Source organism: Poecilia mexicana, unplaced genomic scaffold, assembly GCF_051168715.1.
Source record: "Poecilia mexicana isolate PSO_F unplaced genomic scaffold, ASM5116871v1 scaffold_8, whole genome shotgun sequence".
Taxonomy (NCBI): Eukaryota; Metazoa; Chordata; class Actinopteri; order Cyprinodontiformes; family Poeciliidae; genus Poecilia; species Poecilia mexicana.
Genome location: NW_028263377.1, coordinates 20,884,621 through 21,025,837, shown reverse-complemented (window position 1 = coordinate 21,025,837; position 141,217 = coordinate 20,884,621). Strand labels below are relative to the sequence as shown.

Here is a 141,217-nt window from a genome sequence, read left to right as displayed (position 1 = left end):
AGGAAGGAGGTTAGAAAAAGAATTAGGAGAGCACAGGTGTAGAAAAGCGCAAATCTGCGAGCTTCTGCACCTGAACATAATGCTGAAAAACAAACTGATCTGAACAGCGGAGAACCACATGTGAGGTGAAATCTTAGAAATTGTTCACCCAATTACCTGAAAAACAAAAAACAGCTCCAACTGTTGTTTGTGTGTGTGCTGTGTTTTGCAGCAGAAATCTTGACTGAATGTGCACACACTGACAAACCTCCCTGACCTGATATTTGAGAATAAACTTCAGAGCTTAAATCATGCATGCAAAAAGATATTTAGCTTTAAAAAAATAAAAGAAAATTAAACCTTTACAATTGAAGTTTGGTTGTGCACTGCACAAACTGCTCTCAAACACTGCCATCTAGAGGCCTGCTACGACAAGAAACGTGGTTACACCCACAGATGAATCTCCAAATCAAAATACAATCTTTGAAAAGCAAAGGGTAAAACATATTAGATAAAAAAAAACAATACATTTAAATGTATTCATTTAATGGGTCCAACAAATGATGTCAGACACCTTCCTGATCAAAGTTTCTTTCTTTTTTTCTTTGTTGTTTCTGCAACTACTTTGTCACTGTCTTCCTGAGCTGCCACCAGCACCAAACATGTCGTGACATCCAGCAGGGTCTGGTTGTCTTTGATAGTTCACCGTGTGTCTGACCTGATGGGTGACAGCCTGGAACAGAGGGCTGGCAGCCTTCCCGTCAGTTTCAGGCTTCCACTGTTAGTATAATCTCTAAAGAATCAAAAAGTTTCAGGCCAGCGCGGGGTTTCACTGAGATGCACGCTTGTTTCCAAACACATGCGGGATCTATTTCATGATTTCTTCAGCTAAAACACGGGGGCCAAAAGTTATGTTTGTCCTGGCTAGGTATAGAAATCAGCTCACCAGGTCAGCCTGTTGTTTTGAAATCTCTCAGCATGCAGAGAAACACAAATGTGTATTATGTAACAGTAGAGTTAACATGGGGAGAACCTTTCATTGTTTTCCCCTCTCAACTTTTTTTTATATCTTGATAAATAACTTGGATCCTCAGAACCTCTAAAGTTTGAGCTGCATTTGTAAATGTATAAATGTATGTTAGACCGGACATGTTAGACCCTGTTGTGCAAGTTAGATATTTTGTAATATTTTGGTTTTGTTGATTAATTTTGAATATCAATCACCCACAAGATTTCAGATGGATTTGTTTTTTAGCTGTTATCTTTTTTACATATATATCTTGTTCTTGTTCGTGTTTTTCAGTCTAACATTGTGTTTTGGTTTCTGACCTATCCTGCAGATATGAATGCTTTCCTTGACAACTTAGCAGTCATAGCTTAATGTGAGGATGTGTCAGTGTTTTGTTTATCACTTTAACACTTTCTCCTCAGTTCCAGGTTGTTTATGAAATATTTTTTGCACATTTAAGAGCAGCGCTCTGTTGCTTACCATAATGCTGTCTGTCCACTAACACATATTCAGCTGTGAAATAAATCTGTCCAACCTCCTACAGAAAAAGAGAAAATAAAAGATTTTATTTCCCTTGGTTTTTTAGTCTTTATTTTTTTTTCTCTGAATCAAGAAATGAGACATTTGCTGTAGTTGTTGATTTGAATTGTAATTTACTGACTGTGGGGAATCTTAGACATTACGTACATAAAATATAGTACATTTAGTCCACAGTTATTCAAGTTGAAAAGGTTATTTCTTACGCCATAAATTCTCAGAGCTTCCCAAAGTACCATCTGTACACCACCAATTATCTGTGTGGCTACCTCTACAAAACCAGCAATAAAATCAGAGAACTGTAAGTTAAAGTTCCTTGTTCTACATTTTGAAAAGTTATTTACATGTGTACAACATTTGAGACAGCTGCCAAACCTTTCGGGGGGATGGGTGTGAAGTACTGTGCGAACCCCAGAGTGACTGCAAGGAACCAAAGAGATACATGTCAGACTTTCTTGGCTTCAGCTAGCATGGTAAATGTTCATAAAAGTACACTTTAAGTGCCAATAATAGTACTGAACAGCAAAATATTACATACAAAGAGTGATAGTCTAAGTCTCTTTCATGCAAGCAGATGAATGTTTCCATCCCAATGATTTGGTGGACTAGCCAGAAAGGACTGCATATAAATCTGCAGCCATCCTTGCAGTGACTGGAGCTTGATTGGAAAACATAGCAGCATAGAGAGACTTTGGCACTGAGGCTGACAGTGTCAGGTTCATGGCTTTATAGAGCATCAGTAAAAGTAAATGAAAAAAAGAAAGCTTTATTGGAGACACTCTGCCAAGTCATTGATGTGTAATGGATGAATGAATACTACTTTAGATGCTTTTATATTGTTATATAATCAACTTTCAATCTGCTTTCTTCCAGTACACGTTATACGAATCTCTACACATCCTCCACATGCCAGAAATAATAAATTTTAAAAACCGCACTCTCTGATGTGAGTTATTGAACGTGACATAAGTAATTAATTTTTCTGTTGGTCTGTGAGCCAGGCAGCTGGCTCTGCTGTGTCGGAGCTGACCCTTCAGCTGGCTGACATCACGCTGGCAGCTGATGATTGTACATTCAAGTGGGTTTGACATCAGAACTGCTGCCCGATCAGTCAGAATAAACTGAAAGAATTGCAGAGCGGGAGCAGCCCTCTTTCAACACCAGCTGAAAATTTGAGTGAAGTGGAGCAAAAATATTCCCAAGCTCTCCAATGATGATGAGAAAGGAGAAGGTCAAGCTTAAGGTCAGCTTCAATGTTTTGGCAAAGGGATTGAGGAAAGACTGTCACAGACATGAAAAGGGGTTATACAAATGAGGAGTTTTAAGAAGTTTGAAAGATTTTAAGTACTCATCTGCACCATTGTCATGGAGGAATTACCTTTTTTTTTAAGCAACGTTGATTCATTTGATTGAGGTTTACATACATTTATTTCTGCAAAGCTCTCTTAAGAGGGAGACTGCATTTTTAAAAGAAAAAGCCTCATGTTTGTTCCATTTCATCAGTAAAACTAAGATGTGCTGCTACATTCTTCTTAGGGAGAAGAGGCTTTGGATCACTTCCAAACAACCAGTACACATTGAGTTTTTTTAAAAACGTTCTAATTAAACACTGATTTATGCAGATTCCCTCTGCTCTCTTTGCATCACAATTACCTGGTCAAATTATGTTTTCAATTTTCTGCCAAATACTATCAGACACTTATTAAAAATGTCTAGGTAAACAGTTGTGTGATCTAACATCACCTGCAGTGTTTTCTCACATATTCAACCCTTTGTTTTTCACCAGACAAACCAATCAGCTTTGGAGGGGAAAGTCTTTTTCCTTGCACGATCTCCAAGTAGCCAGTAGACATAATGTCTAGTGCCTGATGAGGAGACACATTGACCCCCTTTGCACCAGTTCTAACTGTGAGGTCATTGTGATTGTTATTTATTTTTTAAACTCATTCTCTTACCATCCTCCTCACTGAGCATGGTGGCCAGACAAACTTAGGCAATGGTTCGTCCTTGTTTGTCGCAGTAACTATTGCTCTGTCCATAGATATGTACAAGTCTATGGATAGATATTTTTTATTATTATTATTATTTCATGACACATAAAGTTCAACACATACCTACCACACTTGAATCACATGTTTTCTTGTTTTTACCACTATAATTGTCTCAGCAAAATTGACCTATCTTATATCATACATATACCTCAATGAAGCAGGGACTTAATAATTATTATATAACTCATAAACTACATAAAATGAAATATAAATCACAAAATAATGAATTTTCATGTATTTGGGGTGTTGGGGAGCATGGCACTGAGAATTTTCTTAAAAGCTTTTCTTCCTAATGGTATGTTACTGTAGTACAAATTACTTTAATTTTAATACTTCTACACATTTTTAACAGGAGAGCCAATAAGAATAATCTAAAAAAGGACAGTCACTGCATATGTACTCAAACTAAACGGCTTGTTACAATTCTGCTTAAAGCCACAAGAGGGCAAAGTTTTGCACTCTGGAGTTTTATGATCCACTTGGGTATTGTTGGCAAAGCTGTGAAAATCATGCAGATGCTGTTTTATGATGACAATAAATGTATATACCTTAAAATACATATACACTCACATCTTGCAGTATAGTATAAAGCTTGTTTTCCAGTTTGCTATAACAGTAGGGAGGGACACAAAATGGATGAGATCAGAAAGAGGGGGGATGGGGTGGTAGAGGTGGTGAGCATGACCCTATATCTAGAGAGGAAGAAAGGTCACAAAACACACTTTCCCACATAGCCCAGCCCAGACACACAAGGACACACTCACAGGCATTAAACAGAGGCTCTCAGTGCAGTGTGTGTGCGTGTGTATGTGCCAGATAAGAGTGTGATGCATGGCTGCTGTCATGGCTTCCTTGACTACATCAGGGCTCACACAGCACAGAAACTGTAGAACAATATACTCCCCACTGAAAATCTCATGAAGGGGGGAAGACATGGTCATATGTGGTGGTTCATCAAACAAAACTGTAGAGGAGAGGATACTTTTAACAGAATGATGCTGCAATCCTGTTAGTTGTCTTAAAACTGAGTTGGACTCAGTACAAAAGTTGTATCCGCATTATTATCTTCCCATTATCTTCCCTGCAGCACAGCCAAATAAGCAACCAGTATTTTTTATGATCAGTTTATTTGGATGGTAAAATAACCATTTAGATTTAATACTTTACAAAACAAAAATAAAGCATACAGATATGTGCGCAGTACACGGTGTGAGAACAGACTGGGTGTATTCCTCGACTACATCCGTTTGTTCTCGACAACAAAGTTAAAGGAAAGTATTTGACTACACATTTTGTTCCAAATCTGAAAGCACTTACTGTGGCTTTACTGTCATCCACAACTGAACACATATCAACGCTATCATGTTACAAGCAAAGAAACTTAGATTGATCTTCTTGTCATCACTCAGTGTATATAACTAGTCTGCACAGACAGATAAATGTCTTTTGTCCAGGTCAGGTTAAACTATCAATTATTTACTTATAAGTTGCTAATATTTAGATAGAAGGCAGAATCCTTGCTGCTGAAAGAAAAACAGCATGGGGAGCTCTACTGCAGTGGTCACTCCCTTTTAATTGGGCTCCAGTTGCTTTAACCTTTGAACCCCCTTAAGACGAATACATTCAACAATTCTTAATTTCCATAGATCAAACTTGACATTGATCCGAGTTCAGTTTGAGCACCAAAAAATGATGTTGCTAATTTATAGTTAAACATACTTTTCTGAACAACCGAAGCTAATTCCTGGCCTGTCACTGAAAATGTTATTTTACTTTTACAACGGCAAGCTCTGAAGCTTTTGTCATCACTAACAACACTAAATATATGTTTTTTGGTTTGTATTCAGGTTTAATTCCAAAATATTGTGCTGATACTGGTTGAGTCAATACTTAATGCTGCATCCTATTTGTTTTGGAGGCTGGAGCTGAGAATGCTGTCGCATCAGGAGTAACCATGTTCCAGTTGCAATTTGGAAAGCCCCTGGGATTTTTCCAATAGTAGCGCTAACCGCTAACAGTAATATGATTGAATAATGATGCATTTCTCTCCATGTTCTGCATTGAAACATGAACATGTCCACCACAAAATGTTGTACAGCACTATGTCACAACAAAAAGGATTACGGTAATTGTTTAAAAAAAAAAAAAAAAGAAAGAAAAACTGGGTTTACATCTGCAAAATTAAATATATGTGCTATAGCCATGTCTGTTGAACCCAGGACTCCTCAGACACCTCCAACTTTCCAAGTCAAAATTCCGACTTTATACAGATTTCTGTTGTATTTCTGTATGGAAAATCAGAAAATCCAACTTTCAAATACAAACAGAACGCAACATTGTGACTAGGTCGGTTTAAAAATAACACACTTTTTCACAGCCTTTTCCTTAAACTGAAAGTTTGGGACTTTGAGGCGGGATTCTGCAGAGTAACTATCAGCTGTCAGTGTTTTGACAAAGTAGAGATCTAAGCGTCCCTTCAGTTTAAGAAAAGGGAAAGAAGTTATGAGTCTTGCTAACATGTAGACCAAGTGGAACTAGCATAAAAATGTATCATTTCATCCTAAAACAACAATCTTATAATGAAAAAGGTAGCTCACTGGAATTCTTTTTTTTCTCTTGCTTTATTTTATTTGACCTTCATGGTCAGTAGTTTGAGAAAATGCAGTCTTATGGCTATTTTACATCCTATTCCATTAGCATTAAATCAGATCTCACTGATCGGTTAAATCTTTCTTCTGCTAAGAATGTCACAATGTTACTGCTATGGATCATCAATCAATACAGATTTCATCATAAATGGCCATGGGCTTTCATGTTAAATAACCACCTAAGTAACTCTTTTGAGTCACTGTGAAACTTTAAAAACTGGAGTTGATTCAGAATGATGGACTTCACTTTTCTGTCTTTCTGGATCTGTAAGAAGTGCTCTAAGCATTCTCCACCTGAGGTAAGGTACTGACAGCTGATGGCAACTCTAAAGAACCCCACTTTCAAAAAACTGAACCATCCCTATAAAGTGTAAATACAGTAAACAGGAAACTGTTGTTCCACAGTACATTGATCATTTCATTGACAAAGAAGACACTTGACATTCAACAGACATTATTCGAAGCATTTACTCCTTTAAGTCCTGAGTCACTGAGACGTCTGCAGGATTTTTGGATAATTGAAGGAATAGTAGCAGTCTAAGCATGGTAAAGCAGATGGACAAAAATGAATACCAAAGGTCACATTTAGTGTTCCAATCAGGATGTGCCATCTCCATTTTTGGTCTTGATCACCACCAGGCTGACCATAACTGGTATCAGGCAGATGGGAGTGATCACCAGGGCAAACACGATTCCTGGTGGTGGGTCACTAAACTCCTCTGTGGGGCATGATTTGAAATACGCAGCGTGGATGTTGACAAAGAGCTTTTCCACCAGTGAGTTCGGCCATGGGATCCCCAGACAGTCAGATATGTTCTCGGTGTATGTGCTAAAGTCGCTGTAGAAGCTGCAGAAAATAAAATGAGATAAAAATGTTTTTGGGGAAAAGACATTTGATGTCAGCATAGGTTTTGAAGTATCTCTGATGTAAAAGTTAGTGACTCGTAAATGAGATTACCTGCTCACTTTATCCCAGATGCACCAGTCAGTTGAGTTTAGTGAGCTCATTTGGTTATTGAAAAGATGCAGATAGTCATCAAATAAATAAGAAAGACACTCCATTGGTGGTTTGCCAGGATGATCCTCGCAGATCTTACACACACTGTGGCAATAGGGATCATTCAGACAAGCTGCACGAAGTGGAATTAAAAAGAGAGTATGTGAGAAAACATCCAATGAGAATAAGAGCAGTTTAAGATGTAACAACAGAGTGAGTTGCAAACATTTTTTGTAAACTTATGTTACATTAGCATTGTATGTAAGAAATGCCACCTACGAAATTGCAGTTGGTGTCCTGAGATCTCTAAATGAGAGATATGAAAAAAACATTCTCTGATTAAAACGTGTACTTCTGACAACAAAAGGCAGAAAACACAAAACACACCATCTTTCTAATTCAACTCGAATCACTGTGACATTTTCTTTGCCTGTTTTAGCTCACAAATTCTTCTAACACAACTGTTGGTGAGGCGACTGCAGCTGTGAAAGGAAGACCACACACTCACCAGAGAGAAAGGAGAGGAATACCCCAATGAAACCAACGGCTCCCTTCATGTCAGAAAAAAAAGAATAAAGGTGTCTATTCCCCAAATGATGAAGCTTCCAGAATGTGTATAGCGAGGCATAACAGGAAACGCAACAGGGTTATCTTCGGTTACCAGATGTCCAAACAATGTTACCCGCGGATAGCAGATGTTCTTCGAAGATCTGTCTGATGGCCCTGCGCCTTGGCAGCAGCTCTTTGCCTCTTCAACACACTTTTTTTTTTTTTTTTAGTTTTTCTTCCTTTTTTTTAAGGGGTGGAGGCAGAAAAGATTGTCCTCTCTATTCTCCCAAATAAAAAGAGCACACCCAAGCTGGGGCTGGACTCACATCTGAAAACCCTTTACTCTTTAACTCTTGTTCTGCTTTTTAGTCTCAGTTTCTCACAGTCGAAAAGGCCTGGCCAGCTCACAGCATGTGATTTATTTGCCTTTTGGGCTGCCTCTGCCAAATAGGAAACATAAGTAAACATTTAGGGCTTAGCGTTTTGGGGTGGATTTAATCATGACTCTGCAGGGTGTGCTGTGCAGACAACCACGATTTCATATTTAGGTTAATTAAACAAAAGATGGAATAAGTTATTATTCTGAAACAGCCATGAGACTCAAAAGACCATTACATATCTATGCTGGCAAAGAATATATAACATTTCCACAACAGATGTAATTATGTTTTGTTTTTTTTTTTGTTTTGTTTTTTTTATCTCATAAAGAGCTCATGATTTTTGAAAATCTGCTGGATAGTTCCTCACTGCCGCCTCTTGGAGCTTTAAAAAGCTGAGTAAGGGAGGATCAAACACAAAAAGAAATACATATATAAATCTACGGTTTACATGCCACAGCTTAAATTGATGTTATAGAAACTATATGTTCAACCCCATGTAACATTTGTTTGCTGAGGAGCAGCATTTTGATTTAGCAATGACATCAGGAAATGTGTCTTTTCAGCAGAGGAGGAGCCCACATTCGGGAGTGTTGGCAGGGGAAAGGGGTGGGGGGACAGTTGGGGAAAGAAAAAAACAGTAAGGCACAGGATGAGGAACAGCGAAAGGGGCTCTGCTCCAAGTTCCAGTTGTTTCACAACTTTGAGTTCATGCGTTGATCACTGACGTTGCGTGGGGCGAATGACGAACAAAGTCAGGAAGTTGATCCAGGTGGGGGGTGGGGTGGGGGGGGTGTCGTAATGAGGTTTCGTTTAACCTCTAACCCTGAAGCCGTTTGGGGCCTCACGTCTACTGCTGGTGACCCTTCTGGTGGAGACCTCCTCAGGAGTTTATCTTGGATCCTTTTGACAAAACACACGAGGAGATGTCCCCACGGAAAAACAGAGTCTGCAAGATCTGTTTTCTGGGTTCTGTTTGTTCCAGGACAAACAAATAATTTCAAAGAAGTGATCCCAAACAAGCCCCCGGGAGAAATGCTTCCATATTCACTATCTGTGACTCTACAACATATAAAATTGAAATCATATTGATCCATCCCTCCTTAAGTTTCTACAATGTATATGCGTATATAAACAATATCTCATGCAAAAAGTTGAAAGATCATGTTATCTGAATCTCCATTTTATCTGGTGTAAAAATTATTGTAAAACACTTTTTAAAAGATCATCATGCCGACAGTTAAACATGGTGGTGAGAGTGTGATAATCTGGGGCTCTGGGTTTCGGAAAACTTGAACCATTAAGTATGTGCTATATGGAAAAAAAATAAGTCTGATAATAAGGTTGTAATCTGATGCCTCGACAAAAACAACAAAATGGAGGTTTCTGATTGGCTTGGTCAGAGTTTAGGCTTAAGTTTGATCACAAAGCCATGGCACAACTTTAAATTTATGCTCAAAAACTCTCCGGTGTGACTAACTTAAAGCAGTTCTGCAAGGAACAGTGGGTCCAAATTCCTCCACAGTCATGTAAAAAACTCATTACCAGTTACTACAAAGACTTGATGGCAGCTGTTGCCATCAAGGGTGACACAACCAATTACTAGGTTTTGGAGGAAAATAGTATTTCACATAGGTTTGGATTTCGTTTTTCCATTAATAGATGAAATTATCTTTTTGAAAATTGCATTTTGTATTTTAAGAAGACAGCAAATATATTTTTTCACTGCACTTGAATTGATTAGCGTCGCATAGCTGCACAATAAACAGTTCAAAGAAAACAAAATCAAACTCACTGTTATCTATTGTTTGTGTTTCATTATACCCTACATGAAGAAATGCACGGGTTAAAAACATCGATCAACATGCAAGAGTATTTATTTTTTATTTTCTTTGAGAATCCATACATACCTGTTGTTTTCACTGTTGTTGTTGTGAGCAGTTGCACCGTTGCGTTGTCATTATCCAGACAAATTACATTTGTGCATCCTGCAACAAGGAAACCCATATTTTGGCAGCTCAAAGACATACAGTCAAGGTAAGATATAAAATTCTCTGTTATTGAACTCATATTTCGTCAGCAGCTGTTTTTACGCGTTTTTTAATGTGTGAGAAAGTGTGGAGGATGAAGGAAATAGCGAGATTCACGCTATGGGGAGTCAGTGCATCCTCCCTTTGTCTCCCACTTCTTTAAGGAAGTCTTAATATATTCAACTCAAGGACATTTAAACATATTTGCAATCAATGTTCTGACATTAGGAGGAGCTTTCTTATTCATATGACAGAAATCCTATTATTTTTTAAACAGTATTAACAATCTTACACATGATCAGAAATAATTACTGAATTCTTATTTTTATATGTATTTGGTCTATACAAGAATAAGAATAGCCTACAACATACCAGTTGTTTGGTTTCTTTCTAAATGTCATTTCCCTGCATAAAGGGTTAAAAAGATTTCTTATTGAGAAATTAGAGGAAGAGTAAACATTGCTTCTCCCTAATACATAAATGGACAATGAAAATAAATGTCACTTACCCCAAATGAGAAGAGTCACTAAGCAGCAAGAGAACACAAGAGAGAATCTGGTGACAGTCATTTTGCTGAACAATGCTCTGTTCATCTTCACCAGTGGGTAGGGATTACATATCTCAACCTTTACACAGGAAGGCTTAAAAAAAGGAAAAGAAACAACAGGAAAGCCTCATTTCCTAGTATGGGCGGATTCACCACATGGGGTAAAGAGTTTCTGATAATGTTACAACTGCTGTGCTCCACTGATACAAAGTCATCACCACTTTCTCTCTGGGTTTTGATTCAGGAATTGTGAAAGCATGAAGAGTTTCTTATCATGTTTATTCTCCCCTCTTTTATTTGTCTTTCTCTGATCCTCTGATAATAGGAAGACAAACAATGATTTAAGTTTAAGAAAGATGTTCAATCAACAGTTAATTGACAGAACTATGATTTACAAAAAAAAATAGTAATTCTCTTTTTCTTCCATTTGTTTTCATTTTCTTCTTCTTGTTTCACTTTTTATCCAAACCCAAGTACTGTAAACCTGGCCTTTGTGTGTGGGGGGGGAGGTGTTATGATGCATTTTATTTCTACTTCTAATAAACAAAAGTCATGGAAGAAATTTTCCCTGGCCAGATAACAGGATTGACTGATTGAATAAAAATAATAATGAGGGAGGTTCTCCTTTTAAAAGGTCCAAGTAGTTTAGGTGGTTGATTTGCATGAGCTAGAAAATGTGGGGTGACATTAGAGGAGCAGAATGCAAGAATGTGAAACTGACCATCAAAAAAAAGGGAAAAAAGAAATTAGATGGGAGAAAATTACATGTAAGAAACTGCTCTCTTATTTCTATGATAAGAGAACTGGACAGCAAAACTGAACTTAAACATAATTTGTTGTCACAGCAACAGTTTTCAAGAGTAAAGTTGACACATCATCTTCAACCATACATAAAATCCTTTCACAAATGTATCAGCATAAAACTTATTGCCACTAATCTTAAGAGCATCAGATACAAAAGTGTTGAGACTGAGTTCCAAAATCAGCTCCCAGATATAGGAGACAGTTTGATTTGGGGACAAACTACCAAATCCTCTCATCAGTTTCACTGTGACAATGTCAAAGTTGTTCAAATTGTCAGGCCAAAAGTGGCATAATAAAGCACGTTAATGTGATCTTTAGTAACTTAGTTATGGATTCCACAAGTGATAAGTTTCAAACTAATCATTCAATTTCAACAGAACTGCAAATGTGAAAACAGTATATATTCTAGTCTAATTTCAATCTTTTCTGTAGCATTTGTAATCTAAAGATAATTGATTACAAATGTTAATTGATAGAGTTGAGATTAAAATCTATTTTATTTTATTAGACTAATTAATGGAACATGTTCTCACAAAAATCATATTCATGGGCAAAAGGTGTGTGAGAGATATTGATCAAGTGAGCCAACCATGATACAGAGGACCCAATCAATCAATCAATCAATCAATCAATCAATCAATCAATCAATCAATGAAGTTTGTTTTATGGCACATTTCAGCAACAAGACAGCTCAAAATGCTTTACATCATAAAAATACACACACAAAAAATCAAAGCTGTAGAACATGCAGTCAACAATTGTCAAGTGCCATTGTTACACATCAAAATGTTTAACATTTAATTTATAATGTTTTAAAAGCAACTCTGCTCTTCCTGGCCACTTTTCTGAATTTGCAAATTCAGAAAAGTGGAGTTCCCCTTTAATTTCTCGTTTGGCAGCACATTTAATTACATTTTCCATTTTTTAATTTTTTATTTATTTATTTTTTTTTGTTGCTGTAAATCAAGATTTACTGTGCATGATTTACGTAAGGAATGTCCTTTCTTTATCTGCGCTGTGGTGGATCATCAATGCTGAAGACAAACAGCCTCCTTGTTCCCGTCATCGTTAACGTCACGTTAAACGTCTGTGGTAAAAGAGAGGTAGCAAGGGGAGTTGGTCTGAAACTGAAGTGTTTCTCTGTATCATTGAAGAATAAGTGCTCTTTCTCAGCTGCTGGGCTTGGAACAAAGCCACATATAGCTCATGCCAAAATTGCTCCCACATTTCATTTCACTTAACATTGAGAGCACAGTTTCACGTAAAGGGTAGAGTGTTCAAAAAAAGAAACGCGCACTTAAATATCAAAGGCATTCTTGTGAGCACCATTACATAGATGAATTGACTTTTTAAAAAGGAATAATGTTAAAGAGGTTTTAAATGTTCAAGAATGTTAAAGCAAATGTGTAGCTTTTTTTTAATGAGATATTTTTCTTGACTGCAGAGTTATTTGTCTTGGACATCTTTTCATTCTCAAAACCTTTTGTTTCAGACTATCTGGCTTGTAATATTTGGGTCAGTCACGCGCCAACATCAACACATCGAGTTTACATAATACAGAAAGAAAAACTTCCTCCTTATTGCTGCCTTTATCTCTAAGCTTTGTGTTCTGTGAGTGTTTGCTTTTGTTTGACAGTTCAGTATCAATATTGCACGGTCTGCGTCAAACACCACCAAATTTGCCATTTTATCTAGAAAAGTTTCTCTATCATAATTTTCTCTCTAAATGCTCAATAAAAAGTCAAGAATGCTTGATGTAAACACAAGGCAGGAAAAAAAAAGACAGCTTGTTATGTTTTGTAGGCATGATTTTAAGTGTTCTAATCTTGTTTAAATAATGTTTTATTATCACAGATTGTGTAATCCTGTAAGAACTAGTCATATAGTGCCCCCTTGTGTGTTAAACAAGGTTTTTTTGTGTGTAAATTCAGATAATTACTCAAATGCCTACAATATGTGCAAAACTGTTAGGTAAATTGTATTTTTGAGCTTTCATCATTTGACAAATATTGTTTATCCAGTTAACTGAAAATTTTAATACTCCTAATGTAGATATTTAGCAACATAAAAGTGAAGCTTTGGTTTTCTCAAGAGAATATTGATGTGGGCACAGATGTAGAGGAAATATAAATGTGCAGAATTATCACAAAAATAAATGAAAATTGAGGATTTCCCCTTTCCCAGTGATAATCCACATGTAAAATAATTAATCAAATGTTTTACATGTGGGTTAGTGACCATATGATCCTTGTTTTCCCACCCTTAAAACAAAATGATTCTGCAGGATTTCCCCACCAAACCTTCAAATTGATCTTTTGGACTAGTGTTTGTCACTTAAATGTCCTCAACGAATTGCATGGTTGAGCTTTGATTTCCTTTCACAGTTAAACTACATTCCAGTCATATTATTTTGTCTATATTTTGTCTAAATTGACATTAGTTGTAAGGAACATTGTTCTGCTATGAGCCTATCCTTGGTAATCAGAGTCCTAGTACTCAAAAAGGCTAAAGCTGAAATAACACTAGAGGCAATGAAAGGGTAAAAAGAATAAACATATTTTCACTTAAATTTGGATGATTAATTGACAATAGAACAATATTAAAAATCATATGTGCATCAACCTGAGAATTAAGTTATAGGTACCTTTAAGGTATCAATTTCATTTCTAACCGTGTGAGAAAAAAAAAATAATATTTCAGATTTTTGTCCTGCTGATAGCAAAGCTTTTATGGGGAGTTCAGCTATTGCTCTCCATTATAAATGTGTGTAGCCAACCAAGATCTTTCTGGCATCCGTGTTATTTGCACGTAGCCCGCTGTCTTTTCTCACAGAGAAGAAAAATGTATGGAGCTCCCTCTGCAGGAGAAAGGTTGAACCGCAGTTAGGCTGATTTCCCTCTCGACAGAAGTCCGTTGGAATTTTATAAAACTGTAAGCTGGTTTCCAGCTCTTACTTCATCATTATGACTTTAGTCTGTAAACCAGTAATATATATTGTAGGGCTGTTTCTGTTGTAAGATATGCTATGTGTTTTGTTTTTTTTTTTCGTTTTATGGGCTATTTGCTGTTTTTAATCGTCTTTTTTTGTCATAATGTATTTTAATGCTTGCATTTTACACCTACAGGCGGTCGAATTTAATATTTTTTAAAGGGCTGACCACTAACCGCAGGCCTAAAGAGAATTATGCTTGCGTATGAACATGACCATAACCCTCCGAACAGTTAATCAGTTCCTGAGTGTGCGAGTAATGGCTGAGCCGCGGCTGCTCCGAGCTACTTTTTATTCCCAAGACGCAGAATATGCATAAATCCTGGCTCCTCTTCTTGGAAAGGCTGCATCATAATAAATACGTCACTATCCTGCTTGGGTTGAGCTAAGTGCGTAGCTATTTGTAAGCTACAACAACAAGCCTCCAGCACCATGTCCGCGGACAACGCTGGGATTTCTCTGACATCCCCACGCATGGAGACGATACCTGCGTCAGATCCAAACCAAAGACAGCCTTAATTTGTCCAGCACGCACACACCAACACACACACGCACACACTCTCTCTCTCTCTCTCTCTCTCACTCACTCTCTTTCCTACACACACGTACAGAGAGAGGGACTTGATCGCATTGCGGGGCTGTTGTCGCAACAGAGAGGACGCGAGGATTTAAAGGTATTTAATAATCGCGACAGTTGCTGTGTGGATGTAGACGTGCACACGCGTGTGCCAGAATGCCGCGCCGTCATTGTGGAGCTTGGGTGGGCACGTCGCTAAAGTGTTCCCCATTTAAATGGGCACCGTGTAGCTGCCGTGGCTGCACCCAGAGGACGCAGCGCACTTCATCTGCGTTGTAACCACACGTTTGCAAGCTTCCTCCTCCTCGATCAAACCCCCTATCGCTGATTTCGGCGCTAAGTTTTGCCTTAATGCTTATTTCTGAGGGGGTTCTGGCGCAAACAGTGATGTAGATGCTCACTCGGGCCATGATGAAGCACAGAAAAACTGTACTACGCACTTTTCTGCTCTGTTGAGGCACGCCCACTTCGTAGCAATGTGGATGCTCCACGCTGTTTAACTCTTAGACCTTATTTACAGGCCACAAAAATTGCCCACTGCTTTTGTAATGGCCGCCCTTTAAAAATAATTAGAAAACATGGTGCAGTTTAAATCACCCGGACGGTAGGCTTGTTTTCTCCAGAGGATGGCAATTTTGTTTTGCCAACAGAAGGGGGCAGTATTTCAAAGAGGGTTACATTTAGGGTAAATAGGGAAGAGCATTCTTCTGGAAAACGAGATTGTGTCATACTGAAGGCTTCTTGAAGAATAAATTACTTTAACAACTTTTTTTTCACTAATTTGCATTATATGATCAACTGACTTTAACTATATTTTATAAAATCATTGCCTTGCTGCTGAAATGTGCTATACAAATAAAATTTGATTGATTGATTGATAGGAACATACAGGACTTAATGTTGATGCCCTTATCTTCAACATGAATGACATGGATGTATTTAAGCCTTTTTAAAGAATATAATAACTTTATATCATATAAAAAAACAAGAATTGTGTGCACAATGTTGGATTTATTGTAGATTTTGTCTAAGATTTAACATTGAAAGTCAAGTGTATGCACATGTTCACACTAATATTTGGCGAAATAATGTCCGTTATGAGTTGCAGATTGATGACATGCATTTTAAAGTTAACTCCAGCCTCTTCTACCTTTTCCAGAGAAAGATTTTATCTGTATTTCTGATCGCTGTCCTGATTGAACAACCAGTGGAGTTCAGATTTCAGCCAATCTAGTGTTTGATTTGAGTTGAAATTAAAGAATCTGAGAGTAGTCCTTTTTTATTTTTTATTAACAGTATCTCTGGCAGTTATAGACCCTTAGTGGGATGCTAGAAAATGTACATCAAATTTAAACATAAGCACACAATTCAAGCTGTTTGCTGTAATATAATTCTAGACATAAAGAATAATTAAAAGCATCACTATGACATTCATGCTAATAGTGAGTGTATGGAAACCTGTGGCTGGTGCTGCATATGATTTGGAATTGAATGGACTGATTTGTTTTGAATTATAATTCTTTTTAAATTGATATTTCATGAATTTGTTTGTCTGGTAAAGTTTATTGACATGATATATTAGTCATTTTTTTCACACAATATAAATTGTGTGGAAAAAATGAATGGGATTATTATAAAATTATATGGGTTATCTCACAAAACTACTGCAAACCATAAAATTGTTGCTGTGCTTCGTAGGCCAGATAACAGGCCAACAATGGAAAATTTGAATCTACAACGAGGTTCAACTTGCTTGCTGAATACTCTTTTTGGCTTTTTAAGGAATGATGGAAGAAACAGCTGCTGCAGCCCCGGCCTCTGGCACCAGTGCTGTCCCATCAACTCCAAGGCCTCAACCTGGCTCCTTCACCCCTTCCCGCAGTCTCCTAGAGTGGAGAAGGAGGGTCAAGTCTGAGTATATGCGCCTTCGCCAGTTAAAACGCCTTAAAAAAGTAGACGAGGTCAAGGTGGGTTAAACCAGTCATTGACACATGGTTTATAGATTAATGTCCGTGAACGTTGGAAAGAGACTGCTATGTGTATGTGGTTTATCCCCTTCATTTGAGTTTTATCTGATTTGGTCTTTTTGTGTTTCCAGAGCTTGTTCATGTCCAACAGGCAAAAGATTGAGCTGCAGACTAATCTCCTGAATACAGAGTGGTCCAAGCTCAGGATTCAGGCCATCCCTGTCTCAACCTTTAGTGGATCTCTGGCAAATAAGAAGGTACATTCTTTTAAAAGGAGAGCGGTTGGGATAAGTGGAGCCTAAATAGGCAGTGACAAAGGGAACTGATGACTTAAGTGAGCTCATAACCCAAACAGTTTGAAAATATAGCGGCATCTTTATGTTCCCACATGCTGTTGAGTTTCACTGTAATGTATTTGCTTTCCCTGTCTGAGCCAAAACAGCATCTGTGTCAAATTATAATTATCCAGAAGACTCATTCAGAGTATGGTCATGTTCACCTCACCTCTGATCCTCTTCCAGATGTGTGCAGTGGAGTTCGGGTTCCCGGGATTTAATTCTCAGGCCGTTCCAATGAAACCTCTGTCTACGGTGGCAGGAATCCCTTTCATGTACTCGTGGTCACCACTGCAGCACAACTTCATGGTATCATATACCATCTTTTGATATTGTTTTTGCACTCTACTGTTCATGGCTGATGTATTATTGTATTGGGTTTTAAGCTTTATAACACTTAGGGACATTTAATGTTATTTTGTTGAATGAAGCACCAAAAGGAGTTGTTTCTTTTAGGTGGAGGATGAAACGTTCCTACACAACATTCCCTACATGGGTGATGAGGTGCTTGAACAGGATGAGGCCTTCTTAGAGGAACTCATTGACAACTATGATGGCGTTCATGGTGACAGGGGTAGGCAGAGCCTTAAACATATATTTATTTCCTATGACATCGTCACAATTGCACCATTACAACCGCAGATTTCCGGAAATGCTATGTCTTTAATATCTTTCCAGATGTAGAGACTGAAAATGTTTCCCCTTCTTCTTTTCAAAATAGCTTAAACTTAGTCAAATTTAATGGAGAGCATCTGTTAATACCAAGTTCAAGTCTTACCACAGATGGTTTATCCCAAAAACTTACCAAAACTATTTCCAAAGTTTGTGGTTATATCGAGTGTTGAAAAATGTATGCATCCTTTCTAGGACACTGTATTTGCTGTGTATGTATTTCATCTGAAGGTTTACATATTTTTTTTCTACATGAACCCATGACTTAAGATATTAAAAAAAAAATCGTTTCTGTCCCAGAGGGCGGGTTCATCAGCGACGAGATCTTTAAGGAGCTTGTGGATGCCTTGAGCCAATACTCTGACCATGACGAAGACGAAGAGGAGGACGCAGGGGTGACGGCAGCAGAGGTTACAGGGAAGAAAGAGGAAGAGCGGATGATGATGAGGAGGAGCTCAGTGGAAGGCTCGGAAGAGACTAAAGCTGGAACATTAATCAGGAAAAAAAGGAGAGGCACCACAGAGGGTGAGTATCTGTGTTTAGAGTGCTTCAGCGTGAACAAGGCACATACTGTTCTTCTTTTTTACACCATGCAGCTGCCACAAGGTCGTCCTGCCACAGCAGCTCTTGAACTGACATGGTGGCTTTAAAGCTGCCCTGTTTTCCCTTGTTTGAGGGAACTTGTTTGTTCATGACACTGATATGCCCTGACTCCTATTACAGAGCTGTGTTTGGATTTAGTGGTAACTACACACTTTCCCAACAATTGTGAAATGGACCCACTCAGTATGCATGTACAAGGATGCTATAAATTACAAGAATACAAGAAAGTACAACCATTAAGAACAATTACTGCTGATCTGTTCTTGAGAATAGGAGACATTGTCTTGTTCGTAATTGTGTAAACACCCTTGTTGCATAATCAATGTTTATGCATCTGTATGAAAACCTGATGTTTGGTCATATCTGGTTCACTTGTGTAACACTCCCTGCTTTGTTTCCCAAAAGTGAAGGATGTGTCCAGCAGCAAGAGGATCCCCAACGATAAGATATTTACAGCCATCGCCTCGATGTTTCCCTACAAGGGCACCACAGAGGAGCTGAAGGAAAAGTAAGAAAAGTGTAGTCAATGGGATCTATTTGCACCGCGATCATCAGCCTGTTGCTTAGCGTTCACCATGGAGATGTAAGCAGCGAGAGGTGAATTAAGAATTCTGGGTTCCTCGCTGGCTCTCATACTCAAAGGATAGTTGCGTCAGGAGCTGAAAGACCTTAGAAACATCCTATGGTGGCATAAGAAGCATTTGGCCCCTTTCAGATTTGTTCTGTTCCTTACAGTCATGTGAAAAAGTTAGTACACCCTGTGGCAGCCTGTATGAACAAATAGCTATTTAACAATAGTGAACTAATATATTAAAGAAAGAAAGTTAGCCCAAAATGCTGTTTTCAAACAGTTATTTAATTTGTTAAGGAAAACAAAGCTACATAGCCATATGTGAATAAGTAATTGCCCCCTCCAACTGGATGTGCCAACCTTGGCGGCAACAAATCCCATCTAGCTTTTGCAACGGCAGGCTGTGATTCTTTTGCAGCACTGTGGAGGAATTTTGATCCACTTTGGTTTGCAGAAGAGTTTTTTGAATTCCAGCAACCTGCTTGAATATCTTCATGTCTGCAAATCTTCTTCCCTTCAAGTTTTCACCGTTGAATTTTATAGATGCAGCTTCAGGGTTCTTTTGGGTCGCCTTTGATGATTCAAGAAGGGTCGCCACTTTTCTATATGTCCTCCATTTGTGGATAAATATTTTAGGTTCTGATGACTTTGTATCTCATCTGTTTTTTTTAATTTCTTTAGATTAATGGATGATGTATTGGTTTTGAGATCTTTTTACCAATTTGAGGCAGGTCAGCCGGTAATTCGGCCAGGATATGCAAAGTGAAAATGTGAATTAAAAATTGGGTTAATAGCAATTAATTCGTGAATTAGCAACATAAAGTTTGTTTCTGCAAACTTTATGGATTGGGCACATTGTCACCGCTAACATATATAGAACTTTTTTCAACATCTGGACCAACATAGATATTAATATCAAATCAGTGTATGTATTATTTCTTTAAAACTTTGACATGTTTTCCATATTCTTCACAGGTACAAGGATCTACAGGAGCCACCAGGCCCAGTAAAACTCCCCCCCCTCTGCACTCCCAACTTAGATGGGCCTTTTGCAAAATCTGTACAGAGGGAGCAGTCGTTGCATTCCTTCCACACGCTCTTCTGTAGACGTTGCTTCAAATACGACTGTTTCCTCCACCGTAATAGCCCTTTCTTTGTTTGATTTAAGACTCTGATCAATATATTACGATTGCAATATTTTATTAATGTTTGCATTGAATGTTGCAATTCGTGCAGCAGGTAGTGAGAATGCATTGTCTCTGTTCATGAAGCTTTTCATGCAACACCCAATGTTTACAAGAGGAAGAGCAAGGAGATCCGCATGGAGACTGAACCTTGTGGGGAAGACTGCTTCCTGTTACAGGTATACCCAGTCCATGCACTCTGTGCTCAGGATATGTTCTACATCTCAGTGCTCATTGTGTTTTCCCCCCATCAACACTTCATTTGTGCAGAAAGGAGCTAAAGAGTTCGTAGATCGGAACATGTTACGGTCGCAGAGATCTCGGAGGCGACGGAGGCAGCAGCGACCTGCCGGTTCCAGCGGTTCTGGACCAACTGGGTCTGCTGAGGAAGGCAAGGAGGGTGAAAGTGACCATGAAACCACTTCCTCCTCAGGTATTGCACTCCTCTTACTGAAAGAGGGATTTGTTTTTTTTTTCATTTTAAAAAGCAGGAAAAAAAATCTATAATTGCAGCCACTTGGAAATAAATGTGATAATGTGTTTATAGGTAGTGTTAAGGAAGAAATTTCTAAATAGTTAACTTTGGAAAAAGTCTGGCTCTCTCTTCCTCTGGATCCCAGGTCCTCTCGGCGAGCCACGTGTAGCCACAAGGAAAACAACAGCAATGCGTGTTGACGTCACAGAATTACAGAGTTTAATCCAATATAAACTTACACCGGAAACTGCAGAACAACGGAGACATACATTCATTTACCTGACAGACTTGGAAAAGAAGGAAAGAAAGCAAAGACGTGCAAAGACATCTTTGGAGAGTTGCAAGAGCAAATCTGATTTGTTACTTCTGTGTAGAAAGTTTTATAGTAAAAGGCGTATTCTTATCTTTAATTTATTCAAATAAGGCGTATCTTTGCTCCTCCAACCAGGAGCTATCTCTGACCCTCTATCTGAAGCCAGAAACCCCTGCTGTGTTTACGGCTTTTCACAGATGAGTGTGAAAAGCTGGAACTTCTACTGTATTGTTTTCCCACACAGACAAAAGGCAGTTCAAACGATCCTAGCAAACCATTTGCTGGAACTACAGGTAAATTAAAGGTCAATAGCCCAGAATACATTACTATTTTCAAAACCACAATTAGGCCATTTGAATCAAGACATGTTAAGTTTTAAAACTAGCTTATTTTAAATTTATTTTCTCAACAGTAGGCAATTAAATTTGTCTGCTCTGTGGGCAGTGGCGCAAAAAGTGGGTATGCAGTGCATGCAACGCATAGGGGCACTGCACCAGAGGGGGCGTCAAAACCCCGTCTGGAGGGGGCGGCGCGCCGATGATGCCTTCGCATACACTTCACCGCACCCTTACGCTCCTTCACCTTGTGCACATGTAAACACGTGTCTTGTCTTGGGGGGGCGCCGATTTATGTTTTTGCATCCACCTGAATAATATGTAGTTGCACCCCTGTCTGTGGGTTTGTACAGTGCAGACACAGATGCACTGAGTCATTGAATAGATGCATCATTTACCATAAACCTCCCCCCATTTTCCTAGCTTCTGCATGACTGTGTTGCCTGACTCACTGCTCCCCGTCTGAAATATGAACATTTGGCTGCAGATTACAGCTTTCAAGTCACATCCTGCTCTCTCCTCTCACATCTTCTCCCAATATCAGCTGTCTGTTGCCAACCAAAATATACCAACCATTATTTTTGCATGAATCAGCCTCCATACAAACCCTGCCTTTTCCTCATCTTTTTTTTCTTTTACATTTCTTGCTTACATCTTGATGTAGAAAGCGGAAAGAACGAAATAAGAGAACCGTCCACTGGATTTTTGTCTTAATTTCCCCCCCTGAATCTTTCATCTTCCTTTTAATCAGTTCCTCTCTTGAAGCCAGTGTGGGAAATTGCTGGAGCTTAGCCAGTGACTCAGCACACTTTATCACACGTGTAAAGATAATGTGGAAAAACAGATTGTTCAGCAGACTGATGCAGCGCATGAAGAAGCTGGAGCATGTGGCCACACTAGTGCTCCATTCAGCCTGTTGCCAGGCAACATTCACCTCTCCGGCTTGTCCTCGGGATGTTAAGAGCATCAGTTTTGAATATCCAAAATCTTCCATCAAATATGTGTGTGTCAATGGAAAAACAGTCATCTTGTACAGAAATGTCAATTGATGGTGTCTAATTAAAATAATTTAATATTCAGAAATCATTCTGTTATGTGAAAAAAGTGATGAGAAAATGAGAACAACATCGAGGTTTTTGGCCAACATGCAAAATGCAACATGTGAACATGTAATGTAATATAATGACTGAATATGAGCTTTTTTGCAAGGAGGAATGAGCAAAAAAAAATTTGTATGTAGTTCTACAAAGCTGCGAATCAGCACAAAAACCTGCTGCTGTTATTGCAGTGAATATCTTTTCTAGATTCTACATGCTATTAACCCAACAAAGCAGAAGACAAATGTACCATTTTATTTACCAAAAAAAAGTAGAAAACTTAAAACAATTTGGTCTTTCGCATAAAATCCAAATGTAATACACTGGCGTTTGTGGGCATAACAAGATACAATATTCAACAATAAAAGAAGGAATGTGTTTTAAAGGCAGGTAAGATCTTCAAAAACTTTTCCAAAAAGAATTACACAATTTTTTTCTAGCCTTTTCACAAAACTGTGTTTTTGCCTGCGTGTGTGTGTGTAATAGAGGGAAATTCCCGCTGCCAGACTCCAACCAAGCTGCGTCCAGGTGAAGATGAAATGGAGCAGCAGGAGTGCTGTGTGGTCCAGTGGAGTGGAGCCGAGGAGTCACTCTTCAGGGTGCTGCACGGCACATACTTTAACAACTTCTGCTCCATTGCACGTCTCATTGGTACCAAGAACTGCAAACAGGTAATCTCGAAGTTTTGGTGTTCTCTGAGGCAAACTTTAATCTTTGTGTATTTTCATACAGAGCAAAGGTTTGTTTCCTATGAAAGATAATCTTGCAGATCCTTTCTGTATGACATAAACACATGGTTTCAACAGCTGTAAGAGCTTGCTTTAAGCCCCTTAAAGGCATTTTAGGGTTTTTTATGGGCTTCAAGGTAAATGTTAGAGAAACTGACTCTTTTTTTTTTGTTGTTTTCTTTTACATGATTTTTATGATGGGTACGTTTAAGTTGAGCAATATAAGTTTTAAGAAAAGCATTGTCAAGCTATCGGTCTGTTTCTCAGGGTTTCTGGAGAGTTCTATGCATATTTGTGATTAAGCGATTTGAACTAAGGAAAACGTTGTGCAGAGGTTCGACGAGATCAAACCGAAATTTAGATTTAAATGACTCAAGGAACATCATCTTTCGTTAAGTGGGCTCTGCTTCGATGTGTTTAAACAGCCCATCTTCAATGTTTTTGTAGAATAGGTAAAATATACTAAAGAAACATACTAACATCTAACATCTGTTGTTAGAAACGTGTTTTTTGTCTTATCCTAAAATGACACATGGTTATTTGGACACAAAGCGAAAAACATACTGTAGATGTTTTTTGTTTGTTTGTTTGTTTTTGTTACATTTGAGTTAGTTCCTGTGTAATGACAGATGCATAGTGAGCTTGTGGTTTTATGGAGCACCTAATTGGACTGACTAGAACATTATATTGCATGTGGCCCCATAAACAGGGATTTTTACCAGATGTGACATTTCTCATAGTTACATGTAATCTAAGTCTTAAAAGAGGCAACATCTGCTGTCATTTTAGCCTCTTCTGGGCTGCTATTAATATTTTTTTTCTTTTTCTTAGTTGTATTAGTGGTCAGTGTTACAGTGTCGATCCATGTCGGAGACATTGATCCAGCCTGTTTATTTCATTTCTACTCCTGGAGGTCCCTTTTTATCAGAAAGCAACACAGTCTGTATTGGACTGTAATAGCTCTGCTTATGTTGCGAAGGTCCCGCCTACTGCTTCACTCTGTGAAAATGCTGAAACCAGCTGCAGCGTTATGCATGTCTGTGTCCTGGGGAAGAGGCCAAATCTGGGTTTTGGCAGCCAGAGGTGGTTTGTGTGCGTGCGTGTTTGCGTGTGTGTGCAGATACACTCTTGCATCTGGTTGCTGCGCTCTGGTTGTGAAAGCAGAAGATGGAACAAAGCAGGACATTTTGACACAGATTATTTAGTAGTGTACACAGGTTGCACAATATTGCACAATGTGATTGCTGTGAGGACAAAGTTGTTGTAATTGTGTGTATGTGTGACAGGTTTGTTGGTTGACATGGCTGTTGTTGACCTTTCTCACAGGTCTATGAGTTTGCAGTGAAAGAGGTTCTGATCCACCGGGTCCCTTTGGTAGATGGAGGCATCTCACCGCAAAAGAAGAAAAGGAAACACAGGCAAGTTGCTGCCTGTTATGTGACAGTGCTTTTCAGTTATGTTCATATCCTGTGATTGTCAACATTTGGTGACATTTCAAACTCAATTTGAAAAGCAATTTCAAAGAGAGGTGAAAATAAGAAAATAGGAAAAAGAGACTGTCAGTAATGGCAAATTTGCAGCATAGGAAAAAAAATACTATCCAGTTTCAAACACAACATAATCATTCACCATTAACTCTGTTTTTTTCTTTCATAAGGTTTAGGGTTTTTTTATGTTACTGATCTGGCCTTTTAAACCCATTCAGTCACAACCACTGGTTCTTACTGGGAGTCCTTACTGTTTACTGGCATGACATGCATGCTTGGTATAAGTGATGACTGCAAAGTCAATAACTCTATGCAATCAATTATCTACTGTCCCTACAGATTATTTAGTCTGTAGGGACTTGATACAATCTGCTAGGTTTCTTTAGATAGAAAACATTTTACAAATTGGATTAATAAAATAAATGTGACAGCATTGATTAATAACTAGAATTACATTTTAGTTTATGTACTCTTAATCTGTCTGTTATTTGATGATTGTATTTTTCTGTCTGTAAATAGGATCCGTAGGATCTTTTGTAAAGAGTCTTAAATTGTTTGTTCTTGTAGGTTATGGGCAAAGATTCAGCTGAAAAAAGGTAAATTTATCTTCACATATGATTTTTGCTTCTCCTTGACCTGGAACACTTAGCACAGCTTGTAGCGTTGATCGCTCTGCTTTTTCCCCCGTGTTGCTCCAGATAACTCCTCCAATCAGGTGTACAACTATCAGCCATGTGACCACCCTGACCACCCATGCGACAGCTCCTGCCCCTGTGTGATGACCCAGAATTTTTGCGAGAAGTTCTGTCAGTGCGAACACGAGTGTGAGTGTCACCGTTTGCTTTTCACCTGTCAAGAATTTCTCAGAAAATGGATGATTTTTACTTGTGATGCTCACAGAAAGTATATGCATTCAGTCTGCTCTTCCAGGTCATTACCATGGTTATCGCTGAAACCATTTTTTTTTTTTTTTGAGTCCCTCTTGCCACAAAGGAGCAGAAATGCAGAATGTGAAATATAAACTGTATTTTGGCAGTGGTCAGAGAGCAAATCATCTTTTGGTGGGAATAGATTGTTGTGTTTTACCACAAAGCTGCATTTATAATTAGGCTTTCACTACAGCAGGTGTGACCCAGAGAAGCTTTTCCCAAAACGTCCACATGGTGGTGGAACCAGCTTTGCAATCCGCCCTCTGGAGGGTTAACAACAGATAAAGAGAAAGGCTTGGAAAAAATCTTTTTTTTTTTTTTTTTTCTTTTTCACTCTCCTCCCTTCTCCATGTTACGCCGCCTTTTCCCGTAGCAGAGGAACACCGCTGCCAAACAGGAAGCAGCCCTCTTTTCCACATGTGTGTGCTCCATAGACTTGGAAAGGAATCAAAGGGATGTCAGAGGCTCTGTGCCTGATATACAGCATCATCAGTATGAGTCAAACTCTTCCAGTCTGAAAAAGCTTGACACGTAAACCCCAGAGAGGAAAGGAACGGGGGATTAAAGAGCACCTCAAAGAGAAACAAAAATATGTCTGGGTCTTATGTTATAGATAGTTTTATCTTATGAATAAAACATGTAGGTTATTATTGCTCCATGTTTTTCTTTTTCTGCCCAGAGGATGTTGCGCTCTTTAAAGTTGTACGTCAGCATTTCTGCCAGTAGAGGGCTCTTTATTTGGCCTTACCACGTTAAGGTACACAGGATTAGATACCTTTATCCTTCAGAACTTCCTTAAGGCTTTACTTCAACTATTCAACAAGATATCAAATATTAATAAGATACATGTTGTCTTACTTGTAGAATAGCAGCAGAATATGGGTGCACTGTGGTCACAAAGGAATGGACATGGTCAGCAACAATACTCGGGTATGCTGTGGTGTTTAAGAGTTGCTCATTTGTTACTAAGTGCCCAAGAATGTGCAAAAAATATCCCCTACATCCTTGTGCCACCGCCCCCACTGGCAAAACAGATGCAGGCTTTCACATTGTTTATGCCATAGTTTGACGCCCCCATCCGAATGTTGTGGCTAAAATCGAGACCCACTAGTCCAAGCAATATTTTTCCAATCTGTTGCAGTTCATTTTTAGTCTTACCTGTTGTGTGGTCTTCTCTGTTGTACTCTATCTGCTTTAAGGTTGACTCACATGTTCAGAGATAATTTTCTGCCATCATCTTTTTGCCCTTTGTAATCTCAACCTGGTCTGACTTATATTCTCTCATCTCTGATATCAACCAGGTATCACTGGATGTTTTTTTTTCTCTTTTGAAAAAGAAAATGTATAAAATCCCAGTAGATCAGCAGTTTCTGAAATACTCAGACTAGTTTGTCTTGCATCAAAGAAATTGCCACAGACAAAGTCACTTAAATCCATTTTTTCCTTACCTTGTTTCTGTGGATGTGATTGACAGTCACTATATGTGTTAACTAGCAATTGAACAAGGAAACTGGTCAAGCAGTTTCCTTGTATCTAAATGTTTTGCAGGCCAGAACCGTTTCCCAGGCTGCCGATGTAAAACCCAGTGCAACACCAAGCAGTGTCCATGCTACCTGGCCGTACGAGAGTGTGACCCAGATCTCTGCATGACCTGTGGAGCTGCCGACCACTGGGACAGCAAAATGGTGTCCTGTAAGAACTGCAGCATCCAAAGAGGCTTTAAAAAGGTTCATGAAAGTTAAAGACAATAGTGCTACACTAATAGTCTGATATTCAGATGTTGTGCATCATGAAAGCAAACTCCTACTTATGGCTTCTCTTTCAGCATCTGCTGCTGGCTCCATCAGATGTTGCTGGTTGGGGAACATTCATCAAAGAGCCTGTGCAGAAGAATGAATTTATCTCTGAGTACTGCGGAGAGGCAAGTCCATGCAGTTTAATTAGACTTTTTCACAGTTTCTTATGGTTGATTTTAATTCTTTCACTTCTGTCTGCAGCTGATCTCTCAAGATGAGGCAGACCGACGAGGAAGGATTTACGACAAATACATGTCAAGCTTCCTTTTCAATTTGAACAACGGCAGGTTTTTTTCTATTCTTACTGCAATGCTTTACTATTTGTTTAAGTTGGAATTAGAAATTGCTTTGAAAGGTACTTTGAAGTGATGTTCTGTATTAAACTTATAAAGGTAAAACCTAATTGGAGTAGAGAAGACTCATACCGCGTTCACTTATTATATAAATTCAACTTTGTTGCACCTGGACTCTGAAGCTGTTGGCTAGTCAGAAGGAAAATACTTTTTATGTTCCGCTCTCAGTTCATGTTTGACCCAAGAAGATCATTGGTGGCATACCTCCACCAACCACCATTTCTAATGTAATTAATAAATCAGTTTCTTCAGTAATAATCTTCCCATACAAATCTTTTTAATGGTACTTAAAAGTTCACATAAATATATAATTCTAACTCTGCAAGTCTTGAAAAATCCTGAACTAACCCTTCAATTCTGTCTCTACAGATTTTGTAGTGGATGCCACACGAAAGGGGAACAAAATTCGATTTGCAAATCATTCAGTTAACCCCAACTGCTATGCTAAAGGTGAGTGTTTCATTGGCAGAATGAATTCAAGGTTTTCTAAAGACTTTTCTTCGCTGATGTTGCTCTCATTGCCAATGCAGTTGTGATGGTTAATGGAGACCACCGTATTGGGATCTTCGCCAAGCGAGCCATCTTGCAGGGGGAAGAGCTCTTCTTTGACTACAGGTGGGGTTGAAGGGCTTTAGTTCAAATGTAGCATTAGAGAAAAATAGTCTATGCAGTCTATGCATTTTTACCTGCTCATTTACTTGCTTCTTGACTTACTATTTCCACCCACAGATACAGCCAAGCTGATGCTCTGAAATACGTGGGAATAGAGCGGGAAGTGGACATGACTTAGCTTTCTTTCTATATCTATATGGCCTTCGTTCAACATCTCTGTACGTTATGCAAGCTTTTTCAGCATACATAATGTAGATCAGTGAAGTGCATGTGCTGTCTTTTGACACATCACCAACTAAACGTGTTAGCCAAGTGCTTTAGCTTCAGTCAGATGCTTTTCCTGTTCGGTTGCGTAGTATTGTGGATAATAATGTTATACCCTGACTGTTCCACTGAAAAGCTTGCATCATTAACACATTTCTGCCATGAAATAAGCTCATTTATATCAATGTTCTGCAAAAATAGGCAACTAGATGACAAACCGACTGACTGAATGTAACTTTAGATGGCAAAGAAGAGGTCTTGCCTCACAAAATTCCAGAATTGGTACTCAGATCGTTGTATATACAGCAAACATATAAACATCATCATACCATGATAATAAAGTAAAATAGTAAGAGTAAGTGTCTTCCTTTAACATTTAAAAGAAGTGCCAAGAGATTATTCACTAAAAAGCTCATATAATTTGCATGTGATATGTTGTATAAAACAAACAGAGAACAGTTATTAAGTAAGGAAAAAGCTAAATTACCCATTGTGTAACATTTAATTTACCATGCTTTTTTTGAAGTTCACTTTATTATACAGTGTCTTGCAAAGGTTTTCACTCTGCTTTCATTTGGTCTCCTGACATTGTTTTATCACATTAAAACTACCAACGATGGGTTTTATGTAATGGATCAATACAAAATAGTACACAATTGCGAAAAGAAACAACTTAGCATTTCAATTATTTGGACACATATACATCCACTTTTGGGGTATTTCTCCACCAGCTTTGGACATAAACAGACTGATATTTTCATCAGTTCCACCCTGGAAAATAGTTTAAGCTGAGATTGAATGAGGAAAATATTGAACATAAACATTCAAGCATTGTATCTACTTTACAGCTGGCCTAATGTTTGCTGAAAAGTGAACTTCCACTTGCCACAAGTCAGTATTTCCGATGTTTTAATTGTTTTAATTTTATTCTGACTAGGCTTACCTGTCAGAATAAACAGGAAAGCCTGTTTCCATGGTTACCGTGTAGATTTAGGTTTTTACAATCTAGTACATGGTAATTGGGGGTTTTCCTCCACACATAATGGACATCAGATTATCAAACACACCACATTTTTCTTTTTTATTTGTAAAATTAATATGCATGTTTTTCCTTGTGCTTGTTGTGTTGGTCTATCACATAAAAGCACTACAAACAGATTTGATTCTGTAAAATTTTCAAATCTTAAAATAAACTACAAGGAGGGTGGATACATTTGCAATGCACTGTAAGTGTATTTCATTGAAAGCTTGCTCATTTCAAATGAGGTCTCCTTGAGTAGTATTGAACAACATGAAGGTTAATGCTGTATATAGTGTATGCCTATAAAAATAAAGGTTTAACTTTATACTTTATGAATGTTGGCTGTGTCATTGCTTCCTGCCTGTTTATTACATCCAGTCAGCACTTCACTTAACACAGTACAGTTTTCATTTTTAGGCTTTTTTTTATTATTGAGATGACAGTTTGCCTTAATTTACACAGTAATGGTCATTTACAGTGAAATAATTACAAAACAAACCTGGGGAACAACAAAAAGAATCCAAACTTTTAATACTTGTTTCAGAAAGCTTCTGTTTGGTTGTGTAGAGAAATCTGAGCTGGTCTTATCATGCCTCCTGCTTGCTTTGGTGCCTTATCATCCGTCTCATGCAAATCATGGCTGACAGGGTGTCTGAAAATGCACTCCTCCCTTTGAAGGTTTTAAAATCTGCTTCTGGGAGCCAAAACATACCCATATTACAATCCTACTTTGGAATACTTTAAATACGTTTTAAAAATTATTGTTTAAAGTTTAACTCCAGGATGCATTAAATAGTGCTCAGTTAGTTTCATATTTCCAGAATAAAGCAAATACCCTGTCAGTGCTGACATTTGGCTGAATAGCGCCCTCTACTGACCATTTTACTGTAATCCTCCTGACATCATCCGTAGACCAAAACTACAGTTGACGAGTTGCTGTATTACATTTAGAGGATTGGATTGTTGGCATCTGTGCAGATTTACTCATTCTTGGTGGCCAAACTGCAAATACACAAACATCAAAAGGTCGAGTCTCACACACACATACACTCCAGGGACCACATATGTTTTTGTTTTTTTTTGCTGTAAGGTGAAAATAATGTGACACTGCTAAGGTGGATGTCCATTTAACGATGAATTCAGTGAGGTGTTTACATTTAGGTAAAACTTTTTTTTTTTTACTTTTTTTCATAATAAGCAGCAAAGCACATGTGATCTAAGTTTATCTCACATTTAAACTTTCAGTGGGGATTGTCCATGTAACAAAAACAGAAACCATTCTGTGCATCACCAACAAACCAACAGTTTCATTCCGTTTGCTCAGCTTTTGCTTTCAGTCAACGCATTACAACACGTTTTCAAAAAATATAGCTTTGCAAATGCAAGCTTTCAGATCTGTACAGCTTCATACATTATTGGCAAATCGTGTCTTTGCTGTACAGTATTTATTTTATTTATTTTTTTACATCTACTGTACATTCTTTCCCTGTATAATTTTGCACAGCTCCGCCCTTCTGTAATGGAAGAAACCCATCAATGTCGTGTTCTGGGGTGCATTAGCTCTACAGACAGCAGAGCGCTGTGCATTCCTTTAACCTGAGCGATCTATGTGATACTTTCAGTACTAAGCAGTCAGTGCAGGTCTTCACTGTAGTGTCTGCTCATACATTGCAGAGTCAAAGGATTTTACATTCAGAGCACTCCAAAGCTTAAAGTGTATAAACTCTAGAAATAAAAAAATCATTTAGTACAGTATTAAAGGTTCACATATACACTTTTACATGACATCCTATCTGCTATTTAACATTTGTAAATCCAAAAAGAAACTGTGTTAGTGACTGGAAGAAGCTTATATTATTGCATTTTGCTGCAAAGTGCGCTCATGCTCTACATATGCATAGCTAGTATGTTTACTTCTTTAACTGCTTATTTCACATACACAATAGTGTTTTAGTGTTAAGGAGAGCAGTAGTGATTGATGATAGCTCTAATTTTTGGTTGCACCACACATCAAATAAAATTATTCTTAACATCCATTTGAACTAAAGTTAGGATTTTCTTTTATTTTGATGAAAGCAGCAAACCAAGCAGCAGCAGCAATGACTGTGTTTTTCTAGAATGTGAAGCAAACATTTCCTGCAGTGTCAGATAAAATTATAGTATTGCACTGTTGTGGTCCTCTGTAAAAATGTTTTTTTGTGTGTGCTTCTTGTATGTCAATCAAGAGGAACGTGTTCCTGAAATTAGTCTATTACTACACACCAAATGTTTATGGACGGACTGATTTTTAATATGTATAATCCTGTCAAACTCTGTAGCACCAAGCTGCTGACAGAATGACTATAGTAAATGGGCCCAGAAGACGGAAGGAATGGAAACTTCAGGGCACTTTGTACCCAGAAAGCTTATTTTACACGTTGACTCCAGTATTACACCAACAATCCACAAGCTTCCACGGTCTGAGGTACTATTTCTTAAAGTTCTCACTCCACATCACCATGTGTTGTGAATCTGAGCAGCCTACTCGACAAAACAGCAAACTAGCAATGCTATGGCAAATCGGAACCTCTTACAAGTGCCATTCTGTATAGGAAATGCACTATTATAGGCTGTAATACAACAAATATAAGCAAATGTCTCTTTTACAATCTTTGTATGGATCAAGTCCATAATCATCAGCTTTTTTACTTGGATTTGAATGCTTGCAGCTCTCCAGCTCTTATATATGTGCATTGTCAAACTCTAGGAGTACTAGCTGTTGTTTCAGAATTGGCTCATCTGAGATTGTCCATGAAAGGTATAATTAATATGGCAATCAGTCTATATAGAAAGCTATCGATGAATTTCATCAGGTTCCAAAATGGCTCAGAAAGGAAATCAATCAATAAAAGTTGGAATATGTTCCTTGAAATTCCTCTTTTTTTACCCACAGTGTTTTATCTGAACGCTCTCTGGTGAAGCTAGTGTGCGTTCGGATTAAGCTTGCTCAGATGAGGCACTTCAGTATTTCACCCTGCAATACAGTGTGAGACTTGTTGGCTACTCATGCAACATGGGGCTTGACTTCAGCTTTAAACTTACTAAAACAAGGATTGTGTAAAACAGAGCACCGGGCGTGTTTTATGACGCTCATTCGTCAAACAAAACACAAAACCAAACATAAAAAATAAAACCAAACAATTAGAAAACTTACTACAGGTATCTGTGGTTTTTTTTAAGTGCTAGTTCCCTCAATCCAAACTCATACCAACCCCCACCCATTGTCCAAAACGTCCTACGATGCTAGCCACTTCTGAATTCCTCTTCAATTTCTGGTAGGTACTTCTTTTCCCTCCTCAGGGTCTCTGTCAGTGGCCTGGAGCTGCTCGGAGACTCCAGATTTTTGGGTTCATTGGTGTGGTAACTCCCTTTTTGTTGGTAGGCATAGACGTAGATGGCATACAAACCTCCCAAGAGCAGCAGCAAAGCCAGGATGACAATAACTGAAGGATAAAAAATAGCACAGTCAGAACAGGGAGACGGGGAGAAACCTTCTGCTAAATTTTAGACATTATTGAAAATGGGGAGTGTAAATTTAACTTCCGTAATAGGTCAAATTTGCACATCGGTGGAGACCATTGGAATCTTGTTCAAGAATAGAATAGTAAATATCAACCGTTTCCTGAAAGGCTTCAGGCAAATTTACAACAATAAGGTATTGCTAAAAGCTCATCATTTGATAAAAGATTTTACAGGTAAAGGCCACAAACAGTCATAGGGTAAATTATATTTGAAACAAGACAAGTGTAATTTCCCATTCAGATGTTATCTTCAACAGTATATTGGGCAAAGAAAGATGTCTGCTGTTCTATTGTTTAGATGCCTGAATGGTGCGCCAATCCTTAATAACATGCTGATGTCCTGCATTTGCATAATATCCCAGAGGCTAAGTGATGTATTAAGCTGAAACATCCAACGACGAACAGCAAGCTGCGCCCTTGCTGGACTAAATATAGACTGATCCGGTGAAGGTCTTAGACAGAGGTGGAGCAAAGGGGGTGTTTCGGCTGTAGTTTAATCCAGATATTTCAGCTTGGCCTGCTTAGCGGGGAGACATTTTTGCCCTTTGCCTGTTATTCATTTAAGTCGCATATTGTTTGTTTTCGATATTTAACTTGATGTCTAGTAGATTATGAATCCCAAGTCAGACACATGTGTAAGCATAACAAAAGAATGCTCACATATTTGTATCAACAGTAAAACTTAACTGTTATTTATAGTAAAATGCTCATCAAAGTTAAAACACAAGCAATTTCTCATGTAAATAATCAATGATAAATAGATTTACTACAGTGATGGGACAGAGGGGCTTCTGTCTACTGTATCTAAATTCAGTCTCCAGTCAGATGCCCTACTGATCCTCAAAAGCTTGTTCCAAATCTAAAAACCCTGCTGCTATAAAGGATTAAAGCTTATAATGAAAAACACAATCACAGTGATTCATCAGGGACATCAACAACCAAATACGTTCTTAGGTTGTCAAAGTATTGGTCTTATTTTTAAAAGACGTGTTCAGTGGCAAAAAAAAATTATTATATTTAAGACAATGTCTGATTAGAAATATGCCAAGATATTTATAAATACTTACAAGTTATCCAGAACAGGCCAAGGTCATCATGGATATAAAAATATTCTGTAACACAAAGAAACAGTAAGTCAAAGATGTAAAAAAAAAAAAAAAGATATATATATATATATTCCTTCAATTTACAGAAATGATGCCGGGTTTTTAAAATCACCTATGCCAGTGAACCAGGGGTCCACCTCCCAAGGCACATAACCCAGAACAGGAGGAAAGGCCCCACAATTGGACTCAGAGACATAACCTTGCGTTGTTACAGGCGGATCTGTTTCATTTGGACGGAACAGCGCCTTCAGAGGGGCGTAGACGTTGTACCTCACTCCAGAAATGCATCCAATGAAGCCTGGAGCATTGTGCCTTTGGATTTCATAGTCTATGTCACCAACCTCTGCAAAACAAGACACAAGCTAAGAAACACACATTTATTTGATCTAATATGCTCTTTTTTATATGCAGCAACCAAAATTTTTACCCATAACTCTGCCTAGGAACATGGACTTTGGAGAGTCAAACCTAGCATCTTCCACAAGGGTTATCTTCTCCACAATGGGTTCCATGAAATCCACCTGTGATTGTATATAACTTTTATTAAAGACTTCTTACTCATAAGAAGTGAATTGATCCAAGCACATATATTTCCTAATAAATCCATTTTCAAACCTGTTAAACATTGCCTAATGAAACCACAACTTGGGAATTTCACTCTGGGATATAGCACTTAGAATCTGGAGTCATTGCATGTGGTTTGATGGAACTAAAATTGAAGTGGTTGGCCATAATGACTGTTGCTATGGGGGTGGTTTTGCTGCAGGAGGAAATTATGCACGTCATAAAATTAATGGCCTAAATTATTTGGAAATTTTGATGCACCATCTTAAGACATCAGCAAGGAAGTGAAAATGTGAGCATAAATGATTCTTCCAACGGGTCAATGACCCTCAGCGTAATGTCAAATCAGTTATAGAGGAGACTAAGGACAACAATGCTATATATATTAAGCATAGGGCTCTGAGAGTTGTGAAAACTATGTCAAATTTTATACAGAGTAAACTGTACAGAGATTAAGAACCTGTGTTTTGACGGTTCTGTTGTGTCTGGTTATGTTCACATAGTGAGGGTATCCATCTGCCAGGTTTCGGTGAGTCAGCTGGTACGTGTGTGTTATGAGCCCAAGCTTATAGCGCAGATCTACACTACCTGTAAGAAACAAACAGGGATAGCAGCACAAAGGTTTGGTGGGATAACCACTAGAGCTAAAATGATAAAAGTACACTTTTATTGTGCTTTGCTTCACCTACCATCAACCTTGAGGATAACAGCAATGTAGTCTTGAACAAAGGAACTGATGTAGAGCAATACAGCTGGCTTGTGAAGAGTGCTGAAACTGAACTCTATGTCATCTGCTGTGTCGTTGTACCCGAGACTGAAATTGTCGTAGTGTGGGTCGATCCAGTTTGCCCACGCTGCCTCATCTGAAATGGGTTTCTTTCGTATGTTGTACCTTAGCCACGATCCAACCTCAAAGTGAGCTCCAATGTCTTAGGAAAAGACAAACAAGGAATTAGATGCCTGCTACATTCACAATATAAACAAACTAAAAATGGAATTACCTTTGTGGCAGTAGAAACCGTCGAAGGCTGTGTTATTACAATCACAAGTGTAGGCTGCATATCCCTCTATGCACTGCCCGCTGTTTCGACAAGGTATAGTGGCATTAAGACACTGTCCAGTGCAGTTCCTCCTTATACCTTGCTCCTCGTTTACTTTTCCTTCCAAATCAAGAGGAACACCATTCATGCGTAATCCTCGAAGGCACCCCAAGAAAGGCCTGAGGGTGCGGTTGGCTGCACCTAGTGGAAATAATGCACATGCTATTGTTTAGAGAGCTAGCCTAGAAAAGAAAAACAGATCTTTTTGCTTTCAAATTTGAATTTTAACAAGTTCTACTTGAGGAACCTACCTACAAGGATGGGGTGTGTGAACTCCATGGTGACAAAGGTCTGACCTGGAAACCGTCTGACAGCCCAAGGCTGGTAATCGACCTTGATTCGTGCCAGTTTTGCATTAATCTCAGCCTGAACAAAATGCCACTCATTGTCATTGAGTGGCACAGGCGAGCGAAGAGTCACATTAAGGATGCCATCTCCAACCATAAACACAAACACAAGATTGTGGGTGGCTGCAAGAAAAAGAGAGAGAGAGAGAGATGGAAAAACTTTAAATACGATCAGAAAAGGCAAAGATGGTTGGTGAAGTCAACTTACTGTTCAGTTCTATTCGTATAAAGTTTCTAAGCTGGTCATCAGAGTTCTCCAGGAAGACACCAGGTGCACGGTAGGTTTTAAAGTGGAAGGAGATGTCAGCTGTTGATCCAGGCCTGAAAGTGGGGAAGGTGATGTAGGTGGGCTTGGTGAAGGCTATCGTGTTCCAAATATTTCCTGTGAAAATGACAAAAAATGTGTTTAACAATTGGGCGTGCCTACAGAGCGCTGAGGCCCAGACAGTTTTGTTGTTACTTTTATTTCACAATGTGATGGCATGTGACGTCTTGTGAGTTTACTGATTGGTGAATGCTTAGCGGTTGTATTGATAATATCTGAATTACTAAGTAAGATTGTGCTGTGAATTATTTTATGGTTACTAGCTATTTTCTTACTAAAAATGTTTTGGGTTTATTTACTGAAAGAAAAAAAATTATGTGTTCTGATCCCCAAAATGAAAGAAGTAGAAATGAAAAGCCAGTAATCAAATTGTAACTGAACTCACTGTCACCGTGGCAACGGAGTGGACCAACTGTGAAATGAGCTTCTGAACCAGTTCTGTTCGTGTCGCCAATCACCAATCTCCTCACAGGCAGGTGGTCTCTGAAGTCCAAATAGCCTTTATCCGAGTACCTGGAAAGCAATCGAAGGATAAAATGAATGTCGATATAAAAAACACAAGTCAAATTTGGTGGTGCCTTTTACCATTGCCTGTAGTCAGCATCACAGTTGCACTGAAACTTGGGGTCCACACAGGTTTGGTTGATAGCACAGCCACATTTTTGGACTTCCCTGAACGTCCCACCCCAGTAATAGTGGCTCTCGTTATTCCGACCGATCCAGTAACTAAAAGGCCTTCCCTCTAATTTCAAATAGATATGCATGTGAGTCACTACAGTCTTTAATATTGACTTCAGACGTAAGTAAAGGAATTCAGACTGATCTCACTCACCGGGGGTGTTGAGGAGACGAGACTTATAGCATGAGTAGTCGATCCACTGCTCACAGTACATGGAGGTGTTGGCCAGAGCACTGACTTCATCCCATGAAGCATTCCAGTAGTTCACGTCTGCAATATATGGCTTGTCTATCGAGCTTCCACTCACTCTGGTTCCTTCAATTCGGTCATGCATGATCACCGTCCAAGCTTTATATGCTGCAAAGATGTTTTTTTTTTTTTTAAAGCACAAAAGATTAGAGTAGGAAAGTAAAGCAACTACTTTTCAACACAGAGACATCGCTGCATTTATCTCTTCTTAATTTCCTGTGAAATGTCCCTCCTCCTGTCTCATAACAGGTAGCATGCCCATCTGTTTTTATGAAGGGTGAACACAATGCTGATAAAACTGCGTTTTAGCAACAACAGTGATTACTCACACTTCATTTTGCAGTACACCTCAAATGGTTTTAGCGGCCCACTGAGATCAGGATCGATGGTGTAGTTTCCAGACCAGTACTTGCCGCTGAGTCTGTAGGCCTCGCATGACTCTTTGTAAACCGCTGTTGTTGGAAAAGTATGACCAATTTGTTAATATAAACAAGAAATTGTGCTTAAGTTAAGTGTAAATCAATAAAAAAAAAGGTTTTTGAACACCACTCACACATGTGACACACTTCTCCTTTGTAGCCTGTATTTTCACAAATGCAGATGAAGTCGTCCCAAGACTGGATGCATCTGCCCTCATGTTCACACGGGTTTGGAGTACATCTGTAGATGAAAGACTTGTTTTTATTAAGTTTTTCTACAATTGTAAAGAATATAGCACATGAAAACCATACCTTAACTACTTTTCTCCAGCTACCCAAAATAATCTCCTCTTCCAAACAGATATTACTACATTTGGAATGTCTATGTTTGAAAAAAATTGTTCAGCTCGAATGCCTGAAAATATATGTCAAAATTTCTCTAGTATAAATGATTTTTTTTTTTAAGAATATAATGAACATCCAGGATTAGATGCAAATGTAAAAATTCTTACTATCGCCATAAACTGAGTTGGGAGATATTCAGATATTTCATTCACTTGGTATCACTTTGTTGATAAGAATTAGGGTTAGGATCTTTGTTATGTTGTGCTTCATTGCAACATTAGTAAGTAGATTCTGATGACACAAATAATGAAATCAGACTCAGAATCATCAGCTGAAGTGTTGGTTTATAAGACTAAATATAGCTTAAAAAGCTCAATCATGCTACAAGATGATCAGAGAAAATCAGAATTAAATGTCACCTACACACTATTGCAGTGCTTTGAGTCATTTCATACCTGTCAGTAATCCCACACGTCCCTATCAACAGCTCCTCGTATCGAGCCCACTGTCGCTGCAGTGTGATGTCAATATCAAGCTGCTCGTTGTCTATAAATATGTGCTGCATGCAGCCGTGAAAGCGATTCAGTTTGGTCTCACACTTGAACAATGTGTTATTGGTTTTCGGACAACCTGAAAGCATGAAAAGAAATGTTGTGCGACTATAAAATCAAACAATCAGCATAACAGAGCTCTTCGCGGGAGTTAAAATGATCAACTCGCCTCCAAAAAAGTAGCGATCCCCTGTCCGTATGCTGAAGGGGTTGGTGATCTTTAGTGGTGAACCTTCTTCTTCATCTATGGTTAGAGTCAGTAGGTTGTCTCTGGCTGCCAAATCCACAGTATGCCAGTAACCGTCATTGAGTCGGTATCCTGAGGAACAAGAACAGGGATTTCAAGAACTGCAGGGATTTCAAGAACTGCAGTGCCGAAATAAGAAGTAAATAAGAAGTTTAAATCTTGTAAGAAATGCCTAAAGCCCACCTGCACCAAACTGAATTTTCTTCTTTCCCGTCTGGAAAATGGTGACATTGATCTGACCCTCACTGAGACCTAACTCGAGGGCACCCAGGTTATCAGCAAAGCGTGTGAACATCAGCAGCCCAGTGTAGTCCCAGGAGCGAAACTTAAACTTGACAAACAGCTTCGGCCTTCCGAAGAACCCCGGCACTTGCAAGAAGTTGTTGGGTCCGGCAAACGTCATTGGTCTAAGCAGAATGTCTCGGCAGGCAAAATGCATCTTTTTCTGTTACAATGGAGAAATCGGACCGTTTAAGTTGGGATAAAACATTTTCAACAAATTCTTTACTGTTAATGCAAAGCTTTACCTTTCGAGGAATGCGAACATCAGGGTCTTCTCTCTTGGCTTTGTCAATAACGTTGACTCCATTAATAAAGACGTTTTCCAGACACCCACGGAAATTCGGTATGGTAGGAAGGTGAGGTAAGTTTGGCTCTATTACTCCTCCAACGTACATCTAAATGACATACAGTTCAAGTTTTCAGCTTGAAACCATGTCAGACATTCTGGACATCTGTTTTATATTTTTGCATTACCTGATTATCCAGATCCAGGTGAGTAAATTCTCCCTTACAAACAGCTGTCACTGTCTGACTGTCCACTGTAAAGTTCACCTGTCGACCATAGCGCTTGATAGTGACATAGTGCCAGTGTAGATTATCCAAAAGGCTACCTGCTGTCAGAGTGATTCGGCCATCGACTTTATGTATAACGCTGGTTCCTAAGAAACAAAGGAAAAATTGAAAAAGGCTTTAAAAACATATAAATAGATGCTTTTTACCATCACTGAAAGAAGTAAAGTCACTGATGCTTAAGCTCAGTGAACATGCTTTCTTTGTTTACTATGATAAAAAAAAAAATAATTCACAAAATCTTAAATTCCCTCTCATTTCTCACCCAGGCTGATGTGCAGATAAAGACGGCCTTTTTTTAGCTCCAGAGTCAAGAGGTCTCCCTGAATCCCCTCGCTGTGTAACAGCAGACCATCTTGCTCCAGAGTCTTAAAGTTTATGGCAATGTGGTCATCCAAAGTACGCGACCTTTTTCCTGGATAGGTGTAGACCACTGAGTCATCTCCGTTGTATTGCAGCACATAGGAATCTGGAAGCGAGACAATGTTAAAAACTACATCATAAGAATTTCAACCAGTAACAATTTTGTTTCTTATTTCTGTTTTATCCTTACGAACTGAATGACAGAAATTATTATTTTTTTTTTTTTTGTAAATCCTTTCCACTCATCACTGATTGTTACCATAAGAGCACCCATAGAGCTCCAGTCTCACGCCAATCTTTCCTCCATTCTCCGTGTTCCACTCCAGAGGCAGCAGACGAATGTGTTTAGCAGTGAAGGCATAATGGAAGACATTCCTCTTCACCTGATAGTAATTCCAGTTAGCAGGCAGGGTCTGTGCACAGATGAGATAGGGAGAGTTATTTAGTCAATGCCTATGGTGTTAATGCCTTATTTGGAGACTGGAGATGAACTGATGATGAGATTAGATTTGGCACTATTATGCTGCACTGACTTTGTTTCAGCCCCATTGGCAATAAATATAACAAAGCCACCCCCAAAATACCCTAAATCGGCTATAAAGATTACATTTATGTTATTATGACAGTTTAATCCTCGGCTCAGCTGTGTTTTGTCCCTCATTCTACCCCTCCTGCTTTAGCTCATGACACCTACAGAATTTCCTCCTTTCATGATGTACGGTGTCCAGGAGTCTGGTCTGTCTCCATACAGAAGTGTGTACTTGGAGATCCAGTCATAAGAATTAAACGTCCCCTGGGTTGCGATTGCCACCAGTCTGTACTTCCTGCCCAGATCAACCTGCAGCCACGGCTGTTTGTCTCTGGGGGATGGGGACCAGCCGCTGCTGCCTGTAGGGCAGAGAACAAAGTGACAGCTTAAGATATCACGAAATAGTGGCTGGAATGTTAAATAGTTGACATTTAAGCCACATTATAACCATATTTTAAAAAGAGCGGTGAGTAAAAACCTTTTTGTTGCAGTGTCTGTGTTTGGATGAAGTTCAATTGATTGCATCAATTCCTTTTTTTGCTAATCGCTTTAAATTGATCATAAATGATTAGATTTCTAGTAATTGTTAGATCTCAGTATAGAAGCACCAATAAGCATAATCTCAGGGGTGTCCTGTCAGAAGCTATCTGCCTCACCATTATTGCTCCCAACAGACCACACTAAAAACAAAAGGTCACAGTAGAAAAAAATATATTCTTACACCACCATATTGTCTTCTATCATTGTGTAAACACTGATGAAATCCCTGTAGTTTCCCTAGGTATCTAGTTATGCATGATTAAATATTTGTATTTAGGCTATATGATTGGATCATACTGGCATGAGTGGAACTCAATATTTACCAAATTGGATTCCAAATAATTGCACTTGCATTGGACCTTTTTGTTTTATAAGCTGCTTTCTGATAATATTTGCTGAGATTTTCTGCTATATAAGTAAACAAAGCTGAAACTTAGCTGAGATTAATTTGTGTAGATGTTTTCTAATAGAGAAATTAATTTAATTTCTATGCAATTGTTATTTAAAATAACACATAAGATTCTATTCAGTTTTATGTGACAAATTGAATATGCTTTATTGCCCCTGATATTGAGTCAATCCTATGTTTTTGTCTCCTCAACCATTTGATGCCCTTCAGATTAGAAATGTTCATGCAGGTATGTAACCTGCATTGACATGCAGGTTACATACATTAGATAACAAATATATTTTATATGTAATGTATGTGCAGAACCGTTTTAGCCGAAATGTAGTGAAAATATTTTAAATTAAATTAAATTATCCTGTCATTCTCAATACAGTAATCAAATTCTAAGGTTTCATCCCTTTAAGGATTATCTCTTCCTTTAGGTGAATTTAGTAATGTGTTAAAAATAGGTAACAGCAACATGGTGGGTAAATCCTGTTTTGATGTAATAATCCCAGAGCAACGCTGCTTTACATCCAGACACACCAGATGCAAATAAGAGGAACGAAACCCTCCTTGATGCTATGAGTCACACTTTAGCTTTCTGCTTATAAGAAGTTAAATGCTACCAAGGATTGAGCTGAATAGCAATTGCATGGAGAAAATGCAGATAATGAATGGGAACTTACCATAAAGTTTTGCAAAGTTGGCAGAGTACAGAAAATTATATCTTGAAGAGGCCAGGAATGAGGAGGCATAGAGCCCAGAGATGAGTGGATCAACACATTCTCCTGCAGAAACCAAATGAATGACATCAAAGCCAGGAAGTACCAAAATTACTTCTCATTATGCTGCAATGAAACTCTGCCACTGTAAAAAGCCCCAGTCTGACTTTAATGAGTGGTCGATTCAGGTTGTGTGAAACACTAATTCATATTTCACAGTAAGCACAGACCCATAAGCAGGTGGAGCAGAGCTCATAAATCTAATAGACTGCCCTTAGATCTCCTAAGAGAGCATGTCTGGCTTACATCTTTGTTCTCTCACTATTTTGGGGGCAAACTATAAACTAAAGGCTAAATTTAACTCTGAAATACATCTTCAAACATATCACACAGTTCCAGACCTTTTTTTTTTTTTTCCAAAAAGAGAAACGTGCACGTAGTTTAACTTTGCTAAATGGTTAAAAGCATTGGAGTGTCACATAAACCTCTCTGTGTTTACTCCACTTTATGATAAGAATAGATGCTTTTTCTGAGTTAGAAAGTCACAGTAAAACCGAGAGCACAACGCAAACATGTCGGGTTGCTCTGCACGTCATTGTGAGACTGATAGTAAAGTCCCCAATCTGCTCTCTAGCCCAGGTCTAATAAAAGTAACCATAATTCTGCCTAATCTCACTTCTGTCACAAACAACAATGAATGTCTGATGCCTTCAACTTCAGCTGCAGAAGAAAAACTGTCCCTTTTTAAGTGCCAGAATATTGCTTTTTATACTCTCAAAAGATTAAATATAGGTAGACTTTATATCTAAAAGCACAGGGTTTTACTTAGTGGAAAATTTCACTTTTTCATTAAGAATTTCTTTGTCCTTAGACGGTGCGTTTACTGGAAAAGAAGGAAGTTTCATTTTGTAAGTGTGTTATTATGCTAGCAGAGGTCATAAAGAAAGGTTAGAGACTAGGGATAATGGCAGAACTATGGAGTCTGCAAATAGGCGAGTATAAAGCAGAATGTGGTGTCAAATCACAAAATGACATTGCAGTGAAGCAGAGGACTTTAATGAGAGCAAATCCTATGTCGAAGGGACATGAGAAAGCAAAATGTTTTCTTCTTGACCTAGAGCAGCCATGAGGCTAATAAGCTGTGCCTCGAACACACCCTTCTGTGTGCTGCACTGAGATATACTGGAGCTTTAATATGTTATTCACACAAGCTGAACTTCTGTCCTCTTCTATGACCAAACAGGCTGCACACTCAGGTGGAAGAAATGTGCTGAGCGAGTGAAAGGTGACCTCTGTCTCAAATGACCTTCACTTGTTTTAGCACACAGGGATCCCTTCTAGGCTGCAAGTTATCAATAAGAGGTCCATTTTCCATCGCAGCATCATCTCTTTTCTGCAACTTGGTCTTTTCCACAGAAATATTAAAAAGCCCTGTGCACTCCCACTTTCACAATTGTTCTTTTTTGCTAATGGTTTTGATTTAATTCCTTGCGATGCTGTGAAGGTGGAATGGATTTCACTTTAAAAACTAAAATTAGCTCTATTTTAGACTGCAGTAGGTTAACTCAGATTATTTAGCTCCTCCTTACTGCAAGCTTGACACGTACTCTGCACCTCCACCCAGTCGGTGTGTCATTTCCTTTTTTCCTTGCTCTCACTCCTCTGTCTTTATCTCCATCCAAACTCTAAAAATAACCTTGCATCCCAATCATTTTCTTGTGTTGCATCCGAATCCTCTGCTTTGCTGCCTCTTTCATCCCAAGTGGGTGTTGCTATGACGCAGCAATTAAAGTGGACCATAGAGAGAGCCCAGTCCACCGATTTTCCTCTATTTCTAATCTTGTCACAATCTTCAACCTCTTCAACCTTTATACATTCTGCATTCGTTCTGTGAATGCAGAATGTATTTGGTTCTGTGAAACTTTATACATTCGCTCTGTGACAATCAGTGCAACTCTTTGAGACCACAGCACCATTACTGCTGAATCATCAGTCTGCTTTTAAGACATGGGCTGCTCCGTGTGGGCCGAGACATCATTTCTGAGTGTTGCATCCATTATGCACAGAGGCAAATCTTAAAGCTGGCACTGTGCAGGAGACTACTGAGGAGCAGCACTAACTACAACACGTTGCTGCAATGCCAATGATATACCAGAAACAAGAAGAGGAAATAGAAAAGGCTAATATAAAGCTTTCTGTTAAAGCAGATTGACTGAATAATTTATGCTGAGGCAGCCTTCACAGCAGGGTGTGCCAGAATACGACCTGCGACACAAAACTGCAACCCATGCTTAAGTATCAATCATATTCAGAATTTTACTCTGATAGAATATATAATAAAATAGTTTATTTGTGCGTCATTCTTCTGTGTTTTCTTTTCACCATTAATATTAACAGTATATGACAACTCTTCAAATTTTTTTGCAAAGCATCTGATAGGAACTTTGCAGCCCCACCCTAAAAGCGGATCATAAGCTTTAGGATCTGATGATCCATCCATTTGAGTCTGACACACCTCCACCATGCATACACAACCCATATACAACAATGTCCAGCATTATTTCCATAAACCTTTGTCAGGCAGATATCTAGGCCTGCAGTGATTAATCTGTATAACCAAACATCTTCAACTAGCTCAAAACAGCAAGACTCCTGCAATCAGCAGCATGCCATAGATTACATGCTAACTTTTTTCTTCATTCCTAAAATTTGTTTGAAATATTTTTAGCAGTTATGCCACAAAAAATATTGTGTTATAAGTAATTCTAAAACTAATGCGCAACACAAATACGTAAAGTTTATCCATGTTACTATAATAAACTTGTTAAATCATGTTTCCATACTCAATAGTTCACATTTTGTAGCTCTTGGTTGACACCCCAACAGGGTTTCCTAAACTGATGAGTCAGTGAAAACCCTATGAGGTCATAGCCGGTAATCAAAAAGGCAGCTTGTCAGTACGGACTGAACCTCTGATGGATCCCAACCCCTATCTCTGTCGCCAAATCCACCCTATGATTTGTAATGATTCCCCCATGCAGGTGCACGCAGGCTACCCACAAAAAAAAAGTACTGCAGTGGGCTGGTCCTGGTGAGGACAGAGCCCCGCTGTTTCTCAACCATCCTCATTCAAATGCGTTTAAGAGATTTTCAGCAGCAAGGTTCTAAAACATATCTGAATAAATATAGATATCGTATCTTGTATTATGAGCACAAGCGACGCGGCGCCTTATGAAAGTAAAGATGTGCAGCACGCTGGGGGAAAAAAAACTTGCGTGCTGCCTGAGAGAAAGCACTGCAATGCAGACAGTCCTGTGCTGGAGAGGGACCACCGTGCGCACCCTCTGCAGGACAGACGCGATCTGCCAGCGCACTTTTTTTTATGTGTGTTATTCCGCTAACCGACGCCTTTAAAACTCCCGCAGTCAAAAGAAGCGCTAAATAAAAAACGCAATCATCCGGCTTTTATCACAATGTCTGATTTGACTGCAATGTGCGTTGCCCTTCAAACATCCCAGCATTTCAGGCTTTGCCCTCCATTAGTAGGCTATTTGATAACTGCTGTGCCTCTTGGATGCAATCCTTAACTTTTCCAGCTACATCAGCCCAACATAAAGCAGATTCTAGGTAAGACATCGTTATGCACTCTGAAATACGGCATAATTCACCTATGCACTAGCAAGCGGGTACACATGAACAATTTCTGTTTGACAAGACTTACGTGATGAGCAATGTTGAAAACCCAAAAACAAGAGGCATATGCTCAATATGTTGCAAGTCATCCTTCACTTAGAAAGACGTTTCTCCACATAGGCTATGTTAATTAGATCGAAGATTCCTCTGCAGCATCCTCTCACCCCCTTTTTAGCCCAACTTTAACTCGCACGGCTCCAACTCCTCTTCCCGGGATCTCGGGCAGCCTCTACCGGGGCGGGGACGCGCTTCGGATGCTGGTGCTGATGCTGAGCTTCACCGAGAGCGCGCTTTTTGGTTTTTTATCTCTTTTATATTGCTCAGTTTATAGGTAAATCTCGTAAGGTTCCTGGTCCGGCGTCTGACATTTCGGTAAAAGTGCTTATTAAAAGGCGCTGGGAATCTTGTTGACCAAGGTGGGAGTGGGGTTCCTTTGCGTCTCTTCCAAGGGGAGTCTGGGTTCTCAGATGCAGAGGAGGCAGTGGGGGAGGAATGTCAAAACTTTTTAGGTCCACTGCAGTCTGCCAGCGTTTTTCTAGATGACTTAGGTATTTTTGCTAGCTTTCTTAAATTTTAACAGTAGAGATGTGGATAGTAATATTAATACAGAAAAATAGATTTTTCTGCCATTGCTCTTTTCTGTTCATTTCCTCCACTCACTGTTTCATTTCAGTAGGCTGCACAAGCATGCACTGCTGATGTGAAGGATGATCGAGATGTCTTTCTTTCCAGGACTGCGGATCAGATCTTATCCCCAAAACAGAAAATTCCCATCCTCTGGGGTAGGGACAGCCAAAGAGGAAGGCAGTCACATCCTTCACAGCAGTTTGCAAGGTCGTCCGGTCTGTCCGTCCAGCCTCGTCCTGGTGCCTTTTCAAACCATCACGTTTTCAAATGTGCTCACAGCAGTACAAAGTTACAGGATGATGATGCCAGCTGCGCCTGACCTCAGACTCATCTTTTCAGACGCACACATAGGTGGGGGCAGGGTGTGTGGGGTAGAGGGATTTGTGCAAACGGGTGGCACACTGACCACAAAAAAAAAAAAAGGCTTTGGGATTAAGGAGGGGGGTTTATGTAGTGTCTGTGTGCCACTGATGATGTGAGATTGAATGCTTGGGCCAGGGACGGATTTGCAGAGTTTTTCAATCAAATCAGATTGTCAGCTTGTAAGCTCCCTGCCTCTGGCTTTTTCCATGAAATACCATAAGAGTAGAAATATTGTTAATGCAAGAAGAGAACACAATTGAATACAGAAGAAATAAAGTAGGCCAACAAATCTGCAGGGAATAATGGCACCGCATCGGATTGGCCAGGCAGCGCATTAGGATTTATTTAACTGATAGGGTTAAAAAACTATTAAGTGAACAAAGACCTCTCAGTCAGGGAAGAAATAATTATTTTTCTAATGTCCTGCTCTTAAGCTTTGTCACAGGCTTTTACGGCGTGATTTCTGCAACGAAAGCTCAGTGTGTTTAGAAAAGATCACAAACTTATAAACCACAGAGACAAACATAATAATTTATGTAAAGGTACCCATACCATTGTTTTAAACCAGAATGGAAAGCATGATGACACCAATTGGCATGTCGGTGCCACATTCAGTAATGCCGTTTTAGCCAAGGTCACCCTCTCGCCTGACTAATGGAAAATCTCTAAATGTCTCTGGCTGTAAATGGCCCTTTGGAAATGCCTGGTCCCTTCTTCATCATTCTTGATAAATCCTATCACATTTTTCTCACAGAGTTTCATTCACCTTTTTCGTGGGAAAACATAATTCTTCTTCAGACTCAATTCTTCAGAATTGGAACCTGTAATTTCCAACTTTACAACAGTGAAAGAACAGAAGTTTGCCATGAATTTATTCCAGAGATCAGGTTCAAAAATGGATGGATGGATGGATGGATGGATGGATGGATGGATGGATGGATGGATGGATGGATGGATGGATGGATGGATGGATGGATGGATGGATGGATGGATGGATGGATGGATGGATGGATGGATGGATGGATGGATGGATGGAGTTTTGGAGCTGGTAGGCATCTGGTTTCCCATCTGTTTAGCTCTTTGCATCTGTCCTTGTGGAAACCACATAGACCATTAGAGGAAACCTAATGCAGATGCAACAGCTCACTGTTTAATATAATAAGCTGATTAATGAAAGCAGTCAGAGGCAGATATTATCTTATTAACCTAAAACCTTGGATTTATTATTGTGATCTATTACTGTGTTTATTTGTGTGATAAAAACTATACATGTCTGTTAATGTTAAAAAAATGTTTTTTTTATTAAATTTGTGACTTAATATGTCACTGTATGTCTTGCACTATTTTGACATGTATGTAAATAATAATAATAATAATAATAATAATAATAATAATAATAATAATAATAATAATAATAATAATAATAACTGGGTTTTTTTTCATCTTACTTTCAGTCATCAGATAAGCATGTCTGCCGTGTCAGAGAATTCAATTCCAAAAATCACCACTAGATGGCAGCTAAAGCTCAAGCTTAAATTTCTGCGTCTTACGTTTGAGTGAAACTGCTACCAGGTTTGTCTTGAATTGTGAGAGATTAACTTTTAAGACACAGAAGGTATTTGCAAATATACACAGGACTTCATTGTTCCCTTTGAACAATACAATACATTGGTACTTTTTTAATTGTAATGTGAAAAAGTACAAGGTGTAAGACCGATTTACCACAGAACTCTGACTCAAAGCAAAAAATATGCAGTAAAAATCATTCTTGTAATGAGCAGATTCAAACAAGGCATGCTGACAAATATATTAGCATGTTTTTTTCTCACAGGAGATGTTTTGTTTTTTGTCCTTTTTGTCTGGGATCAGATCTGATTTTGGCTTGTTCCTGTCAAGTTTTTTTCCATAGGGGTGCCATTGGGCTTTTACCACAAACATGGAAACACAGATCGCATTCTGTATGGTGCCTATGCGCAAACAAAAACACACGTACAGAGGAATCATTATGCTGATCTGTCATCATGGATGAGTGCTACTTGTCATGAAGATGGATGATGGATCGTGTGGAGGTTTGTATGATGACCGTGGGCTCTTTTCATGTTTCTGATGTGTCAAGCACAAAACAAAAGCATATAATGCTGACAGTGACAATCGGAACCGGAAACTGCCGAATTCAGCAAGATATTGTCCCTGCTGGCTTGCTGATGAGACAGCTGTTTACTTTGGTCACCATTTATGGGGACCTAATTTTAAGTGTAGTTGTATAGGAGCTGCAGTAAACAGAACAGCCTTCTGTCAGGTGTCCATACACTACTATGATTCCCAGCAGCAGCTGAAAATAAGCCTTAGCAGGGGATGTGCAAATTAGCATCTCACTTCTCTACATACACTCTCAGTGCCCAGGAACCATGGTTCTCAAACTATGATGTGTGAGCTGCCTTTAGAGGGACTCAGAAGTCATTTTTTGTTTCCAGTATTTGTTTAATAAATATGAAATCAACTGTGACTTAAGCATTTTTTAATCTTTGTTTCATCGGAAGTTTTCAAAAAGAAGTGCAGAGGTCAACAGAGAACTGAAGCAGACAAAGTGAGCCATGAAAGGGAGCTGGTGTCTACTTTTGCACTGTGTTCTACTTGCCTCTGAACTAAGACATCAAATCAAATTCAACCCATTTTCCAGGTCCAAGTTCAAACCCCAGAACTTGGACCATGTTATCACCAGTGTGATTTGTTTTTTAATGTGTTATTGCCCAGACTCACCACCAGGAGGAATACAAGCTAAAAAAACAGCCATTTTCCAACATTTTTACAAAAGGAGTGTCTGAAAACTTTATGAGATACAAAGATCAGAAGTGCAAATAAAAGATTTTTAGTGCAGAGTTGGACCCTCAAGTTTAGGCTGGTGAGAAGCTGTCAGCTTTTCCATCTGGAATCCAGAGACATTGTTCTGTTAATTTTTCAAAGGTCAAGGCCAATAAGTGGGAGTTTCCTATTTCTTTTTTTGTTTTTATTGTTTAATGGCCATTGATATGGGTTGTAGTTGGGAAACTAAAATAAGAATTTAGGGTCAATGTTACCTTGAGCTGTTTTGTGTTTTTTTTTTTTTTTTTTTTTTTTTTTTTTTTTAAAGGTTCCTATTTATCAATCATAACTTAAAAGAAATTTGACTTTGTAAGTTCATGCCGTGAAATTGGGCCTGTGTCTCTTTAAGAAGCTTCTACTCTTGCTGACACTCCCCTTCAGCACGTCATCACAACAGTGTTTCTTCACTAAGCTTTTAACAGCCTTTCTTAAAATTGTTGGACTTAGAAATAATTTGTATTTTAATCTCAGCACAGTTTCCAGGGCTACAGCTCCAAGGAGGGGCTTTGTGTGAATAGGCTGCGCTTTCTAGTTGCAAGCGTTTAGGTACCCCCGAATGGCCGCCAAGGAAGGTCCAAGGACCCCTCAAACATGTATGAAAGAATCAAAACAACACTCCAGGTTTGTTTTTGATTAGTAAATAACTTCATAACATGATATAAAGCTAAAACAAAAGTTGATTTTATATAATAACCCTCCTTCAAAAAGTATCAAACACACTATCTCTGGCATAAAATTGAACATACCCTACAAGTCTTGTTGATGAGGGTTCGTAAATGTGGGTTTTACAAGCACTTTGGTAATACTAATGATATATTTTATGAGAGAGCAAAATATTGGTTAAATAATTTGTTTTGCAGTATAGCTCCTTGAGAAAATATTTTTGGTATACTCTTTGAAGAGTTTCATTTAATTTAGCCTGATTTAATCATCTCCCTCTGTCAGTATTTATGATGCCTAATGGTTGATTCAGAACACATACTTGCACTACAAAGGTGTTGTGCTCAGTCTCTGAGCACCTAAATGCTAATTACTGTACTTGAAATAAGAGTTTTGATGTAAAACCTCTGTCCACACACTCAGACAAGCGTTAATAAAGACACACACACATATATTGCTTCTCAAACTTGATTTATGCGAGGCAGACACACACACAACGACAGCTCTACAAATACATCCGCTCACACACCTGCATGGAGCTTGAATACTGACAACAGCTGTGGTCTTCTAGACATGCATAGAACCGAGACACTTTTGTTTTCCAATGTTTGAGTACCTATACATGGAAGTTCAGACCTATAGCCAGTGGAGCATGCACACACATACACGTCACTAGATTGCGCTTTCCTCACGCAGCAAACAAGCCACAGTTTAGTCTGCTTCCTAGTTTGTTTGCCCACTGTCTTCTCTCTTTTGTTGCCCTGCCTTGAGCTTTGTTTGAAGTGAGCTGTTGAGTCCAGCCAGCGACAGTTGCAGCTGGGAGGACGATGAGTGAGGATAAAAAGAGTTGTGCCAAGTCGCAAAGTATGACGGTTGGTTAGGTTGGATAAACAGGAGGGTGTTTGTACCAGTTTTCACATTGCAACAGCAGGATGGTTCCCTTGTATTTCAAAAACACTGCAGTATCGCAGTGCACGCAAACTATACCATTCTGAGGTATCTGACAGGATACCTCATTACTGGCTCTTTAAATTGATCTCCAGTAAAGCAGCTTTTGGAAGTGAGGTTTGAGAACAGTGTGTCCCCATAAAGCTTTGCCCCCCTCCACTTGCAGACTGCAGGTGGGGAGGGAGCCGGGCCATTTGATGGGCAGCTAAAGGATTGGAGATCTAATTCTTCCGAGGTTGTTTTCTATACAAGCCGTTTAAATCTTAAACTTTTGAAATCAGAAAACAAGAATCGTTTGACTCAAAGACCAATTTGATGTCCTCGGTTAAAAGGAGAGAATGGGAGCTCATTAGTTGTGACTAATATGGGTATTGTTCCTGGTGATGAACCATTAGTGAGCAAGCCCAGTCACAGGCCAGGTCCGGTGGAAGTTTGTGGTGTACAGTGGGTGCTTGCAGAAAGGGGGAGGTGCGGAAATAAAATACAGCCCGACTCCTCCTCACACAGTTCACCCTCTCTTAATGTTGCTCTTGGAGGTCACAGCACCTAGCAACAGCCTGGATCAAGCCCTGAAGGAAACATGAGACAGCACACAGGCATACACACACATACACACTCCTACGGACACGCATACGCACACACAGACAGTTTGTGCTGGGAAATGCATTTCTTAAATACAAAGATAATGAACTTGCTTTGTTATTGCATTTATTTTTTGCCCGTTATGAAGCCTTCACAGGAACAAAAACGCAAGAAAAAAAAGAAAAGAAACAACAGGCAGAGAAATTTCCAAACTATTAGAATGGCAATCTTTAAAAATAATGATAAAACCTGTGTCTGCAATATGTTTATTTGATAATCTAGTTACAGCTTTTATTGTACCTAAATGGCACATTTCTTCTAGGTCTATACTCTAAAGCTAGCCATTGTCTTTCACACTCATTGGCACCACTGTTAAAACATGTAAAAAGCCTGAAAACTGAAGCCTGTTTTGTTTTTTGTTTTTTTGTTTTACATAATTTAACGCTGAAATAACAAACCCTTTAATTATACTGCATGAACTTAGTGAGAAAATAAAATAAAATCTTCAGAAATAATTGTTTTGAACAAAATCACTGGTACCACACTTACCATCTAAAAGTTGCTCCTGCTGCAGAACCTCCTTTTCCCGGACAGCACTCAGTCTTCTCCTATTACATCTCACAAGTTTAGTGCAGACAAAGAGAGGGATATTTGATCATTTGTCTTTTTGTAATCTCTTTAGATCATCCTGAGTCCTGGGTCCTCCTACACATCCTTTGTGGCTTGAGGTCTGGGGACTGAGACCCAGTGATGATCTATATATTTGAATTATACTTCATTATAATAATTATATATCCACTTTATAATTGAAATAATTTGAAGTTTTCATGATGTCAACCTCAGCACAAGGTTCACAAGGCCTTTGGAAGAGAAACATGCTCAGAGCATACCAGATCCTGCACCATACTTAGCGGAAAGTTTAAGGTGCTTTTTTTATGTTTTTCTTTTGTTGCGCATAAGACCCACTTGGACTGTTTGTAGCTGAAAAGCTAAATTTAAACTTAAAAATACAAAGCTCCAGTTAAAGCTTGACTTTAATTTAGTGAACTTTGGACATTTACATCTTACATAATAGAACAGAAAAGGCTTTTTCCTGGCATGACTCCCAGATAACCAGAACTAGTCTGGATGTAAATTGTTTAATGGGTGTTGAAAAGGCTTGGTGATCCCACAATGCCACTCTTTGCAGTAGTTCTGTAACATCGAGATAGATTTGGATTTTGTTTTTTTTTTACCTCCCTGTGAGTGGTGGCATTATAAGCTAAAAGAAAAAGCCCTCTGTGTCATTTTATGTTTGTATTCCATGGAAACAGGAAGTGATAGCCTATTAATTAAAGATTTCCATATGTTTTAAAAAAAACAAAAAAGCAGTAAAGTTAAACAAACATCATGTCACATTTATAGCATTTTTAGTCTATAAAAAGCATTTTTATTTGGATTTTTGTGAAATCCACGTAAATGGATGAAGTAGTGAGGCTGTAATAAAATAAAAAAAAAACTCATTGTAAAACCAATAAAATAGTGTGCCAATACATGTGGAGAATTATTAATTTTGTTGTTTGGAGAAATGTATCAAATTTTCACTTCAAGTGACACCAATTTAAGAATAACAGGACATAAAAATCGAACCACAGATTTTAGGTATTTATTTGCCTTGAATCCTTCTATCTTGTACTTTTATGTACAAAATGGATGTTTGTGTGTTTTCTGGTGTTAAAATCAAGTAGTTACACACAGGAATTCATGTAGTCAGGTTTGCTAAGATGAAGCCTGCCCAGACTGAGTTCAAGCAGCAGGTACCTTTTTATTCAGTAACTATACTGTTTGCATTGGTTAGAGCTGCCCTCAAGGCTGATATCTTAACACAGGAAAAAGGAACAAGCCCACATTTCTAGTTGGGACTTTTCCCAAATGTTCACCGTAACACAGCAAATCAGTCCGACATGGCTGCCTCTCTTGAGATCTACTTATTGACCACCAGTTGCTTTCATTGCACTCAGTTTTGCCTTCTCAGCACTCGATGCATATATTCTTATATATCTCTGCCAAAGCACACTTTTGCTCATGCATGCATGTGTATAAAGAAGTGAAAGCAAACACAGACACGGCTAATCCACCACAGGTTTAGATTTTGGCAAAATGTCATCAATTTTGCATTCAGTGTACTTTCACACAGTCAGCAGCCTAAAAATAGCTGAAGGACTCTGGCTCGCTGCCCGGCCTCTAACTGTCAATACACTATCTTCCCCCTCGCTCTGACATTCACTATTTAACCTACGATATCAAAGCCAGAAGCAGGACTGACCTGTAAGTTAATTATTTGAAAAGCCCAGAAGCTGTAAGCTTTTGTAATATCTAAGAAGATTTTTTTTTTTTGGTGCAAGCCAGAAGCAACACCGAAACATCAGTTATTCTAGGAAAGTAAATCTTATCTGCTTCTTGGCTTTGATGTGACAATACGAGGGCATATTTCAACTGTTTACTTGAACAGTTGATTGTTGTGTCTACTCCAAAAGCTGTAGTTTGAGCTCCGCAGCCTGTTTATCAGCTCTCGTTGACTGTGCCGCTTTATCGGTCTCTATCGAGCTCTTTATCTTTCCGTCTGCCTGATTCTGGTTTGAGAACTCCTCCCCCCTTTGCTTTTGATGACGGTTAGAGATATTAAGTGTTCTGGCAAAGTATTTTCATTTTGTGTAGAAGAATGTTTGTTTCCCTAATTCCAGGAGAGGGCGGGCTGAGGTTAAAAGCTTTTAACGAGTGTTCAAATACACCTATTACATTACTGTGCAACTTCAAGATGTCAGACGATGTTTTAAATACTTGTGTTAAGCCGTCCACTTAGAAAAATAACAGTACAGCTGGTGAACATTCATTGAGCGTTTACTAGACTCAGCTAAAACTCTGGTCGCTATGCTGTCAATTATGGTGTTACAGCGCTCACAAAAGATGTCTCTGGACTAAAATATCTTTCATTTTCTTGAAAACCTGAGAGGCCAGGTTGCAACACATTATTCACTCATTGCACAAGCTCTGCAGGTAGTTTATGTATTGACAGGCTGAGATAGTGCACTATAGTCTGAAGGGTGAAGGGTCACCTCTAATGTAGCTAAGCCAGCAGGGGAAACAGGGAATAAAACGTGGGCACTGAAGCTGAAAGTGTTCTTCATCACTCTGCCTGTTACTTCTATGATGTGCTGCTGATCCCAATGAACAGATGTACCCAAAAGCCAAGACAACCAACACCAACACCTTCCTGGGCTTTAGCTATAATGTATTACACTGTGAAAAAATTAGATAAAGTTCACGTGTTTGTGGAACATCTTTCAGATGTGATGTGTATTTGTATTTTCCCCCCTTTACTCAGACAATCAACCAACTGCCTTCAGACTCAGAGAGTGCCTTAGTTGTTAAGAAAAAGAAACTGTAGCCCAGTGAGAAAAGTATTAAATGATTGGCCTGCATGCAAAGCAGAAAATTAACAGTGAACATCATCCTGAATACAACATCCCCACAGTGAAACATGATGATGGCTGCGTAATGCTAACTACAGGACAATCTGGAAAATCTTTCAGAGGCTGGAAGAGCCATTGGATCGGACTGGAGGTTCACCTACCGCAGGACAATGATCCAAAAAAGACAGGGGAACAGTGGAACATTTATGATCAAACATGTCTGTGTTAGAATGGCCTAAGCAAAGCTCAAACTTAAATCCATGAGAGAAGCTATGCCAAGACAAAAACAAATATTGTTTCTAAGACTCTTCTAACCCGTCAGAGTTTAAGTTATTTTTAAAGAAGACTGGAAAAAGATAGTAGTAACAAATCAATAAATGGTTTTCATCTCTAACTGCAGAAAAATGAGATTATACAAAGTATTGATTTGAATAGTCTGAAATGCATGCCAAAGTTTTGAAAAACAAATTGGGAAGACCATGTATTCACAATAACGTACTATGTTATGACTGTAAAATAATCAAAATTAAATACACAGAGGTTTGTGGTTGTAACCTGACAAAATGTAAGGGATTCAGAAGAATACCAACATCTTTGCAGCACACTGGAATTGTAATAACTTTTTGATCATTTGAATATCTTAGGAAACTGTTATTTTGTTTCAATTTTTGCGTAAAACCCTCCCTGTCACAAACAATCCTCCCGCACAGCTGGACAATTTACTGCGAAACTCTCAGGTTAAGTGGTGTTGTTGTTAAAGAGCTTTACAGCAATCATATCCCATTACAGGGGCCAATAACACTCCTCTGTTTGCAGACCCATAGGCTAAACTATGGTTAAACCAAAGCACACTGGACTGGTGGTAGAGAGGATGCAACCACAGCGGATGAGGTTTAGGTTCAATGCTGAACACAGTGGGGAGGAAATCCTCTTTGAGGCTTGGTTATTCTCCTAAATCCCGAACTTGGGACTGTCAGACAAACTTTCCAGCTTCTACAGGGAAGACAGATGGTCAAAATAGAGGAGTTTTCTATACTTTCTCATTGAATATAATTCATCTGTATTCCTAAGATCAGTCATCGCCAAGAGAACTTGCAAGAGCTTAAAAAAAAAAGCATGGCAACCACTAAAGTAATTCAGTAATCTTTCCTTTTTTTGTTTGCAGTCCAGACTTCACATCCCTTTCTGCTGGCAGCAATTTTGACCAACATGGGAGTATGCAACTGGGATGCGGGCTGCAGTGAAACACAATCCTGGAGACAGAAACTCAAACAGGACTCTGCTCTGTCTCTGATCAAAGTGACATGCACCATTTGGTTTTACTATTCATGTCTTTTGGAAACCCCATAAGACAACGTCAAGACACTGTAGAGGTGGGCACAATGTTAAGGGAATGAAGAAAGGCTTAGGTCAAAGAATCACAACACACGTCTCCTTTAGTTTCTAAAACAAACTCCAAACACATTTCAATGTTCCGTCGAGTCAATTATGTTTTCTATATTCAAACACCTTTGTTCACGGCTCATAGCCAACCTGCACTTTGGAGTCCCAATGAGACTCTATCCTACTACTAAGCATCTTGCACAGACCAGCAGTGTATCAGGTTGTCTTATGTGCACGAATGTGAGTGTATACGTCTGCGTGTTAATCAGGAATTACGTGTCATCTCTTGGAAAGAGAAGATGAATGGGACATTTGAAGGTGTGAATGAAGACAGTAAAAGAGAGTTCTGTAAAGAAAACTAAATCCAGATGTCTCTCCATTCAGGTTCTTTATTTTTTGCCAGAAATCATTTCAAAAGGAAATAAATCCTGTGAAATAAGCTTACTGATATCTGAGGATTATGCTGATGTACATTGTGCTGTTTGCACTGTCTCTAGTTATTTTAGAGACTATAAATAAAAAAGAAAGGGTTTTTCTTTTCCTTTTTTTTTTACTTTACAAGTGCACACTGAGGGAATGAGCTCTAAAAATAAAACATATGTTCCTCCAGATCTGCGGGAGCAGGGGCCTCATACGTATTGTTTTGGGATATGGTGGGAGGACAGGGAGGATCTGGCCTGGAGAGAGACTTTGCAGAGACAGAAAGCATCTGGTGTACTCTTAACAGGAGGGCATAGAAAAATATCTCCTGTAAACTGTTCTGTGCATAGTTATTTCCAATATACTATAAACAAACGCAGGTCAGACCATTTTCTGTCATTAAATCAATGAAAGAACACATTTGTGTGGCTTGATGAGATGAGTTGAGATGGGGGCGTTGATCTACAAATGTCTTTATCATCTAAACACAAAGTAAATCTAAGAGTAATCATTTAAATGTAGAGCATATGCTCCAAAATCAGCTGACTGAGAGGTGTGAAGCTCTCTGCGTAGAACCGGGAGGAGAAAGGAATGGATATCGTTGCTGCTGGGTTAAAGAAGGCATGTGTCTGGAGTTAAGGCTAACACACTTTCCTCCTACAGCTGTATCAATTTTAACCATTTAGTTAGCACAATAATGAAACTTGATCTAGATTTCACAAGTAGTATATAAATCAAACAGACACTTGTGGAGCACTTGATGCTTTCTTTCAGAGTCCTACTAGTTTTAATGAGAACCATCACAGTGGTGTGGTATCCAGTTGGATACAATACCAACCATCAGCTACTGCAACGCCCTCCTGGTCTCGCAGCTTGTGCTGTGAAACCTCTGTTGATGGTTTAAGAAACAAAAAGGCATCTGGTCTTCATTCTCCCTAAAAGAGCAGCTAAAAGAGATCATTTTAACTCCACTGGCTATCCTCAGCCGCTGCAAATTCAAGTCACCAATTAGCCTGTAAGGTGCTTAATGCTCCTACCTACTTGAATGCTCTGACAAAAGCTTATGTCACGACTCAGTCAAGGGATGGAGGGCTACCAGTGAGTGCACCACAATACAGACTCTCATCATGTGACGGTCCAAAGTGGTGGAATGATGCACTGAGGCCTACCACAATACAGTCGCTGTTTATTTTCAAGAAGTTTGAGGACAAAGTTCTACAGAGAGTATTTCCTAGGTCGCACTCTGTGCACTTCCACTGCCCTCTATTTTATGCCTGCACTCTATTTCTACACTGTCACCTCTGACATAGCCTCACCAGTGGTCTTCTTTCCAGTAACTTCATTGGTATTTCCTCATTTGTAAGTCGCTTTGGATAGAAGTTATGGCAACACAGTAAACACAGTAAATACTTGCAATACAGTTTGTAAACTCATCATGTTTTAATTAAAATGTCAAGAAGCCTATTCTTTAGATCATAAAGTCAATAAATGTCTTCAGTAAAGAAGAAATGTATTTTTTTATGACTGAAGTTCCCTTCTATTTAAGTGTTGACTAGTTTTTAGTCATAAATCCAGACTAAACGCCTAGCACTCCTTTTCCCATCTTCCTTAAAATGAGGAAACTGGGCAGCTGAAAGGATCTGAGTTGTTCTGACAAGGGCAGAATCATCCATCCATCCTCTACAAACAATCATGGATGCACACATAATTGAGAGAGACCAATTTGGTCTGTGGAGTATCCAGAGAGAATCCATTCATGCACAGAGAGAACATGCAGAAAGGCTAGGATTTGAACCAACAGTGTTACCAACTGTAGTGGTTATCTTGGTAGCACAAAAACACACTATTAAAATAAGCTTTAAGTGAAGCACAGAGAACATATGGTAAAGTTAACAAAAAAGAAGCAAAAATAGGAGGTTGTTTATCATTTTTACCCAATATCCAGGAATTTACAAGTGAACTGAATAAAATAAACTTTGCACCACTTATGAGAGATAAGAAAATATTCAAACTAATCCCAATCTATCCCAATTTACTTTTAAATTGCGGAGACTATTTCAATTATAATCTAACACTGTCTGATTTATAAGTAAATACCCGAAGCAGCAGATTTAACCAAAGCTAAATCACTAGATAATAAGAGAAACAAAGATCTTGTGTGAGCACTGTGTTAACACTGCAGTGATAACGAGGAATTCTTGCTCTTTTTTTTTTTTTTTTCCCGGAAAAAAAAAGTTTCTGATGCTGTCATGACTCGTGGAGGTGTGGCTTCGCGGGGAGTGTCTCTGCTCAGCCAGTCGTACGCCAGAGCTGAGGTCAGTGGGCGTGGCCTCTGTCTCCACACCATCCTGACCCAGCTGCTGCACGCTTTTGTTCAAACTCAGAAGTCAGTTAGTGTGGAGCAGAGGTGCTCCTTCAAGCCTCTTAACTAATGTGCGTAGAAGATGCCGAGGAAGACGTTATAGCTTAAGCTTTACAGCAGCGCCGGATGAGGAGGATTCGTGATCGTTTTACTTTTGTTTTGTTTCGGATTTATGAAGTTTAAAAAGTGCCTTGGATAAAACAGCTGGAATCGTGAAGGAAGCTGAGTGGTTTCCCTCGAATCACTTCCCTGTTGGACTATGACTGCTAAAATACACAGACTATAAAGATTTTCCCTTTGATTCTTTTTTTTTTTTTTTTTTTTTTCAGCCAGAAGGGGGAGATTAGGCTTATATGCTTTCCCCCAACTTCTTCGCTGGATCTCTATGGAGAACGCACGCCGTCTGCTCTCACGCAACCCCTGGAGTCACTTGCGGCGTGAACGTTGAATCCACCGACCTGGAGAGCAGAAAACGACACATTTAACCGCATTTGAATGCCTGTGCAAGGAGTTTGCTGGTTTTTGTGCTGCAGGCAGGGCTTCAGTTTGCTGGGACGGGACTATGGGGAGAAAGAGGAGGAAGAATCGTTTGAGTTGCGCAACAAGGAGGACTTGACTCCCAATGGACGGGTAAAAAAAAAATCACCACTTTCTCTTCTAATACTAAATGTTCATGAGTGATGAAAAAACACTTTTTATTGCTTGTTTTTTTTTTTTTTTTTTTTTAGTATTTTAGGGATATTTGAACTGATTAGCCGGCTTGAAATTCGTTATTCTTAAAACGTTTACTGGAATTTTAAAGTGTGATAAGAAATTTAGCCTTTTGTCTTTATATTCTCACATATGTTGGCACTTCAGAGAGCCCAGACTAATTATTTTTATCCAACTTAAATTTTAATAAAAATGTCAACACCCGCCCACTTCCCACCCAAACAAAACATCAAGGAATGATGATTAGTGTGCACAAAATGAATGTGAACATCAAAGTAGTTGGTGGTCTTTAAGTTTTTTATGTTTATTTTAAGCATCTAAGTAAAATTAGATAAGTGTTTGCACTGCTGTTTTTACAACAGTATAAATAAATAAATACTGCTTTTGTATTATAAGGACAATATTACAGGGATGAATACACATTTTTGGCACATTTCTTATCAAGATGACACAACCAGTGAGTGTTGAGATTTAGTATCTTGAACATAAAGATTTAACATCACATGTTCTCACATAAGACAAAAAAGTTCATTCAGATAGCCAGTAATATTCTTGGTTAGTGGACCATATAATATGTTGAAATATATTAACCTTCCAAAACATGCATTAAAGTAGTCCTATTTGACATTTCAGCAGATTGCAATTATATATTTTGTGCAGCATATATTTTTTTTAAATCAAGTTTAAGATATCTTTAGAAATCTATTCAAACCAAGTTTGACAAGTACTGTACTGAAAACAGAGCGTGCCATTTTTTGTCCCAAACATTCAACATTACTACTACTAATGTTTCACTCTGATATGAGAATATGGAAGTTTAACTGCATGCTAGCTCTTAAATTTGACACACTAGTCGGCTCTCCCTATGTGCTCTTTATGTTTTGCTAGAGTAAAAAAAAAAAACAAAAAAAACCTGTTGCTGCTCAGTTTGGCGTTCAGGTTTGCACGGTCTCCAAAGCTTGTGCAACATTGAGCAATCAGACTTGCACATGCTCTGATGCAAGCTATAAAACTCAGAGAGTTGAACTGAGCTTGTGTGCTTGGCCTCCATCCGCTCAGTTGCAAGTAAGACTACGGCCTTGTCTCCTCTCTGTAATGCTAGTCATCTGATCAGGCACAGAGAGTTCAGCATTGTCCGCCCACTTGTGAGGGGCATTGTTGCCTTGCAGTGAGGTTGCCTCTTTCTGTATGTATCTGTTTATGTACAGTGCCTTAGACAAATCCACCATCAAGTACTTGTTGGGATTTTGTGCTTTTGTACTTATTTTTCTCTCACCCTTTCAGTATATGCTTCCTACTACTTCTCAGTGTCACCACAAAGCAAATTAGGTGTATAAATATAGGGTCAGTTATTTTATGGGCAGACTGTGAGTACTTAGTGCTGTGATGACGCCTCAAAAAGCATATCCTACCTTTCTGTTTATTGGCCTCTTTGTGTGCTTGCAACCACCAGCACAGCACTATAGCTATTTGCATGAAAACGTTTGAGGAAGATAAGTTTACACAGTTACTGGCTCAACAGAAGTCTTGACTGCACCAGCGACTCTTAGATAAGAGCAACATCTGTTGATTGGCGAGGTGTTGGTGTTAGCCCACCTCATTGTCCTCTTAGCCTGCCATCTGGCTGGCTATTGGTGGTTGGAGGAATCTAAACTGTGCCTCATATCTGGAATCAATACAAGATCCTTTCAGGATGTCTAAGTGGAGATGACTTCCTCATTTTGACTGTAATTTTCCCAGATCTCGTTAAAATGCAACCTCAGCTCCTCACAAAAGCATCGGTTTAATGTTTGTTAGATTGTAGACGAGTTGGTTGAGAACAGTGGGTACTAAATGGCTGAGCTTAGATTTCTGAGAGTGATGCTTGACTTGATTTGGTGTACAAGTCACAACCCAGCTTTGTGTTATTCAAAATGAAACCTAAAAACAGTCATTTGACTTTCAGCTGTCAGGAGATAATTTAATGATTATGTAACATTCAGCACTATCAAAATATGTTTGAACTATTAATTTTAGTCCTATGAGAAATAATTTCAGTCTTATGGTGGTGAAACAAGCATGTCACTCGTATGCAATGCTAGAAGCTCCTGTGGGCAAATTTATTGTAATTGCACTCAGTTGATACCAATTAAAGGACAAATTTAGGTTCAATTCAAGTTTTTTTTTTTTTTTTAGTGGTACGTGAAAGACCTTGTCCAGCTCTCAGCAGTTACCATTGTTGACAATGGTAATACTCTTTTATAGGCAGTCCACTCAGATTTATGAGCCTTTTCTTTGTCTTTTGATAGTCCTGTTACCTACTCGATCAGACCCCCCACATTGATTTATGGTTGGAAAGATTCATGAATATAAATTGACTTACCATGAGATAAAATACTTATCTTCATGATGGATCTCTTTGTCTTCCGTCATGTGGTGTATTCCATTTATCCGATTACTTCTTAATGGAAAGAACCACTTTAGCATAAGAACTGAAGCTGTTTTGCCTAGTAATCAAAAGCAGTGAAGTACTTGTTTGAGCTGCAAGCCTTATGATAAATAAATCAAATTGCTATGGGAGTTTTTAAATTTTGGATGCTTTTGGTGATTTGAGAAATTTAGGAAAATGCTGTTTTCCCTTGCTTTGTGTAGCTGATACATTTTATAACACTTTGTCAAGATCCAATGCTTTCCCAATAATTAGATAGCCTCCCTATGACTTGCATGTCATGAATTGTTGCTCTTCATTTTCTGTTAGTGGCATGGACAGAGTGAAAGCTTGTCACACAAAGTTAATGTTGCTGTAATGTAAATGTCTTCTCTTCCCATGAGTCCTGACAGAACATGAAGTTCTGCAAGCATACATGTGAGCAGTAGGTGAAGTTTTGTCTTTCACTTTCAGTCGAAAGCATCCTGAGGTGAATCATCTGAACAGAGTAGAAAGAAATAATGGGATGTTACTTGTAATTTCCGGGAATATTTGTGTTGCAGCTTCGACAGTTTTGGAGCAGTGGAGGTCATGGGGAGTTGTTTGGCACTAATAGGGTGTCATTTTCTGACATCTCCAAAGCATCTGTGGTAATCTGGTGAATCTGGTGATCAGATTGTCTATGTATTTTTCTGTTGCATGATGTCTCCCTATGCCGTTGAAATGAAAGGAACATGAACAGTAGTTTGATGAGAGTAATAGAGCTACATTTTCAGGCAGCAAGTTGGTATCCTTGCCGTGGCATTTGTTGTGTATGTGTGTGTTGTTCCTCTGCCTTCACAACACCAAATTACTCAGTTTTGTAGGCCTTTCCCCAAGATTGACCACACTGACCCACAGAACTGGTGGAGTCTCACCCCTCTAGACTTTCAATATCCTCACCGCAAGTGGCTTTGTTTGCCAACACGCTGCCAGGGGGGATGCCATGATCAGTGGCATTTCAAGTACAAAGGCATGTATGCCAGTTTTCTTCCCTCTCTGGGGATGGAACAATGAGTCAAAGTTGATTCATGTGAAATTTTGCTCCTTAAGAGTAGAAGCCCATGTCATAACCTTTTCCTCTTGATGTTTACAGTTCTCATTCAAAGAAGCAGCTCCTCAGCAGCTGCCCAAACAGTCCCACTGAGCTGAATGCTTCCACTGTTTGGGCAGCTTGGCACTTGGTTTTGGACACGACATCTATCATTCACTTTTCTTTCCATGTTTGAAACTCCTTTGCTCAGTTCCATGTAATGTTTAGTCACGTTCACCAGTAAACTACTACCGCTCAGTGTGTTGGCCTTGGCAGCTGTGAGTGCGGATTGGAACACTGCCGCACATCTTGTTTTCGGTACAGTCCAGCTTTGGAGGGTGAGTGGATCCCGTTAACCATCAAAACTGCCCTCTGCCTTCAGAGGTGTCATGGTAGGCTGGTTTATATTTGGTTTCCGTTGCGTCTCTGCCTCACCACCTCTAGGCCACACATCTGGTCTTCAGGCCGACACTAGGAGAGCCCAAGCATTTCCTACTGGTTACTCAGCCTCCCAGGAGAACTGAAGGGAAAGAGAAAGAGAGCAAGAGAGTAGACTGTGGAAAGCAAGAGCGGAAGTAAGCCACAAAATGAACACATCAGGGCATCTTTCCCTCTTTTCCTTTATGCTTTGCTCTAGTCTGGGGTGATTCATCCTCTGCCCGTCCAAATGGGAGATTTTTTTTTTTTTTTTTTTTTTTTGCAAAGGCTCTGCATCGCACGCTATCTTTGTTCCTCATCCCACAGCACATTAAGTGTATTGGACATGTTTTTTTCTGTGAATTGTCATATTTTGTGAGGGCTGGCTCAAAAAATTACTGTCTTTAGTCACTATATTATTGATGATGTACTCCATTTATATACTGAAATTATAGCTTGCCTGTCCCTGATGTGATTCATTTTGATTTGTTGCTTTTGGTCGCTCTATCGAGTTCTGTTCTCTGTGGCTGTGGGCTTGACTAAATCATTTCAGTGTATGGCAACAAGCAGGGGCAGAGGATTACAGTCTGTCTTCCATTCATAAGTCACTTACTAACAGTGTAAAGTTGTCCTTGCTTGTCTGGTTTGTTATTTACAGTACCACCTTTTAGTTAAACATTAGTGAAATGTCATTATCTATTTCCTAATCATTTTCTCATTTGCCCCAGAAACCATTAGTCTTTAAAAGTATATGAAGATTCAATACCAGCCTCTAAAACTGCAATATATGTTTACTTTGTTATTTTTGAAGGACCCAAAAAGAAGCAGTAGAAGGTTTTTGTGGCGAAATAGCTAAACTTAGGACCGTTTGCCCAGTAGTAAAGTGTGGTGTGTGAACTGTGAGGGGCCCAGAGCTGACCTGGATAATGTTTCAGGTAGGCCTGGGTTGTGCCGTGGCAGCCGCAGGAGCTGGCTCAAGGCTGTGGTTTGCAGAGACAACAAGTCAGGCCGCGGGGACACACAGCATTGCCTTGCACACTGGGTAATCGGTCCAAACTGCACACTGGCAGGCTCTGATGTCTGATGGGGTTTTCCAAGGTCAGGTTGAAACTCCAGGAGCTGAATCACTGTGAATGGAAACATCCTCTCCTATCTTCTGCTGAGTGAAGAAGATTGGGAATAAAGATGATCATTGTTCAAACAATAAAATATCTATTTTTTTTTATGTCTGGCAGTATAATGCTGTTTAGACAGATGACCTGCCTATTTTAGAGTTCGCTTAGCACTGACTTCTCAGAATGAGTTTATGGAGTTTAGAATAAATGGTCTCCTTTCTGATATTTGGCATGTGATGCAGAGATGGGGGTTTGATTTCACTTGTTGGAGTACCAGTAAGTTTAATAAGTGCTGTTAATATAGAACCAATGCAGGGGTCTCTTTCTTAAAAAACATTAAGGCATCTGTTTCTGTTATGTTCTTTCGAAAGAGGTTATTTTTAGCTAAATGTTCCGAGAGAAGTGGCCAGTCTGAATTAAAGCATTCTGGGGTGTGAAGATTGGGGAGCATGCAATTGCAGCACAAAAGACCCCTCTGTTCTTAGCTCTTACACTAATTTAGCCTGTTTTGCATGCCATATTTCTCTTCACAAGCATACCACTTGCAAGTGTTAGCCAAGCATTACAGGAGCAGTGCAGCTACGTGCTTAGATTGCCAGGAACAACTGCATGAGCTGCTGTAGCACAGACTCTGAAGGCAAACCGCTTAGGGATCATTCCAACATTTGGATAGTTCCAAGTACAGACTATGAGATCTATTTACATGTTTGTTTGTTTTTTCCTCTGTCTTCTGTTTACAGACTCCAACTGAGGTGACAGTTTCTCAGCCTACTTGTGCAGCCAATGGAACAAACGGGTAAGAAAAGGGAAACAATTCCTTCCAAAAAATTTTCAGAAGTAATAGTTTCCTCTTTTTACTTGTATACTTCCCCTCAACTGCTCGGGGATTTCTACATTTATCCAGAGCTTGGCCCATTTGTCAGTACTTCATTTTTCACTTCCTCTTCAGCATTTCATGAGGTATATTTATGATTTAGATATATTTGTCAGTTGTGTGTAAATTTGAATCTATATGATAGTGACTTATCAATTTTTCTTCAGGCTTCCATAAAGCCAATCACCTTAAGAATTGAAAGGCTGTTGACCCAAAGTGTAAATGCATCCAGAGGTAGTGCTAGATGTCTGATAATTTTGACTTTTTGTGGGTCAAAACAATTCTGACAATATATTTGTACTTGTTAATTTTTTAAATTATAATAATGACATTCAATAATATTTAACCTCCATTAATTTTAATTAATATTCAACCCAAATAAGCTGAACAGAAAGTCCACATTGTGCCGTCGCACATCAGGTAGATGAATACATGTAAAGCTTTCTCCGTAGTGACAAAAATTACTGACTGTGGCTCAAATAATTACACATAAACAATGTAATTAAACGATTACACTTAAAATATGACAGCTTTGCCTGCTGCGGGCTGAACGCAGTCTCAAAACTTCAACCTGATCTGCATGGACCTGAATTGTATGCCTGCTTGTGTGTAATCAAGGGGGGTCTTGCTGCAGAGGCTGTTGTCATGAGGTCTTGAACTTTTGCCTTGGATTGAGGATTTCTCATGGGGGCCGGGGGGGGTTTGATGTTTTGAAGTTTGAATCTGCTCTCTGCTGCCACACTGGAGACTTAATTACAAGCTACACCTCAGCCAAAGTTTTAAAATCAGGGAACATGTCTCCAATTGTAACTGATTAAAGCAAACATATGGACCAGGATGCTCTGGTGAGATGAGACACCAGACTTTCTGACCAGTGTGAGAAAGAGCAAAAGTAACACTAGACATCAACATGGTGATGATGGCATCATGCTGTGGGGAAGCTTGATGCTGAGGTTCACCTGCCAGCAGGGCAAAAACAGATGGTTCAGGGAATACAAAAGCATATGTTAGAATCAGTTAGTCAAAGTCCAGATCAAAAATACTAGCAAAATGCATTGAATTTTGTCGTCGTATCAAGACAAAGCTAGATACTAATTCTTTGACAACACACCAACAATGAAAAAGAGCAATTCATGGATGACTTGAGGGAGATATTTTTTGTCTGCGATCGCAGACAGTGATGTAGTTGACTTTTGCGCTCCTGTATCTCTGGCATCATGCCCTCATCTCTCCTCCTTCTTCCACATTTAGTCTCTACTGTACATCCGCTGACTTGCAGGCAATGAGTCACTGAGCCTGACGTGTAAAACTATCACACGCCACGAATGAACAGGCGAGGGGTCTGCAACAACTCCCAACAAAAAACCGAGCCGCCTGAGGAAGTGGCTTGGTAGAAACATTTAGCCGGAGTCAGACAGGACATGCCGTGTCTCGAGGCTTGAAGAGGAAAAACGTGAAAAGAAAAAAGTGAAGACGATGTGACTCAGTCCTGTCCCATTAGCACTCCCCATGGAGGCGTGGCTTGGATGTGTACATGTCATTTCTAGAGTGCAGTGGCAGTGGCCTTGGGCGACAGCATAATTAACTGGTTTTGAAGGGAGTGTGTTAAAAGCCTGGCTATAATCATCACACCTAGTGGAGAGGAGAGGTTAGAGAACGTATCACTTGGCCATTACCTTACCAAAAGGAGGACACACCCAGACGTTCAGTTGTATGAAGGAAATGATGAGTAAAGCCATGATAGGTCTGAACTTTGTAACGAAAGAAGAGGTGCTACATTCATTTATTTAAGTCCTGTTTGACAGGCAAGGCAGGTTAGGTATAGTTTTACTTTTACAAAACTAATCACGGGTGACACGTTAAAGGTGGGGATATCATATTGAAAATAACTCGATTCTACTTACAAACTGATGATGATCTTTGTTGTAGAGTAAAATGCGGGTAATTCTAAGTCAAAAATTAGTTTGATATACTCGACAAATTATGTTGTTACACAAACAAGTCATGTAAAATCTCCTGGTTTGTTTTTACATCTTCAGAACAAGCAACAAAATTCCAAATATGAACATGAGCATCTCTACATTAATAATAAAATGTTATCCTTTTAGATTTTTTATTAGTTTTAATACTGCAGCAAATCCTTGTTTTCATTGCTTAGTGTGCTATTTTTGTCCTACCAGAGCTGCTTAAAATAACATGCCTTATCAAAGAATGTCTATAGCAACTTCTAACTGTTGACTGTGACAATATTTGCCCTAATCCAAAAAGGTTTCATTTATTTTCAAATCAGTGCTTTTGTACAATTCCAATCCCCTACAAAGGTCACCTCAAGGCACAAATCCAATTCATATTTTGTTATACAACATTAAATTAATGGGATGTAATAGAAATCCATGTTAAATCAGTTCAAACAAGTCTTGTCCATTTCAATTCATTCAGCTCTCTGACTATTTCAGTGCAGATCTGTTTAATTTAGTTAAGTTCAATTCATTTTATTTCAACATAGTCCAGGCCTAGCTTTTTTAATCCAGCCCAAACCATCACAGTCAAATCCAATTCGGTTCTGTCCATTCCTAATTCCAATTCATTCCAAGATGGAACTTCAGTTCAATCTAATCCAGGTGAGGATAAGAATATCTAAGTCCAATCTCAAATAAGCCTAGTCCAAACCTGCTCAGGTTAATTCACTTTCCGACCAGTTGGCTTCAATCCAGATCAATACGGCCAAAACATTACATTCCTGATAACTCCAGGCATAACTAGGCCAACTACATCCAAACCAACACAGCCTTGTTCAGTGTGTTTCAACTAATTGTAGTGATCCAGTACAGTCAGTTAGTAGAGTTAGCAAAAATTGTCTCAGGAAACCAGCAGACTTTTTTGTATATGAATGGAAACAAAACACTACAAGCAGAATCTGATAATGGAAATTCTGTTTTCATCTTTTTTGTGTTTTGTTCTGAAATGGAAAACAAACTAATATGGTGTGGTCACAGAGAGCCATTTTAAAGTTTGGGCGATTGTCTTGTTTCTTCTGGTAGCTAGCACTCACTGTTTTTGGACTTTGCTCACACTCACATTTGTCTTTCACCATCACAACTTTTATTCCAACTTCTACCACTTTGCTTTCCTCTCGAGTTCCTTCTCATGGCTTGGCCAAGGCAGAGTACTAACTTTATCCTGATGAATAATCTGAAGATTGTCTTTCTTCTTGATTTTCATATCCAGTGTGCTATGGTTTGGTAGATGGTTGAAATTGGATGCCCCATGGTCTTTGCATAAAACAACTGTTTGCATAGAAATTATAGATGTGGATTTCTTGTGTGTTTTTTAATGCACAACTTAATGTTGGTCCTACTTATGCTATGTATAATATACAGTATGGAGGTTTTTATTTCCGTTCTCTCTATCGTAAAATTTATTGCTGACAGCACACACTTCTGGACTCAGACTTCCTGTCACACACCCCTCTGCCTCTGGTCTCAAAACATGACTTTTTTTTCTCTCTACCCCTCTCCCTTCTCTGCAGAGTCCAGAATTTCTTGGCAGTGGTCTTAAGTAAACAGTGTATTTTTAGCTGGGAGGTCGTATAGGCCCACTCTTAATCACCACATTCCCATTTTCCCACCAGCCCAGTTTCAAGCAGAGGCTTATTTGGCTAGCCCCTGCCCTGCTGAGGGAAGAGAAAGGGAATGGATAGGGAAAGAGATGTTAATGCAAAACACTCTGTATTAAGATAAATTTGTCTGGAGTTGGTCATTTATCCTTGATAGTGCTTTTTTCTAATACAGCAAATCTTCCTGATTACAATTTATTAGGATTTTATATGAGCGGCCAGCCCAAAGTAGACCATAAATGTGAAGTGGAAGAAAAAGGATGAAATTTTTTCAGAAATAAAAATCTCTAGAATAGGATAAGTATTTGTTTTCAGTCCCTTTGGTTGTGATACCCTTAAGTAAAATTCAGTTCAAGAAAGTGCCTTCAGAAATCACATAATGGGTACGTGTACATCAGTTTGTAATGTCAGTACAAATTGACATTAAATATCTTCTGTGAAAGCCCTTAAAGGTTTGCTGGAGATCATTAGTGAACAAACGGCATCATAACGACCAAGGCATACAGCAAAAAGATCAGGGATGATTTGAAGTTTTAAGTAGAGAGCTGATAGAAAACAATATAGCAAACCTTTGGCATCTGGAGGAACACTGCTCCGTCAGTCATCAAAAAACGGAGCATGACCCAGCTGCAGGTTTTCCCAGGTATGGCAATCCACTTAAGCTTACAGGCTCGGCATAGGGAACATTCATCAGAAAGGAAGCCAAGAGGCCAATGGCAACTCTGGAGGAGCTACAGAGATCCACCACTCAGATAAGAGAATTTGTTGACAGGACATGATTAATATGGGCCCCAACTATCATGTGGAAGAAGCTGCTTTGATTAGATAAGACCAAACCAAAACATTTGGCCTACTTGCACATAAATGTTGTGTATGAAGCTAATAGAGTAAGTCATGCAAACCGCATACATGATCAGCATGACGTTGCTGGTCGCTTTTCTTCAGCAGGGACAGGGAAGTGACATGGGAGCGAAGATGGAACTAAACGGAAGGCAATCCTGGAATAAAACTTGTTGGAAGCTCCAAATAACTAGAGATTGAGGCGAAGGTTCACTGTCCAACAGGACAACAACCCAAAACTAATCAAGCCTACAATCCTAAAAGGAAATGTAGAATTATATCAAAGCATATTGTAAAAATGGTGCAGTCAAATGACAATCAGTGATAAGAGCTAGAAGCTGTTTTTCAACTATTCTCTACATGCAACCAGACTATAGTTCAAGAGCTTGAACATTTTTTAAACATTGGCAAAAACTTTAATCTTCAAATGTATGAGACATACCCCAAAAGACTTATAGATTTGTGCCTTTTTACTTTATACAAAACCCCAATTAAATACAATGCTGTCTGTGGTATTACCATGAGGAAATGTGGGAAAACTCAACGAGGTACAAATACTTTTTCAATAATCTAGATCTAAATATATGTATGTGGTTTACAGACATTCCTTTAGTTTATCTGAGCATCATAAATTTTCACAGCTCCGCATGCTGTTGCATTTAAAAGGCTCTGCTCTGCATGCCAGGACATGTTTCAATTGCGGTCACTATGGCCCGAGAGCAAGGACGGCACTTTTCTAACTTTAATTAATGTCACTGCTTTGTGATTAGACCCTGGACTGAAATCAATTACCCTTCACTTCTGGAGCTACTGCCAGAGTGAGGGTCACAAACTCATTGGCTTATGCATATTGCTAAGTTTAAAGTGTGTCACTACTGCTGATGTCACCATTGCAAAGTGTGCTGGCTGTGAAAAGTCTGCTGTTAATTTGGTCATTAGGTGTGATGACCTATTTGGAATACGTGGTTAAAGTCTGTGTGTGGTTGATTTGATCCAATCCATGACCTTTTGGGCAAGTGCATTGATCTGGTAGTTGGCACCAGAGTTTGTGAAATACAGATAGCAGTTTATCTCTTTTTCAAATTTACAGCCACACTAGCAAAAATTAGTTGTTTTTCTTCTTTAAACCAACTATGGACTGTTAATTTGGCACGTTTTATTTGATTTTTCCAGCTGATCGATTCAATCTAAGATGCTGAGTTTTGAAGAGTGACTGTACAAAAGAACGGATAAAAAGCATCGTCACCGTCTAAAATTCATCACCCAGTTACTCACCAAAATCTGGAACTATTGCTGCTAATTTCATGTCGTGAACCTCATCACCACAGAGGGGGAAGTGAGAATTTGTGAGACTTCTGTTCAGGACAGCTCAACAGTCACAACCTGTTCCCTTATGAGCTTAGTTGCTAGCATGAGTTCTGATATTTAATACAACATGAGCTACAGAAAAAAAAATCCCAAGTTATAAAGTACATCCCAGGATTTACTTCCTGTGCTAATTTCACTTCCAAATGTAATAAAACATTGGTTCTACATGTTCCAAATTTCTGACTTTCCAAAAACCTATTTGCCTTTTTATTATTTTCTTGAATTTGGACAGCCAACATGTTAAAGTAAAACATTTAATTTGACGTGTTCATTTTATCCTATTCAAGTTTTAACCCTTTTCTTGTATGTCAGTGGAAATTTTTAAATTAACCCCTCTACTTTACAGGAAAGGAAAATAGTTACTATTACTGGTAATTTTATTGTAACTTGTCACTGATAAATCTGTATAATCCGAAGTATAGCTTTATAATCTTTTCATCTTTTGTGAGATAGATCAAATTCCAAGTACAGTTTTTGGTACCTTGGCATTTAGGTTCAAGCATGTACTAAGATGTTTGCTGTACCACCCTACCTATACTCCTGACCCCTAACCTGTGAGAAAATATTGAGTAAATACAAAATAGCTTACGAAGGAGAAGTGAAAAAGCTATCCATTCTGGTTCTATGTAAAAATCTAATTACTTTCCTCATTAAATCACTAAATAGCTTTGATTTTACCCTTTTTTTTCTTTTTTTTGCTCATTAGAAAGCTGAGTTCAGTTGAACTGTCCACACCCAGGCCTAATTACTGCCAGACCTGTAGAATAAGAAATCCTTTAAATAGAACCTGTCTGACAACATGACATAGCCCAAAAGATCATAAAAAGCAATGCATAGTTTCCTAATCTATAGAAACTACCTAGCAAAATTCATTGACATCAGTCAATCTGGAAAGGGTTGCAAAGTATCTTCCAAGGTCTTGAGTCTCCAGGGCACCACGGTGGGACATTATACTCCAATAGTACAAACATGTACAAAGTGTTATGTACTTCCCCAAAATTACTCCAAAAGGACATTGATGAGTCATGCAAAAGATTCCAAAGAAAATTAGACCAAGAAGTTTAGTTAGTCAGTGTTCATGAATTTAGCAATAAATAAGAGGCTGGGGGAAAAGTCCATGCATGGGCAAAAAATACTTTTTGGAACAAATTGCTCTCCCACATTTGCCCCATGACATCTTAACGATCTCTAAGACTTTCAGCAAAGTATTTTCTAGACTGGTGAGATAAGAGTAGAAATTGGAAAGATGTGTGCCTTGTTAAATCTTGCGTAAACCACAGGACTTCAGGAAGAGAGCATCACACTGGCAATCACACATGGTGGTTGGTTGATGGTCAACAATTCTGAGCTTTGGCAGAAAGTCCTGTGGAGAATTTTAGTTCATCAGTCTGTGACCTTGACCTTTGAAATTCTACATTTAAATGCGATTCACATGAATTTGGCATGACTTTAAAAACCCTCTTCTTGCTTGCAAATCCTCCATTGTAGCTGAATCATAACAATTCGGTTGCAAACGCATACATATCATCTGTACTTGCTGGTCTCTGCGCACACACCTGCATGCGACCCAAACGACCATGTTGGCATACCGACAGGCACCGTAATCAATAATGCTTCAAGTCAGAGGGTGGTGCCAGATCCATAGCGGAAAAACATGGTTAGATCATGAGCAAAAAATGCAAAACGGCTACAAAGCGTATTTTAAAGAAATGCAGCAAGGATAACTGTGCTGGGGGTTTTTCTACCCTCATAGACGAGCAGGATTTAAAAATTACATTGATATTCTGCAACTTTCTTCTTTCTCTTCTTTTCTTCTCCTCCTACGAGTATTCTGTGTATAAACCAGGACATGTCCGCCCCCCTTAAACCCTGTAGTGAAAACTGTACATCTCTATTGAAATGTGATTATGCAGCTGAGCTAAGAAAAGTAACAGGGACACATGTTAATCTGCAAGGTCCAAGTGGCTCATGTCCATGGGCACAGCGAAGTACGTCAAGAAATTTAGTTTTTATTATCTCATATCTTTGAGTTCTCAATCACAGCCATATACCTAGTTTCTGTCGACCCTTACTTGTGTAATGCAGTACAGATTTTGTTACATATAAGAATAGTGGCTTAAACATTATTATAGGTGAAACTGAGAGTGAAAATGCTCATATGTGCCTCTTTATTACACACTAGCTTGCTTCTCCCCATTTCTGATGTGACTCGTTGACTGTTAGTCCACATGGGTATACTTAAAGGTCCACGCAAAACCTGCAGGAACAGTCATCCTCCCAGTTCATAGAAAAATAAAATTGCCTTCTCTAAATCTGCCACTGAGCTTTGATTTTCTTCTCTTTTTTGATGGATAGGAAGCCTTTTTTATTTCAGGAAGCCTTTGTCATGGCCAACTGTTTTCTGTTTTGCATTTGTGGAAAAGAGAAAGAAGCCAATGCTTGCACATCAGAAACTACTATATACTGTAGCTTTCCTCTCTCACTGATCCAAGCAAATTTTAATAATAATAATATAATTTTGTTTTGTAGTGGATTCCATTTTGTTTTTAACCACATGGTGAAAATCAAACAATCCTACATTTCTCACGCATCATGAATGGCAACAATAAAGTTTCTTATCTCTTTTTTTTCTTGTCAAATCTTACTTTTTACTTATTAAACTATAAATATTTGAGACTAGATGGTAGGAAAAGTTTTATTTTCTTCCTGTAATTCCACATAGTTCCCACCTGCTTGAGCTGATTAGTTTTCTTAAAGACTTAGTATGTATGCACACACCATCTTTCAAGTAATATCCACCTGAAACTGTTAAATCAATAAACATGAAACGGCATTCAAGTTTCCAGAGCTTCCAGTAAATCTCGTTCCAACTGAACCTGATGGTTCTCAGATATAATCAAGTACACCTGCAAGTTTCTTCGGGATGCATTTGTTTCACTGATCTTGTTTTATTTTGTGAGTTTAAACAAATATAAGCGGTTCATTTTGGTTGACCTGTGTTATTAAACCGGTGGCACTGCCAGGAGTTTATTTACTCATCTGATTTAATCTCCGGGATCCTGTATGCCAGGATTTTCCATTTCACTTTCTTAAACTGTCATTTTCATTGTTGCACAGCTCTCTGCTATAGCATAACAACAAACATGTTGGTGTCTCTCAAAGTGCAACCACTAAGAGTGCTGATCTCAAACCACACAGCTATAATTTTTAACACATTTCGAGTTTCAGCAGGTCTTGTGGTGATGCAATAAAATAACGATTTTCTTGTTGAGTTCATTTATACCTGGAGGGAAGAGTTAGCAGGAGGAGATGAGAGAGATGTGCTGTCTGTAGATGTGTGCTCACTCTGTTCTCCATGCTGCCTAATCCCCATATCAAATTGTTTCCTGCACTCCACAGGAAGTTGCCTGCTGAAGGCCTCGTCACCACAACCTCTGCTGGAGCTTCTGGGAATGTGGGGGTGGTAGCAGTAGATGTTGGAGGTTAGATTGGGGTAGTGGGGCTGTTGGACAGCTGTGGAGATGCAAAGCCCCCGCATCAATTATGCTCAAACGCTCGCTCTAAGCTTTAGGACTGTTTTTTATTACATGCTGTATAGTGCTGTGAAAAGTATTTGCTCCCTTACAGATTTTTTCTGCTTTGCATCTTTCACACTTTTATTTTTCAGATGCTGAAACAAACTTTAATATCAGAATAAGATGCGATGGGGATAGAAAGAGTCTTATTTGATTTATTTATATACTACGGTATGTAACTTTTCAAACAAAATTGTTTTTCCAGACAATATAACATGAGGCAGATAATTTGTGAAAAAAGCTAGCTCCTCTGCCTTTTCCTTGTGGTCCTGCAGCCATCTGCAGAAATGCATCATGCCCATTCGGAAGCAACCATTCGGAAGCAACCAGTCGGAGCCAGGATCATGGTCTTAGCTCTGTCAATCAGCCTCATGTATGCGGTGCTCAATATCCCAATGTCAAATTAACTTACTTATAGGAAAACTGTTTATCCCCCACTAGTGCTAACTAGTCTAAGCATTCATAGCTTGCTCTGGTCTGGTGAACCAGCTGTAGCATAGCAGAAAGCAAGTGGAAGTGAGCAACACATACATGCGAGTGATTGACAACATTAAGACCATCCTCCTTCTTCTGATTGGTTGTTTTTGACTGGGAGCGGCGTATTTCTGCAGATGACCATTGTTTTTTATATTCTGGGGGTGTTTTTTGTTTGGGTTTTTTTACAGATTATCTGTCTCAGATTATCGGTCTCATGTTTAACAGATATTTTACAAACATATTGTTTATTAAGGTTACTGCAGCTTTAGGCTTCAGGATGTCAAAAAGCTATTCAGACAAACCTGGAGCAATGTGAAATAGTAATTGCCTCATAAACCTCATGGCTGTATCGCCCATCATGACCACAACTGTTTGTATGTTGTGGAGGGATTTTGGCCCTTCTTTGTTTTAACATGGCGTCTATCACTTTGGTGAAGCAGTCACAAACCATCACGTTACCGCCCCCATTTTTGACTGTGGGTATTGTATTTTTTTCTGAAATACTTTTTTTTAATGTTATCAACAGACGTAATCAGAAGTACACCTCCCAAATAGTACCGCTTTAGTCATAAGAGCACAGAATATTTTCCCAAAACGGTGGTGCTTTCTGATAATTGTAAAACTGTTCTCTCTGCTCGGCAGTGGTTTCCACCGTGGCTGCCTCCCATGGATGTAGTTTTTGTTTGGTTTGTTGCAATTGAATCTTTACTCAGTAGTCCTGAGTAAAGATTACTGAATCTTTATTTAAGATTCAATAGTCTTGAATAGAGACTTCAAGAATATTGAATAATAATAACCACTCCATCCATGCGGTTCTCTCCCCTCCCATGGATGGAGTTTTTGTTTGGTTTGGTTTAATTGAATCTTTAATAGTGACTATAACGGAGGTAAGTGAGGCTTTGCAGTGCTACCACTTCATATAGGGTTTACCACTGCTTAATAGTTTCTCCATTTGTGGATATTGGCTCTCTCTTGCTGGCGTCTCAATGCCTTAGAAATGTCTTTGTGACCCTTTCAAGACTGACAGATGTCATTATCTTAGTTTCTCATTTATTTTGCCTTGGTGACAAGTGGGGCAATTATAAGCGCTCTTATCCCACATAGGACTAATTTGATTTGAATAGCTTTTATATCCAATTGGTGAAATCATCACATGAAAACTAAATTCTGTGTTTGTAAAATTTGTTTGAAACATGCATGATCAAAAAAGAAATCTGCAAAAACCTTTTCACTGATGTTGATTACGCTCACAAAACCTATTTACGAACTTTTGTTGCTAGGTTTGTGAAAGCAGCACCTAGAAAAACTACATCTTTAAAGAGTTATCTGATTTTCATCATTGTACCGATGGCCAATGCAACTTCATTTCTTTTTAAAATGTTTGAATGTTTTTTCTGTCTTATTTTCAGTGTATTTTGTAAGGAAACAGTCACAAATGAGTTTATCTTAAAATAACATTGAATGGCTCCTGTCTGCTAAGTGATGCTGACAACAAAAACAGCAATTTGTGGTACTTAGCTGATTTTCCACATTAACAAGCAGTCTCCGTAAAGGTTATTGGACATTAGCCTTGACTTTTTTTTTTTTTTTTTTTGGATACAATACTAAGGCAGACTAACAAGCAGCACTCAGTTTAAAAGCCAAACATGTTGTCCTGTTAACGGTTGAAACTGGGACTTGATGAAGTGTTTTTTTTTTTCTCTCCTATATCCTTCCCACAACCCCTCATTATTTTCCTATTTTATCCCTCAATATTTCCATAAGGAAAAGCAAATTTGACTTAGAAAGATGAACTTGCTTACATCCAGGTAAAATATTTAGAAAAATCCTTATTTCCCTGAAATAGTCCAGATGTCTTTACCATAAAGAAGGTGAGGGTTGTAAGTTATAGACAGGACTAGTATGCAAAGAGCTTTTCTGTTTTGGTTAGATTCTTTTTCACCATCACAGATTGGTGCGGATTAATCTGTTCATTTCTCGCTACTTTACGTTACTTATTTCTGCTTGAAACTCTAGCATGAGAGTCATTTAGGCGTTACCTTCTTTGAACTCACCCTTCATTAGTTACTTGATATCTCAAAAGCTTCTGGCACTCTAGTGATGATGCATCTCCAGAGGCTTCTCCTCAGTAAATTAGTTTATTTGTGTGTGCTAAATTGCTATTTTGGCATTGTAACAGTAGCAAACACCAGTCAAGAGATTCAGCTTCAACATGGGCACTTTGAATGCCAGACCACAAGCTCCCCTCAGGGAGTGTTTCTATACATACTGTCTGCATCCAGTTTGAGCTGTCTGGCTGTCTCTGCTATGCAACAGGCCTCATAAACAACCCAAAATAAGAGATGTCGTCACATTTCAGTGTTTATTTTAATGCATTTAAGCATACCCAGCAGTTCACCACTGCATCAAAGAAACTGGTGTAGTGATACCATATGACCTGAGGTGACCAAGTCCCGAATCGCTCTCGGTTCTGCTTTTGTGTCATGAATAATATAAATTTCCCCCCTGTATAATGGAACATTTTGTGGCTCTACACGTTTTACCATCTGAACATTAGTCTCTGTACTGGAACAACCATCTGCAAATTAAACATTATATAGAGACATCTTTGGGAATCATCTGAGAAATGACTTCAGCAGTCTTCAGTAAGATGAGTCTAAGCAGATAAGGCAATATTGGGATTTATTGATTACCACCGCCTTCCGTGTGGAGGAACCCTCTGCACTTATCTGATCGATAGTCACATAAATCAGCTGATGAAGGCTTGGGTGACTGGAGGCCAATAACTCTGGGAAGCAGGGCCCAATTTATTTGTCTCATCAGTAATCCCAGGAGGCGGTCAGAGGGGGAGGAGGACAGGAAGTCTTGAACCTCACATTTCGGCCCAGGAAATGGAGAAAATAAACAACTTATTAGATAAATAAACGAAGAGAGATAAAACCTCTCAGCAGTCTAATAGACTGAAAACTGGCCTTATTCTTAAGTAACTACAATTTTCCTATTCAGTCTTAAACTATGGAATTTATACAGATTTTCTACAAAATCCTGAAACTTTTTTCCTGCTTTTATATTTAAATGTGGACGTTCGTCTTTAGTTTACCACATGAAAAGTGCTCGTTCCTGTCTAACTCACTGATCATTTTAGTCACCAGTAACCAGACATACACTCAATAAAAAACCAGAAAAGAGTCATGCCATTGCATTTTTGACCTCAAGGCCATTTTATGTCTGAGTTTGTATCTGGACCCAAGCTTCTTGAAATGTGTTCAGTTGAGATGCCACACAAAGTACGGAAATTCCATGAAATTTAAGGTTAACTCTCATATGAAGGATTTATATTTTAATCTATGACAATCCAGTTAAAGTTTTTCCGTGTATTAGAGATTTCAACCGTTTCTAAAAATGTCCTGATGTCATTGGGGGAGGGGGGGAAACAAAACACAACAAAAACTACCACACTGCTGTATTAAAAGCTTGTTCCTGCTATGCCTCATTCTTGGTTTATGATAAAACTGATAATGAAACCTAACTTTGCAAAGATTTTGTCCTCAAATTTCCACACAGTCATCAAAACTGCAAGTAAAAATCTGGAAAATGTACTTTAGAATTTTTATGAACTTATCACCAGCCAATTCCAGACCAGATGCTAAAGTTAAAATCTATCTATGGTAGCTGCTTGATGGTTGGAAGATCAGCAAGAGAAAGAGCAGCCGTTCAGCAGATTTACAGATGTTTTTGATGTTTATGCTTTTAACTATCCAAGATGTGACCCCTTGACCCTTTTGCCTTCCTCTGACCGGCGCAAGCTGGCTGGCTGGGAGTCAGCCCGGCGTCGCCCTGTCACGTTTATTTTCAGTCGCCTGTTTGGCTCGCCAGCCAAAGTGATAAAAGAGACTCGAGCTGTCCACAGTGGCTTGCCGTGCATCAATGTGCGTTCGCAGGATTGCGTGCTGAGAGTGGTGGTGGGGGGCAAATGGGGGGAAAGAGAGAGGATGAGAAGGGAAAAGACGAGACACCGGATATTTGTGGCACTTCTTTCAATCCCCCCTGTCTGACCTTCTCCACTTAAGAGTATGTGACAGGCTTTTGAGTTGGCAGAGAGTGGCATGGTGATTGGAAGTTGGGTCTCACGGCCAGCACTGCGTCTCTGAGCCAGTTACAGTAGCCGGCCAGTTTTAGAGGAAGGCTTGAGTTGAGAGGGAAGCTGGGTTATTTACATTTTCTTTCTGCTCTTCTGCACAGGCACACTGTCTCTCAGTCACCTGTAAAAATGAAGAAACCGACCAATGAGGAGTATGGGATGGGGGTGGATGAAGAGCCAGATCTGATAGTAAAAGGTGAGTCTGAAGTTATTACTTTACTCTTTAATCATCATCAGTGAATTCAGTTGTTGTTGTGAAATACACAATGTGTTCAAGTGATATCATAATCAAATCCCTCACATATCTTCTTTGTATCACGTTGATGCTAACTGAATTCCTGACGGACGAAACTACAGAAAAAAACTCCTGGATGTTTTGATGAGCTAAATCACATATTTCATTTTTACATTTTACAAGATAAAAAACCTGCAACCCTAAATGGTAGAAACACCTAAATGTTGCTAGGTTAGGATTTTCCTTGTACTTTACTGTAGAAGGTGTTTCATGAGCCAAACTGTCTGTTGTCTTTGCCTCTCTTCCTGTGTTCATGTTATGAGAACTACTGGCATCAGTGGTCTTGTCTTCATGTCTACCATTTTTGATTAATGATCTCATGAGATATTCCTGTACAAATATGTTTTCTCTTTTACCTCTGCTGAAAGGGAGCAGTAAAATGCTGTTGCTTGGATATGTTGTGTCCTGTTTGGAATAGTGACACAAGCAGATTGCCTAATTCTGACTGCAGTTGCCATGCATCTCTGACTTGCCCTCCTCTCTACGCACCCTTCATTTCTCACTGTTGGGTTTTCTTTAAAACATTTCCTTGTAAAAGTATGCACGCCCCTTGAACTTTTAGACATTGTGTCACCTTGGAGATGCAAACGTCATTTGTGTTTAATTGAACCATTAGCTGTGAAGACGAAGGAAAACAATGCAACTTTTTCGTATCTAGAAGATTTGTATATGAATCATGCCCCCTTTTTTCTTACACACCTTACATAAAATCACTTGTAGCCATTTGCCTTCAGAAGTTTCCTAATTAGTAAATGGAGAATTAGGGTGCATGCATTCACACCAGCCCTGTTTAGTCCCCTTCAATCAAACTGTTTGCTTAGCAAGTCTGGTTCGTTTGAGGCGGCAGGAACTCTGGTCTACCTAAAAACTTTGGTCTTGGTTCAATTTAATTGAACTCCAGCATGGTTCAAATTCGTACGTGGATGCCAAGTGGACAGGAGACCACACCACTTCGAAAGCAGGAAGCAGTGAAAATATTTTTCAAAGGGTTTGGTTTGTTTGGCAGAGTGCAACATGAAAGCAAACCGCAAACCTGATAATGTGACAAACATTGCAATTTTGCAATAGACTCAAGCAAACCGAATCTATCAGACTATCAGGTGTAAAAACACCCTTAAATTTTGACCTACTATGTGTTACCACCATGGTGACTGTGGTAGTGGCAGCTTCACGCTTTGGGACAAGGGAGACGATGATGAAAATAATTGTTACGGGATGCATAAGGATTTAAACCAGATACAGCCAAACAGAGCTACAAGGGAATAATTTAGATTGAAGCACAGTTTGGCATTAAATAACCTTGGCAAAGTCTAGATCTGTGTCAGCACTGTTTTATGGAGATTGTCTTGCATTCCTTCCTCTTTCACTTCACGATTATTCACTACCTTGCATGCAAAACCCCAACCTAATACGTTGCAGCTTGCAGTTTTAAATTGAAAGAAATTAATAAAATAAGAAAAGTTTGAATACTTTTGCGAGGTGAAGTAGGTTCCTTTCCCTCTGTCATTTTTTGAAATTCCAACCATTGCACTATAGCAATCTTGATCAGAAATCACTAGACTGCACCAGAAAACACATTTTCACTGAGGGACACCTGAGGGTGTTTGATAATTCTGCTCATTTTTCTCAATAAGACTTTGAAGAAGGCCTCCATTAGTGCATTTCTCTTCCTGTACATGTTTATGTCTTCTTTTTTTCCCCCATCTAGACATCCTGAGGCTACGTGGGGCGAATATTGCCCCAGTATCTAAAATAGGGCACTGCCAATGCAGATATAGACTGATGGTGTGAGGATAAATTGTAAAACCCATGGAGTGGTGACAGAAAGAGATGTTGACATTGGTTTATTGACATACCTTTGTTGATTTATGGTTAAAATTACTCCTCACATGATGCATGGCTTTGCATGCTCCAGTAAACTGCAGCTTAGCAGTCTGGATGTGTCTGATCCAAAAGAAGAAAAAAGTTATGTGAGCATATTTTGCACAAATGTAAAGTTTGTCTTGCCACTTACAAATTTCATTAAAAAAACAAAAACAAACAAAAAAAAACATTGTTGGTCAATAGTAGGAATTTATTTCAGCTGTTTGTTGGCAAGTCAGAAGTTTTTCCTCTAATTTTATTTTTCAAAAGCAAAATGTTTCCCAAGTTTAATAAAGTGCAAAAAAACTGGCATAGATGTTTCCCCTGTAACGTATTCCAATGAATCTTAGTCAAACCAATTTGAATGCATGACTGTTTTTTACAGTAACATTATGCGTTGTTAAATTTGTGGAACAAAAATCCAGTATTCTGGAAGCAGTAGGAGGTTTGGAGGGAAAAAAAATGGAAATACACAGAGAGAGAGATTGTTTTCTCAATCTATGTTTGAGGGGGCAGGGCACTGAGAGGTCAGGGGTCACAAATGAAACAAATTAAGGGCGAGCCGTGGCCCTCAGGGGAAACATTAGCAGGCTACAGAGATGGGATCCAGATGGAAGAGCCTGAGAGGGTTATACACAGGGGGTCTGGGGACTCTTCTGCCCTTTCTGTCTTTTCCTTTCTCTGCTTTTTTTTCTAATCACACTGGTTAAAGTTGCCAAAAAGCACTGCATCTGTGGGACATCCTGTCTCTGTGACGGGAGAGGGGGGGGTGTCAGCAAGGCAGTTGTACCCCTCTCTCCTTGGCTCTTGCCCAGACAGCTTGTCTGTCTCCACCGTTCCACATCCAGTCCGTTGGTAAGCTACAACCCTGCTGTAGTTCATGATTTTTATTTATTTCCTGCTAGGATTTGATTTGGATTTCATCTGATGTGTAAAATAGATTTTTTTTTTTTTTTTTTTTTTTTTTTTACCTAAGCTATTTGTGGTGCTTTAACACAGATACAAAATACACTTATTTCGTATACGGAGGTATCCTTAAACGGGAATCTAGGTATACCCGTCAATAGATTTCTAGTTCTGAGCAGCACCAAAGCAGTGGGACCTTTGTATTGCCTGGGAAAACTCTGGTTCAAGGTTCAGAGTTGGGAGAGAGGGGAAATGGAGAAGATGAAAGGAAATAGGAAGAGAGCAAGTACAGAAGGAAGAAAGATGCCGGCGAAATAAACACTGGCTGACAGGTGGCACACAGCTTGCTAACCACAGAGGAAGCCGTGATGCTGATCGTGGCGTCATTAGTTTTCACAGGGTTCGAGGCTGAAAGTCTATTTCCTAATTGTCCCTTTTAAAAGCATTCCCAAGACGGGCTGAAAGAGCCATGTGCTCTCGCATGAAGCCGCCATGTATTTGTTCCTCTGCCATTCCTAAACACCGCCTAGACCTGCACCGGGCGGCTTACGACGGCTCTCCGTGCTCTCACTGCTCTCACTGGAGAGCCGTCGCCCTCCATATAAACTTTGATCAACACCATAACCACTACCAGAACTCATCAGCCTACTTCTGTTTGTCTACAGGCAGAGTTTGAATTGGGCTCTACCAGACTTACTTATTTATCTGTTCTCAGATTAAATACTTAAGAACGATTTGCACACATAGCCGAAGGGAGGAGAAGTTCACTGTTTGGGAACAGTGGTTCTGTTTTGCTGCAGTCTTAACCAACCCTCAGCGCTTTGGGAGTAAAACAGTATTGCATTGTAGAGACGGGCCTGGCGAGTACAGAAGGCATGTCTACAAGCATGACTGCTGTAGTCTCTTTGTCTCCCTTTCTGTCACTGTGTTCTAGTAACACTCTCTCCTTCTCACTCTGTCCGGCTCAAAAGTGGTAATTATGTTGGTTGCATGCAACAACTACTCTCTGTTCTATTAGCTGCTTGTATTTTCGTCCACTTGTGCAGTGGTTCTGAAACATTTTATAACGGTAACTACACTTTCCAAGTATCGCCACACCATACAGCAATAGTAAGGATGCATCTTATTCAGCTGGGATATCATTGAAAAGTTGAACACGATGCACATCGATGACATCAGATGCGTTAAATGTGACTGTGCTATTTTCTATCAAATCGTCTGCCCCTCGTCAGCGTTTCACTCTCCAAGATATGTTCTCAAACTTGTTGCATTGAGGACAGCTGAAGCTCCTGATGAAATTCCTCAAGACTGGAAACTAATACAGTATCCTATCTAAGTGCACTTCAATTGCCAATTAATGTGTCAATTCATGAGACACACTAAAGCACTCTAGATGTGCATTCTCCTTTAATTTATTTCAGCAATTCATTCCAACAAGTAAAACTCAATAGATTAATTACAAACTGTGTATCATGTCTGTGGTTACACCTGTTTTTTGTTGCCCTTTTTCTTTTTTTCTTCCACTCAATTTTCCATTAAAATGCCTGCATAAAGCACTTTGTATCAGCAGTCTTTCTCATAATTGTGTTGGCAATAACATAACATTTCTGACTTAAACTGTTGTATTGTACATTTCATCAAATTTTCTGAGAAACTGAGTTTTAAGATTTTAACTGTAAGCTATAACTATCATAAAAGAAAGTATAAAAATCCCACAAAGTTTGAGTTCAAAGTGCAAAAAGTTTTTTTTCCCACCAATAGACTTCCAGAACGGCCAATATGGTACTTGTTGAAGTTATACTTTGGTTTGAGAACCACAGTCCAGTTTTTACCCAAACAAGTTAGAATTTATGGAAATTTAATGAAGTTAAAGCTGCTTCAGTGAAAGTAATAAGATCTTTGTCGGTATTTGTGTGTTGGCTTATTTTTGTAAATGTGCTCTGTTTCTTGTGTGGGAATTAAATATAAACCTACAACTTGAACCCAAACAAGTACTGTTGATTCTGTAAGCAAATCTTCTAATTGTTTTGTTGATTTCTTTTTTTGTTTGTTTTGAATTTGTCAAATAATGCTGGTGTTTATTTTTTGTTTAAAAAAAAAAAAAGGTTGGCTTTTACGGGAGGTTGGTGGCAGCTGGATAAAGCACCGTCGGTACTGGTTTGTGCTGAGCCAGGATTCCCTCGACTACTACACCGGGCCAGAGAAAGGCGCTCGGAGACTGGGCACGCTGGTCCTCACCAGTCTCTGCTCTGTCATTTGGCCAGACAAGCAAACCTACAAAGAAGCAGGTGAGCTCAGGAAATGTATGTTTATGCTCAGAAAGTGCACAGAAATAGGCAGAAACAGTCTTGCGTGGTTTCCAAGAATGTATGTAAAGCCAGACATGCTTCAAGTCTTTACCGGGAATCATTAGATGGAGTTTTCCCTTGTATTGTCTTCAAAGATGTGTCTTTAGAGCCCTTTTCCTTCCCTACTGTGACACATACACGTACTTTTGGGAAATCCCAGTTGTACTTTCTTCCAAAAACATGACTCAAGGCTGAATTGGAAGCCTCTGTCCACCATTTCCCTTTTTTAGATTACCAAAACAAAAGAATGAAAGATTTCAGAAGACAACTCTTTGTTGTGTGACACTGGGATGACCCTGTTCTTGTCACTGTCATAGTCTGTCTGTCTGCCTGGATGTTCTTCAGTGGAGGAGATTATGTCCTGCTGACTTAACCAAAACCACTTGAAACATCTTGACTTGTTCTTTAAATCCAAGCCAAAACATGTTTCTTGCTAAATCATTGCACCCAGGGACTTTTTTGTACAGAAGTGTACTTTCAACAGTGGCTGTGTCACAAACACTACTTCAATACTTTTGTGTTTCCTGTAAGTCACTGAGAAATTTGTCAATAAGCAGTTGCAAGAAAGCTTTACTTAAGATTATCTTTGCTTAATTTGTGGCTTGTATCTTTATCTAGAAGCTAAGCTTAGTCACGTAATAGCCATGTAGCTGCTGTTAGCGTAAAAGGCTATATCTTCCTTTGAGAAACCAGGAAGCAGGTTCTTCTTCTTCATTTTTTTTTTTTTTTAGATTGATTTTGCATTTTTTCTTCTCTAAGGCCAGATTTACTGCAGAAAAACTGTTCTTGTTTGGTTTTGGTGTGGCTTGAGGTTTTGCTTGGCCTGACATTTGATCCTCAGTGAATCCGTGAGAGGAAGTTGAAGAGAGTAAGAGAAAGTCTAGATGTTTCCGTACATGACTACTTCCTTTTAACTTAAATTACACTCAAAGATCAGGTTCAGGTTAGACTTGTGTGATTTCTTTCTCATGTTTTTTTCAGGTTACTGGAGCATTACTGTTTATGGACGGAAGCACTGCTACAGGCTGTACACCAAGCATTTCAATGAAGCAGTGCACTGGGCCTGCGCCATCCAAAAAATCATCGATACAAAATCTCCAGTGGAAACGCCGACACAACTTTTGATTCGAGACATCGAGGTGAGCCACATGATAAACATACATAAGCATGCACACAATTCCTGCCAACTACTTGTGATAAGAGCCACCAAACACAAACAGCCATCGGACTGCTCATTATTCAAGCCGCTTTGTTATCATGGAAACCACACGGCCACATCATTCTGGGAATCCAAAGTTTACTCTAGACCCTTTTTTTCCCTTTTCAATGAACTCTTCATGTAATCAAACTATGACGGCATACAAAAACATAACAATAAAGGTATTTCCAGGTATTTAAATATAACTTTCCCAAGCATGCAGTGTATTTTATATACAATTTGAGAGGAGTTGAAAGAGAATAGTGTGTGTTGGAATCTCATTTGGCAGAAAGGGAACTTTTATTGCATCAGCCCATCCTTGGGGGTTAGAAAAGGGGCAGGTTTTGGCAAAGGAGGTGGAACAGGGCAAGGCAAGAAGCTTTGGGTCCAGATAAGCAGCCCTTTGCTTGGCCTCCTGTGTCCGTAATCTCTCAACGAGACTCTCTAATCTTCAAGAAAGTGGTTAATCTACTTGCCCGTGTCTATCACTGTGTGTTCAGCTAGAGGGGGCCGAGCTCACACTTGGAAGAAAAGAAGAAACCTGCTTTTTAAAGGTCTCTTCCTTCGTCTGTTTAGCAGATTGAAAGCAGAGCGTGAGTGAAAAACGAGAAAAATTTAAATTAGAAAAAGGTTTGAAGCATAACCAACGCAGCAAAGGAAAAAAATGTGCAATTGGACTAAAAGAATCAAGATAATCAACACCATTTTGAAAGTTCACTTAAAAACATTCGCTTTTGATCATGGAAAGTCTGAATTACTTTTCGGACAATGAAAGAATCCAAAAAACTTTGCCAGAGCTTTATTTGTGTATGTTGGAGCAATCAGCATTTTCCTTAAAAGTACTGGCAGCTTTGAAGTGACTTAGGTTTGTGTTTGTCTGTGATAGATGTTGTGCAGTATTTTTCCAAACTGGTTTCAAACCATGACGATCACTTATTAGCCCCAAATTTGTTTACAATAAACCTTCCAGTACATATATGACACTTCTTCACATTTCACTCAGAAACTTAGATGTGTTTTATTGAAGCTGCATGTGTTGGATTGACACAAAGTTGTCTATAGTTGTGAAGTGGAAAGAAAACGATGCATGTGCTTTTAAATGCTTTCCAAAAGCTTCTCGCCCAGTTCCGAAAGAATACTTTGAATTTTGTGGCTGTAATGTGTCATGTGTGAAGATATTTTTGCTGCATTTAGTTCAACTTTTGCAAGACTCAAGTGTGTTTTCTTACATTCTTAGTTAAAAAGCGCAACTTTCTAGATCTAACTCTATCATTATTATCTTCATTTCCTGTGAAAAACAGCTGAGTTGCTGATTTCGCCACAGAGCAGCATCTCATTCCCACAGCACAAACGGAAGACTGTTAAATTTGCCACACTAAGAAGGGTAGAGTTGACTCGCTTCACAGTGAGGCAGACCTAGAGAGAGAGAGAGAGAGAGAAAAATATGGAGGAATTGGAGTAGTTGCAGAGTCAGGAGAGAGCCAGAGCCGTTGCAACGTTACTAATGAGCAACAGGTGTTCGGGGGCAGTAGCGTGGAAGCCATCTGTACTGCTGGAAGGCATCTTTCCACATACACAGTGAAAGACAGAAATGCACGCACAGTCAACCCATTGACACCGGCGGATAAAGTATAACATGTCAGTCATGCAAGTGTTGTGCTGGGTCATCACTTGACCTTCCTGTTGCTTTTGAAAGCTGCCAGAGCCGAATTGTGACCCTGGTCAGATCAACCTTGGTCACCTCAGACGGACGAAAGCACGCGTTAAATCACAGATGCTGACAGCCCTCCCGACTGATCTCAGGAACACGGAATGAATATGATATTGTACAGTGGTCGATTTTTTTTTTGTTTGTTTGCACACAGGAGAATAAGTTCAACCCGGAGGTGGTGGAGCACATCTACCAACACAACACCATTCTTAAATACACCCAGGGCCCCCTCTATGCTCCTCTGCTTCCTTTCCCTTACGGCAATCTGGAGCACACATGTGAGTACCTCAAGATTTACACGTCAAACACGACAATCACTACAGTTTCATTTTAGTATCTGTACCATGCAATCGTATCTCTTCAGACCACAATGGGAAGGGCTACGGCTCGGTGCGTGAGGAGGCGGTGAAGCTCTTCAACTGCCTGCAGCAGCTGGAGTCGGCGCGGGAGCCGGTTCCAATCATCCAGGGCGTGCTGCAGACCTGCCTGGACCTGCGGCCCCTCCGTGACGAGGTCTACTGTCAGCTCGTGAAGCAGACCAGCCACACGCCTTCCCCGAACACTGCTGCGCATCTCCGTTACTGGCAGCTCCTCACCTGCATGAGCTGCACCTTTCTGCCGGGGTCCACCGTGCTCAAATACCTGAGGTTCCACCTCAAAAGGTAAGAGCTACTCAAAGGCTCACTCTATTAGAATATATTAGAAGCCGTTTTGTTACATACATTTGGAAAATTAAGAACATGCATGGACTGGCATGAGATTCTCATTGGCATTTTGAGTGTGATCTGATAACCGATGAGCAGAAGTTGTACCTGATGCAAAATAATCAAAACTAAAATATCGCATACATAACAATGTTACAATTTCAAATAAACACACTAAATTTAATAGTTTTAGGTGTTAGTATTAACACAGTACAGCATGTTGATATTAGTTGCCAGTCAGGCTATCTGCTCTTCTAGCAAGCCTGCAGTCAGACTATTAGCTTCCTAACTGAGGCTTTAAAGCAGTGGAGTGTCGTGGGTTTGGACAATGGTGAGCGATTCTGTTTATACTCAGATTTTACGAGTTTCTAGTTAGAATTCCTCTGAAGTCCTCTGATTTTTGACTGGGACACTTGAAGCTCACCAACAATCTCCAAGTCCTCCATCCAACATAGCAGCTGTACAAATATAGAATATTGCTACAGCATTTATTGGCACTTGTATTTTATTAAATTAGTGGCAGACATGATACTGTAAAATATGTGTTTGCGAACATGTTCATTTTGTTTGAATGCACGAAATGTTTTCCTTTCTGAATGTTCCGGTCTCAACTCTACCGTAACGTCATTCAGAGCCCCGTCATCCAAAGCAACCCAAGACACATGCAACTGGAAAAAACTGAGGCCAGAATGGCACTTTTTCTGTCATTAGAAGGATTTGAAAAAAATAATTTTAAGAGTTTTAAATTGAAACTTTTTAAACCTTACCAAGCACCGACATCAGGACCCTTTTTTTTTCTAGAACATGTTTTTGCAGAAACCACCTTTCATCTTTTAATTGTTGCATTTTCAAGCAGACAATAAGGGATTCTTTTAAATATTTATTTTTCTACCTCTGACTCATCTTTGTGCAAAGGTTGTTTTCTTGAAGAAAAGGGGAAAACAAAGGAACATTTCGTTTGGCATTGGCAGTTTGAAGTAACAGAGTCCAGTCGTCAGATTTTTACATTGGACTGAGCCGCGTTAAACTGAATGTGACATCAGGCCAGGAGTTGGTTGTTGGTGACAGGGAGGAGCTTGCGATGCAGAACAGGTTTAGCTGGGAGATGAAGGTGAACCAGTAGTGGCAGGGAGACTGCAGAGTCTAGACGTTAGACAAAAAGCAGGCGCCAGTATCCCTAACCACTAGTTTAGATATAGTAGCATGATATGCTCCACATTGTTAGCATGCTCCCGAGGACAGATACAGTGTTCGAGGGCTGGATTTGCAGGTCTGAATTAGCCCCTCTGTCAAGCCTGCTTATCCAAGTTGTTAGCAGCGCTGAGCCTCCTGCTCTAGACTTTCCAACACCGTGCCATCAAACCGCCAACGTTTTCTATCTATGTTTCTACACTGGGAATTGCCCTCTAGCTAATGGAACAGTTGCATGCAATGGCAATTTATAATAACACTGTGGAACTCGCTGGCTCTGTGTTTTGATACGTCTTGCTGTCGCTCTCACGCACTTTCTCTCTCTGCGGATCAGCGCTGAGGCTGCAGCTGGGCAGGAGCTGAGTCTGGAGCTGGGCACCGGGCCCAAAAACCTCTCCTCCTCCTCCTCCTCTCCCCCGGTGCCCTGAGAAACCCCCGGGGAATGTCTGCTGTCAGAGGGAATAGGCCAGGAGAAAGAAAGCAGAGCAGGAGGGGGGCAAGAAAGCAGGAAGCAGCAGAAAGGGCCAAAGAGAGGAGAGTAAAGGAAGGATCGCAGAGGCTCAGCGGAACATTCCTGATTATGTTTCAGCAGGACAAATCCCACCCTGTGGCCATACAGTTATGAGATGGCAGGACATTGGAGTGAATGAGTGTGCTTCTCTGTGTCTGGCAAACGGTTTCTTAGATTTTTCGGTCGTATGCGCGTTTCGATTTTTAGATGAATGCTTGAGCATTATTGTTTCCTTCCTTTCCCGTCCCTCTCTGTTTACACAGGGCTGAACTATTAGCTCCATTACACCATATTTCACGCCCTTTATTGCTCACAAAGAGTGTCAGACTTCAGGCTCCATTTGATATTTGTGCACCTCTTCCCCATCCCCTCCTTTTTTCTTTCTTTTTTTTTTCTTTCTTCATAATTAAACGCGCACTGAGCTTCACCTAGCACTCCTGGACAGTCCGCTGGGAGGAAGCAGCAGGTCACTGCCGCTCACAGGAGCGGAAACACCTCTTCCTATTCCCAAAGTCCAAAGTCAAACATGTTTTCTTTTCCATTATGCTTTTATTTGAAGGACTGGGTGATATTGACTCTTTTAAGTCTTTAACAGGTCGAGTGAGAACATTTCTCATTCCTCGCCTCATTTACTTTTAACATTTCCAGACCGAGGAAAGGTAAAGAATGAAGCTCAATCAAAGGGATGATGTGGAAGGACAAAAAGTTCAAAGATTGGGCCTAACATCAACAGGATTAACAAATCCTCTCTTTCTAAATCATGAGTTGTAGTTTATATTGCATGTGCACAGAGGCAACATATTTTCATTCTCTCATCCTTTTCCTGCTTCCTGCAGAATTCAGAGCCAGAGTCCTGAATCCGAGATGGATAACTACGCGTCGTTCATCAGCGAGGCTTTGGAAAAAACAAAATGCCGCGAGTGTGTGCCATCGTGGGAGGAGATCCAGATGCTGATGAACCGACAGGAGATGCTGTGCACCGTGCACTACCCTGGCCCCGGCTCCTGCCAGCTCTACATCAGCTCTCACACCACTGCCAACGAGGTTTGGGAGCATTTATCAGTGTTCAGCTTGTATGGCTAAAGCTCTTCAGATTCTTGCACGTGTTTTTGTTTAAACTGTGAAAGACACGCCTTGGATTCAGAGCATCAACAACCCCAAACTTTTTTTTCCCCAAACGGTCTTCTCCCCTGCCTGTCATCAGGTGGTTCGAAGGATGCAAGAGAAGCTGGGCCTTCAAGACAGCAAAAATACATTTGCACTGTATGAGCAGAATGCACTGTGGGAGCAGCCGGTCGCCGGGAACTCTCTGATCGCCGACGTCCTGACCAGGTATGAAAAGGGATTTGTGGTTTTCACGTTTTAAAAAGCAGACAGTGCCAAAAATCTGTCACAAATCAAAGCTATCTGTGACACCAAGAATGCCTTTAATGCAGAGGCAGACTGTGTATTACAATGCAATACAAGATCACTGGAATATTATTTGCTGGCACCACTCCCGTTTGTGCAACTCCCTTTTACCGGTAGGACGGCACTTGAACTATAATATTTTACAGTCTTGGAGCGCACAGAGAGATGTTTGACCAATCTCAATTTAGGTCTCAAATTGAAATGGCAAAGAAAAGACGCTGACTTTGGTTCTGGCGATGCATTTCATTACGTTGGATTCTTATCCAGATTCTTATTTTCACTCTCATAGTATATCAAACTATTCATAATGTGGTGCACTTAAGATTTTTCTTGGATTTTTGGAAGTAGAAATGACCCACAGCATCACAGATCCTCCACCATGCTTAACGGTGGATGTAAAGTACTTTCCCACATGTATCTTTTCACCCGGGGTATTTGTTGTTGTGTTGTGTTTTAGTCTGATCTGACAACAGTACACAGCTCCAGTGTACATTTTTGATGTTAGGAAAGAAGACACTTTTTATTCGCACCTCTTTCTCGTCTAACTGGTTGGCCTGCAGAGAGAGTCTAATGGTTGTTATGGAAAGTTGGGTGACTTCAAGATGACTCTTCGTGACAGTTCAGTGAGCTGCCAAGATGTTCTAACCGTCCTGCTCACAGCGCGTAGGTGACACAGTTCAAGTTGTTTCAAACTTGAATAGTCTGACTGTAAATATCTAGACGTTTAGGTGAGGAGTTATTTTTGTAGCCGTTTGCTGATGCACCAAGGTCAACACACTCTTATCTTACTTGACTGGCATGGACTCGTCTTTCTCATTCTGAAGGTTGGCTGAGAGAAATAGGCTCAGTAAGCTGGATTTACTTTTAGGCTTTTTTTTTTCTTTTGATATATATAATTTTTTTTTTCTTTTAATTAGATGCTACATTCTTGCTTGTGTCTTTAAGTCCATCTGACCTTTTCTGTTCTTTCTGGCCAAACCTGACGGCCTGCTTGGAAAAAGGACGAGTGCAAGTAGTTGCAGAAAGAAACTAGGAAAGATTAATTTGATTGTTGTTTCTACAACAAATACTCTCAAATTGTGTGAGGATAGGCTAAAGACAAGCTGTCTTTACAACTGCATTGCATTAACTGCTCCTTTTCCTCTGACCTCTGTGCAGCTTCACCACCAAAGAGTCGGAGTCTCAATCCCAGTGGAAACTGTGTTTTAAGCTCTACTGTCTGTTGGATGCAGACGGCATATCAGTGGACAGCATCGAGTATTTATTCCTCTTCGAGCAGGTGATGTTGCAATAAGCCAAAAGGGTATTTTCTCTTTCTGCTGTCCCCTTAATAAGTGACTTAATGATGTGATTTATGGCCCTGCAGTGAGTTGTTCTTCCTACTCCGTTGGTTTATTCATGATTTTCCAGGACAATATTGAGTCACAGTTAGTGATTGCAGGAGAGAACATAGAAAGCATAAAAAGTATGACTAAGAGTGCTGGTTGCAGTGCAGTAGGGTCGAAAGGTAGCTTCATTACAGCATTTTCTTTTTTCCTGAGGACTCCTATAAAAGATTTATAAGGCGCAATAAAACAGGGTGGGCCAAAAAATGATTGGATTCAGGTTATTAGTAACAGCCGTGTCCTTCCGTCTCTCCTGGTCTTTCCGCTGCAGTGCCATGAGATGGTGGTGCGCGGTCAGCTCCCAGCATGCGAGGAGGACCTGCTTGCCTTGGCGGCCCTCAGGCTTCAGACCCTCATGGGCGACTTCAGCACGCACGCCCCCTTCCCGCCTCTGGACGAGCTTTTCCCCGGCCACATGCTTGAAACGCGGGTGCTCATGTCGCTCTCGGCCCCGCAGGCGGCGCCCCCCTGCCAGGTGGCGGGTCAGGACTGTCCCGCCACGCAGCGGTTCCCTACAGGCCTCCTGGCCGGGACGCTGTGGAGCCACTCGGCCACGGTTGCACACAAGCAAAAGATGGAGAACGACAAGCGCCTGCGCAGCCGCCTGAAGGAGGAAGCGGCAGCGGTGACGACGGCCATCTTGGAGCGTTGGAAGGGTCTGGCTGGGCACAGTAGCAGGGACAGTATGGCTGCCTACCTCACAATTGCACGCCAGTGGTCGGGCTTTGGATGCACTCTCTATGAAGTGGACTTTTACATTGTGAGTATTTTTGATGGGAGTCGCTTGAGGTTTCCCCATCTGGAATTGCTCCATTCTCTCATTTTTAATATTCTTTTTGTGTGTTTTGCAGAGTTCAAAAGGGAATTTCTCTCAGAAACTGTGGCTGGGTGTCGCTGCTACATCTGTGTCCATCTACAAGCAGGGAGAATCGGAGGCCCTGGAGTCCTTTCCTTATGGCCAGATCTGCTCTTACGGTGTATCTGACAGCAACACCTTCAAGATCACAGCTGGCGATCGGGATCTAATATTTGAAACCAGCAAGGTAAGGTGGGGCACACACATCCCCGAGTCTGCAAACGCAGAGTAACAAACTCTACTCCTCTCCATCGCAGTCTTTACAGAGACAAGGAGCCTTATCAGCAAGTTGCGTCCTGCAGTATAAGAGAAGAGGCACCCTGTCTTCTCACCATACCCCCCCGTCTTCCTTCCAGCTCTTTGACCAACTTAAAAAACCCTCGTTATTTCAGTCTGAATCGAGGGCACACAACCTGCCGCCTCTGTCTAACCAGTCGCAACCACCACAAGTTAAACTTCCTGGTATTAAATGCCGTCGGGGCTGTGCTTTATTGCTGTGGTTAGATTAAAATATTAGGCTAAACATTTCTCAGAACTGTGGATGCTCTTCCAGAGAGACACTCCCTCCCCCCCCCGTCGAGAACAAATCTTGCCTTTCACTACACTGACTTCCTTGCATCTTCCCACACGGAACAAAAAATCCCTCTGTGATCTCTCATGAGGCACAAGAGTGGCTTTTATTTATTTATTGGGCTCACAGGCAAATTGGAGTGCAGCTCAGTAAGACTTCTTCTTTTATGAACCTAAGTTTTAGAAGTGTAGAATTTTACACCTATTTTTTTTTAAATCTGAAAACTGTGGCATCCATTTGTATTCAGGTCCCCTGGGTTAATATGTTTGAGAACCACCTTTCACTTGGTAAACCAGCAGTGCTGTGTGAGATACTAAAAGCTTCAGGTGTTGTTTAATCACCTAGTCCTGCTTCAAACCTCTTCATAAGTTTCTTCCTGACCTGTCTGCTGTGTTCCTTGTTGTTCATAGAGCTTTTAGTTCGATAATGTTCTCAAAAAAAAAAAAAGCCTCCAACGCCCTTCACGTCTGGGTTCTGTTAATAATTAGGTGACTTCTGATTGAACTTTTTTTTTTATTTTTTTTTTAGGGTTATCAGATTTAGAGGGATTATGTTATACATGCCACACTTCAGATTTTTATTTGGAAAGAAAAACTCAAAATAGCTACTTTTCCTTTACTCCATAACTAGGCACTACTTCGTGGTTATCTAACATAAATGTCGTAATAAAACACATTGAGGGTTGTGATTGTAAATTGGCAAGATGCAGACAAATTCAAGGGTTATGAGTACTTTTGCAAAGCTCTTGGTCAAACTAATGATATATTTGCACAATGTTTCTATAAAGGGGTGTGTACTGCATGTCCTCAATAATTGCTAAATATCTGCATCATCTGCTTCTGGTCATTTTTCAATCAGTTGCATGACATATTCTGTCTCCACCCTCCTGTGACAGTGCCAGACACTGAGGCTGCCACCAGCTTGACCTCTCTCTGTCTCTGTTTCTCTCTTCTCTTTTCACCACAGCTGACTGAGATCATGCAGCTCATGAACGCCTATTTCAATGCCATCCATCGCCAGCGAGGTAAAGGAGAGGATGCAGACACCATAACCTTCACCGAAAGCACAGACGTGGGCTTCCGTCACCTGGCCCCGACACCGACCCCCACGCTTCTGGAGCTGCCCTCTCACCCCGTTTAAGAGGAACTCTTACCCACACACCCTCACACCGTCCTCCTTCCCATGGGGAGGTTCAGGCTTAGTCCTGAAGACCCTCGGCCTCCTCCACTGGGAACGGTGCTGCAGCCAATACAAAGAGAGGGCTGTTTTCCGTCCCCATCTATGAAAACAAACTTTCCTCGGGACTTCCAGCTAAAGAAGCTGCTCTTAAAATGAAAAGCGTGAGATACGGTGCAAGGGAATGCTTGGAAATGCACAAAAACCAGTGCCGTTACTGATGAGGTGTTGCACCTCCCACCCGCTCTTCCCACCATGCATCCATCTTTGCTACTCTAAACGGCAATAAACCCAACCCCAACTGCACCGCACCCTCCTCGGCGAGATGTTGGCGTGAGTCTTACTACCACCGCAAACATTAAGACTTGCAGTGATCATAAGCCGTGGAGCTACCCTCATAAAGCCCCAGCTCAGAGCGAAAACACTACCCTCTCCCCTCGCTCTCTCGCGCTGTGGGTGCCATATTGGATTTGCCTTTCCTAGAAGGCAGACGTCCCTCGTGCACTGCTGGAAAAGTATTGAGAACTTTCAGTGACACACACACACGCACACACCCTGACTCCCCCCTGCTCTTCATCAGTCAGTTTTCATAAGATCCCGGCTGGGCTTCCATTACCTAGAACTGTTGATGCAGAGAGGCCATGTGAACTTGGAACTGGAAGCAGATGTTGGAGCTGTGCGGCTGAGTCACTCTGGCTGCAGTAACTGCACAGCCTCCTGCCAGGGTGTCAATCTGATCACATTAAAAAAAAAAAAAAACATTTCATTCATGATGCATTCAGGTTTATAAAGAAATCAAAGGATTTTTTGAGCTGTTTTTAACACATTGCCACCAAATGCACTGATTTCCTCCCTTCTTGTTGAGCTGCTTGTCTTGGCTGTGGTCCTGGACATGAGACTTGGAGAACACCTAACACCTGACCCATTGCAGGACTTTTCTGCTGAAGATAACAGGTGCTTCTTTGTTTATTTAAAAGAAGGAACACCACAAAGCTTTCGCCATGCCAACCGTTACCATGCAGTGCCCCACATGTCGCCTGGCATTCAAGAAAAGACTTTTCTCATGCGGATGCTTTTGTATTATTTATGCAGATTTTTTTTGTTTTTTAACTCGTCTTAAATGTAGATCCAGACTTATCTTTACATTAAGTTTTCTCTAAGTGACCAGGACCATAGGTCTGATTGGTTCTGCTGTTAATTCTTTCTGGCTCCTGTTTTTCTTCTAGTTTTCCTTGAAAAGCCAAACTTGGACCAAAGACTAATATTTTTTTATAAGCTTTTAGAAGAAAAATCCAACAAACGCAGACCGAATCCCTAATCATCCTTAGATATGTTTGTCTTCCAAGAGCCTGTTGTATTGTTTTTTTTTTTGTAAGGATAATCCTAAATTCATGTCTGCTACACTAGAAATATAACCAGTTTGAACACTTTTGTGTCTACACCACGAAAGGCCTTGACAAGTCATTGCGCTACCCCTGGTTCAGAAGCAGGTCTTTAGCTATTTCCACTGCAGCTGCAGGCAGCTCCAAGCTACATATATGTAAAGGAAAAAAAAAAAAACTGCGGATGTCCTTGCTTAGTATTACGTTTGTCTGTAAGCTGCATGGTACCTTTTTTATGTAATGTGTATATTTAATTGCACTATTTTTAACTAATTTGGGAGTGCAATAAAAACTATAAATACTGTAATTAATAAAAAAAAATACCCATTTTACATTATTGTCAGTGGTGCTTCACTTCCTAAAAGGAGGTTGGGGGAGGAATTTGTGTAAAATGTTTGAAAATGTTCTGTAAAATCAACTTTGAGCTTTGTATATAGTTAGAACATCATCAAAGACATACTAGTAATGTTTCATTGATCACTTCTTGAATGTTTGAGGAAATATTGACTATTTGTGGTAGCTACTGGAGGTCGCCTTATCAATTATTCTTACAAAGGGCTGCCTATTTCCACAAGCTCTTCCTTGGAGCTGCAGTCTCCAACTTCCCCCATGTCTTCCCCACTCGGCTCCTTCAGACTAGCGGCAGCAGCAATTAGCAAACACCTGGTGGAACTGTGAGTTTGCTGAGCTTATCTTACAAACTATCTTTCCCTCAAGAATGGTTGTAAACAGCAAAACGGGAGCATTGTTGCGAAGGTGGGGTGTCATAAAGAGTAGGAGCTTCTTAAAGAGACAGTTGCCAAATTGCTAAGTCAAATTTCTATTAAGTTATGTTTGACGTATGCAGCAATTTCGTAACTGAAGGCAATAAGTTACTTGATTGAGCCACAGCCATGATAGTAATTTGAGTTTTGAAATTACAGAAAGGCAAATTTCAAATTTAAGTTGTGCTTGAAATATGCAGAATTTTATAACTGAACGCAACAGTTTCTTGATGGTACTATAAAATGGCACTATGTGCCTGTAAAGTACATAATATCCCCCTTTAAACACTTTTGTAATAAGCCATGTTTTTGTAGATAAATGCTGCCGTCTGGCCCCAGCAGTACATCTTAAAGTTTCCTCCTAAAAAGTTCAGAGTGAAAACAATACCAGCTAAAGCAAGCATTGCTAAGTGCCATTGCGTTCCCCGCAGTTAATGATCCTTGGCTGAATTACATGAGCAGGCGCTGGTACACTGTGCTCCAGGTGAGAGGAGAAATAATGTTGCATCACTTTGCAGATAACAGGAAGAGTAATGTTTCCATACAGCCAATTGTGCCTTTAGAAGGTAGAAAAGTACAGTAATAGAAAACATGTTTATTAATCTTACAGGTCCAACAAACAGCAATAAGGAACAATACATTTAATACTCAGGGAACCAGCAATTCTTTGAAGCCTATTTACAGACATGTTAGAGGCTTTACGCTTGTTAAACTGTTACTTTAAGACAAAAGCTGTTTAAATTGAAGTTATTTTAACACCAGTCAGAACAGCTCCACATTCTTGTTTGTCATGAACAGTGACACCTTGAGCATTGTGAATCAGCAGCAGACGGATTGTACAATTCACCGTGGAAGTAAGAAAGGTGAGGTATGGCGAAACCTACATTAGCCATCACTCTTATGCAGCCTATAGGTAGTGGGCGCTTCTAGAAATCCAAAAACAAAAAAACTACTGAACTGTATAAAAATAGAGAAAAACAAGGCAGCAAGTTGTTTAACATGGGCAAAATACAGGTGCAGTACAGGAAACTAATGTTTTAGAGACAACAGTAACTGATGCTTTCTGTAATTACTTGCAATATAACTCAACATTAACTATTCATTAGGAGAAAAACTCACATCAACTAAGATTATGAATCTCCAAAATATAACAATCCAGGAAACACTTTGGTTAATATAAGTTCTTAACATTAATCACGGCCTCCTAACCTATAATTACATGCTATAACCTGCTAATAAATAATTGTCAGGACAGCAGCTATAGCCAGTTATGGTGCAGAAATTCAGAACAATGGTCACTGCTCTTGTGTGCCCCAGGAGATGTAGTCGGGTCGTGTCGCTGCTGTGTACTCGTCCACCAGCTGCTGGACGACCTCACGAGAGTTGTCCAGCTCATCAAAGTTGTCCTTGAATATGTCCTCTTTGCGGAACTGTTCCAGGAAGGCCTCGCGCTTTCGCAGTTTGTCATATTGCCTGCACGTTCGCTCGAAGAGCTAGAACAGCAACAGAGTGAGGGCAAAACTATAATTAAAACCAGGAAGGATTCAAGTTCCTTATCAGATTTCTTTAAATCTACTTTCCGTTTTGATTCTCTTCTTTAAAGAGAAAGAAAATCTGATAAGGACTTCGTTGGAATAGTTTTGGCTTATTAATGAAGCAAAAAGTAGTGGTTGTTGCAACTTAAGATTACATCAATCAGATGGTTACAGATTTACAAATTTTTAGTTTGTTTTTTTTAGTTCAACAGTTTTTAAACCAGTGGGATGGAAAAAAAAAAACAGTCAAACATTTAAAACAAACAGATCCTTATGAGAATTTTCAAATATCTTCACATAATTACACAGTAGGAAACAGTAAGACTGTGCTGAGTGCTTACAGAAGAGATGCTGGTGTGGTTGGCCATCATCAGCCCGCTCACTCTGTGAGCTGAGGCCAGGTATGGAGACCTTCTGGACAAGGCCACCTGGATGCTGGCCGGACCCCAGGGAATGAAGTTGGCAAGTTTGCGCTCCCGGATCCTTTGGAGGCTTTTATGCACCTAAAGAAACAATGTTTGTTTTTGTTTTTTTTAAATGCCACAAATGATAACATTTTTTGTTTTCAGCTCACATACCTGCGTGGGATCAACTTCTCCCTGGATGATGTTGAGGATAGCAATGTGGCAGTGACTGGGCTGTCTCTCTCTTCCAGTGGACACCATCACGTTCTTAGGTTGCAACAGTCTCCTCATCACATCCAGCACCGTCGTCTTCCTCACACTAGCAACCTGTGACGTGGCTCCGTTAGTGCTTTCAATCCTAACGTCTCATGCTGTATATTTCATCTAGTGAAATATCAGCTACTTACCGACTGGTCAGTGGTCAGTGGTGTGTAGCCCGTCATGAGGAAGTGGAGACGGGGCGTGGGAATGAGTGAAGCGATCAGACCAATCAGGTCGTTGTTCATGTAGCCTGGGTAGCGTAGCGTAGTTGTGCTCGCAGACATGATTGTGGAAACCTAAAATGTTGAGACATCTCAATGCAAAGCTTTGACAAGAAATTAAACATGTATCCTAAGAAAAATGAAACAAAAAAAAAGTTTTCCAGTCAGGCAACATATCCTGCCATGAAGCCAGGGACGGTTCCAAGAAAGCAGCAATTAGATTTAAGGCCCAACTAACCAACCAAACAAGTTTGTGATTTCTTAGTGGGTGTCGAGTGTCTCTTCAAGTCCGCCGTGTTTCTGTATGTTTTGTGATGATCAAAAACACCCTTGGAGACAATTAGCTGAACCTCAAATGAAACTGACATCTTACTCACCAGCTGATTAATCTGGGAGAAGGAGGGGTTCTGGATGTGCAGCCTGTCTGTGGCAATGCGATTCAGAGCGGTGTTATCCAGAACAACCTGATGGACAAGACGGAGCAATTAGAAAACAAATAGAGACAGAGAGCAAGTCAAGACACAAGTCAATATACTGCTATGCTTTTAGGAGTGAGAAGGTACAGCAGTAATGAGAAGAAGCAGCAGCCACACACAGTGCGTCATTGTTAGGAAAGTAGAAGATATGCAATAAACTCTACGGACGCAACAGGGAGACCAATTCTAGGGATAGATTCTATTAGCTCTCAGGCTAATCCTATCAACATTAGGTTCTTATGCAAGACCCTGGAGGAAGTAGGCATTAAAGAGGAAATGCCATTAGACTGCCAGTGCGTCTGTGTCTTAATACAATCAGATATTTAGAAGTCAAATTTAATAAGTTGCACTTGCAAGACAATATTGCTAATGCAATCTGTTTATTAGTTTGCTGAGCAAGAAATTGGAAAAGTCCCAGATTATTTTAGATAAAGGAACTGCAAACATTGAAAGAGAGACGGCTGTGGCGCTTGTGGAAAAATGAGAGAATGGTTGCTTTATTCAAAAGTTGAGTTGGCCAATAATTAACTGGTTGTGAAAGCTAAAGATGTGCGACTCGTATGAACACTATTAATTTCTGTCATTTTTTAACAATTATTTTTCAATAAGCAACTCTTTTGTAAATTTGCAGTTCAACATTTTGCAGATTCTAAAAAGTAACTAAGTGCAGTTTGATCTTCAAACTTGTTAAAAAGACTTTCTACATTCCGGATCACAGCATACAGGAGAAACTACTCAAGAATGTAACGGTGAAATAATCAAAACAATAGACAACTTTCCACAAAAGAAATGTCTTGAGTGCACATTTTATCTTGAAAGAAAGGGATAATAATCGGCATTCCCACTCGAGCGCTGCTCACCACGCAGTCTGCATTCTGGGTAAGCCTCTTCAGTGTGAGCAGCGAGTTGTACGGCTGAACAACCACGTCACTCATCTCATCCTGGTTTGGGAAAACAGAGTAGGTCTGTACCAGCTTCTTTGGGTACCTGTGGAGCAGGAAATATTTTATTTACACACACACCAGATCCCAAGCCAAATCTAAAGTAAGTAGCAGCAAGTAAGCCGGAGGACTGTTTATGGACCTGTCGTTGAGTCTTTCCAGCAGGTACGAACCCAGTCCCGACCCGGTTCCCCCGGCAATCGAGTGACAGAGGACAAATCCCTGCAGAGACAAAGCGTTACTCATTACCAGCACCCTCGAGCTGCAGCATGCACCACATGCGTGTAAAAACCTACAGTTGACTCCAGTGGTGCAGAACAGAAAAGTGTGTGGGTGAGCAAACGCCTCGCTTCCTAGCAGTTATATAAATGGTAGCAGAGCCCCACCTCGCAAATGGGCTTCCTCCTCGACCCCCCCCCCTCCCCAAAACCCCCCTCGAGTCAGGCCTGTAATACCTGCCTTCAACATTCGCCCCAACTACTATCACCAAACACACTGCACACCACACCCTGCTAACACACACATGCCAACAGCAGCTCGGCCCACGTTCCTACCCAGTGCACACATGAGTGCACACACTAAATAATAATGTGGGCTCATAATGGGAAAGGAGTTACAGAAATTGCAGACCTCTGAGGGGAAATACGAGTGTTATTTTATGAGAGGCTGGAAGCTGAATTGGGTTCACAAAAAAATAAAGAGGCTAAGAATAATAGAGCGGGATGGCCGGGATTTAGCTGGTTTTAAGAGGACAGGCGCTGGCACTATTTTAGTATGCCGTTTCCATCAAGTCACTTACGTCAGGCAGACTGCTGAGGCGCAGCAATCTGCCTGAGTAATGTCAGGTAGACCATGTCGCTATGCCCAACAGAAAGGCTGAGTCGATGACAATAATTTAGACAGGAAGCACTCTTAAAATGATCAAAATTATAAGAGTCAGGGGCTGCAAATACCACTACAAAAAAACTTTGTAAAGCTACAAAACAACAACAAGAGAGAAAGATGGACCAAAAGTGGGTAAACAAGCCCAGAGAGACAGAAAATGACCACAAATAAACTCAAAGTGATTACAGAGACAACAAAATGACCACATAAAAACATCCCACAAATCACAACAGCTTACTTAGTCCAAACTGTTGCTATTCTTACATCCATCCATCCATTACATGTTGCTATTCTTACATGTTAAGTCGAAATTAATCCATCACATTAACTGTAAAACATGTAACCGACAGTTTTCTTAATGTCTGATCTCAGCCTCACTGCTCTTGAATGGTCTGAATTAGTCAGCAGACTATACAGTTGTGGCACCGCCACACAAAGGTATGCCTTTATGTTTAAAATCGGCGCTTAAGTTTCCATGCAACCACAGTCAGTCAGAGTGACCCCAGCCTCAAAGACACTAAGTTACACATGTTGGACTTGCCTCCAGACTGTCGCTACCGTCTGCCTCTCGGTCAATAATATCAAAGATGTCTTCTTGGATTTTTTTGCCCTGGGGAAAAAAAAATAAAAATCAAGTGAAAAATGATTTAATGAAATTAGTTTAAATAGATGTGATTTCTAAACAAAAACTGACCTGTGAGTATCCACTGGCCCAGTTGTTCCCTGCACCTCCACCATGCTCAGACAGGTAGATGTTCTCTGGATTATACAGGTTTGCATATGGGGAGTTGAGAATTGAATGGATCACGCGGGGCTCCAGATCCAGGAGGACAGCACGGGGGATGTAGTGCTCGTCATCAGCCTGAAGAGTTTGATTAACAACCAGGATTAGTTTCGAGATGCAACACAGTCTGTGTCCTTGACAGCTCTGCTGGGTTCTCCTTTTTTTTTTATATGACACGAATGCCACCTACTGGAAAATAGTGGTGGTGCATTTGAGGGCCACAAATATGACCAGGTTGAACAGGGCACACATATTCTCAACACATAATTAAAACATCAAGAGAACTTGTCATGTTCAGTCAGTACTTGCAAAGCAACAAAACAATAAATGTGTGAATGAATGGCGTGAAAGAGATGACTAAAACAATAGGAAAAGTATCATTACTACTCGACGTGACGCAGCAACATTGTTTTACTTAAGGACATTTCTAATATCGACAAATGAAATTACTTTTACTTATGAACAGGAGCAATGTAAATAGCCATGGACTCCAATATTCTAATCAAGCCCAAATTAGTGAAAAAAAATTGGTAATAACAATTTGATAATTACAATATCATCTACAGCTGCCTGAGGTGGAAAAAATACATATTTTGTATCAATGACAATACATACTAACTTTCTTCAGCAGAAATATACCCCGTGTGAAATTATTCCATTTAAAATGAGTTTCACATTAAAAACAGAGTCACCGAAATAAGTTTTATTAATAGTGTAGTTACCTGGTAGAAGAACACGTCCTTCCTGTCCGTCCCTTCAGTTGCAAACTCCTCCACGATACCCTCTGGACTGATGCCATGCTCTGCACACAGCTGCTTCCAAAACTCGAAGCCGACTATAAAATACAAGAGAAAACACGGATAAATGTCTTGCATTAAACAGTGTTAAATGCATTTAATAGATCACTACAAGTAGAAAAAAAAACAACATAAGCTGATATCTATTTAGCATGCGCAGCTAACGTTAACTCATCTCAGTTGAGTATCCGTTAGCCGTTAAGCTAGGATGTAATAACGTTTAAAACACCGAAATTTTCACAAAAGTAGGTATATTCATACTTAGCTTGTTTCCTTTACCGTTTAGAATACTGCACAAACATTTTTTCGTTTTGACGAGCAAACGAAAAATGTAGAAAATTTGCCTCTGATAGATTGCAATACAGTTTGCGTTGATGAAGCAAGTTAGCTATTATTTTCCGTTACATACTTTGATTTCCACACTGTCCGAGTTGAAGGGTTATAATTTCCCGGGGCATGTTCAATCTTCAGTTACTCCTTCTTTAGCTAGCCAGCAGACAGGCTAGCTAAATTTACAATAACGACAGCTGCAATTCTCTCTCAGCTTCGACACTGAATTGCCATCAACAGCCCGCTCCTTCCCGCTTTGGCAGTGGGTCCGCTCCTTTTCCGTTCAAAAAGGGAAGAAGGCGTGACCTCAAAACCTCAAAAAGTGTAGACGATTGAGATCACTCAAAATTTTTTAATCCTTATTGTTGACAGTGAAATCTCAAGCAAATATAGAAAATATAAACAGTTATTTGATGATTACTTCTTGGTAAATAACGCACCTAACCAAACCGAGATGAAAGCATTCTTTTTATTTTTTTATTTGTATTAAAATTTTTGCCACCAACTTTTCGGTGCGCCAACATTTAAATGATGCGGACCTTTTGAGTATGACGTTGCAGGCAAGCCTCTGGGTTTACTTGCGTGCTCCCACCTTTTGAGTTGGCAAATAAATCTCCCGAAAACAACCAACGAATGATTTAAGATTGTAAATTATTAAATAAAGTGATAGATGCCGCAGATGGCAAAAGTTCAGCAGAAAAGTTAATTTTCTTAAAAGGTGCCCACCGGAAGTAGTGTTAGAGTTTATTTTTTGACACTTATTTAGTCGTTCCTTCTTTTTAATATCACTCCCTCTCATATTTTTTCCGAAAATAATTAAATGAATTCTTTTTTTAAGTATGCTTCTTACTTTTTGCTGCTCTCTGTCCACATGCATGACACCTACAACTAGTAGGTGCGTTTGGTAAATGTATGGAAAATTGAACATTGATAATACTTTAATATACTTAAACATTTTGACAATCTAAAACAATTGTGGCTTAATTTAAGATCCAAAAAGGAGCCTTTTGAAAATCGACATCTTATCCAAATATACCAGCTAAAGAAAAAAAGAAGATCAAGGCTGATTTCTTTAATTAATTAAATTCACTTCAAGGATGAATTGAATTAACAATTTTAAAAAAGATTCAGTTTTGAATTGAACTAACAATTATTATTTTGAAAGTGAACATTAAAGTTTGATTTAATTGTGAGTTGACGTGTAAACAATGTAAAGACAAGTTGTAATGCTTCTTATAAGTTGTGATCCTTTTCAATAAAATTTTTGAAATGTGTAATTCTGTCGACTTCAGTTGTCTGAAAGGCATCGTAAACAATATAATCCAATTTTACCTGAACGCACCATGACGCGATTGTTTCTGTGGATTCTGATTGGCCCACTGTGCACACGGAAAAACAAGACACGCCATATTGACAATATTTGAAGAGAAGTGCTACATTTCTGGGGGAAAATGACTAAATAGTAAGTGTCACCGTCTTATAAAATGTTTCAAATGTGGATTTTTATATAATGATTACTTTTAATATAAGAAGAAGTCTAATTCTAAACAGTGAGTACGATATTTCAGGTGGCCTCTCTCGCTGTTAGCCCTAACCGTTAGCGTCAGTGTTGTGAGCGGACTAGGCTCCGTGGCGCTGTAGTGTCTCATCAAGCAGTTTACCTTTTTCCACTTTCCTTTATTTAGTCTTTATTTTTCAGGCTGGTTTTTGTCAACGGCAGACTCTAAGATGGCGCACACTGGGGCTACAGAAAATTCCCCCATGGGGGATTGTTCCTCCGAGCACGGGTCTAGTGTCTGCCTGCGGAGTCGGTCGTGCTCCAGTGAAAGAGACGGTCATGTGCGGGCTGTCAGAGAGGCTTTTCTGTCCAAGCTGGGACCCTACGAACCCGTTTTGACCTACCTTCAGTCTGTTCTAGTGTGGGAAAGACCCTTTCACAGTGTCCTCCTTTACATTGTTGTCAACGTTGTATTCTGGTAGGTTTCCGTCTCATATGAAAATATGCACGAGTGTATCCTTCCACATTGGTGTATGTGTGTGTGTGTGTGTGTGTGTGTGTGTGTCTGTGTCTGTGATAGTTTTGCAGAGACTCATTTCCTGACGTGAGAACCTGCTTGCAAACAGGCGGTGAAAGTGTTTCACCTGTCATTTGGAGCATGTGGCAGAGTACCGCTCCTATTTATGGTCACCACAGCTTGGGTCATAAAAATGATCTTAACATTTTTAGGTGCACTTTTTATAACTTAAAATCAGAAACCTACTAATTTCTGGCTTTAAATTTGAAGAGCATATAACTACTGTATTTTCCTGTGAATAACTCAGTTAGAAGATGTTCTTTAGTTAACTTGATGACCTTGATAATACTTGAATTATAAAACTCGCTGCAGTGTTACATACAAAGAAAGCATGATTGGCCACAGTGCTGTTCAAGCTCAGCCATTCAGATTTTATTTGATTAGGTCATTCACCGTTTCAAGGCCTTTCTGTTCAGTTTTACTATTGCTTCAGCACAAACCCCAGTAGTGCATTGCAGCTTCAGTCTATCTCAGTAACTTTTATTTACTGTTAATTTGTTGATCGTGCTTGTATTTTCACTTAAATCCCAGCAGTCAGCAAATTCTTCAAGGTAATCTTCAGGTTGGCAAAACCCTGCAGCACTGTTTGGGTCAACACGTTTTTGAGTTCTTAAATTAAACCATCATTGAGAGGCTTACTTTAATCACTGTGGTCCCAGGCAGTGTAAATAAGTTGGGGGGGGGAGAAAACTGTGTGCTTGTTGGAATTGCAATTTAAATCCACAGTCTGCAGCTTTTTAGTGATTGAATATGTTCAAGTTAAAAATAATAACTGAAATTGATGCACTGCAAATACAGAATTAATACATGTTACCTCAGATCAACAAGTCTTAGTTATTAGGGAAAAAATGGTGCCCAGTCCTTGTCTGGTCAGGTGAGCTCTTACGACTCTTAAAACATAGTGTTCTGGTTTTACAGTGTTTCTCCATCTTGTCTGGGGAAAAGATATATTTTTATTCTTTCATTCTTCTGAATCAAAGTCTCAGAAAGGGGCTCCTTAAGGGATTTGTGGTCCAGTCAATTGTGCACAAAGTGAGGTAATCTTCTCTGTTCAGGCTTCTCTGATGATGAATTGTCTGTTCAGGATTTTGTGTCTGCTTTTCTCTCAAGGTTCTTTGCACTGACGTCACTGCGGCTGCTGTTCCTGCTGGCCGTCGGCCTGGCTATGCTTGTGTTTGCCGATACCTGGAGGAATAAGATCTGGCCAAAAATTAGAGGTGCTGGGTTTTGCTTTAGTGTGGAAGATATTTTTGCACAATTTGAACAGACTATGAAACAGTTTGTTTCATAGTCTGTTCCACACATAATTCCAGATATGTGTGGAATTAATCATTTGCAGTAATCATTTTTACTTAATTTGTCCACAGATTGCACAAAGTTTTCAGTCACAATACATTGTATCTATTGTATTCTCAGATTATGTTGAAATTAACTGTGTAAGACTGTTGTCTGCTGCGTAAGAATGTTTTTTCTTTCTCTCTCCACAGTCAGAAAATTGGAAGAATCAGAAAATGAGAGGTTTGTTTTGATCCATTTTTGCATAAGTTCTTATTACAGTATTTCTCATCTCAAAGCATTGTCTGTTTCTCCAGCTGGGGTCTGGTGCAGCCAGGCGTCCTCAGTGTGCCTGAACTGTGCCACCACTTAGCAGAGGCCTGGGTCAGCGCATCGGTTTTCACATCCACTATGGCGCAATATAAACGACAAAACCCTGGCAATGTGAGGATAACACACAACACCTAAAATAAGTTGATGAATACACGCTTTACCTCCTGAATACGCCCCTTTTAAAAGCCATGTGAAATACCTACATTTGGATTAATTATCATATCATGAATCTGCAAAATATTAATCCAACCAGACTCTTTAAGCTCTTGATAAATGCTCAGTGGGTCAATGTTTTGCAGGACCTCTGACCTTTAACCATATGTGTCTGTTTTTTCTGTGACAGTTCTGCGTTCTGATCTGTGGAGTTTTCTTCTGTTTGGCTATGATTGGATACTACATTCCTGGATTAGTGCTCTCCTACTCTGCATGTAAGTCTCAGCAATTTACCTAGCTCTGACTATAAAACGGCATGCTATTATAGGGTCGTGTTGACAGGGAACCATAGCCTGACCAGTGTGATTAAAAATGCATGGGTAATGAAATCAGATCTGTGGGGCCGTGATTCCAGGGTCCACTCAGTGAGGTGATTAAAGCTGGGACGAGACATTCAAGACGGGAAGCTAAGGAGGTCAGACAAAGAGTGGGCTAATCTGCTAACCTTCAAGTACTGAAGGCTGCACAGCTCAGCAGGGAGGAGCAATCTACGGCAGTTTGTTTGCTGCATCTTAACACCCTCCATCTACAGCAGTTTGTTGGTTTACGCAGACTAAGACATGTGATTGTCAGCAAAGCAGATCTGTTCCGATCTAAATTTAAATCCTGAAGAGAACATTTTTTTTCCCCCCCGTCACGCGGACCTAACAAAAATATTCCCTCCTGTAATGACTGGTGATCTTTTCCCTCCCGCTGTAGTGTTGGCAACTCTCCTGACCCCATTGGCTGCCTTTCACCGGATTTTTCAGTGCGTGTATGTCAAGCTGGAGCCATTCCTGCAGCGACTGGACTTCAGTGTTCGTGGATATATGATGTCAAAGCCCATTGATAATCAGTGTAAGTTGTATCTAAATTTTCCAGCCATTTTTATTTTTGCCTACATTTGTCAGCCAACAATACATAAAAATTAATTAAAGCTTCTCTCATATCATAGTTCAACAATAAGCGCATTAAAGTAAACCTACCTACACTTATTCTAGATCAAGCACAAATTAATTCACTGAGATCAGAGGCTGTGTGCCTTCAGAGAATGCATCTGGGATTGTGGGATCCAGGGGGCGGGGCTTATAAATCACAGCATTCACCTGAATAACTTGGTAATATACACAATATTACCAAAACTACTTGGTTACCTCTTCCAGTCATTGATTTTAGCTGTTCCAACTATGACTCCAGCTTTATGAAGTCAAGAATCGAAAGTTAAGCCCAAAACTATTAATAGCCCTTGCAAATTCAGATCTAAAAGTTCTGTTATTTATATTTTATTTTAAAAAAAGTCAATTATAATTACCCTTCTGACTAATGAATGGGATCTCCTGATTTGGCATCAAAGCAACCAAGCTCTTCTTATAACTTCAGACTAGCATTTTGCATGTTGATGAGCTCCAAGTCTTTGAGATAGGAAGGCCTCATTGCCATCACCCTCATCTGTAGCTTCCTCTAATGGTTCTCGATCAGATTCAAGTCAGGACTGTGGCTGGACTGCTTCAAAATGTAAAATGATGTCTTGTCTAAAGATACTTAAATGCCAGGTATATGAGTAATTATATATAATAATAATTTTAGGTGTAACTGTAGGCGTGCCTCCAAAACAGTGTGTCAGTCTGTGTTTGGCAGTTGCCAGGAGAACAAAACTTGCCTAACTGCCTTGCATAGCCGTGTTAAGTTTGGTGCAGAGAAGACAAAGCATGGATTATAGAGAGCGGTTTCAACAGTTGGGCTCGGCATCTTCGTTCCTGTGAAAGGAACTCTTAATGCTTTGGTAAAACCAAGAAAAAATGGACAATTTCATGACTCTGTCAATTCATGAAGCAGTGTTCATGAGGACTTAAGCAAGTTTGGTGTAGAGCAATTTGACTGCACAGAGCCCTGACCTACATCCAAGAGGATACCTTTTGGAGGATACAGAGACGAGACTCTAAATCCAATAAAATATGTTGAAATTTGTGGTTATAACTTGACAAAATAGGGAAAAGGTTCCAGTGGTATGGCAATATTTGCAAGCCACTGAGATGGTCTGTTTCTTTCAGATGTTCTGTTATCTCATTCACAACACAAATAAAAATGATCTTACTGTTCTTAAAGACTTTTTTACAACCTGTGGTGACCAGAGGATTAATTTAGCAGAAATAGTTAGTTACTGTCTGTCTGTCTGTCTGTCTGTTGTCCTTTGCAGTCCTGCGAAGGTCGATACGTGGTGCAGCCTCCGATGAAGCGAGTGACAGTGAGGAAGAGTTGGCTGCGTTTTGCCCAAAAGTAAGCCTGTTAACCCTTCAACCTCCTCAGTAATACTGTTAAACTATAATGACTTACCTGTGAGTAGTAACAAGTGCTTTGCACCTGCTCAAGTCACTTTGTTTACATCAAAGCTGGTGAGAACGTATACAGAAAAACATTTGTTTTTGTATCTGCTACTTCGTCTATTTCAGCCGTGATGAATACAGTAGCATACCAGAGCCACTTCCTGTTGAGGTCAGGAGCATCAAAGAAAAAAAAAAACCCTTGCAAATAGTTTCATGAGTTTGCTCTTTGATGTTTGAAAAGGTTTGAGATCTAGAGCAAGCAGAGACTGAAAGTGAATTAGTTGATTTAAAGTGTTTTTTGCTTGATTGCATTAAAGCATCTTCTTTGCCTCTCTCCTCCAGTTTGATGATGAGATTGCCGCTAAAGAACTTGCACTGACTGATTCGGAGCACTCTGACGCTGAGGTGTCCTACACCGACAATGGAACCTTTAATCTGTCACGTGGTCAGACTCCACTCACAGAGGGCTCTGAAGGTACGCTCAGCTATCTTCATTATATCTTCCCTGTCTTCTGCCTTCTCTCCTCTAAATTTCTGTTTTTTTGTGTTAGATCTGGATAGACACAGCGATGCCGAGGAGTCTTTTGCTCAAGACCTCCCAGACTTCCCGTCCATAAACCCTGACGCCACTTTGATGGACGACGATGACGACACAAGCATCGGGCTGCCTAGCCTAGGCCTGTCTGGCTTGGCGAGTCACCGCGCCTCGGTGCTAGACGTGGACGCGCATCTGGACTCTGACCAGGAGGATGCAGAACTTTCCCTCAGTGGCCTCCCACCCGCCTCAGATTTCAGCGGGGAGTTAGCCGGAGTCATTGCCAGCAACATGATCCAGGCGGCGCTAGCCGGGGCGTTGCAGCCTCGGCCTTCTGTCGCCCAGCGTAGACAAGGCCACCCTAGGGCCGTTCAGCACAAAAGCTACCGCAAACAGTCCAGCTCTGAATTTGACACAGACTTGGACGCAGAAGACTTTGAAATGCTGGATCAGTCTGAACTGAACCAGATGGATCCGTTTGGAGGAGGAGAAAGTTCGAGACGAAGCGAGAGTCAGGGGTCTAATTTCTTATCAAGCCTGCTTGGTAAGCCACAGTGAAGGGCGTGTGCTGCTGTGTGTTCGTCCTGCCAGGCAGAGTCTTAAATGTTGACCAGCGTGTGAGATAAATTTAGGTTCCAGCAGTCCTGCTTCTGGTAGGCAACAATTTCTCACTGTGAAGTATTTCATATTTTTCCCCTTTTCCTTATGTTCTTTTCTTTCCTGTTCGACTCCGATCAGTGATAACTTTTTATTTGTAGGCTGAGCAATAGGAAATACAACAACAAAAAAAAATACAATGAGACATTTGATACAACAGCATTGTCAAAGTGAAAAATTACACTCTCAAAACTTACAGGAGTGCCCGCTAAAACTTTTCTACTTTTGAATTGATAAAAACAGGGCTTTTTAACATAGGACCAAATATATAGGACATTCCTGTTGCTTGAGCTGAGCCATATTTAATACAGACATTTTGGACAGCATTTAATGTTAGTTTATGAGGTCATTACAGTAATTATCTATCTTTCAAGAAACAGCATTTCATTGTAGTTTCTTGACATGACATAATTATAGGAGCTGGATTTATTTTTATGTTGCATATTTTCAGAACCTTAAGTATTTTAAGCAGTTTTTCTTTCTGTTGATTCATAAATAGACATCTTCAGCATTTTTGTCCTTGTGGAAGCTTATTTTACCCCATATTACTGTCTTAACTGAGCCAGTAAAGCGCTGTCATATTTTATTTTAGCTATGAGATTTTGTTCTAAGGCAAAAGTTATTCACTGTTTATGTGAATAAGTTCACGCCTGTTTTCATTTTCCTGTCCTTTTTCTGCTCTGGTTTAATACCTCACAACCCATTTGATCTTATTTAAGGCAAAAATATATATTTTACATTGTGTCCTTTTTTTAATTTGGAACCATGTTTACATCAAAATTGTATAAAAGTTGATCTCTCTCTTTTTTTAAAATTATTATAAAGGTTTAAAGTGTTTTTGTATAGGTCTGTCTGATTGTTCTTAATGTTGGAGAAAATGTGGCACTTTAAACTAGAAAAATTCAGATTTACTGAATCTTCTATGCTGTTTCAACAGAAAAAAACAATTGCTATTTTATTCTGAAAAATTTATCCTGTTTAGAAAAGTTTTCAGTACTATTAAACAAACAAACAAAAAAAAACCCAGCTAGATCTTCTTTCATGAAGCTGAAGTAGGAAAAACAATGCACTGATTGATAGCTGAGATGGATTTCTTTGGCTTGTTAGATTTGGGTGTTGATGTTCAGTCAAGCTGCTCCATGATCAATATTCTCTAGTCTGCTAAGTTAATGTGCATAGTATTGTATTTTCTCTTCCGTATCCGGTTTTGATATATTTTGAAGTGGAAAATACATTGAATAAATTGTTTGGAATTAAATTTGGTTTTTGGATTGTTCTTTGACACAATGAAATACCAAAAAAAGACCGAAAAGGTCAAACATACCTACATGCTATGATTCTTATTGATGTTTTGTTAATTTAAAATGAAAAAAAAAAATAGAAATGGAATCTCCTAAGACTTGAATATTGAAATTTAAAGTAAAAATGTGAATTCGTCGTCCTCCTATGTTGTGACTCCAGGGGGCGTTCTTAGTACTGTTCCTTTGAGAGCAACAGACGTCTTTCAACGCCTACTTTTTCGGGTTTAGTATCTACAACTTACAAGATTTAAGCCAACTCCTCTCGGTTACAACTTTGAAACAAATACTGGCGAAAACATTATTCGTTCCTCTGTCGAAATAATCTAACTTTATATCAGCTAAAGATTCAACAGAAGATCTCAGATTGACTGACTGAGTTGGAAATATATACTGGTGTGATACCTCTTATAAAATAGTCGATCTTTTCCGTGACGCAAAGTTTCCGCGAAACTCAATCTGGAAAGCTAATGTGAACACGAAAATGAGCAAAAAAGACAACGGTAAGGAAAAATAAACTACTTCAATTTGTTTTCGATTGTTTTTAATCCCAGACAACTTTTTATTCCGCGTGGAAGACGTTGGTGTTTCACAGAAACTTCGAAATAAAGTGTAGCTAGGTTAGCATAAAGCTAACGTTAGCTAACCCGAACAACAGCTTGTTGCGGGAGAATATCTGAAAAAGGCACTAATTATTATGAGTCATAAGATGTGATGAAATCGGGCAAACTCAAACATAGACGTGCATTAAGTCTATTACAATGGCATAATGTTAATATCTGCACAACCTTTATATTTTGTTCATTACAGGAGCGTCTATCATCCTCGCCTATCTAAATGAAAAGAACCGTCCCTACAGTGCTCAGGATGTCTTCTGTAATTTGCAGAAGCAGCATGGGTTGGGCAAAACTGTGAGATCAATTCTTCCTTCATCTTTTTGTATTTTTCTGATTTTGTGACAATTCTGGGTCATATTACCCTGCATCCAGTCATCTGTAGTCAATCCCTTTAAATGTCAGTTTATGTATTTGAATTACTGATTTTTTTTTACAAAAACCACAAATGAGTGTAAGTATTTTAGTGTAAAATACTTAATTGTTCTCACCTTAGTTGTGAGATTAAAAATATGGTTTTAGGGAAAGGTAATGAAGCATTTTTGGCCACAAAGATGTGCAGTTGTAAATCTAAGGAGAGCATAAGGGAGAAATCTTTAAAGCTGTATTGTTCGCAACCTGATGATAGATTGATTAACTTGTTCCACCAGGCAGTGGTCAAAGCCATGGAACTGCTGGCTCAAGAAGGCAAGATAAAGGAGAAAATGTATGGCAAGCAAAAGATTTACTTTGCCGATCAGGTTGGTCTGTTAATCTAGAATGTTTAATTGTTGTAAGGCAGGGAGATGCCGTCTGAACTATTTGTAATCTCACCCAGTCTCAGTTCAGAGATGTGAATGATGCAGACCTGAAGGCCATGGATAAACAGATTTCAGAGCTCAGTGCAGAGGTGCAGACCCTAACACAGAGCTGCAGGCAGCTAGATACAGGTAGACCTCTCTGCTGATTCAGATTAAAAAAAAAAAAAAAAAAAAAAAACACTTCTACTGCCAACACCATAATTATGCTGTTTAGTCCAGTGCAGGAATTACAGCTGAAATGAATTTCTTTGTGCTGTGCCAGAATTGAAAGAGCTAAACAGCTCCCTCACAACAGAGGAAATGATGGCAGAAATCCAGGAGCTGAAAGCCGAGTGTTCTGGTTACAGAGAACGTCTGGAGAAGATAAAGTCGGCTACAAATCACGTAACACCAGAAGAAAAAGAGAAGGTGTTAACCGCTTTAAAACCTCAATTAATCTCTTACTTTGGCTGTTCTGCATTTCTTGTACAGTGTGGTGTGTTTGTTGTAATTTGCAGGTCTATAAAGAGCGTGATGTTTATGTAAAAGAGTGGAAAAAGAGGAAGAGATTGGTAGTGTATTTTTGTCAACAAATCAGTTTAAATTTGCACGCCATGTGGTGAAGGAGAATTGCTTCAGAAGTGCTAAAATAGTTTGTTTTTTCTCAGGCTTCGGACATGATGAATTCCATCCTGGAGGGATACCCAAAGAGCAAAAAAGAGTTCCTGGTAAGATGAGAAGGAAGTCATTATATCCATTTTCCTCAAATGTTAATTAACTGGCAATGCTTTTATTTTTCCACAGGAAGAGGTGGGAGTGGAGACGGACGAGGACTGTCAGGTGGTGCTTCCTACCACCTGAAGAAAACAGCTGTACAGCTACCGCATCAGATCAAGCCTGGGTAGACCGAAGCTAAGGAAACTGATCACAGTGATCTAATCCCAAGAGGAAACTTTATTTATAACACATTCTTTGAATAAATACGAGTTCAGCAGATTCTGAAATGGAAAACATAGCTGAAAGCACTTATGTACATCAGTGTTAGCAAAACAAAATCACAAATGTTGAGGCGTTATAGAGGGATGCTCATCACCTCAGAGGCAACAGCGGTTTGTTTTCCAATTTTATAACCACAAAAACATACCTGAGTTCACAGTAATGTCAACAAATTAATGTTAAGGTTGAGTTGTGAACAGTTTGTTTACCAACTGAAATAGTTATTTTTGTTTAAGACAGCGATATATCAAACTAATGCTTGACCACATCACATTTTTAAGAGTACAAGTATATAAGTTTATTGTAATTAAAGTGTTTAATGTTGACTGAGTTTCTTTTCTCCTGCCACCTCGCACTATTTTTCTTCTGAAAATGAAAATAAAATCAACACATCAACAACGTCCACTGCATGTTTAGACACACACACACGTCGTCATATACAAGCCTTATAAAACCTCCAATTCAGTGTTTACAAAAATAAGATCAGACTTTGAATGGATCGACTTCTATATGATCTTATTTAGCAGCGTAAGCTCAATGAGAGCATTGAGATCATTGCAAGTGGATTTATGGCACTTGCATTAGACTTCAGTGGTATCTAAAAGTTACTAGTGATTTGCCTTTGAAATTAAGTTCCTGAAAGTAACACAAAAAAATTGTTTAAATTCTATGACTGAAATTTATCTAAGTAATTTTTTTTCATCGAGTACAGAAGTGTTTTGACAGATGAATAATTTTAAGGGTATAATATTTATGTCAGCAGTGATAAATGAAAAAAAAAACCTGTAGTGGTAATCAACATACTGATTATAAAAGCTCACACAGCAGATCTATACATTTACCATAAAAGCATTACAACTTATTCTAGTGATGTTTCATAAGTTAAAAAAGGCTCATCAAAGTCAACACTTGGTGTTTAACATCATGCTGTAAATAAACAATTTAAATTCGTTCACTGAGCTGTGGCACAGCGGGTTAACATTTACATGTGTTTTTCTGCTTTGCCCCGCCCGCCCCCCCATTATAAAGCTACGCTTATTTAAACACGGAGCTCTGTCACAGTAAAGGGTTAATTCAAAGCAAACATCAGTGATAGAAATTCTGAGGCACCATATGGCATGCTCCTGAAAACAAAGAGCTCGAAATGCTCACAACAATCCAACAAATTTCAAATTTCAGGAGTGACTCGTTTGTGCGCAGCAGCACGAAAAGCTCTCGTTCAGAATCCAGCTACATGGTCACTAACTGACGAGACAGAAGAAAAGCCGTGACCGTTCTGCTTTCTTACTCTATTAATTAAGATGCGGCAGAAACATCATCACTTCATTCACGTCAAATAAATGATTTCTCCTCACGGTGTCTCAGGTAAGCCCGAGTACATTTGCTCTGAACTGAATAACTGACTTGATATGAGCATCTATTTGTAGGCACACATGTTTATATATATATATGGTTACCATTTAGATTATGAAACTAGGCAAACTTGGGAGGAGGACCTGATAAGACACTACTTCCTGTGCTGTTTTGCAGGAAGCTTTTCATGCATACGTTCCGTTTTCTGTGCTTTGTTGAAATTATAACTAGATGTTCTCTGCACGCCACGTTTCGCTTAAAAATGTGTTTTCTCTGCGTTCCTTAGAAGTTTGAGATGGAGCAAAAAATACGCTGTAGAGATGTAAATTCCCAACAGTAAAGAGGTCACAAGGCATCCCTACTTAACTGCTCAAGCCAAGGCAACCTTTCATCTCTCCCCATAGCGTTTGACGAGGTAATCTAATAACGATCCAGGAATCTCTGATGAGCTGAAGTCAGTGTGAGGACTGTGGCAGATTGAAGTTTTAATTCCATCCTGGGAGGCAAGAGCAAGTTAAAAGTCAATTTCTGGAAGTTAGCCAGAGGTTTCTCAACTAATAAAGCTGGCCATTGAGCTGCCGGAGCACTCCGACAACAAACTCCCGCAGCGTCTGAAAAAGGAGAGAAAAAGCACACAAACATGGTCACTCCGTCTGCAGATTGACGTTTTTGCTTTGTGCAGCATCCGTCCATAAGAGTCCTTGCCTGTGGCTTGCAGTGTTCCTCGATCCAGCTGAAAACACAGGCAGACAGTTCTTGGAAGCTGCTCATTGAAACAGAATTACTGAAAGACACGAAGAGCGAGTCCATGATGTTCTGGAAGATGTTGAACTTGACCTGGTCAGAGACCTGGTCCTCTCCCTGCTGTGGGTTGTTCTGGTGGGCCTTCACTATGTGCTCATAGTTCCTGGAAGGACACAAACATCTTATTTCCAATTTAGTAAACTGCTGCAGCTTCTGTGTGGGGATAACATAAAGATGTTCTCTTTTTTTAAATCCTATTAAGATTTAAACTTTTCAATGAGGAGATTAATTGCAATCGAAGCTAAATAGATGTCCCCTCTTTCCTCATGATCAATATTTATTTTTAAATCCAAACTCATGTGGCAGTCGGGACTTTATGTCTTCTTTTTTTCTAGATGAAGGAAGATTTTATTTTTGCAAAAAATAAAAAAGATATAAACCACTTCCTAACGTTTTCATGATCTTCAAGGCCATCACTTCTTTCCTTAGGACAGAAACTTCCTCCTCTTGCTTCTTCTTTTCTTTATGAAGAAAGTGGATGTAGTCGATTGCTGAAACAATAAAACAAACATGCATTCGTCACAGATCTTGGCACAGCTCTGGGACGTCAATTATGAGTTGTTGGCAATGCTGCTTCTCCCTTTTTATTTCTCATAAATGAACTCAGCAAGATTTCTATACGACTTCTTTTGTTTGATGCTCTTTTTTAACTATAGAATTCAATTAAAAAGCAATAATTTTAAAGCTCAGTATAGAAAAAGGTGTGCAACTAAGAAAAAAAATGGTTTTCCCCATCAGTTAAACTTTTAACATACCACTTTTGAGTGGTTCTTAAAACAGAGCATCATCATCAAAAAGGTAATTTATTTCAGGAATGCAGTTCAAGACGTTAAAATAACAATATCCAAAAGTATTTATTATGGAGGATAAAATCTACAATAAAAACTCAGTCATTTTGGTTGTAAAGGTATTCCTGCATACAATCAGAGCTTAACAACCAACAAAAATGCAAGTACTATTATTGGCCCCTGAAATATTATTGTAAAAAAAATTACAAAAGGCTGAACAAAGCACCAGTTTTTGTTTTATTTCTTTAGCAATAACATGGTAGGTTTAGGGGTGAAACTACATTTAGCACAAACAGAAATTGTTTTCTGAATACATCAAGACACATTGGCTCACAATTCATAAAGTATTTGTTGGCTGCAGCTTACTTTTCTGAAGGATAGTAGCCTTGCTGATCTTTTGTGCTCCGACAGCAAACTCAGACTGCTGTTGGCAGGTTGGAACAATTCCCTGCAGGTCATCATAGCCTTTCTGGTGTTAGAATGAGGGAATAAAATTAGAAACTTCTATAATATGTGGAATAATTGATAACAGCAGAAAAAAAAAAGGATCCTGATGTGAAGTCACCTTGATTGCATCTCTGCGCTTCTGCTCAGCTTGTGTGTGTGCTTGTCTCCTTCGGTCTTTGTACGAGTCTTTGTACGACGTCTCATGCCTGTAGTCGCTGTCTTCATCATCTGTTAGGGAACAAATTCATTTTTATTATGGAAACATGTCTGTAGTATAGATAGCTCTGATAGCTAAGGTCAGGGATTTTTTTTTTCTTGGCATATTTATTAATGAAGGATTGAGTTTTTTGTTCAGATTTTGCATATTTATATTTTAATTTTTGGATTATTGACAAAAATAAATAGTGGATATAATAAGCTAAACCTTCAATATTCGTAGTCCGAGTTTGCTATAATAAACTTTGACTTTGTGTTTATTTTGAAACCTATGGCAAGAATAAACTAACTCTGTAGTTGTCAAGTTTTATTATCTGCAAATAACACAAATAATGATCAACACAATGCTAAAATTGGCTTCCTAGTTCCAGACTATTTAAGTCAGCGCTATTGTGGAATCTGAACTGACTTCAGATCTGCTCTGTTTCAAGAGTTGTCAGATGCCAATCAAACCAAGCAATATACTAAATTATTGACTGATTTATGAAAGAGCATTTCATTTCATTCAGTAAATGAAAAAACAAAATTCTGATGGGTAAAATTTTAAAAGCAAGACCTCATTTGGTATATCAAAGTTAAGCATGCCCCTTTTATATAAATTCATGTACACCCACTGTGTGTATTGAGCATTACTAGATGTTAGTCTAAAAAAAACATTCAAATTATGCAAGTCTGGAAAATCAGACTTTATATTTTTACCACAGGTATCCAGACCTGAAATTAATTCTATGCATTTTCTGATTTTTCCAAGACTGGGCAGGAACCCAGACTACTTGATATACTGTGCGACTCTAAACATATTACACATGGACCGTAAATAGCTGTAAGAAAAAATGTTATCTGTTAAAAAGTCAATACCTGTATTTGGAACTGAAGAGGCACTTGTAGAGCCGATACTGTTTGCCCTGGACACAATACTACCTTTCCTGGCAGTATCAGTGAAGAAACCTGAGTAACAAAACAATAGTTATGAGAAAATTAAAAGCAAGAGAGACAAGAGATCACAGAGAAAAGATGAGTTAAGTCCTGTAAGAAGTACTCACTGGTGTCAAAGCCATTGTCGCTGAAAGCCCCGTCTGTCTGCCCGGCCATCACCAAGTAGCAAAGAAGAAATAAAATGTAGAGTGTGAGGTTGAAATGACAAGAGGAAAATATGTGCTGTCCTAAATACGTTGACAAAAGAGCAACAACAAGCCAGTCTAAACCCCCCTACTGAGCAACGGCCTGATTTGTCCATTGCAAGTACAACAGAAGATAAACGATGTGTCAAATAGGTTTTACTGCTGGATGTAGGGCAACGCAACACAATGGGTTTATTGCCTGGTTGTGTTAGCTCAGATTTTCCACTGCGTATGGTGGAAAAAAAAAAAAAACCCTGAGAAACACTGTCTACTGTTAAGAGTTCCCTTAAAAATGAATGTTTGACAAAATAGGTTTAAAACTCAATTCAAGGCTCAAATTTCTCAAATTTCATTAATATAAGGTCTATAAACAACATTCTTTCATCAGCAATGCTCAGTTAAATATAAATGAAATATAAATATTAGATTATAAGAAAGGATACAATAATGTTCACAAAGAAACGACTTAGTGTGAGACGGATACTCAAAGGTATCAAGCATGACGAAGTGGCCATTTAATAAGTCGGGCTCTTAAAAAGCCTTTCAACTTCACTTAAAATCGATATTTTGAATATAGTTTAACGCATTAATTGTTTTATTCTTTATGGAAGGCAAGCCAATTCACAAGACAAAGAATATTAGTTAAGAAACACGAGTTTCTCTTTTTAGACGGTTTTGTTTACTTTGCTAACATGTTAGCCATCTGTTCCAATGTTACTGAACGTGATGAAGCTAACGCTACATTAGCAGCACCGTTCAAACTTCAGCATTTCCAGTTTATTAAACATTACAGATGTCACAGTAAAAAACAATGAGCGGGAAGCTCGAAAGTGGTCTTTAACAGAGACTTACTTTCCAGTGGTCCTCTGGAGACGTAGTCGGATCCGTCATTTTGGAATGCTAAATAAACTAATAGCGTGGCTGCCTTCAGGTGCTGCTCAGAAAATGAAAGTAAAAGTGCCTAAATATTTCAAAAATTAAACATTAATCAGTAGATTGAAGTCACATTTCAAAAATGTGAACATTGATGTCAACCTGTTGCAGATGCAACCCTACTTTACTCAAGCTATGAGTTCTTCCGTTCATTTGTAGAAGACATAAGTATAGTAGGAGTATAGTAGGTATGATTTATCTGGATGGAACAGCCAGGTGGGAAAAAAAAAAAGACTTGAATGCAACGACAGGTAAAACAAGTTACTTCATAAATATTTATTCTACTATTCATTATATCATACTTTAAATATTGTCTTTTAAACACTAGCCCAAAATATTTGACGTTGAGGTTGATAATGATAAATTCCTATCACAAAGTGGACTCTAAAGGTAACACCACTACATGCCTTTGCTGACTTTTGCCACATAGAGGCACTGTTTCATTACACTTGCAACATTTACCTTCCTTTGCCTGACGTAAATACAGTATATTAAATTACCCAGCAAATATATAGTAAAACACAGCTTCGTCATTTTGGAAGGATTAATAAGTACCAAGACTGCTTTCAAGTGCGCCTCTGGAAGTAGCAAAAAAAAAAAAAAATTAAAAAAAAATCCAGATCTAAAGGCTGTTCAAGAAAGCTTAGCCGTCTCAAATAAATAAACAGTGAGGGCTGATGCAAATATTGCAATAAGTTGGTTTGACTCGACGTCAGCTTTTATGCTTTCAGTTCATGTGTAGCACACACAATAAGACACTTAAAAGTGGTAGCAGGTAGTTGAAGTCAATTTTAAATAGCATTAATTAATTAATCTATTTACTCAATAGGAATACATAAACATCAAACAGATTGACATTGACGAACATACAATGACCCTAAATGCGCCACCGTTAATGCAACAATTGATTTTACCACGCGGAGGCGCTTTTTTATCATTCTTTCCAAAGTCATCTTTATTTACCTGGCTAGCAATCGTCTAAGGAAGGACTCTGGTAATTTAATCATATATAAACATAAGTTTGGGGAAATAAACGGCTCCAGTGCAAATATTTTCACCACTAACTGGGGGCAGTTTCCCCCTGTGTTAAAGTTTTCAAGTGCAACTGCTAATGTAGTAACTTCATTAAACTAACTTCATATCTTATCTTCGAGCCACCACCACACTGTACTTTTCTTTTTCTAATCATCCACCTATTTCATGCATGTTACTAACGGTTGCCACATTTATCTTCCACCCTGTCCTCTAGACCAGGTTCTGTTGCTGTCACACAGGAAGTTGCTCTTCTGCTTTTGTGCTTCTGTGGTTTCTGACTTAGTTACAGAGTGTATCACACTCCCTCTCCTTCCTCTCACACACAGGCCTCTGAGTTTTACTTTGCAGAGACGTTTTCAACCAGTGCAGATAGTTGGTGAGACACAGTCTAGGTTTTATTTCTCAGTTCTGTCAGGACCTGACTGGGTTTTTTTTATCTTGTATCTAGAGATGTTAATCAGAGAGCAAACATGAGGACAACCCAACTTTTTTCTTCACTTCTTGTGTCATCTGGACAAGCAAGATTTTAGTGAGCCAGAAACTTAATGTTGATCACCTTGAAGGCCCAGGACTCTCTTTCTTGTCATTTGGAGTGATCACCTTTCGCTGTGGAACAGTCTGGTTTTTCAGGTGAATTGGTTTGTGTACAGCTTTCCTCCTGGATTACTTGTGGAGATTAGTGATGGGGAATGCGGCCGCAGGGGGCTTGGAGCTAGAGGCGGCCGAGGGCAGAGAGGCCAGGAACTCAGTTTCGGCGATGAGCGACCCCACACTGCCTTTACAGAAGAAGCAATCTTCTTCACCAAAACTTCCAATGCCCCCAGAAGAGGAGCTGGAGGAGCGCTTCAATGTGGTGCTGGTGAGTAGCTGAGGAAAACACCCTTACACATAAAAACAAACCAGATTATAGAGATCTGCACAGATTCAAGGAATTATGTAAGTTTTGGTAGCAGACCAGCTGATCGGGAAACAGATCTAGGAAACTATATAAAACAAATCAACTGAGACTTAAAGTAAGTGAAGATAACATTTATTTAGTCATGTTTACCAATATTTCCATTACTTTTTCCACTGTTTATCTCAGTTTCTTCTGAAAATTTTATAACTACTTATCAGGATTTTTGAAAGTGATCGATAATCTGTCATTTTGCTCAAATGTCCACAAATAATTCAAGGCATTTCTGAAGTGCCTGACTACAAGGCGGGTGATTAGTGCCTGCATGGGTAGCTGGCCTCAAGGGGAAGTTGAGCAACACATTTTATATGAAAGCACACAGGACCGGAAAGCAAGAGTTTCACCATTCTTTCAACAGTCCCAAAAGACCGGGGACAAAAATCCCCAATCTTCACCAGTAATACATACAGTATTTGTTTAAATCACAGAGCCGCCAGCAGAAATTCAAATTCTTATAATATAAGAAGAAACCTGTTGAGTTGGAAAAGAAGATCTGTGAAGTTAAAGATTTCACTCGGTATTAGTTATGTTGGTGTTAGCAAAGTAACACACTAATGAAACCCAAAGAACCAGAGGTTGTAAACTGAGACGTGATTATGACGAGCTGAACTCAGAAACATTGGTGTCAGAATGAAGATTATTTATTCCTGCAGTTTGCAGTGTGAGGATGCCTTCCCATGTAAACATTACAACAGGAAGAAGTGGTTTGCTTTATTCTTTATCGTTTTCTAGATTTGCTTAAAAATAGTAACGAGTAAACAACACTTCAGATGAAAAAATGAAAAGTAAATGGATTGGTATTAATCTTTCTATGCAACATATTATAGACTAGTTGTGAAAAAAGTTTCTTATTCCATATTATATTTAGTTAAGATGTTAGATTAAGTCCTCAAAATTCTACTCCCAACATCCAAATCTGCAATGGCGACACATTTGACACATTGCATCAGAAAAAAGAAACCCTAACAATATCCTGTTGTGTGAATGCAATTCTATATCAGACATGAAAGGGGAAATATCAAATTGCCAAACAGCATTACTAAATTACTATAACGATTAGTCTCCCAGGTTTCCAGATTACTAAAAGTCATGCAATGCATCTATTTTATAAAACAGACTCAACAAGAGATGTCTACATTTGATGTCTACATTTAAAGCATTCACATCGTTTCGCTTCATATATAGAGGATTTTGATCCTTGCAGCAAGAAGGTTCTGGTTTCAAATTGATGCCAAAGGTCTTCTTGCATGGAGTTCGCATGTTCTCCATAAGCATGTGTGTGTTCTGGCTTGGAACCCCGGCATCCACAGTCGAAAAACTATTAACCAATTAATTCTTGGTTAATTGGTTACTAAGCTGCTCAAAGGAGAGAGCTTCCATTGCAAGTGGTAAATGTAACTGGCAACCTGTCCGCATGCGTCCCAACTCAATGATCGCTGGAGGCAGGCACTTGTCTGGAGAATAGATAGGTGGATGGACTTGGATCGCCTTCACATCTTAACATATCTGTTTATTTACATTTTACACAGACATATGTCATAGATTAATTGAATATATTGTATTGTTTACCCCAGGAGCTGCTGCTCATGGTTTGTGCATGAGCACAACTGTAATAAGTTGTTTCATGATTATAATTGTAGAGATTATGAGTGTGTGGGTCTCACACATTTTCCTCAGGCTGGATGGGCTCAGAAAACAGTATCTGTCCTCTTACAGATTTCTTCTGCTTACTTGTCATATTTAAATGTTTCATATCATCAGACAAACGTCAGTGTTCCACAAATACACCTTGTGCAAATAGAGAACAATTTTTAAATGGCTATGCATTAAGAAGAAAGAAAACCTGTCCAAACCAATCTGGTGCTGTGTATGTGCCTCGTGAAACCAAGAATTAACTGTAAATAAGCAAATTTTTTGAAAGCTGAGCTCAGTTTCACTAGTCACACCCAGGCTTGATTGCTGTCTAGCCTGTAGAATCACTTAAACAGAGCCTGTCTGATGACACGAGGTAGTGTAAAAGTTCATAAACAGAAAGGAAAATGCTCCAAAGCCATTTCTAAGAGTTTGGTCTCTGGTGAATCACAGTGAGTGCCATTATTTACAAAAGCAGCAAACATTGGAACAGTGGTGAACCTTCATGGAACAAGTTGGCCCTCTAAAATGACTCTGAGTGAATTAACAACTCATACATGAGATTATAAAAGTCCAGAACAACATCTAAAGTACTGCAGGCCTTAGCTAAGTTCATGATTCAACAGTAAGAAAGAAACTGGGCAAAAAAAAGGCTTTATAGAAGAGTTTCAAGACAAAATTGCAAATGAACACAAAAAAACATCTCACATTTGCCAAAAACAGATTCTCAATTATCTGAAATTCTTTTAATAATCTGAGGACTTTAGAGACAAAAGTCAAACTTTCTGGAGAGTGGACTTCTTGTTACATTCTTGTTACAGCTGGTGTAAAACTAACAGCATTTTTCAAAAAGAAAAAAAACAACAACAATATGCTGACAGGGAAACATGCTGATTGCAGCGTGATGGTCTGGGACTGCTTTGCTTTCAAGATCCAGAGAATCCTGAAGGAGAATGTCCAGCCAGGACAATGATCCAAAGCACACCATGAAATCCACCTTTCCATGATTAAAAAAGAAACTTGTAGAGTGGCCTAGTCAAATTTTGGATTATACCTGCTTCAGATGCAGTGGCTGTTGATAACCTGCCTGACTTAAAACAATTCTGTTATAGATAATTTTTGCTTTCCTTAATAAATGAGAAGTGCTCCTCAAAACTTTATTTTGATAAATATAAACTTATCTGTGTGATAAACTTTGTCGTCTCACATAGTGAACCAACATGACCTGTGCTGCTTCGTGCCTGTTGCGCCCTCCCAGCACTCATATGAATGTATGACCTCACTTCCTCTTTTAGCAGAACACTTCCATTGTAAGCCTAAGATTTAATCTCTAAACAAGAAAGACATTTTTGCGCCAAGTGGGCATTTTCTTTCTTTATTAATACCAGTTTTTTCCAAACATTGACAATGTAAGTCAATGTGCGTGAGTTACATTGTCATCTGCCCTTTTTTCTTACCACAAAACCCACGAAGGGGCTCCACCCTGGCCCCGCCAAGGATGAAGCGCAGTTCTTCTGCACCAAGGCAACGGGCCATTTCCGTTTTGAACCTCTTCTTTTTTTTTTTTTTTCAAATGTGAAAAAGAAACACCAAGTTGGTGTTTGGGTGTGCATGGGGTAACTCAAAACCACACCCAGTGCTGAGTTAACTTATTTGTCTTGACAGTAAAAGCGTGCTTTAGGGGTTTTAGGTTAGATCAAAGTGCATAATCTGACTTGAAGTATTTTAAATTAAGTTAGTAATAAATACAAGATTTGTACAGGAATATATTAATTTAATTAGTACTTTGATGCTGAATTATTCACATTTATTTTTGTTTATTTTTATTTTATTTCTTCATCTTTTAAAGAGAACAACCAGTTTTTATATGAGACTTCAGTCATTGTATGAACTCCGTTGTGCCTTTTCTTAACACTAAGAACTAAACTTATGATCTAACTACAACAGCCTACATTAAAAACCTATGGAGGTGGGGTTTTTCACATCATCCATGTGATGTACAGTCACTTTCTACAGTTCTGAACCATGATAATCTAAAAGATTATGGAAAACAGAAGTAGAAAAACAAGATGTAAAAGTTTAGTTCATCTTTTATTTTCTCCAGGCAGTCGATAACACACAGCAGTTTATTATCTTAGGGCTAACTTTGACTTGGGAAAAACCAAGACAAAAATACAGTCAGATGTTGTTGGAAATATGGGCAGAAGCCAGGCTCTGCTGGCTTGTATCAATATCACCAGCTACACTTGTGTGCTCTCCTGGGATGCAGAAAGCTGCCCTGAAATATTGCAACATAAACCAAACTACGGTCAACTTTTCCAGGGTCATTTGTCCATCTTATTACAGGACAATGCAACACCTAAGTCTCACCAGACTTTCCAAAAATATGGAAAGAAAAGAGAAAGAGGGCAAAGGGAGTACATTTTTAATGTTGTTGATCTGACCTCAAGCTGATTCGCTGTAACTTATTGCCAATAAGCGGTCAGGAAGATGTAACAAAACAAAACGTCATGAGAGGTGCACAAACAGAAAAAGGCAACCTAACAGTGATGACCCAAAAACATCTGTGTAAATATTTTTTTTACGTATTTCAAGATGCATAACATGGAGAAATTGGAAGTTTTATTCCTGGATCTCCTATAGTTAAAGTATATTTTAAGCATTGTGATAAAGCAGCATTATAAAGATGTAAAACCTTCATTTTTTTTTTTTTGCTGTTTTGTTTTATCAAGCTAGTCAGTGAAAAAGACTTCTGAGGTAAATATCTGTTTATCACAAATATATTTTGGGAGATCAAGTAGCTCTTGACAACAACCCACAACTCATGCAAACAGTGAGTCATCTTTTCTCTGAACAGGTACATCCTCCTACTTCTTACTGTCATCTGATATACATCTGTTTAGACCGACATACAATTGAAGAAGCAGAAAAGAATGAAAGAATGTATAAAGGATGTTGTTGTGCCATGACAAAATATTTTCCTCCCTTAAGGATTGACTCTGTCTTTGCTTATTTCTCACCCTTTAATGTTTTAGATCAGCAGACAAATTTTAATATCAGGCAAACCGAGTAAATACAGAAAGTAGTTTCTCAATTTAATTTCAAATTATTAAAAGAAAAAAGCTACCCAAAACAACTTATGTTAAATATGATTGATCCCCTCTTAAACACATGAATTAACTCCAATTTAAAAAAAATGTTTCTGCTTCTTTAACAGCAACCAGAGAATCCAGAAATCACTTGAATAAAACCTGTCTGGCATGAAGTAGACTGAAAGACTTGAAAAAGCAACACATAATATCCCCAATCTAAAAAAAATTCAAGAACAAATGAGAAACTAAGTCATTGAAAAGGGTTACGAAGCCTTTTGTAGTCCTTTGGGATTTCAGTGAACTACAGTGAGACCCACTGTCCACAAATAGAGAAAATAAAAAAAATGTGTGAAGCTTCAGGAGTGGCCAGCCTGCCAAAATTACTTTTGCATTGACGACTCATTCAGAGTATCACAAAGGAACCCAGAACAAACATTTAAAGCACTGCAAGCCTTTTTTGCCTCAAGTTAAGGCCAGTGTTCATGATTCAACAACAACAAAAAAAAAAACAGAGTGGGCAAAAATGGTATCTAAGGAGGAGTTTCAGTTGAAAATCTCTGCTGACCAAAACCAACAGAATGACCCATCTCACATTTGCTTAAAAAAAGTATCTCGACGATCGCCAAGATATTATGGAAAGTATTCTGTAAACATACATTAAAAACGTTTTACATTTTGGAAGATGTACATCCTATAATATCTGTAAAACTTGCAAAGAGTTTGACAAAATAGTACTGATAGTCAAACATGGTAGTTTGATAGTCCGAGTCTGCTTTGCTTCTTTAGGTCCTGCACCTGAGAGAATGTCAACAAATCCAGGTGTTTAACCACACTAAGAGGTTCAAATAAAACAAAATTAAGTATCTGGAGTGGTCTAGTCAAAGCTTAGGGTTATATATATCCATTTGATATTCTGTGGCAAGACTCCAAACAGGCCATTCAAACATTACAGTTTGGTTGAATTCAAACCATCCTGCAAAGAAAAGTGGGCCAAAGTCCCTCCACAGAAATGTAAAGACTCACTGCCAGTTATTTAAAACATCTGGTATCAGTTGTTCCCTGCCAGGGTAGCAAAATTAGTTGTTAGGTTTAGGGGGAACTATTTCTTTTTTCGCATTTAGTCAAATTAGTAGCTATTAGTAGATAGCTGTTCCCTCTTTAATTAAATGAATTTTTACTCAGGCAATCTTTGTCTGATTTTAAAATTTCCTGATGATTTGAAACTATTAGTTGTAACAAAAGAGCAAACGCAAAAGAGCTCAGAAAGGGATCAAATATATATTTCTCTATCGTAATTTAATAATAATAATAATTTTCTCTTTCTCTTTCCTTCAGAGCTACATGAATTTGCCTCCCGACAAACTTAAGCTGTTGAGTCAATACGACAACGACAAGAAATGGGAATTAGTCTGCGATCAGGTGAGCGTTTTTGCTGGTGTTTCATCACTTCAAACCGCAAAAGACGTCATGACTCTGAACGGGATTGTTGCACCAGTGCCTTCACCAGGACAGAGTTGACTGAAAGTACATAAACATTTAGTGAAAAAAAAAAAATTGGTGTGGTGGTGTGCAGTGTGAAAACCCTGCAGCTCAGTTTCTGTGGTGGCAACTTATAAAGGTGTCACCATGGTAACCAAGGGTGGTTAGTGTGTTGATTTTTTTTTTTAGTCTTAGTGGTGCATGTAGGAATAGCTTCAAATGGTGCACAAATATGATTGTGCACCATTTGATGACTGTGCGTTTGTGCTCATCACCGGTTTTCTAATAAAATGCAAAGCGACATACTTATATAAAACGTTAAATCTGCTGTCTGTTTCCCACCAGGAGCGCTTCCAAGTGAAGAGCCCCCCCTCCACTTACTTGTCCAAGATAAAGAGCTTCTACCAAGATCAAGGAGGGGTGTCCCGCAGGGTCAGTGGGATGCATGACCCCCCTGAATAATAGAATTAATATCAAATTTAATCTTCAAACGTGTGTAGTGACACCACAGAACGATCTCAATTTTTTTTTCCCTTCCTTAGTCGAAGAAAAAAATTCAAGATGCCACCCAGGTCCTTAAAGCCTTGGAGATATCCCTTCGTACTAACCACATCGGGTCAGTATGCGTGATTTTTATTTCATCATTTGAAGTGAAAATGCATTTTATGCAGATTTAGGATCCCAGCTTTAATTTTCAGCTCCTCTGCATTTTTTAAGGCCGATTCAGCTTTTATTTGACTTTCTTGGGTAATGAACGGTGCATGAATGTCATACAAAGGCACAATAGTGAAGACGTTAACAAAACTGGATTTGCATTCAATACAACCATGCTATCAATCAAGAGACAAATTGGCTAAAATATATAGTGTGACCTACAACCCATACTGATGCTAAACTAAGCATGCTTCTAGTTTTACCAGCAGTTCAGGTACAACTTTTATCAGAACACATTTGGTTTCGCCATCTGATCGCTGTTGGGGTTAACTATGCTTTCATGATTACTAGCTGAACCTGCTCAACAAGAGGGTGGAGTAAAGAATATTCAGTCAGCCTAATCTGCCTCCAGTGCCTCTAAATTCAAACTAACACAAGTTATAACTTTGGAGTGTTTGGATGACTAATTCATTTTCTTTTAACAATTTTTGCGCTCCAAAGCATATCAGCGACTCCTTTTGGATTATTTTGTGTTTTTAAAGTGATAGTCTTACCTCTGCTTCTTAAATTGTCAAGTGGCACAATGTAATTTTCTGAATGGTGCTATGAAAAATAAGCTTGCCTTGGATGAGCAACAGTCTAAATCTAAAATAGATCATGTCAAGGAACGTGCAAGGAAAACGAGTGCTGTCATTCGTGATTCATAATCTGTATTTGAATGACCCATCACACATCCACATCCAAAAATAACACAGACGCATAAATGGTTCAGCAATCTGGATGAGTTATGGCAGGCATAGAGCCCTAATGTTTAGATACCAAAACTGAATGTAACACAAAACATAGATCTGTAACAAGGTGAGCAAAATTATTTATTTACAGAGGCTGCTTTTTTAATTTCCTGTAGCTACTAGCTTAAATTCTAATGCTAGTTTTTATGCAAACAAAACAATTACGTTAATATATTAACTTTTACTTCTGACCTCCATGTCAGTGCCTAAACTCAGTACATTTTGTTCGTTGTTAAAGAAACCTGGATTCTGTGCTGCGACTGGTTGAAAACTTGACAAACCCTTGCTATGCTACATTAAGCCTGTTTTCATACTTTATTTGGCAATGTAATTTATATTTTTTTCGTTCTTTAGATGGGCTCAGGAATTTCTTAATGAGCAGAACAAAGGTTTGGATGTCCTGGTGGAATACCTGTCACATGCTCAAAGTGATACTTCGTGAGTACTTAACGGAATATTTGCTACGTTCTCCGACGGCGGCAACATTTGTCACTAACAGTGAATTTTCGACATTTTGCAGATTTGACTTGGAGCCCGTGGAAAACGGTGGCACCCTGTCAGACAGACAAAAACCAGTGGAGCGGTCAATGGAAGATTTGACCAAGAGCTCCAGCGGGGGTCACTCGCATGGGATGAGCAGAGCTGCACGGGCCCTAACTGTAAGGTAAGAAGCCTGCGCCCATAAAAGATCAGTGCTATGACTGCGGTTAGAAAGAGGCCGGGTCGTCTACATAGTTCTCACCACCATGAGATGTTCATAAAGGAACTTGCAGCAAATTTAGTCACACAGATAAAACAAAATTGAATCTGTAAAGCAGAAGCCATGTGCTCTGGGGTCACCACGTTGAGACACTCAACCATTTTCTCAGAAAATGATGGGGCAGAATTTTATCTTCCTGCAAAAGCCTGCTTCACATTTTATTCTAACGTAAGTCCAACTGATGCAAGATGTCAGACGCGAAAAAAATATTATCTGAGGTCAAAGTAATATGACTGACAGCTTTCGCAGCTACAGGACTCCATTTATAGCTATTTTCCGGACGTAAACGCAAACCATTCGAAGCCATTGCGTCTTGTCTCACGGCTTTTATTTATTTAACTCGGTTTTCCTTTTCAGAATAAGCTCTACTCTGGCAAACAGGATGCATAAGAAGTCGCATTCATCCCAGCAGAGAGATGATATACATGTGTGCATCATGTGCTTAAGAGCCATCATGAACTACCAGGTAGAGTAAAATCAAACAGTCTGAACATGCAGACATGAATTGTCATCAAAATGTGTTGCAAACAGAAAACCAGGTTTTATATCTTTGGATCTGCAAAAAAATCTTAAGCTTCCTCTGACAAAGATTAAAGATTATATAATTTTGTAAAGTTAACGGTTGTTTTAAACCTTTCTTCTGTTTTCAAGTCTGGTTTTAACCTTGTAATGACTCACCCACGCTGTGTGAATGAGATCACGCTCAGCCTCAACAGCAAGAATCCCAGGTGAGTTTCTTTGTGTTTGAGTTAAACTGCCTCGCTGACCCGTCTGCACAGACACCTGACACGTCCCAATCTGCCCTGACAGGACCAAAGCTCTCGTCTTGGAGTTGCTGGCTGCCGTTTGTCTTGTCAGAGGAGGGCACGACATCATCCTCTCCGCTTTTGACAACTTTAAGGAGGTGAAATTAGTGGTTGTTTTTTTTTATTTTTTTTATTTTCTTAATGCAACCAGTATCATGTGACTTTTGCTCTTTAGTAATCCTGTTTTTGCATGCTGTGTTACTGACAACATGACACGTTGCCAGTGACACAGTCCACTTCTCATGTTGCCACATTTCTAACTGTGTGAACTTGTCATTCATGTGTTCGTAAGTTTAAACACTGATGCAGTGCAGGGTTTTAGCATATATATTTTTTATAGTTTTTTCAGATAAGAAATTCAATACATTTAGCTGATCAGAAATTCTGAAAAGATACATTTATGCCCCCAGGTGGGCAACAGTTTAACTGCATATCTAAATATTTATGGTCTTCAGGTGAGCAAAGAGAGGAACCGCTTTGAGAAGCTGATGGAGTATTTCATCAATGATGACAACAACATTGACTTCATGGTAGGACCATGGATTTACCACCTCTACTGTATGATGCTATCTAATTTTAGGCTATGAAACTTTTAGATAGTAATTTTTAATGTTTGATATGTCAAAAAAAATTAGAACAAGCCACATATTTTTCTCCTTGAGATTTATATAGCTCTTTTTTTTTTTTACTGAACCAAGTAAAACTAACTTTGGTTTAACTTCCACATTTGTCTGCAGGTGGCCTGCATGCAGTTCATAAACATTGTGGTCCATTCAGTGGAGAACATGAACTTCCGAGTTCATCTACAGTACGAGTTCACGCACCTTGGATTAGACAAATATCTGGAGGTCAGTGTTTGGGAAAACTCAGCTTAGACCTTCATATTCATCAGTAGTGCAGAACGATGCATCATTTGACAGTGTTTCATGGGTTTAAAGATGAATGAGGAGTTGCCAGAAGAGCTATAAAATGAACCTGAAGCTAGTTATTTGTCTTTAATCCTAACATGTAACTTTTTTGACCGTAATTACAGGATTGTTTTAAGGGACATAATTTCTCTTTTACTTTTCAGCTGATCTGTAAATAGTAATGACATGACGTCAAATGTTTCACACATCGACAAACATGACAGTGATTGTAGGCATTAAACATACAATAAACATATTAAACATACAATACTATTCCTATGTGTATATATAGAACATATATTACTGTATGATATATGACCTATTTTAATTTGTAATCTTCATGCATTTCTGTGCATCAGAGTCTGAAACAGACTGAAAGCGAGAAGCTGCAAGTCCAGATCCAGGCCTACTTGGACAACGTCCTGGACGTTGGCGCTCTGCTGGAGGATGCCGAGAACAGGGGAGGAGTACTGGAGCATGTGGATGAACTGCAGAATCACAACATTCAGGTGAAATATTACATCTTGTAGAATTCTTAGCTCAGTAAATCGGGGCTTAACAGCAGGGTTATTTTTCATTTTGTGCTGCAGCTGAACTCCCGGCTTGAGGAGCTGGAGACTCAGACCACAGACAGGATATCTGAACTGGAGACTCAGCTCATGCAGGCCACCAAGGAAGCTGAGCTGCTCAAAGTAAGAACTAACAACACACACACTACCAGAGAGGCAAAGAGTGCAATCGTGACCCTGATTAGCATTACAATGCATAGTACAAATCAAGGCGGGGGAACTGACAAAACAACAGAAAGAGCAAGTTCCTGTCAATATCAAGTGACGAATAATTATGATTTTCACTATTAGATGCTGCCTTGCAAGTGTGAATTTACTCAAGGAATATTTACAATTGTTTAGTTGAAAGCATTAATAAAGTGGGACTTAAAACTTCAAATGTTGGACTAATAACCATGGAAAACTATTTGAAGACAAGTTAAGACAACCTGTGTCTGCCTCCTGCAGGAAAGCCTCCGTGAGTCGTGTTCCCAGGTCAGCTCTTTGCAGCAGAGAGAACGAGAGCGGGAGCTGGACAGGGAGCGGGAGCGGGACCGGGAGCGTCGGGGCTCCTCTGTCGGTCAGTCACAGTCTGAGCTGGAGCAGAAGATCCAGGAGCTGCAGGACAAGGGGGTGATCAAACTCGGACGCACTCCGTCAGGAGGCCTCGACATCCAGGTTGTGCCTGTGAAAGTTGTTGAGTATGTCCAAAGCCCGTCCTCAGCCACTGAACCAAGCATCCAAGCCTCAGCACCAGGGGAGACTGCGACTTCTCCTCCCCGACCTCCTCCTCCATCAGATGGAAGTTCTGTTGCTCCACCTCCGCCCCCTCCTCCGCCCGGAGCAGGTCCACCACCGCCTCCTCCTCCACCTCCACTTCATGCTGCAACCCCACCACCTCCTCCTCCTCCACCTGGTGCTGGACCCCCTCCTCCTCCTCCTCCACCTGGTGGTGGACCCCCACCTCCTCCTCCTCCACCTGGTGGTGGACCCCCACCTCCTCCTGGAGCTCCAAATGCCCAATCTGGTGAGGACATTGAGACAAATGGAAAAAGTCTCACTAAAGCTCATGACTTGATTTGTGTTTGACCACTTCCTGTTTACGTTTGCTCAGGGATCAAGACCAAGAAGCCAATTCAGACCAAGTACAGGATGCCTTTGTTGAACTGGCAGGCTTTAAAACCAAACCAAGTAACTGGCACAGTGTTTAATGAGTTAGACGATGAACAGATCCTAGGGGTGAGATTACGCAACTTGCAATATATGCACTTTAAATTGATCCTGGAATAAAATAATTAATTTCCTCCGCCTAACATTCTGTCCCTACAAGGAGCTGAACATGGACGTATTTGAGGAACAGTTCAAGACAAGGGCACAGGGGAATTCTGCAGATCTATCCAAGGTTAAGAAAAAGGTGGCACAAAAGGCTCCTACCAAGACATCACTTATTGATGCAAACAAGGCCAAGAATCTAGCCATCACTCTCCGCAAGGGCGGAATGGACCCATCGGCTATCTGCACAGCCATAGAGACGTATGTCCTTCTATTGATTACTGTTTGTCATTCCCAGAATAAGTCTCTTCTTGTCCCTTTCACTCCTTCTTTGATGATAATCCATCTATTGTACAGGTACGACCAGCAGTCTCTGTCCATAGACTTCCTGGAATTACTTGAACACTTCATCCCATCAGACTTTGAGATGAAACTTCTCATAAACTATGAGAAAGAAGGCCGTCCTCTGGAGGAGCTGACTAATGAAGACCAATTCATTCTGCGTTTCGGGAAGATCGCCCGTTTAAACCAGCGAATAAACACGCTTACCTTCATGGGCAACTTCCCAGAGAGTGTCAAACGCTTGCAGCCGGTCAGTTTGTGGTTAAAGCGCCGAAGCTTCAGCTGAAATAGGCCCAAACCAAATGGACTTATGGTGTTTTCACTTCATCCACAGCAACTGAACTCCATCATTGCTGCGTCCATGTCCATCAAGTCTTCGGCTAAACTGAAAAAGATCTTAGAAGTAAGTCAAACTGGACACAAACACTTGTGTGACTTCCGTGTGCGAGATTTTGCTATTCAACTCATGCATTCTCTGTCAGATTGTTCTCGCCTTTGGTAACTACATGAACAGCAGTAAGAGAGGTGCGGCCTACGGTTTCAGGCTGCAGAGTCTTGACCTTGTAAGTAGCTTTGCTTTGCTGTAGATTTACTTGTGTGTTTGCAAAAAGCATTAAACCAGTTTTGTCACCTTTCAGCTGTTGGAGACTAAGTCCACCGACCGCTCCCAGACGCTACTTCAGTTCATCACTAATATCGTCCTTGAAAAATACCCAGACCTAGTCAACTTCCACAACGATCTTCACTTTATAGACAAAGCAGCTCTTGGTACATAGATACACCTCAATTAGGCCAACATTTTTTTAGTGTCTGAATATGTTTTAAAAATATATCCTTTTTTCTTTGCTAGTATCCCTGGACAGTATTCTCCAGGATATCCGGTCATTGGAGAGAGGAATGGAGATGACCAAGAAGGAGTTCCTGGTGCAGGACGACAGCCCGGTGTTAAAGGAATTCATCAAAACAAACAGTGAGCACCTGGAGTCTTTGATCAAAGACAGCAAGACGGCACAGGTTGGAGTTTTGTCATTATCAACCCATAATACAGCTTGTGTTATGTTTATTGTATTTACATACATTTTTGCTTATCCCTCCAGGAGGCTTATGCCTCTGTCGTGGAGTATTTTGGAGAGAATCCCAAAACCACGCAGCCTTCCATGTTTTTCCCGCTGTTTGGGCGCTTCTTAAAGGCTTATAAGGTGAGGTCTTTGTTGCATCCATTTCTACAACAGCTCATTTCATGCTAATAACCTTATCTATGTTTTTAATGCAGACGGCACTGCAAGAAATTGAGCTGAAAAAGAAAATGGAAAAGGAGAGTTCTGAGGAAAAAGAAGCACCATCTCCAAACAAGCCTGCAGCACAAAAGGTAAGAAGATCCCTTCTTATAAGTGTTGTTGACTGGAAGATTTCAGTTTTTCTCAGATTCTCTGATTTACAGCATGGATTGTCTTAAACTAAACATTTCCAGACAGAGACAGCGTTACAACAGCAGGGGGCTGCCAAGAGCACTACAGTTATCACAGAAGTTTGGCATAAAAGTAGCACATCAGTATCATTCATACACAAGAAACATTCTGTATGAGACGTATAATCCTCTGCTTAATCTGAGTTTATTCCAGCTCCGAGTCAGTTCACTTCATGTACCCACATTTCTTAACAATTTGCTACCATTTATTTTTTTTGTGTGTGTTTTCAATTGTAGCCAGAAACAAAAATGTGATACTAGTGTTAGTTAGTTTGTTTGTCACTGTAGTGAAGCATTTGTAACATATAATGGTCGTCATAATAAAAAAAAATGTAATTTCTATCAGATCTTTGATTTAATTGATTATTCTCTGGAGACTTTATATTATTTTTCATCCCACAGAAGACTACATGAAATTATAAAAACATCAAAAGTATAAAGTGATGAATTAAAATGATTGGATTAATAGAGGTTTTGATGTTACAACAGAATTTCTCTAAAACAACATTAGCTATTCAGAATAAAGCTCAAGGAAAGTAACTCCTGAGATTTTGAATGATTCAAGTTTGTTTACACTGTATGATTATACTATTTTGTACTATTTTGTTTACTAATATGTATTCTTGTGTATTATATGTATTCTTGTAGCATTAATTACACAAATGCATCCCCATAAAGTCTGAAATCACTGAAGTAAATTTGTCAGGGAAATCTTACATTTAGATTTATCGGACACTGAAACTGTTCAAGCTCCTGTTTATGTCATTTAGGTGATTATGACCGAATATGGAAGAAACCCTAATATTCAATTTCTTGGGAAATTAGATTATCATATAATAGCAATAAAAACTGGTTTTAAATACAGAGGTTTCATGCTATGAGCATGCCTACACATCATGGGCAAGACTGCTGACTTCACAGTTTTACAGCAGACGGACCGTGACATCCTGCATAAGTAGAGTAGGCAACTAAATGTCATTGCTAGAGAAGCTGGCTGTTCACAAAGCGATGCATTTAAGCATAATAGTGAAAGGTTCAGGGGAAGGAAGAGGTGTGGTAGCAAAAGCTGCGATTGAAACAGCCACCAGAAGGCTGTGCAGCAAAGACAGAGGATTGTCAAGCATTTGCTGTGCCTGGAGTCACAGCTTAAGAGCCACTGACAAGATGAAGGGCATTATTAATACAAACTGAACTGAACTCAGCAAAACAACAGGCTGACAAATCTATGCAACAAATGATTAATGCAGTAATTTATGCAAATGAGACCCAATCAAGAATCTTTTCTAGATTATAATTGTCTGAGAAACTTGAGTTTTTATTAACTGTAATCTGTAAATATGAGAATGAGCACAAATGTCTCAGATATATTACTCTGTTTGGAATCTGAATGAGTGATATTGTAATTTTGTGTAAAAAAAAAAACAAAAAAAAAACCTCAAAACACTTTCGATTATAATTTAAATGTCTTCTTTCAAGGGCCCCATGATGCCGAAGATGGATCTGATAGCAGAGTTAAAGAAGAGGCAGGTGAAATCTCCGGTACGAGAGGGAAAAGATGGTGCTCTGGAGGATATTATTACAGGTACAGGAACAAGAAACACTTTTTTTTTAACACCAAAGTGTAGGTAAAGTTCTACCCTCACAACTTGCTTGTTGTCGCTTTTCATCAGATCTGAGGACAGCACCTTACAGACGCTCAGACGGTCGTCGCCCAGCTCAGCGCCAAGAAACTTGAGTCAATTTGGCTTATTTTATGTGATTTTGATGAATATGCATGATATACACTCAAATATACAAGCAACTATATCGAGCTTTTAGGATATGATGTATGTACAATGTAACAGGAACAGCGTCAGTCATTTGCCATTGTGTATTAACTATATTTTCAGTATGACTTAGCTATGTAAATACAGAAAATGCAACATTTTTACCAATAAGTTCACCAACGTTGATTCAAGACAATCTTAACCTTTTTTACGCTCCGTCAGTGTACTTATGTGCTCTAAAATTGTAAGACTGTTAAAAAAAAAAAAATCATGACTTATTTTTAAAGTAAACGTTTTTGTAACCACTGTATTTTGTATTTGTTTTCTTTATGACCCGAGAAGTGACTCGTGTGCCTTAAAGCAGAAGGAATAAAGCAAGATCAGACTGTACAAGAGGGCTGCACTTTATTGGACACACAATCACAGCAAATTATGTACAAAAGAAGGCAGGTTCAGGTGCCTGCTGTCTTCTCACAGAAAAAAAAACAAACAAACACACATTTCTCACAGAATATCATGGCATCCACACTGATAAATTTATCTCCAGTATCAGTAGGCATTTAAATTTTTATATATCTCATATAACTGATCTATTTTCTGTAGTTATTTTTGTTCCTATGTCACACTACTCTACAAATGGGAGAACCGTAGCTGATTTCTCATGTTGTGGTGCGTTCAAGCCTTCTGATCCCTGGATGTTCAACACTCCCAGTCACTATCGTCATCACGTAACTTCACAGTAAGACTGAACATGCCCGTGTCACACATACTAAAATAATGTATTGTTTCTGTTTGTAAACCTCAAACATATATACCCACTTCTCTGACTCTTTCTTATAACTTTGAAAAAAACATGTACTGTACGTAACTTTTTTTTTTTTTTCTAAACTGCACCGTGCGTTTACTTGAGACTATACATGCATTGTTTTTGTATATACCTTTGTATCCATCATCATAGTTTATAATAAAACATTATCTTTTGGACATAATTCGGTGAACTCTCTATGACTCAACCTATTTACAAGTCAATTTTATTGATTTTTTAAATTTATTTTTGATGCCAAGATTTTTGAACATCCACACATTCAAGTAAAAATCTCAGATACATACTACAGAATGTAGATTAAGTATCAGAAAAAAAAATACAATGGCAAAATCAAAGACTTCATAGCTCTCCACATGATTCTTTAATATATCTGTCTTTTACCGTTTTAAAAGTTTAGCTTAAACGCTACTTAAAGCCACAAACTGGAGCAGAATAAGCAACATAATGTACACTTATAGTCTCTGAACCTTTTAATCCACATTCCTGCCATCTCAGTTAACATGCAAACAAAGAAGAAAAAAATTGAAAAAAACAAAAAAGAATTAAAG

The 141,217-nt window shown here is 39.3% G+C and overlaps 9 protein-coding genes and 1 long non-coding RNA gene across 12 annotated transcripts; 6 read left to right on the top strand and 4 right to left on the bottom strand.

The window, feature by feature from the left end:
• Window positions 1–5,129: 5,129 nt before the first annotated feature.
• ramp2 (receptor (G protein-coupled) activity modifying protein 2) lies at window positions 5,130–10,801 on the bottom strand. Of its 2 annotated transcripts, XM_015006790.2 has the most exons (6): window positions 10,686–10,801; window positions 10,058–10,135; window positions 9,943–9,972; window positions 7,501–7,527; window positions 7,183–7,354; window positions 5,130–7,071 (listed from the first exon to the last, which is right to left on the bottom strand). In XM_015006790.2, exons 1-6 carry the CDS (start codon window positions 10,768–10,770, stop codon window positions 6,822–6,824), a joined length of 642 nt encoding a protein of 213 aa, XP_014862276.2. In that variant the 5' UTR covers window positions 10,771–10,801; the 3' UTR covers window positions 5,130–6,821. The 2 variants fall into 2 exon arrangements, with proteins under 2 accessions (XP_014862276.2, XP_014862277.2); XM_015006791.2 differs by lacking the exon at window positions 9,943–9,972.
• A 3,904-nt stretch (window positions 10,802–14,705) lies between these two features.
• Window positions 14,706–30,168, top strand: ezh1 (enhancer of zeste 1 polycomb repressive complex 2 subunit). The gene is made up of 20 exons (XM_014986514.2): window positions 14,706–15,191; window positions 16,877–17,061; window positions 17,193–17,318; window positions 17,583–17,705; window positions 17,853–17,970; window positions 18,369–18,593; window positions 19,077–19,179; window positions 20,218–20,381; window positions 20,514–20,605; window positions 20,697–20,859; window positions 23,133–23,317; window positions 24,701–24,792; window positions 25,429–25,457; window positions 25,560–25,685; window positions 27,339–27,517; window positions 27,616–27,711; window positions 27,788–27,869; window positions 28,309–28,389; window positions 28,470–28,554; window positions 28,669–30,168. The coding sequence occupies exons 2-20, from the start codon at window positions 16,879–16,881 to the stop codon at window positions 28,727–28,729; spliced, it is 2,313 nt and encodes a 770-aa protein (XP_014842000.2). The 5' UTR covers window positions 14,706–15,191; window positions 16,877–16,878; the 3' UTR covers window positions 28,730–30,168.
• Window positions 30,169–30,644: 476 nt separating this feature from the next.
• Window positions 30,645–46,918, bottom strand: cntnap1 (contactin associated protein 1). The gene is made up of 24 exons (XM_014986513.2): window positions 46,447–46,918; window positions 42,690–42,791; window positions 41,238–41,431; window positions 40,803–40,956; window positions 40,446–40,649; window positions 40,085–40,269; window positions 39,856–40,005; window positions 39,512–39,773; window positions 39,251–39,400; window positions 38,986–39,160; window positions 38,320–38,426; window positions 38,096–38,218; window positions 37,671–37,874; window positions 37,424–37,580; window positions 37,224–37,351; window positions 36,722–36,895; window positions 36,418–36,636; window positions 36,068–36,307; window positions 35,756–35,995; window positions 35,527–35,654; window positions 34,930–35,023; window positions 34,615–34,845; window positions 34,464–34,508; window positions 30,645–33,318 (listed from the first exon to the last, which is right to left on the bottom strand). Exons 1-24 carry the CDS (start codon window positions 46,505–46,507, stop codon window positions 33,119–33,121), a joined length of 3,927 nt encoding a protein of 1,308 aa, XP_014841999.2. The 5' UTR covers window positions 46,508–46,918; the 3' UTR covers window positions 30,645–33,118.
• Window positions 46,919–59,981: 13,063 nt separating this feature from the next.
• On the top strand, window positions 59,982–98,529 carry plekhh3 (pleckstrin homology, MyTH4 and FERM domain containing H3). The gene is made up of 13 exons (XM_014986509.2): window positions 59,982–60,707; window positions 66,540–66,595; window positions 80,792–80,886; window positions 85,860–86,042; window positions 87,084–87,241; window positions 89,166–89,289; window positions 89,376–89,673; window positions 92,254–92,461; window positions 92,622–92,749; window positions 93,986–94,106; window positions 94,484–94,972; window positions 95,064–95,255; window positions 96,606–98,529. Exons 1-13 carry the CDS (start codon window positions 60,573–60,575, stop codon window positions 96,777–96,779), a joined length of 2,361 nt encoding a protein of 786 aa, XP_014841995.1. The 5' UTR covers window positions 59,982–60,572; the 3' UTR covers window positions 96,780–98,529.
• LOC148158062 (uncharacterized) lies at window positions 60,716–64,855 on the top strand. Its single transcript, XR_015763900.1, has 2 exons — window positions 60,716–64,605; window positions 64,712–64,855. It is a non-coding gene; the product is annotated as an uncharacterized LOC148158062 (long non-coding RNA).
• Window positions 98,530–99,536: 1,007 nt separating the features above from the next.
• On the bottom strand, window positions 99,537–105,865 carry tubg1 (tubulin, gamma 1). Its single transcript, XM_088007672.1, has 11 exons — window positions 105,675–105,865; window positions 105,191–105,303; window positions 104,379–104,546; window positions 104,226–104,294; window positions 102,942–103,021; window positions 102,719–102,845; window positions 101,760–101,846; window positions 101,308–101,457; window positions 101,075–101,227; window positions 100,838–100,999; window positions 99,537–100,454 (listed from the first exon to the last, which is right to left on the bottom strand). Exons 1-11 carry the CDS (start codon window positions 105,721–105,723, stop codon window positions 100,257–100,259), a joined length of 1,356 nt encoding a protein of 451 aa, XP_087863798.1. The 5' UTR covers window positions 105,724–105,865; the 3' UTR covers window positions 99,537–100,256.
• A 1,086-nt stretch (window positions 105,866–106,951) lies between these two features.
• On the top strand, window positions 106,952–114,244 carry retreg3 (reticulophagy regulator family member 3). Of its 2 annotated transcripts, none has more exons than XM_014978924.2 (10): window positions 106,952–107,057; window positions 107,295–107,571; window positions 108,781–108,887; window positions 109,158–109,188; window positions 109,263–109,389; window positions 109,622–109,706; window positions 110,191–110,328; window positions 111,668–111,747; window positions 112,137–112,269; window positions 112,346–114,244. In XM_014978924.2, the coding sequence occupies exons 2-10, from the start codon at window positions 107,324–107,326 to the stop codon at window positions 112,885–112,887; spliced, it is 1,491 nt and encodes a 496-aa protein (XP_014834410.1). In that variant the 5' UTR covers window positions 106,952–107,057; window positions 107,295–107,323; the 3' UTR covers window positions 112,888–114,244. The 2 variants fall into 2 exon arrangements, with proteins under 2 accessions (XP_014834410.1, XP_087863797.1); XM_088007671.1 differs by having other exon boundaries at window positions 106,981–107,057; window positions 107,281–107,571.
• A 248-nt stretch (window positions 114,245–114,492) lies between these two features.
• Window positions 114,493–116,999, top strand: psmc3ip (PSMC3 interacting protein). The gene is made up of 8 exons (XM_014978926.2): window positions 114,493–114,787; window positions 115,095–115,195; window positions 115,549–115,638; window positions 115,716–115,827; window positions 115,961–116,106; window positions 116,196–116,249; window positions 116,346–116,405; window positions 116,482–116,999. The coding sequence occupies exons 1-8, from the start codon at window positions 114,769–114,771 to the stop codon at window positions 116,536–116,538; spliced, it is 639 nt and encodes a 212-aa protein (XP_014834412.1). The 5' UTR covers window positions 114,493–114,768; the 3' UTR covers window positions 116,539–116,999.
• On the bottom strand, window positions 116,612–122,336 carry mlx (MAX dimerization protein MLX). The gene is made up of 8 exons (XM_014978925.2): window positions 122,255–122,336; window positions 121,325–121,361; window positions 121,140–121,229; window positions 120,184–120,293; window positions 119,985–120,087; window positions 119,222–119,321; window positions 118,732–118,933; window positions 116,612–118,637 (listed from the first exon to the last, which is right to left on the bottom strand). Exons 1-8 carry the CDS (start codon window positions 122,291–122,293, stop codon window positions 118,581–118,583), a joined length of 738 nt encoding a protein of 245 aa, XP_014834411.1. The 5' UTR covers window positions 122,294–122,336; the 3' UTR covers window positions 116,612–118,580.
• Window positions 122,337–123,664: 1,328 nt separating this feature from the next.
• On the top strand, window positions 123,665–140,832 carry fmnl1a (formin-like 1a). Its single transcript, XM_014999248.2, has 25 exons — window positions 123,665–124,229; window positions 130,385–130,468; window positions 130,874–130,960; window positions 131,071–131,144; window positions 132,328–132,411; window positions 132,494–132,637; window positions 133,091–133,199; window positions 133,385–133,461; window positions 133,544–133,637; window positions 133,995–134,069; window positions 134,277–134,387; window positions 134,807–134,956; window positions 135,038–135,139; window positions 135,464–136,022; window positions 136,110–136,234; window positions 136,326–136,528; window positions 136,625–136,859; window positions 136,944–137,012; window positions 137,092–137,172; window positions 137,248–137,377; window positions 137,460–137,623; window positions 137,707–137,808; window positions 137,883–137,978; window positions 139,554–139,659; window positions 139,748–140,832. Exons 1-25 carry the CDS (start codon window positions 124,053–124,055, stop codon window positions 139,810–139,812), a joined length of 3,303 nt encoding a protein of 1,100 aa, XP_014854734.2. The 5' UTR covers window positions 123,665–124,052; the 3' UTR covers window positions 139,813–140,832.
• Window positions 140,833–141,217: the final 385 nt, after the last annotated feature.

What these genes read in the sequence shown, in the direction of transcription:
- ramp2 (XM_015006790.2), bottom strand. Translation starts at nt 10,770, where the DNA reads ATGAACAGAGCATTGTTCAGCAAAATGACTGTCACCAGATTCTCTCTT. An exon ending in AGTGACTCTTCTCATTTGGG is followed by an intron (nt 10,136 to 10,685) that starts GTAAGTGACATT and finishes TCCTTGTTGCAG; the next exon opens with GATGCACAAATGTAATTTGT. An exon ending in AGGACACCAACTGCAATTTC is followed by an intron (nt 7,355 to 7,500) that starts GTAGGTGGCATT and finishes CACTTCGTGCAG; the next exon opens with CTTGTCTGAATGATCCCTAT.
- ezh1 (XM_014986514.2), top strand. Translation starts at nt 16,879, where the DNA reads ATGATGGAAGAAACAGCTGCTGCAGCCCCGGCCTCTGGCACCAGTGCT. An exon ending in ACAGAGGAGCTGAAGGAAAA is followed by an intron (nt 19,180 to 20,217) that starts GTAAGAAAAGTG and finishes TATTCTTCACAG; the next exon opens with GTACAAGGATCTACAGGAGC. An exon ending in TCTCTGAGTACTGCGGAGAG is followed by an intron (nt 27,712 to 27,787) that starts GCAAGTCCATGC and finishes TTCTGTCTGCAG; the next exon opens with CTGATCTCTCAAGATGAGGC.
- cntnap1 (XM_014986513.2), bottom strand. Translation starts at nt 46,507, where the DNA reads ATGACTTGCAACATATTGAGCATATGCCTCTTGTTTTTGGGTTTTCAA. An exon ending in ACCTGGATCTGGATAATCAG is followed by an intron (nt 40,006 to 40,084) that starts GTAATGCAAAAA and finishes TATGTCATTTAG; the next exon opens with ATGTACGTTGGAGGAGTAAT. An exon ending in GTTCCTAGGCAGAGTTATGG is followed by an intron (nt 34,846 to 34,929) that starts GTAAAAATTTTG and finishes CTTGTTTTGCAG; the next exon opens with AGGTTGGTGACATAGACTAT.
- plekhh3 (XM_014986509.2), top strand. Translation starts at nt 60,573, where the DNA reads ATGCCTGTGCAAGGAGTTTGCTGGTTTTTGTGCTGCAGGCAGGGCTTC. An exon ending in TTTTGATTCGAGACATCGAG is followed by an intron (nt 87,242 to 89,165) that starts GTGAGCCACATG and finishes GTTTGCACACAG; the next exon opens with GAGAATAAGTTCAACCCGGA. An exon ending in CTCACACCACTGCCAACGAG is followed by an intron (nt 92,462 to 92,621) that starts GTTTGGGAGCAT and finishes GCCTGTCATCAG; the next exon opens with GTGGTTCGAAGGATGCAAGA.
- tubg1 (XM_088007672.1), bottom strand. Translation starts at nt 105,723, where the DNA reads ATGCCCCGGGAAATTATAACCCTTCAACTCGGACAGTGTGGAAATCAA. An exon ending in ACGGTAGCGACAGTCTGGAG is followed by an intron (nt 103,022 to 104,225) that starts GCAAGTCCAACA and finishes TTGTCTCTGCAG; the next exon opens with GGATTTGTCCTCTGTCACTC. An exon ending in CTGGAAAGACTCAACGACAG is followed by an intron (nt 102,846 to 102,941) that starts GTCCATAAACAG and finishes CCTGCTCCACAG; the next exon opens with GTACCCAAAGAAGCTGGTAC.
- retreg3 (XM_088007671.1), top strand. An exon ending in AAAGCCCATTGATAATCAGT is followed by an intron (nt 110,329 to 111,667) that starts GTAAGTTGTATC and finishes TGTCCTTTGCAG; the next exon opens with TCCTGCGAAGGTCGATACGT. An exon ending in TGGCTGCGTTTTGCCCAAAA is followed by an intron (nt 111,748 to 112,136) that starts GTAAGCCTGTTA and finishes TCTCTCCTCCAG; the next exon opens with TTTGATGATGAGATTGCCGC.
- psmc3ip (XM_014978926.2), top strand. An exon ending in AGATTTACTTTGCCGATCAG is followed by an intron (nt 115,639 to 115,715) that starts GTTGGTCTGTTA and finishes AATCTCACCCAG; the next exon opens with TCTCAGTTCAGAGATGTGAA. An exon ending in CACCAGAAGAAAAAGAGAAG is followed by an intron (nt 116,107 to 116,195) that starts GTGTTAACCGCT and finishes TGTAATTTGCAG; the next exon opens with GTCTATAAAGAGCGTGATGT.
- mlx (XM_014978925.2), bottom strand. Translation starts at nt 122,293, where the DNA reads ATGACGGATCCGACTACGTCTCCAGAGGACCACTGGAAA. An exon ending in CTCTTCAGTTCCAAATACAG is followed by an intron (nt 120,294 to 121,139) that starts GTATTGACTTTT and finishes GTTCCCTAACAG; the next exon opens with ATGATGAAGACAGCGACTAC. An exon ending in AGGAACACTGCAAGCCACAG is followed by an intron (nt 118,638 to 118,731) that starts GCAAGGACTCTT and finishes CTCCTTTTTCAG; the next exon opens with ACGCTGCGGGAGTTTGTTGT.
- fmnl1a (XM_014999248.2), top strand. Translation starts at nt 124,053, where the DNA reads ATGGGGAATGCGGCCGCAGGGGGCTTGGAGCTAGAGGCGGCCGAGGGC. An exon ending in CTCAACAGCAAGAATCCCAG is followed by an intron (nt 133,462 to 133,543) that starts GTGAGTTTCTTT and finishes CTGCCCTGACAG; the next exon opens with GACCAAAGCTCTCGTCTTGG. An exon ending in GTGTCAAACGCTTGCAGCCG is followed by an intron (nt 136,860 to 136,943) that starts GTCAGTTTGTGG and finishes CTTCATCCACAG; the next exon opens with CAACTGAACTCCATCATTGC.